The sequence below is a fragment of the Anolis carolinensis genome, chromosome 4 (assembly GCF_035594765.1).
Source record: "Anolis carolinensis isolate JA03-04 chromosome 4, rAnoCar3.1.pri, whole genome shotgun sequence".
In the NCBI taxonomy this organism is placed as follows: Eukaryota; Metazoa; Chordata; class Lepidosauria; order Squamata; family Dactyloidae; genus Anolis; species Anolis carolinensis.
Genome location: NC_085844.1, coordinates 29657883 through 29802061, shown reverse-complemented (window position 1 = coordinate 29802061; position 144179 = coordinate 29657883). Strand labels below are relative to the sequence as shown.

General features: G+C 39.1%; 1 protein-coding gene across 2 annotated transcripts; it reads left to right on the top strand.

Moving 5' to 3' along the window:
• Positions 1–49984: 49984 nt before the first annotated feature.
• On the top strand, positions 49985–128717 carry sdc2 (syndecan 2). Of its 2 annotated transcripts, none has more exons than XM_062980156.1 (5): positions 49985–50557; positions 120599–120710; positions 121957–122099; positions 123945–124086; positions 127488–128717. In XM_062980156.1, exons 1-5 carry the CDS (start codon positions 50498–50500, stop codon positions 127649–127651), a joined length of 621 nt encoding a protein of 206 aa, XP_062836226.1. In that variant the 5' UTR covers positions 49985–50497; the 3' UTR covers positions 127652–128717. The 2 variants fall into 2 exon arrangements, with proteins under 2 accessions (XP_062836226.1, XP_003219566.1); XM_003219518.4 differs by having other exon boundaries at positions 49998–50557; positions 121957–122081.
• Positions 128718–144179: the final 15462 nt, after the last annotated feature.

Here is a 144179-nt window from a genome sequence, read left to right as displayed (position 1 = left end):
ATTTCTCATCACAAACATAGAATAGGAAGAGAGGGGGAATGCCAAATGATCTGACAAATTGAACCAGGAAGATTCCTATGTAGTTGAGCATCCTCAGGAATTATCAATCAAAAGTGTACTAACTGATGAAGCATTAAGTAATATTAAGACAGTGATTGTCATTGAGCTAACTATGGCTGCCTACAATCTATCATAGGCACACTTGTTTGGGAATCAATTACTCTAAACACATGGAGGGCATTTCTAAGTACACATTATGCTTGTAAGGTTATTTAAGGATGTTTTGATGATAATGGATGGGGAAAGTAATAAGACGACTGTGGCAAGTAGGCAAAATTAATAGCAATCTGCCTGCCAGTATTAAGCCGCTCCACTTAAAACCCTCCACATGCCCTCTAGCATTTCACAGATGAAAACCAGGACACATATGGCCAAACAATATAGGAGTGTGGTCAAGATGGCAGACCTTATGAATGAAGAAGAACAGAGAAACTAGGAGAGGCAGCGGCAAAATTATGTTCCCTCCTTTTCTCTCCCTGCTGTTGGGTTAACTCAGTACAAATTACTTTTGTACTTTGGACTTGATAGCAACTGAAGCAAACCGAGGACAAAGGGAGAAGATAGGAGGAGGAAAGAGAAATTGGGAGAATTTAAAAGCATCCAAAAAAGTGGGATGACAGAGGTTCCATCTACATGCAGTTTCAAACGTAATTATATGGCAGTGTAGATGGGGCCAGCGATCAAGAATGTCTCTGCCAAACTAGGACAAATGAAGGGCATGAAAAACAGTTCCTCTGTACCAGACAGTTTATTTTCTAAACGACCTATTTTCTTGTTTTACAAAGTGGAGAGCCTAAGTCTGGTTGCCTTCCAAGGTAAAATGTATTTCTCCAAATAACCTGATGTATTTCAAGGGGCTGCATCCACTTCATGCAGCTGCAAAATCTTCCAGTCTAGCTCATCTATCTCAGTATTGTTTATTCTGATAGCCAATGGCTTCTCTAGAAGAATGTTCTTGTCATGACAGCCCGGTGATAAAAGCACTGGTAACTATGGATTCTGAGGACCTTCTTTGTGAAAAATGCATGCTCTTTCATTGTGTTTTGACCTCTTCCATAAACACACTGTAACAATGTCCATATGGTGGGACAATTTATCTGTCATGTTCATACACACGCCCATGACTTCAAGAACCCACAAACTTTAAACATTTGTTTTGGTTTACAGTTGCCTCCCTGAACTGACCAGCCATACTCTGAGTGATGGTCAGAAGAAGTCACTTTTCCAAACTGTTGTTTCTAAGAACTGTCAGTAATACAGCTTTGAAATGAATACTGCTTCTGTAAATTGTGATTGGAGACTTTTGGACTCAATCTTCAAGATAAGATTTCATGGTTTTCTATCTCATTTCCAACCAAATTTGGACTCCCTCTTTAATTAAGAGCTGAAATGTAAATTGCTGAGCTGCAGCAAATCAAATAACATGAATAGATGTTCAGAGGCTTAGGTCATAAAATTGTTGCCATGATGCCAATTAAATCTAGATAAGCCTCTATCAGTACTGCAGCTGTACCGTAACTTCTCACCACCCATATCGGTTCCCATGAGGAGCATCAAGTAGAAACCCTGGTAACAGTTTCTGACATTCATGCTTAATGTAGGTCAAAATAATCTATTCCTACTTTTTTGTTTGGCTTAATAATTATTAACTGCAGTCTGGGTTGGGAGGAAGTAAATGTTAACTAATAACCTTGATCTTCTTCAGCAAACATTTATACAATATCTCTTTCGTAAATTACTGCTCTGATTACACATTTATTTACTTGGGAAATCATGTCCTTGATCAATGCCTGTTACTTCTTTAGAATGAGTGGGATTGTGGTGTCTCATACACACACGTCTATAAGGACACAGCAACAACACCCAGTTCTAAAGAAGTGAGATGCACACACCCAACAGTGGATTGCCACATTGGTAAATTGTTTACAGGATTGTTATATATAAAATACAGATGTTTTAATATCTGTATTTATTGTACCACTCTTGAGCCTCATCCACACTGAGTGTTTAATGCAGTTTGAAGCTAGTTTCAAACTACAGCGGCCAGATAACACATTAATAATAATAATAATAATAATAATAATAATAATAATAATAATAATACTTTATTTTATACCCCACCTCCATCTCCCCGAAGAAACTCGGGGTGGCTTACATGGGGCCAAGCCCGGATAAAACAGCAAACAAACATACAATAACATCGGAAAATACAAACAAAAAGTAAATTAACATTCTAAAGATAATAATAATAATAATAATAACAACAACAACAACAACAACAACAACACTTGGGAAGTGTTCGACTTGTGATTTTGTGATACGAAATCCAGCATATCTATCTTGTTTGCTGTGTCATAATAAAATAATAATAATAATAATAATAATAACAACAACAACAGCAACAACAACAACAACATATATGTATAAAAGACAATCATGGTGAAAACATGGATTTGGCCCCCAAATAGATAAAATGAAATGGTAAAGTGCAGTGAGTGAAAATTGTAAATGAGGTAGATATTTAAGTGCTATCGTCGAATAGAAGAGCAACTTGGGTGGGGGAACCATGTGACTATAGTACACTAATAGGGCAAGATAAAGTGCAACCAAATGAGGAAATTGTCGAAGAAACATTCCTATTGAAGTGTGTAAAAGAAAGCCCTTAATGCGCATTAGTGCTCTGTGGTTTCTGTAATCACTATTTGGTCTCAAACTAATTCCAGGATTTCCTGTGTAATCATCAGCAGAGTGAAACCACTTTCTTTAATACTGGTTTGAAACTGTCTTAAGTGGTCAGTGCAGATGTGTCCCATGTCATGTATTCAGCCACAGCCATATTGATTTTTTATACAGTAGAGTTATCCAACATAAAAGGGCTGGCAGAATGTTGGATAAGTGAAAATGTTGGATAATAGGGAAGGATTAAGGAAAAGCCTATTAAACATCAAATTACATTATGGTTTTACAAATTAAGCACCCAAACATCATGTTTTGCAACAAACTGATGGAAAAAAACAGTTCAGGACATGGCAACGTTATGTAGTAATTACTATATTTATGAATTTAGCACCAAAACATCGCAATGTATTGAAAACATCTACTACAAAAATACTGACTACTAAAAGGCAGACTGCGTTGGATAATACAGAACGTTGGATAAGTGAAGGTCGGATAAGCGACACTCCACTGTACTACACTTTAGCACTTTCACTGACATTTTTGCATCTTACAGAATCCTGGGATTTGTAATTTGGTGAGGTGCTATAGTGCTAATGATTGCATGTGATTACACATCCCAGGATATAATAGAATGGATCCATGGCAGTTCAAATGGTATCAAAGTGCTATAAGAGTAACATGAAAGAGATTTGTTACCAAACAAGACCCTTTCACAGGGAATCAGAATACAATTATGACATCACAGAATGCAATTGCAGCATGATAATAGCATCTTTGGTTGGGACTTTTCACATGACATTGTTCCTCTTCTGCTGTTCTCCCCATGGGAGACCATTTGTTTGGAAAGCAGGTTTTTATTATCTGTATTTGTTAAAGAAACACCCTCCAATGATTCCTTCCTGGGAGAACAATAGAAGAGGAACGATATATGATGTTGTCTTGCTGTAATTGCAATTTACCCGCCTCATGTGATAAGGTCCATAGCTGGCCATTTCAGAAGGAGAACAGCTAGAGATCAAATGAACTTTTGAGAAGATCCCCAAAATGTCACTTGTTAAAAATATTTGATATGATAAGGCAGCTACTTTGCTTATTGATATTTCTTCCCCATTTGCTTGAAGTGAGGGTTCTGATTTTTTCATTAAAAGCTATATAAAGGCTGAGCCCCCCTTCCCATATTTTACTTAGTTGTGTTTTGTGAATATTTTTTCATGTAAAAATATATTTCCGCCCCAAACTGTATATCTACACAAACCAAATTGACCAAATTAATTTAGCTAGCTGCACCATATTTTCTATTTTGGCCTTGCCAGGGGTGTTCTGAGCATAATCACATCAGAATACTATACATGTTTCATTGAGGAGATAAAGAAGCTGTTCCTTAATTTTTTAAATGAAGGCTCTAAAATGTAATTCTGATTATTTATGATTTGGAGCTTTCGTTTTTAGGTGTTGAATGCTTCTTTACTTAGATGATTATTTCCCATGTTTCAGTGCCAAAGTCTGCACTCGTAATTTAGGAGGAAAAACGTACATAACGAAAACAAGTTGGAGCACAATTCTAAAATTGTCACCAAGAAATCTACAGCACTAGTAAAATAGCATGATAAAACCCAGCCAAAACGGCAGATTAAAAACTATATAATGTAGGCATTTCTATGTCCATGGGGTGGTAATTTTATTTCAGTTTTAGTCCAAATTTTAAAGGAATTTCCAATGAACTCTATCTGCAAACTATATTCAGTATCTAAAGACTGCTCATTTACAGAATGAAGCACATTATGTACTCTGTTGATATGGAAGTAACTGGCAACACCGGGAAACAGTAATTTAATAAATGCTAGTCAAGCAAAACATCTGGCAAAAGATTTGCTCAAAAAGGGGCCCTCTTGCACTATTATTTCACAGTTTGCCGTCACCAAAAAGGTTTTGTCATCATCAGGTATACTTTGGGTGCTGGAACACAAGGATCTAAATCCAATGAGGTTCTAGCACAGAACCTCTTTCACTTCTCCTTCTGCCCCAACAGTGTTTACAGCACTCCAAAACTGATCAGGACACTTGATGTGGGTACTGTGCTTCAATGATTATTTCCTTTATGATTATCATGCCTTTCTCTCAGTATTGGGAATCAAGCTGGGTAACAATGAATATAAAACAATGGTCATAAAAACAATGCAAATACATAAAATATAAATATTAAATTTAGAAACAATTAAACAATTTATTATATCAAAACCGTTTAAACTATTATAATATATAAACATTTTATCCCCATCATAAAGTCCTAATCAGATCACCTTTAAAAGCCTAACCCTCGTCAGTGTATAAACAACACTGGATGGCAGAGAAATGTTTTTACCTTCTGATGAAAGGTGAGCAGGGATGTGGCCATCCTGGTCTTTCTAGAGAGAGAGCTCCAGAGTCCACTGAAAAAGGCCTTGCTCTTGTCCCCACCGAGTAACCTTGAGTGGACCAAAAAGAAAGCCCTCTCCAGATGATTGTATGGTTCTAACAGGCTCATAAAGAGAGATATGGTCCTTCAAATAACCAGAACTGAAGCCTAGGGTACCTCAACTTTTAGGGCTCCCAAAGCAAGATAGGGAAGCAAGTCAGCTTGGTAGGATATATAAATGACAGAAATAATGAGAAGAAAGTGTAGCTTGTACAGGAGTGACTAAGTGAAACCACGGATAAGCAAAACTGTATACATCAATTCCGCCAATATTCCACTCTAAACTCTTAACATAGTTGTGGCTATTGCTCCAAATCTTAAAAAAGAGTTTGTCTTTGACAAAACAGCAAGCAAAATCCTAAGATGTCCCTGTGACTTGTGTGATAGACATATAGCTTTTGTTAATCATTTGAGCAGCTTTGCCATTATTCTTTATTATTCCAGTGGGTCCTTGGTATCTGCTGGGGTTTGGTTTCAGGACTCCCGTCCCCCGATAAAAAAAAAAATTGTGAATGCTCAAGTCCTATTCTATACACTGGCATAGTAAAATGGTGTTGCTTATATAAAATGACAAAATTAAGGATTTTTTGGTAATATTTTTATGGCATGGATGGTTAAATCCATAAACATAGAATCTGTGGATACAGAGGGCCAAATATACCTTTTTTAAAAACCCCTCTTCTGAGCTTGTTGGAATGGTGAAATACAAATATGAAAGACAGATAACTAGAAGCATTGTTAGCTGCCATCTGGCTTTATTTTTCACCTTAAAAGCTGAAGCATAATGTGAATTACAGCCTTTTCTTCTTGGCATGAAACATCCAGTTTACATTTCTAAATTATGTTTTGTCTGTCTTTAACTAAAGCCATGCAGAGGACTGTTTAAAATAAGTACCAATTACAAAAATGTTAGAGGTGTCTAAAAATGAATGGCAGTTCTTTTGAAGAATGAGAGCCTGTTGAAAAATCCTTTTTAGCCTTTGTAGTTTGTTCTTTATTTGCACTTGATCCGTTAGTTGCCTAAAATAGAAGGTGTGTCGTGATAAGTAAAGAGTTATGAATAGCAATGGTTTTTAAAAAATACTAGAACACTCTTCATGTCTCATGCCAGAACTGAGTAAGAAAGAAAAGAAAAAACCCTTTCTCTGCGGGTGAATGTATTCTGTGAACACACCAGAATTTTAAAACAGATCCTGTTACTTGTGTCTTTTAGGCAAAACTGTTTTAGGACCTTGTCACACAGTAAAATACCCCAACTCTGATGCCCTTTGCATACTGGTTTCTACAGATCCCATCACATGATGCATGGCTCATTTCGTCAATAAGCCATAGGAAGCTTTATGCAAGGGATCTGCAGATGGGATTCCAATTGTCTTCAGTAGTCCTTTATTTCTCTGTGAGAGTCAGAAGCATGGTATTTGACGTGTGATGATGCACCCATTTGCAAGTCATCGGCCGCTTGCCCTAAAACAGTGGTTCCCAACCGGTGAGTCCCCAGATGTTTTGGCCTACAACTCCCAGAAATCCCAGCCAGTTTACCAGCTGTTAGGATTTCTGGGAGTTGAAGGCCAAAACATCTGGTAACCCACAGGTTGAGATCCACTGCCCTAAAAGAAATCGATTTGTAGATTGTGGTTTTTTTTTACGTGGCTAGAATTGGTTTAGCAGATCATGAGTTTCCCATTGAAAGAAGTCAATTAACAGATGGTGATGTCTGCATGGCTAGAAGCGGTATACAGATTGTGAGACTATGCTTGTTCAGCTTTTCTACATTTGCTGTGTTTCACTTTGCTTTTTAAAAAAAGAATTCAGAACTACACACCTCTGCAGGAACAAAAAGATATTTTTTATATTTCTTCATTTGGACCGAGGTCTTGTTTGGTTGCACAATAATAATATTATAATAATAAAACTTTATTTATACCCCGCCACCATCTCCCCAACGGGGACTCGGGGCGGCTTACATGGGGCCATGCCCAAAACCATACAATAATAACAGAATATAAAACAACGTATCATAACACAATTTAACAATACAATAAATAATAACATACATTACAACCCAAAATTCAGAAAAAGCAATAAAAACCAGGGCAGGCCACATGAACACTAAGTTAAAACTCGGTGAGAAAGACATATGAATAAAACCACGGGGAGCAGGGACATAAAATAGTGGAACAGTCTAGAGGATAGATATCAACAACTGGGGTGAAGAGATAGTGACTTGGGGAACATCCAACAGATTGGGAGGAGTCAGCCCTCTGCTGTGTGATGAGCCAAAAGCATTATTTTATTCAATATGGAAAGAAGAACTCTGGTTGTGAAAGAGTGGGTATGTATCTTGTATGTATCAAGTTCTCACGGGTTGACTACTTAAAATCTGTTTTCTCTTGTGTGTGCAATAAGGTCCTTAGAATCCAGAAAACCTCACATTATCCTTGTAATAAACTCTTTGGACAAAAAAGAATGTCTCCACTTTGAGGTTTTATGTTGTCATAGCTGAACACACACGGTTACAAGCCTTCAATGGTTCATGATAAACTCAGTACCAGAATATGGCACTCTTGATTCCCCTGGCAGAGGCCGAGAGCCACAGTATATCATATATCTTGGAGCGCTTTCACATCATGAAGTTTTGGTTGTGGGTTAAGCATCGACAGACTTGAATATTCGTGGAGTATTATATTTGCTGCCATCGATGCCATAAGCAATTGAAAAATATATTCTCTATAGTGATTTATAGATCCTCCAGTGTGACCTTATGGTCAGTTTTCATCAGAATTGAGCCAGCGGACCTAGAAATGCCTAGATAAGTGTTCTCGCATGGTAAAAAAAGCAGGTATATATTCACAATTTCTCTACTTTTTCAGGCTTTCTTTGTCCCCAACCCGCACAAAAGTTAAGGGTTGACTGTTTAGCATTATGATTTTGGCATGATGACCTAGAGCTCTCTGGCTAATAATTATAAATACCCATTCCTAATCTGCAGTGGCTCGCTCTTTGCAATGTTAGAAATTTGGTTTATGAAATAAAACTTAATTTCAATGGCAAAATTCTTACTTGATGGCAGTGGTCTTAATTTGCCTCACTCAAAATACACACTGACAAGTAACATTATTGGCCTCATTTTCTCATTTTACAGTACATCTACACTGTAGAATTAATGCAGTTTGACACTGCTTTAAATGCTTTGGCTCAATGCTGTGGAATCATAGTTGTCATTTGGTAATGCACCAATACTATTTGGTAGAGAAGGCTAAAGAACTTGTAAAACTATTGCTCCCATGACTGTATAAGCATTGCATCGTGGCAGTTAAAGTGGCGTCAAATTGCATTATTTTAAAAGTTTAGATGTACCCTTGTTGGCCTTATTAGCTTATCTTATTTTGTTCACAAGCAATCACAAGCACAATAATATCTTCATGAATTGCTACTGTGGCTTTTGATAATCGTGCTAATGAAGGAAAGAAAAAGAAAGGGGACCATTTCAAATACAAATATGTATTCTAATCAGTTCAGGTTCTCTCAATGTGCAGATATGGGAATGCAAACATCGTTTAGTTGTTGCTTGTGAAAACGGGCTGTAATTTCAGCTTCAGGGCTGACCAAATTTCTATTCGCCTTTACACATCTCTCTCCCACTCTCCAAATGTCTTTGTTGCTTTTTTTAGTTTTGCTTTCATGAAAGTTCAGAGCAGTTAGCTAGCAATTTATTCTATTAATTTCCTTTTGCAGTTCAGCAGCTGCTTTAAAACTGGTCTCATCCTAACACTGTAAAGCGTGTACATAGGGGAAAATAGATCAAATTAATTAAAACTAATTAAAATAGAAGACAAAATGGTATTTAATTGGCATTTTGTCCTTTTCTTTGAAGACAAAATGGACACACTGTATGTTTTTTTTGTACAGCTAGGTTGTTTAGAATAAAGGTTCATTTAAGACATTTTGCAGCCTGGGGCAACACAGCAAATGCGCCCAGCCCATTGAGCCCCATCTACACTGCCATATAGTGCAATTGGAAAGTGCATTATATGAGTCTACACTGACAGGTATTGTAAATAAGTATAGTAACAAACAAGTTGCTCCACAAATGCTTGTCCACCCAAGGATAAAATAAAAAATAAAGTACATAATGGACTCAAAATCCATGGGGAATAAATTCTGGATTTCACATGGATGTGTACACTTGCAGATAATAGTGAACACTATTATTTTCAATGTAATGAATGACAGAAGTAATGGGAAAAAATAAAGCTTGTACAGGAATTAATAAGTGAAACCATTGATAAGTGAAACTGTATCAATTCCATCGATATGGCGGTCATACTGGAATAATAAATTGGGAATATGGTCTCTTTCACGATATCCAAAATCATTGTGTGTGACAGTAGGTCAAACAGGAATACCTTTTCCAGATGTGGACTATCATTGGAATTGTCCATGTGGCCTTGCAAAGAAGAGAGTTTTGTGTAATCTGAGATTATTCAGTAGGGAATTCAGACAGGATGGGGAATCTTTCAGCTAATACAGCCCTGGAGCAGAAATGTAATTGGTATTATTTTGTTCTATAAAATTTCATTGAAGTCAGGATCACACAGACCTTAGCTGACAGATGTTAAGATTCTAACTCATCAAGGTTATAGAAATGTAGCAACATCTGGAAAACCACATGTTCCACACCTCTGATTTAAATTAACTTGCACTTAGACTAGTTTGGACATATCAACAACTTGCAGTCAGTTCAAATCAGGAAATAATGCCTCCAGTTGCACCCTGCAAATCAGTTCTAAAGCTAATTAAATAGATTCCTTCCCCTATCCAGTTTGAAAAAGCATGCCTTGTGTGTGTCAGTGGAAATTGACTTAAAAATAGTTACACTGATGACTCTAATGTAATATAATATAACTAGTTGCAGGTGTAGTTAGAATTTTAAAAACTAATTTCCCATTTCTCAAAAGTAAAAAAAGAAGAAGAAACCATCTGAATTCTATAAGCCACTGGTCTGTGTAAAAAATGCATCTAAATAATCCAAAACAACAACAAGAACAACAAGAACAACAAATCTTTATTTATATCCTGCTTTTCTCCCTAACGGGACCCAGACAGCTCACAACATAAAACAATACAAATCAAAGCACATTTAACATAAAATACAAGACAAAAATTACACAAAGCATAATAATGTCCAGAAATAAGACATAAATAAATATTAAGCATTAAAAACATTTAAAACCAATTACAATTATTGTGGAGACTCATCAATTAAACAGTATATTTCGCTAAGCTCAGTGCAAATCGACCTTGCTGTCCTTAGCAATTGAGTTCATTAATCAAAAGCTTGCTTGAACAGGTAGGTCTTCAACTGGTTCTTGAAAGAGAATAGGGAAAGGGCAGTTTTAATCTCAATAGGGAGGGAGTTCCAAAAGGCCAGGGTGGCTACCAAGAAGGCCTCCACTCTCGTTTCCGCCAACCATATTTGTGGTGGCGGCAGCAGCAATGAGAGAAGGGTCTCTCCGGGAGGTCTTAATGATCGGGCAGGTTGTTAAGAGGCAATGCGGTCAGATAGGTAAGCTGGGCCTGAACAATACTGAGAACAAACACATATATGCATGCAAATGAGAATAAAAGCAAATTATCCATAGGATTAAGAAAATATTACACTGAGGGCTTAAAAGTAAAGATATTTACTTTCAAGCTCTGAATAAAAGTAGAGCAAGTTATAACTTAAGGCACCCAGCTTCATAGAATCATAGAATTCATGACAATAAATAGTTCCCACTGAGCACATTGAAATGTTCTGTAGCACATTTTTAATTTATTCAGGATATTTTGAATTTGGCCTTGCTGCAAGCCATTAATCTTTTCCCTCCATCCTCATTTAAATCTTTATACTTTAATAAGGTCTAGTGGGATTTGTTAGGTAGGGGCTTTTTAATTTATTGATTTTTTTTGGCTCATACATGCAGAAGATAGCTTTCCTCTGCAAAGTTTTGTGGTTATGAACTTGATAGAGAAATTCATGAAATACTCAACCATGGTTTCATAAAGTCAAACATTCTAATGAGCCACCCTTTCTCTCTCTACAGAGACATATAAAGTGAAAGGATAGATATAAATCCTTTCCCAAGGAAAAATGTCACCGATTACTAGTTAGCATGGGATCCATTATATTCAACATGTAGGGATTGATGTGAGATATGGTGGGCAACATGTGGATTTCCAAATGTGGTTGAACTGCAACTCATATCAATTTTAGCAAACTTAGGCAGTGTTGGGAATAACAGCAGAAAGGTCATGCAGGATCAGATTTAAGGTTTTCCTAAACCAATATTATGTATGTATAATGGCTGATCAGTTTCCTATGTGAAGACCACAAAGAGCTTATGATTGCAGATCCATTGAGTTGGAAGGGGCATCATAGGCCATTGAGTCTAATACCCTATTCAGTACAAGAAGTTCAGTTAGAGCAGTGGTTCTCAACCTGTGGGTCCTCAGGTGTTTTGGTCTACAACTCCCAGAATTCCCAGCCAGTTTGCCAACTGTTAGGATTTTTGAGAGTTGAAAGCCAAACATTTGGGGACCCACAGGTTGAGAATCACTGAATTAGAGCATATCCATCAGGTTTCTGTTCAGCTACTTTTTTTTCCAAAATTTTCAGAGAAGGAAACTTCATCACCTCCCTAAATAATAGGTTCTGTTGCCAAACCATTTTTATCATTCGATGTTCAATCAGAATCTAAACCATTAAACTTAGTCCTATGCTTTGGGGCTGCAGTGAGCAAACTGCAGTGAGCAAACTTTTGGGTCTGCAGTGGCTTCAAACTACAGGAAAGGAGATTCCACCTGAACATCAGGAAGAACTTCCTCACAGTGAGAGCTGTCCGGCAGTGGAACTCTCTCCCCCGGGCTGTGGTGGAGGCTCCTTCCTTGGAGGCTTTTAAGCAGAGGCTGGATGGCCATCTGTCGGGGGTGCTTTGAATGCGATTTCCTGCTTCTTGGCAGGGGGTTGGACTGGATGGCCCATGAGGTCTCTTCCAACTCTACTATTCTATGATTCTATGATTCCTCTCTGTGACCATCCTTTTGATATCTACAGAGCATGCGCATGTTGCCCTTCAGTCTTGCCCAGCTCCCTGAATCTTTCCCCATATGTTTTCTTCTTCATTCCTCTTATTGTTGTTGGTGCCCTTCTCTGAACTCACTCTGACTTGTCTATATTCTTTTAGAATGAGAATCATAGAATCATAAAATTATAGAATTGGAAGAGACCTCATGGGCCATCCAGTCCAAGAAGCAGAAAAAAATGGCCCCCCTGCCAAGAAGCAGAAAAAATGCATTCAAATCACCCCCAACAGATGGCCATCCAGCCTCTGCTTAAAAGCCTCCAAAAAAGGAGCCTCCACCACACTCCAGGGCAGAGAGTTCCACTGCTGAACAGCTTTCACAGTTCCTGATGTTCAGATGGAATCTCCTTTCCTGGAGTTTGAAGCCATTGTTCTGCATCCTATTCTCTAGGGCAGCAGAAAACAAGCTTGCTCCCTTCTCCCTATGACTTCCCCTCACATATTTATACATGGCTATCATGTCTCCTCTCAGCCTTTTCTTCTGCAAGCTAAACATGCCCAGATCTTTAAGCCGCTCCTCTTAGGGCTTATTCTCCAGACCCTTGATCATTTTAGTCACCATTCTCTGGACACATTCCAACTTCTCAGCATCTCCCTTCACTTATGGTGCCCAGAATTGGACACCGTATTCCAGGTGTTGTCTGACCAAGGCAGAATAGAAAGGTAGCATGACTTCCCTGGATCTAGGCACTAAGCCCAGGACTGAATGCAGTACTCCAGGTGAGACCTAACTTGCACAGAATAATAGCAGAACTATTACTTCCCTTGAGTTGGTAACTATGATCCATTTAATTCAGGCTATAATAGCCTATGCCTTCTTTACTCCAGCATTAAACTCCTGGGTTACGTTCAATTTAGTATCAGCAATAATCCCTTTCACATGTACTACTACTACTTAATCAAATGTCCCACATCCTATACCTGCACATTTGGTTTTTGTGACCTAAATATAGAATTTTGAGTGTGCTGTTGTTGACTTTTACTCTATGCTAGAGCCCAATATTCTAGTTGATCAAGGTCCTTTTGAATTCCATTCCTATCTTCCAACCTCTCCCAGTTTTGTATCATCTGCCACCTGGATAAAGATCCCTTCTGTTTCTTCATCTAAGTCATTGATGAAATGTTGAAGAATGTCAGCCCCAGGACAAAACTTTACAGCACTCTGTTGAAGACTTCACTACAGTTTGAGGCATGCCCAGTGATAATGACACTTTGAACATGTTTTTCATACAGTTATGGATTTATTTGACAGCATGCTCATCTAGTTCACATTCAGTTTGCTAATCAAAATATCATAGGGGACTTCAACAAATGCTTTGCTGAAATCCAGATAAACAACATCTACAGCATTCCCACCATCTGCTAAACAAGATATAAGATTAATTTGACCAATCCATGCTGGCTGTTATTAACCATAGCACACTTCCAAGACAAAGACACAGATCAGAGCACAGTTATATTTCTGTCTTTCTTTTGCCTTTCTCCAAATTTTGTAATACAGTTCTAAACTTTAAACACAGAACCCAAATATGCACAGAAGAGCATATTTTAGGGTTAAGTGCATACAAAAATGTATCTTTTAGGACACTATTTGCACACAATAAATATTTCTGTCTGTGGGATCAATAAAAAATAATGTATGTTGTTGTCTTTTTTAAAATCACAAATTAAGATTGGAGAAGGATGAATCACTGTTAAAGAGCCACAGCCTATAAACAGTTTTGAGCCTCTGGCGGTGCAGTGGGTTAAACCACTGAGCTGCTGAACTTGCTGACTGAAAGATTTACGCTTCAAATGCGAGGAGTGGGGTGAGCTCCCACTGTTAGCCCCAGCTTCTGCCAACCTAGCAGTTCAAAAACATGAAAATCTGAGTAGATCAATAGTCATGCCAGCAGTCATGCCAGCCACATGACCTTGGAGATGTCTACGAACAACCCTGGCTATTCAGCTTAGAAATGGAGATGAGCACCAGCCCTCAGATTTGGACACAACTAGACTTAATGTCAGGAGAAAACCTTTATCTTTACTTAGAAAAACCTTGGCATGTACATCTCAAGTACTGTTGCTATTGTAAAAGCAGTTAGATCCTCTACAACTGTACACAGGCAGAATAGATTCCACACAATGTCTATAGTGCATATAGAAAAACATTTCTACTGCACTATGAAAAAATGAATGTCTGGCAAATTGTATACAGCTGTGTGGTGCATCCTGTACATTTTAATTCAGGACTTGCCTGTCATGGAAGGTAGCATTCATGGAAAAATAATTTCTAGACTGAAAGTCCTAGGATTCCCCTAATCACCTGGTGTTTCTATGTAATTTTGGAGATCTCAACACCTCACTTCACTCTATTCAGCAGGGTGTCCTTCATTACCTATGTAGCATTTTCAAAGACTGGAGAAGCTGCCAAAGGGAAGAGTTTCTGGGAAAGTAACACAGTTGCATTCATCTCAATGGCATCCGGCCCACTGGAAAAGAAGACAGCACTTACATCAGTGAATTCTGATTATAATGACAGGTGCCTATGTACATGATAGATTCATGGGTTTGTAGAAAATACTGCACATTTAGAGCTCTTCAGTTGGGGTTGGCTGGTGCCATGAAATTACACCGCATTAGTAGAAACACTGGCATTTTTAAGTGGGAAGAATTGAAGGGTGCCATGGGTTCAATTCAGGCAGCCACTATGTTTCATTTTGGCACCAAGCATTCCCATAATCAAATTGTCTGAGGACTGCTGTTCACAGCAGACATATAACATGAATAAATATTATTCATTTCCTTGCAGGCCATTATGTTGATAGTAATATTCTGCTTTAAACTTGATCATATATTTCTCTCTCTTATTATGCAAGCTCCCCAGGGTAACGTAAGAGTCATGAATTAAAGCAGGAGGCCTAATTAGATTCTGTTGTGGTGACTAAATATTACTTGATCAGCCACAAAAACAGAGAGACTGCAAGTCTCCAACTTCCTTTGGCTGGTTCTATTAAGTCAATGGCTGCTTTCAGAGATGGGCATACCCTTATGCTACCCATTTTTCAGAGTTAGCAGCTGAATGAAAAATTCTGTGCTCAGCATAGCCAAATTGAAAGGAAGGCTGCTGTGCAATTATAGTATTTGTATACTGTTAATATATCCCTCCTGTTTGTGTGTAAACCTATTGCAGATATCTGTCTGCATTCACATCCAGCTGGAAAAATAGTAAACAATGTCTATGCTTTAAATAAAAGTATAGGGTGCTATTTACCCTGGTTGGAAGTTTGGCAAGTGTTTGGATAACTGCTTCTGACATGTCAATGTTATCTGAGTTGTGTTTCCATTGGCTTTTTGTGTTTCCATGCAGCAGATATGTGGGAGGTGGACATAGACTGAATGAGTCAGAGGCACATGGCACAGTTAAAAAACCAAATGAAAGTGATAATCAACATCCACAGTGTTGGAATATCTTGCATGGTAGAGCTAACAAAAAGCATGAAAATCTGGTGCAAGCCATAACTGTTTATCTTTGATTGCCACATATGAAAGAATGCATATTTCAGTGCTTTTCTTCCTTTACCACCAAGAATATGAAGTTTTTTGTGCAATTTTACAACATATTCCTACTTTGGGACTTTGCTTGGGAAAATTTGCTTGTACAAAAATAGAAAGATTCTTGTGCATACACAAAATATTTTTAATATAGAAAACACATTTCCTTTGCAGGAACAAGTGAGTCTGCAATTTCCATAATTTACTGCATAATTTTTCACAGAGGAAACACATTTTCTGCCCCAAAGCAGAGAAAAACCACAGGTTTTTTTTTTCAGAAATGACTTTTTCCCAATTAAGACCCCAAACATGCTGTTTTCATTTTCTTTGGTATGGTGTCTTGTGTTTTCTAATCAAGGAAGACTAAAGCTGCGCAATGTATGTAACAGGAACATGGAGTGCTATAAGCACAAACATGGGAGGCTAACAACTATCAAACAAGTGATTGAATGTATAAACACAGCAATTTTTGGAGCAAACTAGGAATGGGATATTTTGCAATTAGAAAATTATGGTCACCTGTATCTTGTTCAATATTTAAAATGTTATAAACAATGTGATTTACATTTACTGTTTGGCACAATTGAAACAACTGCAAATGATTCCCAAAGCCCACCTTAGAAGCCAGGCAACCTCACAAAGGAGTTCAGATATGCTGGAATGTAGGGTGCTGAATGGTAACACATCTAACCCTTTACTGCTAAGGAGGCATAGTGGAAAACATAGAAGTAGGGCTACTCTTGCAACTGGTTTTCACACTGTGTCTCACTGGTGCAAGGGGCTGGGCACATCATCATTCCACACCTCACTCTTGAGCAAATCAGAACTCTTTCAGTTGGTGTGGAAGGGACCACAAGGTCTAACTAGTCCAATCCCTGCCATGCAGAGATACCCAATTGCAGCACTCCCAAAAGATGTCAATCCAGACTCTCAAGGGCATCTAAAGCAATCTCTAAAGCAATCTATTACATTGTTGAATAACTCTTACAAAGACGAACCCCCATTGTTGTAGCTATCTCTGAAATGCAGGGTTTTGGCTGTTGCATTTACTCAGGAAATGACAAGCAAAGAAGAAATTGAATTAAATTAATATGAATTTTGATGTAGCGAAAGCAGTCAGGGGATATAATGCAAAGTCTGATGGATTAAAATCTGTAAATCTTCATGGAAAACCTAGCAAAATAACCACAATCAAAGTTTATGCTCCAACTATAGAATGAGAGGAAACAAAAATTCTATTCTTTGAACATTATACATACATTAATGTGAAATGAAATGACCAGGGTCAGGTAAAAATTACATAAGTAAACAACATACTGTGAACCTTTTAGAAACCACTGAAAGGTTTCTCCAAAAATGTATCCAAGGATGACCTTCCAAAATGTATCTGGGGTTGCTAGACACAAAAGTTTAGGACAATCTTTCACCAGCTAGTATGTTGCAGTGGCCTGGGACTACCAGCTAACAATCATTGGACAGTAGGGTTTAATTATGAGAATCGATAAACATCTGGAAAATGCTGGTTGGGGAAGGGAACAAGATATGCCATATAAGGACAATGATATCAACCAAAGTAGTATATGTTATTTTCTTTATCAGTTATGTGGTTTCTAAGACTGAGATGAATAATAAAATAACATCTGAATGTTTTAATGTGTTTTCTTCCAAAGGTTAAGGTAACCAGATTAGATTTTTTAAAAATTCAGCCATGTTTTTCAGTCATACCTGCTTATTCTACTAAGTACTTCTTGAGAAGTTTTTCTCTTTAGGCTTCCAAATTCTGAACTGAGGTAATGTTAACTAGTAAGTTGCCCCACAGCTGCTTCAGCAGTTAAGATGCTGTTGTCTTCTCTATTGCCCACAAAGTGTTTTTTCTCAAATCTGGTTTGAAAGTGACAGATTTGGAATGGAAAATAATATGGAAGCTAATACACATTATTTTTGCAAGAGTGCTATTATGAAGCTACTTATACATGCTTGCATAGATAAAAATGTGCTACTTCTTTCTTTTTGTTGTTTGGTTTTTTTTCATCACTGTACATCAGTCTCAAAAGTAGCAAGGTTGTTTTCCACAGGCATATACATAAATATCTCTGTCAAATCTGGGGATGTGGAAACATGAGAGTCTGGAAGAATGCCAGCTCTTTGAAAGAGGAAAATCCCAGTACTAGTGGATTCTACGAAGAATGTCACCTGCTTCTCTTGTGGCGATAATCAAAGTACAGACATGCACACAGGGAGCATCATGCATCAACATCGAAGAAGAGGACAGAGGACCTCATCACATTAAGCCACCAATTTTGCCTGTGTGATGTGGTGGCGAGAATCACACTGATCTTTGAAGCATGATTAGCTGGTGTAATCCTGTTATCCTGCATGTACCCAATCAATACTTGGGAAGAGGGGAGTCTAAACAGGGCTTTTGTCACCCCTGAAATCTGTCACATCTTTTTGCCACATGACATGACTGCCTTATACTTGCATTTTTAGAGGCAAAAGTCAACTTCGTCAGTGTTAGGAATCTACAGTTTCAGGAACCTAAGAATAGAGAAGGTGGGAAGCATATTTTGCTTGAAAAACAGCATGGATCTGAATTGCAGTGCCCCCAGGGATACTTAGGTATATGATATATGTATATATATTCTAAGCACCCTGAATGGGGAGGAAAATGATACTTTCTTTTGCAAACTTGGATAAAATTAATTTCTTGATCCTGTTTGAACAAGTATGATTTCTGTATTGCTGTTTGCTTTGAATTGCAATTAGGAGGGGAAAGGCAGAGAGAAAGTTGTGGTTCAGATGCACTGAGTAGCAAAATAGAAGCACAATATTTACTTTTATGATTAGGTTAATAGCCAGCCATTCAAAGTTCTCACCAAATCCAAAATGAATAATATGAATGGAGTGAGCAGAAGAGAGACATTCATTTGAAGAGTTTAAAGGAAGAGAAGCTTCTGTTTGATTATGATCTTCATTTTTTTCGCAAACTAACATCAGATGCATTCTTAATGTAGTTTTTCTTCACCCAATAAATGAACAAAAATTCAGAGCTGCTACTATAGACACTTTGCAATTGTGTATTAAATGTTTTCAAATTTTATTAGGAAACATCAAATATCACAAGGTAGAATGGTGCATATATAGGTTTCAATTCCATTATCCTGGTTTTCTTATCCTTGACAGGCATCCATCTACATGGGGCACAAAATACGTGGCTGGTTAGGAGGCAGTGAGGCTCATGTAGATACAAATCAGCAATACTCCCTAGAACTTTAAACCCACAAGTCACTATTATGATGTAAAATCTGAATGATGTTCCACTATGTATTTATGTGTGTGTGTTTTAAAAATTCTTCTTATTATATCTAGGGCTTACCCAGCTAATTGAAATACCTATTATAAAGCTTTAAAGCCTGTCAGTGTGCTTTTCCTGTATGGCATCTTTTAGTAATATTCTTCAAAGAAAAGTTCTTAAGTTTAGAAATATAGAACATCTGAATTATAGTATGTAAAACAGTCTGCAGCAGCTGCCTTCACCAGGAAAGGAGTATCATTAAGCGTTTTCTTTTTTATCAGCTCCTTCATCTGGAAAAGTAATGCATATTTTTATTTTTGTTTAAAGTTTCTAATGTAAGTATTAGGGTTGTTATACCCCCAAGGAGATCTTTACAAGTAGCAAGCCAACATATTTGATACATACCAAGCACCTCATAATAATAAAAGGTCCTGAAATGGAACAGTATGAGCCTCGGTTCAAATGGCAGTTTCTCCGTATCACCTCGTGAATTGACAACTGGAAAATGTTGCAGGTTGACGCTGTATTGATTACATGGGGGTAACCCCAAACACTATAGTTGCATGCCATCATTACAAAGGTACCCTTTAAATAAAGATACTCTTTAAATTACAGAGACACTCTTTAAATCCTTCAAGGGCTGCCATAAAGAGGAGAATCCAGGGTGTTTTTAAGTTACAGGAGGGTAGATTTCAATTGAACATTAGAAATAAGTTCTTCACATTGGGAGAAGTTTGGCAATGAAACCAATTTCCTAGAGAAGTGGTGAGGTCTCCATCAATAGACATCTTCAAAAAGAGGATGAGCAGCTATATGCTGGGGATGCTGTAGCTGGAAATCTTGCATTGAACATGAGGTTATACCTGAGCCCCTTCCAATTCTATAATCCTATAAAATGTATCTGTCCTGTCCTGAGGAACATGAACAGATTCTAATACAGTAGAGTCTCACTTATCCAAGCCTCGCTTATCCAAGCCTCTGGATTATCCAAGCCATTTTTGTAGTCAATGTTTTCAATATATCGTGATATTTTGGTGCTAAATTCGTAAATACAGTAATTACAACATAACATTACTGCGTATTGAACTATTTTTCTGTAAAATTTGTTGTATAACATTATGTTTTGGTGCTTAATTTGTAAAATCTTCAAACTGAAATACTGAGGGTAGGAATCAACCTTATCTGTGTGGACTTAGGTTTCCCACAGATTCCTTTATTTTTCTCTTTCCTTTAAAACAACCCCTTGAAATGCAGATATCAGGATTTTAAAACTGATGTTTTGTTCTGTCCTTTGTCTTTTACAAACAGACTGATAAAAACAGATAAAAATTCAACATGTTGGCATTGTGGAATAGGCAAGGGATGGTACTGCCACATATGGTGGGAATGTCCAAGGGTAAAAATATTTTGGGAAAAAATAACGGGGAAAATAGAAGAATTATTCAGAATATAACTTCAAGTAAACATGGAATTAACGTGGATGGGGATATTAAGGAACAATAAGATTAACGTAAAATATCAAGATCTATTCAAAGCTATGATTCTTGCAGGGAAGGCAGTAATAGCGTGGGGCTGGACAGATAAAAAAAGTGGAATATGGTGAATTGGAATAATTATTTGTTTGACCAGGTCCAATCAGAAATTATTGCAAATGTAACCTCTGAGGATAAGAAGGAAGATGAAATGAGAAAAATTAAAGAGAAATAGACAATATATTCAGATTGGATAAAAAGAGGTGAAGCCAATGTAACTATTGTACAGAAATGGGAAAAGTTGTGCTCATGGTTGGAGTTAAATTTCTAATGGAATTGTGGTATGGGGTAGGGGTGGGGGGGAGGGGAGGGGGGAGAGGGGAGGGGGAGGGGAGGGGAAAAAGAATGAATAGAATTATGATATATTAGATATGTGAGTAGACAATATAGAAGGGAAGAGGATGGAGAAATGTGATAAGAGATAAATGATGTGTAGGTATGAATGTTTGTATTAAATGTGCAATATACTCACAATATGAAATATAAGATAATATCAATAAAATATATTTAAAAAGAAAAGAAAAGAAAAAACAAACAAACAGACTGACAACATTTTATCTTTGCATCCACCACTACCACCACATTTCTTCAGTCTTCCAGTTGTTCTTTGGAGTTCTGCATGATAAGAAGAACTGTGCGAAATGAATTTTCTTGACCTGCCTAAAAGAAAGTTCCTGGCTTCTTGTATATCGTAGAGTACATGCTTTAATTACTTGTAGGAAAAAGGAAAGTGTTGTTGTTGTAGCCCAAAGAAGTTCATTTCCCAGCATGTCTGCAAGCGAATGTCATGGCCAGAGAAGAGTGTGTTTGTATTCTCTGCCTGCCCTTGCCACTTTTCTTAAGCTCCTGTTAGAAGAGATGCTCACAAACCAGCAATTAAAAGCACTTTTCAAATGAGAAAAGCTACCAGAGCACCACCATCTAGTTCCTTGTTGCAGTTTCCCCTTCGAAAAGCTTTCATGCCTAACTGCTTGTTGATCTCTGGGGGATTTCACAGACTAGTGTTGCATGGCACCATTTTGTCAAGGTAGCTTATGAGAAAGCGTAATAATCTGGCATGTCAGCAGATGCAGCCAGGGGTATCGGAAGCACCTTGTGCTCTGTTCCGCTTGAAAGCTAATCAGAGGAATGAACCGCTGCCATGGCATCTGGTGGTGTCCTTCCATATCTGAAGGACAGAGTGGCTGCTGAGTCCAGCCACCATGAGAAGACACAAGGGCCCACTGAGGTGTCTCTATAACATCTCAGACTCTGGCCTGGTTCTTTATTCAGAGCTGCTTACCTTTAGTGTGAAGACCAAACCTGTGTCATCAGAGAATGGTCAGCAGTGCCAAGGAAAACGAACAGTGCAAAATAAAATAGATAAGGGAAGGGGGAAAACTGTGTAACCTGAAAGTTCTCAGATTGGACATGATTTGGAACCAAGCTCCAGCAATCTGCCGTTGAACTAAGGCTGCTGGTTCTTTTGCTTTTGCAGCTCGCTCATGCTAAAATGGAGAAAAGATTCTTCATTTGTACTGTGAACTGAATCTGCTCTTGACTTGGGTGTTAGATATGAGGTAAGTGCAAAGTGGCCATATTAATGCCCAAAGTGCAATTCACAATCACTGTGCAGGGACCTTGGAATGTCGGAAATGCAATTAAATTCCTTGCAAACGCTGGTTCAGATTTCATTAAAAGATAACATTTGGCAATGTTATTTTGTTGAGAAGAATAAGAGCTGTGGGAATTTAGTCAAGCTCAGCAATTCCCATTTCCCCAGATCCCCTCTTAAATGGGTATAAATACCCATATAAAAAGCTATTTACAGGGCAGGTCCACTGGGAATTACTTCACACATAGTGTTCTGCATGAGCTTGTACTACTTTTCATGAGCCCATGGGGAGATTTGTGTTGCCTTGTCTTATGTAGATCCATTTATGAGGATGTTCAGAATGTTACCTTTAAGCTGATGGCTTTATGTCCAAGATCCTGTTAACCTGTACAACTATAAAGGAGGAGGAGAAGGGAGTGAGGCAGAGGTGAATGACCATAAGAAATATGACCATAGGATCAGTGGAAGCTGCCTCAGTTAGCAGTGAGAAATATGCTGTGAACTGCTGAGTGGATCAGAACTTGATAGAGCAACATTTTCCCTTGACAGTAATGGTTCTCACTGCTCTCACATCTTTCAAGGAAGATGTATTCCTCTGTATTCAACTCTGTATTCACTGGCTGGTAGAAGCTGACTATAAAGTTGGACTAGAGAACCTTGATATTCCTAAAAAGTGTTATTTCAGGTAAAAGGGGGTGTCCCAAAGCTCAGCAAATGTGGAGGCTTGACTGTACAGTCATAAGTGGTCCCTACAGTGCCTCTCACCACAATCAACATGGAAATTTTGTGGCCTGTAGAATGTCCTGGACCCTCTGAAGTTTCTCATCCCTTCTTCAAACTTTTACCTTATACCTCATTGAGTTGGCTCCACAAATCAAAGATTCTAGATACGTGAAAAATTATCCCAAATGATTATGGTGAAGGGTAGGCATGGTAGAGATGTGTGTTGTGGTAAAAGTTGATAGCTCAAGAGGTAACGGGAAAGATAACTCTTGCTGTAAAGGACCAAATGACTCATTGAAGCCAATGACTGTTAACTGAATTATATTTCAAGGCTTGTGAAGGGGATTAGACAAGAGGTTTGGGGGTACAAAACAGATTAAGTGACACATGTAGTTTGATCCCCCTCTAACACCTTATCCATACTATGTGTTCCCTAAGTTTATACCTTGTCTCTGTGCCCAATGGTAGGACTGGGACTGTAACAGAGAAGCATTTTCTCTGTTTCCTATAGAACTTGGTGTCATTCAGTGAAACTATCAAGGGACAATTAGGAGAGATTTCACATTGACGGAACCTTGAGAAATCATCAAGCTCAAACTGGCTGTGAAGAGATAAATCTTTTCATAATCAAAATATGCATCACAGCACCTGTCTTGTGTTGTTGATGACTTCACATACATGTTGCATGTGATGTTCCTGGTCACATCATGTTACAAAGGAGAAACAGACCTCTTGTTTATTCCTTCTCAGTTGCTTCCAACACTGAGACTTTTGAGACCTACTTGATGGATCATTTTGTGTTTATCAAATATATTGTGATATGCCTTCCAATAATTTCTGATTTATGGTGACCCTAACGCAAACCTATCCCAAGGGTTTCTTGGTAGAATTTATTCAAAGGGGTTTTTTCCTTTCTTTCCTTTGAGGCTGAGGGAAACTGACTTACGCAAAGCCATCCAGGGATTCTAGCTTTGGTCTCCCATAATCTTAGTTCAACACCCAACCCATTGCCCCTTCAATCCAATTGTTCTCCCCAGCCAGAAAACTGAATCAACGTAAAGTCCACACTTGCATTAGTCCCATAGATTCAATGGGCCTACTTTAGTTGGGATTGACAATTGGAGCTAGCCCCAAGATTCCAGTTGTTGTGATTGAGCGAGTGCACACACAGGTAATACATGGTTGATGTGGATTTATGGCTGGATTTACCACTGTCTTTATCAGTATCACAATCATCTCAGTTTTTAAGATTGCCAAAGACAGCATGGTGCAATGATCTGGACTAGATACAGAATTTAGATGCTCACTTAGTCATGGAAACACTATCTCAAACTTTGAGGAAGGTATTGGCAAACCAATGTCAAGAGTCTGAATAATTCTTTACAGAAAAAACTCCAAATCCCTAGAATAGGATTGCCATAAATTAGGGTCAACTTGAAAGCACACACAATAATAACAACAGTTGGTTCACTTAAAATCAAGAAATGCAACTGCAAAGACAATCTCATCAAAATAACACTTTTTACTACACATTTTGTCAAGTACAGAGAACAAAAGTAGACAATTAAAAATATAGTTCTTCAACAGTAATTCAATATGCTTCTGCATTTGGCACTATCGTGTTCATCCAAGACCCCTAGAATTGGATGGATTTGTCTTTATCTCAAAGAGAAAGAATGAATGAGAATAGGCACTTGTTTCATGGGTCACCAATTGTTATTTGTGACTAGTGACCTACAAGTAAAATCACATTCTTTTTAATTAACTTCAAAAATTTACCTGACTGACTGAACAGTGTTCTGCATATGTAGAACCTAATAAAATAAAGATGCTCTGGAAGTACCAATTACTAGTAGAAGTGGTAATCTTTTTTGCTTGAATAGTTTGCCTTCAGTAAGCTTTATGTCACTATATCTCTTTTTAAATGTGCACACATAAACACCCACACACAAAACCAACATCCAATATTTAAAAAGATAAGCAAGGGGTATCTTAACCTCTAATCCCTTAGAGAATATCACAGAATGGAAAACTGCATTCACTGTAGCATAAGAATGGTCTAACCTAGATTAATGGTGGTTGCTGTAATCACATTTGCCTGTTATCAGTCAAGACAAATGAATCTGGCACAATGGCTCCTTAGACTCAGCAAAAATGGAACAGCAAGATCTTGGCTTGCCATTTTGCTTTTCTAGAAAAAAAAAAGGTTCTAGAGATAGTAACAATTAGAGATGTGTTTTGTGCGGAGGGGAGTGAGTAAGATCTCTGTTTAGAAAGCAAGAGTCTAAGCTTGTGACAGATGGTGTTATTCTGGAAAAGAAATTCAGTTTTAATTAAGGTTTTAATAGTGTGAACCAGATGTTCACCCTGTACTTCATCTTTGAAAAGAGTTGGGAGATTGCCAATAAGATACATGTGTGCATCACAGATCTTACATCACAGGTTTTAGCTTGTTTGGTTTTTTTTTTTTGGTCTTAACTAGGAATCTCCAGAGTAATCATTCATTTCTGTGGATGAGAAGGACATCCCAGCAAAGGGAAAGATTAAGTTATTTGGGGATCTGGATTTCCACAGGAAATACACTGGCTTTTGTCACCAATCTAACAATGGTCATTTAGTAAGAGGAAAACTCTGGTAGAATCTGAGAAAAGCCAAAGCGAAAACAGCTGCATACCTCCCAGGGGCCCTAATGCTGTGTGAGAATGTTAGGTAAAGATATTAAAAGAGTTAATGGTGAGTTCAGTTTGACAATTTTCTTAACTACTCTTTGTTAATTGTTCCATGGCTTTCTCTGATGGTGCAAGGCATAGACAAATTGATCAGAATCAATGGGTGACAGGGTTTATCAATAGGTGAACCGAAGTTGTTGCCTAAGGACCTCATCATATTAAGACCGAGAAGCCGAGAGACAGTGGGGAAAATTGTGGGGCACCGTAACACTGTGTTCCCTTATGGTCATGGGATTCCTTCCCATGATGTTTATCTACTGTCCCTGTCTTCTTCCCACCTCCTCCCCAGGCTTCTTCTACATGGGGTTGGGTGTATACCTGACTTCTCTGAGCTTCGTTTTTCTGCACTGCTGACGTGCTGTCGGCATGGAGCACAATGGAGCCCCGTTGGAAGCAGCCCTGCATCATCTGATGGGCTCTGGGGATCCCATGCCGGCAGCTGCCTATAGCACAGAGGAGTGCAGAGAAGACACTTCTCGTCCTCAATGTGATGAGGTCCTAAGACAAAAGAACTCTTTTAGCATGTTTGTGTGTATGTATGTTTATGACTTCAGGCTGTTTCCCATTTATGATAACCCTAAGACAAAGCTATCCTAGGGTTTTCTTGGTAAAAATTGTTCTCTGAGTCGAAGAGAGTGTGGCTTGCCTGAAGCCACTCAATGGGTCTCCAAGAATCCCAATTCAACATTTAAATCAATGGACTATGTTGGCTCACATTTTATAGCATCAAAAGCTAAAGAATCCATACTCTTACCAGACACTCTTTAATGACTATACAATCATCCCTTCACATTTCCGGGTTTAACTTTTGCAGATTCGATCATTCATGGATTTAATTAAAAATGTTCTCTTCAGGAATCTGGAGCTTCTCCAAAATAATTCTGTGGTCAACTTCTTCCAGTTGTGCTGGAGAACTAGAGATTTCTAGAGAGAACATCTCTGTGAATCTGTAGGTTTTCCAATGCAATTATATGGACAGCTTCCAGTAGAAGATGACCATAGAGTTATGCTGGAGAACCTAAACATTCTTAGAGAGCTTTTTCCTCAGGTAAAGAAATAGCAATTTCTTTATACATTTTTTCCACTTTCATGGGGACTGACTGTATATTCTCACTCTTTGTTTCCTTTTTAATGCAGAAACAGATTTGTATGGCTATCTCTTTGACAACTGTTCTTTGAGGGTCACAGAAAACAAATGCAAAGTGAAGGAACTGCTGCTATAAATAGACAGGAAAGAGTTAGGAATTAGCCATAATTTAGTGGTCCTAACCGCTAATTTGAAGCACGAATGAATAAACAAGTGTGTCATGCAAGACTCAGGTATTAGATATGTTGAGGTGATGGATAGGAGTGTTACTATTCAGGCCACAATAATGAGGAAAGAAAACGGTTAAACTGAACACTATCCAATTGGATATCATTCATTTTCAATCCCATGGCTCCATCCTACAGAATCCTGAATATTTAGAATTCTTTGTCAGAAGGCACTGGTGCCTCACTGTACTGCAAATCTTGAAATTGTTTAAAGTATAACCATGACAGTTAAAGTGGAATGCTAATGCGACACTGACAGCATTGCTACTCTCTGCCAGTATTTTAATGTCTCATCCGACTACAAGACTCAGTATTCAACAGGCTAGTCACGCAGGCATGGGCAAACTTTGGCCCTTTGGGTGTTTTGGACTTCAATTCCCACGATTTGGGAATTGTGGGGGTTGAAGTCCAAAACACCCAGAGGGCCAAAGTTTGCCCATACTTGGGCTAGTGCCATGGCTGTTAAAATAGTGTCGAAGTGCTATACATGTGTAGTATGGAAGAGATCTTAGTTAAATAAAAGACATGAAGGGAAACTCTTAGGAGGAAACTCCCACTCTGTCTGAGATTTTACAGCTGTTTCTGTTCAATCCTTCAGACACTTTCCCCCTCAGCAGAATTGAAGCTTGGATTTGAAACAAACAAAAGCATACTTTTAAATACCTTGTAGAAGCAGTAGCATGAGAGATCTGGAAATCAGAGGACTCAATGTTCTGTGAGTCACCCTGAAGCTTCTGTCCTGACGCTTTTTCCCCCTCCTGTAAGCCAAAATCAACAGATTTAATATTTGTACTTTAGAAAGTGAGACCAGAAATGTCAGTGTTTCTGGATGGAAGGATCCCTGCATTTTAGAACAGATGATCATACTATCGTCAATGCCTGTTGGTGGATTCCATGTCAACAGAGAAATGAATTCACTTTAGGCTTTAGGTTTTTAAATATTTATTTATTTATTAAAATAAGCATACAATGTAAATGTCTGATGCATACAGTGATAATCTTGGGGCTTCTATTATATTTTCAAGCAGCTGAGAGTTCGTTAACGTTTCTAACATATTATCTATATTTAAGGACTCTCTGACATCTGTTTGAGTAAGACAAATAGGAGAGTCAGAGATTCTAAGTTAATATCAGTTTTCTCTTTGCCTGCAGCCTTGTAGGATCTTCTGTAAATATTTCTATAACCAGTTTAACTTCACTTTATTGTTGAGTTGTTGGATAGCTGGCTGCCATTCTTTAACAAAATCCTCTAGTTTCTCTCCTCTTGAAAGTACAGTTTTTTTAATCCATTACCAGCAAATCAATGAAATATTTTTCCCATTCTTCTATATGAGGTAACTCTGAGTTTTCCCAATATCTGGTGTATACTAATCGTGCTGCCACTGTCATATAAAATAAAATGTTGCCAAATTTCTTTTCTAATTCTTCATCTGGAATATTCAGAAGATACATTTATGGTGTCATTGCAAATTTTGTTTTTAGCATCTTTTCAAGATACAGCTGGATCTGTTTCCAATAATTGCTTCCTTTACTGCATGTCCACCACATGTGGTAAAATGTGCCTTTTTCGTTTCTGCATTTCCAGCATTTGTCAACACAGTTGTACAATTTCACTAGTCTCCAGAGGGAGATACCATCGCAGGTACATTTTGTGAAGATTTTCTCTGAGATTTTGGCATGCCGTGTATTTAATTCTTCCATCTCTTTTCCCATTGAGCCATTTTTATCTGTTGACCTATATTTTGAGGCCATCTAAGCAGAGAGTCCTTTCTTACTTCTTCTTCCATGTGCCAGGCCAGTATATTTTTGTGTATCTATGATATAAGTTCTTGTGGTTTCTGGGCCATAGCTATATCAAACCATATTTTCTCAGTCTGAAAACTGTAGTTCTTAATTGGTCTTTAAATTTTTCATGCAACTGCCTGTATAGGAGCCAATTTCATTTAAGGCCCTTTTGGTTCAATTATTTGGGAGTCTTTATTTGTATATTTCCTGATCCCTCTAGGTTAACAATTTCCCCTGTAGAATATTCTCCCTTTTGTAATATGCCTCATTGTCTTCCAGGGTCACCTATTTTTTTAAGCCAGTCTAGACAACATGCATGGAAATAAAGTTGTAAATTCGAGAGGGATAAGCAGCCTCTGATAACTGCCCTTGAAGATGACATGGAAGCTGCAAAAATATAGTAGCATGGTACAAAATTTGTATTCCACTTGTGGTAAATAGTTGAGGTTTGAAGCTGCATCGCTTTCCTTTATGGTACAACCCCAGTATCTGCAGGCGATATGTTTCCAGACTTTGTGAAGATATGCGAAACCACAGATAATAGCAAACTTTATTGAAATGAAGGCCTTGTAGTTCAAGAATACTAAAGAGTCACATTGAAGGACCTAGAAAATGCTTGTAGATTATACATTGGTCAGATGTTGACAAATGAAACCACATGTACCGGTCTTCTGGATATGGAGGTTGTACTGTATTTCAAAGAGCTGTGTGCTTTCCTTGGATCCAGTGGTGGTTGATGGCTTCTATTCGTGGTGGATTGGTAATTTCTCTTGAGTCTTAGTCTACATTTTAAAGGAGGTATTCAATGGAGTGCTGAACTCCAAAAGAGATGCAGCTCATTGGATTGATCCTTCAAAGTTCAGATTAACACCTAGAGCTACTTCTGCTATTGATTAGATCATACTTTCCCTAGTGGTGGCAGCAGCTATTATCTTTCTCTACTTGACTATTCAAGATCCAAACAAGGGTAGACTGACTGAATTGGTCTTTTTTATTCTACCCAGCCAAGCACGAAAGTTAGAATCAGCTCCAATCATTGCTATAGATGTGTTGGAAGAAAGACTCTAGGAGCAGTGCAAGAGTTTCTTTTTCAGAGCTGAGAAAATTAATTTTTACTGCAACTTCATTCTGCAGGCTATGTTCTTTGAGTCCAATAAAATCACCCTTTCAAGCTCTGATAAACTGCCCCTTTGTGATATTGCTCGAGCTCTTTTTTTAAGAGCAGTTGTATCTGTCCTAATATTATTCGATCCAAAAGGTGAGCTAGCAAGCATACAAAAAATGGTTATTCAGAATATGTGATGGCACTATGAAGGGATCACACATCTAGTTAACAAGATGTGTGATCCCTTGAAATACTGAAAACATCCCTCTATGCTTTAATGTTTTTCAGACATCAAAACAGGTCCCTGGGGAACTTGTTATGAGCTACCAGCTACTTGGAATCTGCCACGTGAATTGGAGATAATTTCTGCAGCATGAGGAAAGTACTGGCCAGTTTCAGAACTTGGGGAAAGTTCTTTTTGGAGGACTGCAATTCCCAGAATCTCACAGATAGCATGATAATTGGCCATATTGGCAAGGGATTTCTGAGGGTTATTGGCCAGAAAAAGAACTTTTCCACTATCTGAGTTGAGCTTGCCTGAGTTGCAGAACAGATCTGTTGAGTCTCATCACTGTGTAACTTCAAGCTTAGTATAAACAGTGGTCCACACTCAGTTTTGCATAGAAAGGTCTTCCATGGCAGTGGATCCTAATTGAAGAAATGGCTTTGCTTTCCTTTTCTCTTGTGATAACTAATACAGTGTATGCCAGAAATTGAGAGTTTGTATAGAGAACGACCTAGTCACGTTTCCTCCAGATGGACCACAGTCCCCATTAATAGTAGGGCTACTGTGTTGTTTCATCACATGCTTCATAGCGGTTATTTCCACTCCCACACCCAGACATAAGCCATAAATACAGCAGGTTGTGTTGTCCTGTTGGAGGTGTGCTTTCGCTCCCTTCCCACTTTCTCCCATACAACATGTCACTAGAGATTGTCCAGAGGGACAGAAGCAAAAGATCCTCATGAGAGACACTCTTTGTATTACAATTGCCATTATTATTATTATTATTATTATTATTATTAAACCTCCTGTCCTAAGTTTCAAAGGTCAAACCTGGTCTTGGGACTTCACGAGAAAGAGACCAGGACACTAGAAAGGGACCTCCTGCCCCAGATTCCCTACAGGAGCAACTCTATCTAATCTCAATTCCACTAGTCTCAGTTAAAGCTCCTGATTTAGATGATGCTTAAAATCAGAAAGGAAAGGGTGGGGAGGAGAAGTTTACCCACTTCCTCTTCCAAGATCAAGGGACACTTCTGACTCCATCCATAGAGTATTCTCCTCTCTTCCCACCCCGAGAATGGGTGTCCTTCTGCCTTATTGTTTTCCTCCCATTTCCTTCCGCAACTACAAAGCTGTACACAGATCAAAGTCCTTGAACCATGAGTGTGCAGTCTTTTTCTTTTGCTACTGGATGGTAGCCAGCTGGAAAACATACACATTGCTGGGGTATGTTTAATTGATGCTCCAAATTCAAAGTTTTAATAAAATGCTAGGAATAGTGCTGATGCTGATTGGCTGGTGCCCAGTGATGGAACCCTGCTCAAGTGAAGGCATGGCTTTGATGTTAACAGCTGTTTTATTTTTGCACATGATCATCCCCACTCCTCCACCCCCCTCCCCTCTATTTTCAAGGATGCAGGAACCAGCCCTTTGTCAAAGAGCCTTTGAGGATTGTCTCACTTACTTTATCCACTTTCAATTACAGTAAATTGCATATGTTTTGTTATAAATCCGCATGGCAGTGTGCAATCACAAAATGAGATGCATCTTTCCTTGTACAATCACAGAAGTCTGATGATGGGCTATTTCTGTATACATACTTCTTGGAGGAAAGTGCTGCTCTTGGCTGTTTGTTTCCTTTGCAGGAAAGGACAACAGTCCATAAACATGACTCTTTAACTTCAAAACATGCAAATGCCAAACTGCAAAAAAACTCCTAAGATATAGTCCTTTGGCATATATAACAGGACTATTGTTGATTGCTCTCAAGATAGATTCACTGTAGCATGTGATAACTAAAGACCATGCAAGAACTGTATGAAAGTTGGACAAAGATCAGTAGAAACCATAATCATTGCACAGAAGTAATAGGGATTGGTAGTGGGAAAACTCTAAACTTGTGACACAAACAGGGAAGAACTTGGAGAAGGATTGCGGTTCAATGGCCAAGTACATGATGGCTTGATGATAGCTATATATTATAGTAGGCCTTTCAATACCAATTGCTGAACATGAGCAGGAGCTTGCGATTGGTGTAAATCAGGGTTTTCAGATGTTGCTGCACTCTGGGTCCCAAAATCTCTCAACTTTGGCCATGATGATGGAATTACTTGGAGTTGAAGTCCATGTGGGAATCCAAGGCTGGAAATAATTTCAATAGACTATATATTGGGATGGATTACTAATGGTCTGAGAAGGGACTGTATTTTCTTTTATTTGGATGTTTTCTCAACTGCGTTTTAAGCTTATGTATTTTTTACTTCTTTTAATTAAAACAAATAATAATATGGACCCCTTTACTTGTGGTCCAGTTATTGCAAGGAGAGGGCAACTAGATGTCAACCAACCAACCAACCAACCAACCGAATAAGAAATGGTTTCAGGCTTTTCTGAAATTTAGGCTGGTAGTTTGAAGAACTACCAGGCATTGCTGGATAGGAAACTACAGGATTATTTTATCTGAATGAGTTTCATTTTTTCCCCTTGGCTTCATAGAATAGTGCTACTTTTGTTCCCAAAGACACCCAATTGTCATCAGATATCATGAGCCATTTATCTCCCCTTTAATATTTGCATTCACAAATTTGGAGCTAATTCCTTGTATGACAGGGTGCTTAATGGGTTTGTCTTCTGTACTTGGAACAGAATTTTAAATCCTTTCCATGGAATTTTAAATCCTTTTCAGCCATTAATCTCTTATCAGTGAGTGTCTCATTGAACAAGGAGTATAATTCTCAGCTCATGCTGTGCTAACACCAATTGAATTCAGCATAGTTGTTTCTGATATCCAAAACACTAGAGGCAAGACAGTTCTATTGGCCATCACTATTGAATATGGTGCTTTGAACTAATTTTATCCTATTCAGTTATGAAAGTCAGTGTATAGAAAATAGTCAATGTCAAACATTTTCAGTAATGTCTGTTCCTTTGTCATCAGTAAATTGGATCTATCAGAACTGAATTCTTTGAAGTCTCAATTCCCAATGCATTTGGAAAGAGTATGTTACAGATAATGCTGGCAGTAGCCAATGGATGTCTGTTGTTTGTTATACCATATAAGTGCCCGGTGTCTTTTGCCTTTTTAGAATGGATGAACAGAGCTAATGCAGAAAGGGGAGACTAAACTGGGAAGCAGCCTATCTTAGCCCATATATATGACTTTTTAAATGATCTTCAGGGAAGCAGGTTGTCTGTAGACTTGTGGTAGTTCACAAACCATTAGCTGTCTGTGGGTAGTTAATTTCCAGAAAGAAAGAAACAGTTATAGCCAATGGGCACAAATATAGTACTGATCCCTAGCATTTTGGAGACTTTCTTTTTTCATATCAGATAGCTTAAGAAGTCCCGAAGTTAAGTGATATGTGCTGGTTACACTAGTGCATGCACTTTTAGATGTGTTGTGCTGTGCCTCTTGTTCTCACTGCTGGGCGTGGCGCCAGCTGGTGAGCAGCTGCTGCAATAAATCACTCTGACCATGAGGTCATGAGTTCGAGGCCAGCCTGTGGCGGGGTGAGCACCCGTCAATTAAAAATAAAATATAGCCCCTGCTCGTTGCTGACCTAGCAACCCGAAAGATAGTTGCATCTATCAAGTAGGAAATAAGGTACCCCTTATAAAAGTGGGGAGGCAAGTTTAACTAATTTACAATGTTGGAATGAGGAAGTGAGGAAGTGCCATCAGAGTGGATGATGAAGCAGCTGCTCCCCCCTGTGACCAGAATCGAACATGCCCTCAGGAGAAAGTTAAATTGCCTCTGCGTCTGTCTGTCTGTCTGTCTGTCTCTGTCTCGGTTCGATGTGTTTATGGGCATTGAATGTTTGCCCTGTATGTGTATAATGTGATCTGCCCTGAGTCCCCTTCAGGGTGAGAAGGGTGGAATATAAATACTGTAAATAAATAAATAAAAATAAATAATAGCTGAAGTCACCTTAGCCATTGGTCTACTGTGAGTGTGGGCCCAGGTAGTTTTCAACTACCCTTGTACATCTGGAGAATAAGAATTAGCATGAAGGTGAAGCTGTTTCTTCTGTTCTGTTCTGTTCTGTTCTGTTCTGTTCTGTTCTGTTCTGTTCTGTTCTGGATAGGAAGGAAGGAAGGAAGGAAGGAAGGAAGGAAGGAAGGAAGGAAGGAAGGAAGGAAGGAAAGTGGTATGGGAGGCCTTGGGACTATATGCAGGCCATAGTTGCACTTTGCTCAATCATGCCATAAAATGTCATTGTAGACACCAAATGGTGTTGAGGAGGGTCCAGACCTGGCTGGTGGAAAATGGAGCCACCAAGACTCCTGTGAGCATCAATCAGAATGGCTCGAAATGATCAAGAACACACATATACTTTGTAATTGGCCCCTCCCAGGATTAGCTGAAGTTGCATGCCATCTATCCTATGCACACTTACTTGGGAGGAAGCCACACTGAACACATAAAGAATATTTCTAAGTATGAATTCTGCTTGTAAGAATATTAAGGATGATAGAATGATAATGGATAGTATGAGAAGCAATTTGCTCTCCCTTTGATTGTCACTTCAGTCACTGTGACAGGTGTTGTGATTGCCTGACTAGAGATTCAAAATCACATCAGGAGGTAGATTGCCCTGGGATATATCTATACCCTTTAGTTGCAACAGCCATTTTTAGTTTGCATGCTAAAAAGATCTGATGAAAGGTCTCTGCATTGTGACTCTGAATAAATATGTCCTATTCATGAAGTATATTTCTCTTGTCAGCATGGTGTAGTGATTTGAGTATTGGACTACTGACCTCATCATATTAGCCAGGCAAAGTGTTCCACTTCGCCTGCCATCCAGGAGAAATCTGTCGCTCCATGCACAGCGCCCTCTCGGTGATGCTTTCCCCAGCACATGGGGAAGGAAAACATTGCCCTCCCAGGAGCATTGCACTCCCTGGAAGCCTCCTGAGTTGTGTTTTCCCTCCAGTTGGAGGAGGGGCTTCCACAAGAAGCTCCCTTAGGTTATCTGATGGGCAGCGGACCATTCATTGTGTGCTTTCATTTTTTTGGAAACACACACCTGTGAATAATCAAAATTAATAATGACCTGCCTGCCAGTATTGACCCCCCCCCCCTTCAAAAAAAAAAACAGTTCTGGGATCTCTGAACCTAGAAGATAACACAAAATATATCCATTTTAGAACTTCATCCCACAAAGGGGGAAAGCGGGTGATATTGTCTTCTTTGCGTGGTGTTTCATGGGATTCTCTTTAAAGCAGGTAGAGAATTTACTCACCCCCATCACACAGGATCTCCTCCTCCTCCTCCTCTTTCTAGCTGAACCATTTCAAGGATACCAGCACATTTTTAAAAACAGGCATCCTTATTGAGACCCTCCTTTCCATGGGATCATTCCTTCCCCTCAAGCCTCTACACTAAAAGAGGCAGACACACGTTTGAAAACACTTCTTCAAACTACTAATAGAAACAGAAGGAGCATCGGCAGACTGCCTATATGAACACCCACAATGAAATGTCACAAATCCAGACTCTGGGGGTTGGTGGTCATCTCCATTTCTAAGCCGAAGAGCCGGCGTTGTCCGTAGACACCTCCAAGGTCATGTGGCCAGCATGACTGCATGGAGCGCCGTTACCTTCCTGCCGGAGCAGTACCTATTGATCTACTCACATTTGCATGTTTTCGAACTGCTAGGTTGGCAGGAGCTGGGGCTAACAGCGGGCACTCATTCCGCTCCCGGGATTTGAACCTGGGACCTTTTGGTCTGCAAAGTTCAGCAGCTCAGCGCTTTAACATACTGTGCCACCAGGGACCCATCACCACTTCCTGCCACAAGGAAAAATACCAATTTTAAGAGTTTCTATGTGCAGTTCAAGAAGTAGAGTCAATTTCTGCCTGTCTTTGAAATCCTCCTGTTTCTACATGCTGCCGAGACAAAGTCCCTGCAACCACCAGAAGCAATCCTGTGTTGTTTGATGGACTCCATGGGAGTTTGTCTTTGAAGTGTTTAGAAACGGAGGAAAACTTCCATATGATGAGGTCCTTAGAAGACTCCATCCTCTGTTTTCTATAACTTCCAACTTGGGTGCATCTTATTTTTACTCAAAGCAACTTAAGAGAAAGCAAAAGACAAAACTTCTTGCCATAATATGTAAATATTTCTATTTTGTTAGTCACACTAATATAGGTCCTAAGTGATTAACTGCATCCTTTTGAGACTTAAAACAGACTTGTCTCTGAAGTTATGTATTTAATGTCTTAAAAATCATAAATAAGGACAGAGTAGTAGATATGAATATGAATGAGAGGATTGGTTTTTCTGCTCTTCAATCATTTCTCACCCCCAGCCAGCATAAAATAGTCTTTTTTTGAACACCTACATTGTTTTTGGGAGTGGGGGAAAGAGTGTAAGTGTATTTTATTTATTTATTGTCTCCTTGATGTTTTCATTTCTATTCAACGGGCTATTTTAGAATAGCAAAAAAGTGAATTAACATACATAAACTGAGCAGCAGCTGGCGTTCTTATCAAGAAGAGGTGCCACCCTTAATCTGTTTCCTTGCTGGGTGACAGCTTTACCCTGTGACAGTATTGCAAACCCAGTGCATACCACCTGTAAAAAAAAGAAGAAAAATGAATGTAGAGGGTAAAGAAAAGAGGCTACTTTTAAAACTGGAGCAGCCTGACAAGCTCATCATAGCTCACTGAGCCATACCTCAAACTTTTTGATTACTTATAGGACACACAGTCTGAAAGTAATAAAAAATGCATAAAGCGACACTGCTGGCATATTTATTTATACACATGTGCACACAGAGGAGCCAGGCACAATGCAAATGGATGCAAACATGAAAAAATAATAAAAAGAAAAAGCTAGAATCCTTGAAAGAGACTAGCAATCCCCCAATGATGGAGAGCATGTCTGAGTGGAAGAGTTCGGCTAAAGAATATATTTTGTTCCAGTAGGGAGTCAATAAGACACCCACTCAGTGAATACAAAAGTGTGCTTAAGACGCAAGTCAGCTTCATTCAGCTTGGATAAGATGGCCAATTTTCACTCACAAAAGGAATCCAATGAGTTCATCAGTTGATACAATTTTGAAAAGCACATGTGGGCAACCTTTTGGTACTTTCAAACTTTGACTGAGGCTTATGGTAACCTGGGAAACTTGCCACTTTTTCCACAACCCAGTTTAGCAGATGCTAAGCAAATAAGTGAAATAAGTGAAACTGTGTATATATCAGTACTGCAAATATAGATTGTTGCACTGAATTGTGGCTGTTCCTTTTGGCTGGAAGGAACTTCTTTTTCCGTGTCAGGAGCAATTTGAGAAACTGCAAGTTGCTTCTGGTGTGAGATCATTGGTCATCTGCAAGGATATTGCTCAGGGAATGCTCAGATGTTTTGAGCTTCCTTGTGGGAAGCTTCTCTCATGTCCCCACATGGGGAGCTGGAGCTGACAGAAGGAGCTCATCCGCGCTCGCCCCCGGGTTGGATTCGAACCAGCAACCTTCAGGTCAGCAATCCAGCCTTCAAGTCAGCAGTTTTGTCAGCACAATGGTTTAACCCATTGTGCCACCGGGGGCTCTGGAAGGAACTAAACAATTACTACAGTTGTTCAGGTATTCGGCAGCCCTTGATTTGTCTACAATACAACATTGCTCAGCACACAAAAAAAGGAAACAAAGCAAACCAAACAAAATCAAAAAACTTTTCATCAAATAACTTGTAACATATTTATTTATTTATTTGCTGGAAAACATGTTGACACTTTCTTTAATTTCCCAAGATCAACACTGGCTAATCTGACGTGACTTGAAATTGCCTTACAACAGAATACATTGGAGAAGCTACTATTTAGAGCAATCCCATGAGGTATTTTGTCTTCTTCAGTTAATCCTTTCTTTCCACACCTGTTAATTCAATTTTCAATGCTTGCTTTTGGAGAGAGAAAAAGATCATAGCTGCTGTGGAATATTTTCAGAGCTGCTTTTTTTTTTTGCAAAGGAAAGACAGATGACAGTTACAATGTCAGTACCATACAAATACCTATTGTAAAAACTTTCAGAACATTTAAATCATCCCCCCTTATGTATGGTTCTAGTTTCTTCTCACTAAGGAAAACACAAAAACAGAGGGATTTTAATTACTGTATTTCAGATAATTAATTACTCCATCAAACCCCCCACCCCACGAATGAATGAATGAATGAATTCACCACTTTGTTCTTCTGCTCATATTCTTTGCAGAAATCATGAAGGAGAATTGTCAGCCTCTACATCCTTTTAATGTGGTTCCAGCTCTTTTCCTTTCCCAGCGGAAGGAAAACCACTGGTGGTTTATACAACAAATGTTGACTAGTGCCAAAGACATTTGCACTGCCTCTTTTATTGCCGTTGCAAGGCATTGAGATCAGTTCCTTACACTTCTCCAGATGCTGCTGGCCAAGAAATCTCAAAGCTTGTTCGTGGGCTGAAAGAATAATTTCCTTGGTTCTCTATCTTTTTGCAGCCCAATCACTTTTCAAAGTGACCTGAAGCCCTGCTGAGTTTAATGGCGCCTGTTTCCAAGTAAATATATATATGTTGTATTACAGGCCAAGTGTAGTGGATTTCAGTGGATTTATGGCCGTAACAAAAGTTGTTTACCTGAACAAAAGAAATCAGAATTAGCAAACTGTTTTCATGACATTTTGGCTGTCTTTAACATTGGACAGAGCGAGTTTTAGCTAGCAAAATGAACTCAAATTGAATAACAAAACGCTGTTGGACAATTTTCAGAATACAATTGTCCCTCCACATAGATGCATAGAACCCCCATGAAAGTGGGAAAACTGTGAATTTCACTAGGCCTCCAAAAGTGTAACTTAAAATACTTCTTAAAATATTTAATGATCAGAAAAAGTGCAGTATGTTTATATTACGCATTTACAACTTGTCCAACTTTAAAAAATGTTTCCTTACATTTTCTAGTCTATGCAAGTTATCTGGTTTTTGAAGAGTCCAAAACTTCTCTGAAATATCCAGTTTAATTCATGATGGCAAGCTTGCAAATAATCAAATCTGTGGAAGTTGAACTTGCAAAAGTCAAGGTTCTGAGTGGTAATATCACAGAAATGGACAGAGAACATTACATATCACACACGTTAGCAGAACAGAGATAGCTTTTTGAGTGATTTTCACAATTCTGATACTCTCTCTTGAAAATATTTCAATTGTTGGAGATTGTACTCACATCATGCTATTTCGGTTCACATAATGCATGGCTGGGTGGAGTTGCTTAGCCAAAAGTAATATATACAGAGCAAAACATAATGATCCCAATTTTCACTTTTGTAGCACTTCCCTATTTTGATAGTAGACTTTGGTAGTTGGGCACACATAAAAAGCCATAAGTCATATATGCATCAGATTGAGCAGTATTAGCTGCTGGGACTTTATACTTACTTTTTACTCCTTTTAAATTAAATAAAACGTTTTCTGAGTCCCCACTTACTGATTGGTTTGGAAGCTACCATTTAATTTTTCCAATATTGTTGGAATTGATTATATTTTAATTGACTGAAGGAATTGCGCAGCTGATAAGTCACTGAGGGGAAATTAATGGCTTTGCTGGTGTTGAAATGTAAATCCCACCTGGTTTCATCGGTATGGTGAGGATGATGGGGCTTGCAGCTGAACCACTTCTAGAAGCCCGTAGATTTGCTATTCCTTTTAGTCAGTGCATTTGAAAATGACTGGGCATATAAAAAATGGTTATGTGGGTACATAGCCCACATCTGACACATTACTTGATCCACATCCTTTTGAAATTGTCTGTGTTAATTGTCTCCAACCTTCATGACCTTTAAGTGTTGTTCTACAAATCCCAATATCCCAGCCAGAAATGACAGTAGATGATGGATATTCTAGTCCAACAACTTAGAGCAAGGGTGTCAAACTCATTTTCATTTAAGACAATGGTTCTCAACCTGTGGGTTCCCAGGTATTTTGGCTCCCAGAAATCCCAGCCAGTTTACCAGCTGTTAGGAATTGTGGGAGTTGAAGGCCAAAACATCTGGGGACCCACAGGTTGAGAACCACTGATTTAAGGCCACATGAGCCTTATGGTTGCAGTCAAAGAGCCATTGAATCCATGGGAGGATAATCCATAGATACACATGATAAATTATAATTCTATGGTTGGTGCTCTTTAATTTTTATCCAGTTTGAATCCCCCGATGCTATTGAACAATAACTCCCATCACTTTTGATTATTCACCATGTGGACTGGGGATAATAGGAGTGGCACTGAGTTTGGAGAAAGGTTAAAGGGCATTTTAAAGTCAGGCATCGTATCCACAAGCCTTGTATCTAAATTCAAACCCCACTATCCTGATTTTTATGTTTGTTTTGTGTGTGTGTGTGTGTGTGTGTGTGTGTGTGTCTCAGGAGAAACTTGAGAAACTTGAGAAAGAATTGGCCGTCTGCAAGGACATTGCCCAGGGGACACACAAATGTTTTGTCATCTTGTGGGAAGCTTCTCTCATGTCCCCGCATGGGAAGCTGGAGTTCACAGAGGGGAGCTCACCCTGCTCCCCAGGTTCGAATTGCCAACTTTTTGGTCAGCAGTCCTGCCGGCACAAGGGTTTAACCCATTGTGCCAACCGGGGCTCCACTATCCTGACTAAAAATAACAAACTGCAGCCTTCCAGATGTTACTGTATCACAACTCCTATCAGCTCTAGTCATTACATCTAATAATGAGGAATATGGGAATTGTGGTCTAGCATCTGGAGGGCCACATAAAATGACATGGAAAGCTGGATTTGGTCCATGCGCCTTGTTTGACACATGTGACTTGGATAATTCAGGACTTGGGACAGAGTTATATGCAAAAAAATATATCTTGTGGACTTGGCTACTGTCTGTACTTCCCAATTTTTCTTTTTGTGGTTGCCGGCCTTCCCCATTTCTGCTCTCTTTGCCTCTCTCTGCCCCCAAAGTGCATCTTGGGAACTGACCTTGGTCTCTTTCTTAGACAGATGAGTTTGGCCTTGCCATTCAAAGAGATGACTTGCCTGAACCGGCAGGATAAAAGGGCACAGGATGCCTCCAGTGACCAGCAGTAATTGTACTGCTGGATGCTGAATACACACTCAGCATTCCAAATAATTATAATTCTAACAATCCATCCTTCATGTCATTAATTCAGGCCACTCTAATAATTCAAGCCTGTGATTGGCAAACAGTACAGTGCGGTGGAAACGGCTACAGAAAGATGAAAGAGACAGTGGAGGAAGAAAGTGTTTTTCTTTTTTAATACATCCAAAGGTTGCAAAATGGGTTTTGGCTGAACATCAGAATCTGACATGACCAAGAAACAGAAGTTAGAGAATGTAATTCAGATAAGGAGTAAGTTTGATTTTTTTAATGTCTGGAAGCATCAAAGCCAAGAACAGGTTTAGCTCCAATCCAGCATGTACTATAACCACTATTTCATTATATAATTGGTGATGGTTGTTGTAGTGCAGACATGGGCAAATTTTGGTCCTCCAGATGTTCTACTGTAGTGTCTCAACCAACACTTTTTATTGAAAACAAGAGGATTCTAGGCATCTTAAAGATAACATATACAGAAGTATCATATGGACAAAGTATAATGCCAGTCTTAAAAGAACTGCACTGGCTGTCAATTTATTTCCAGTCTGAATTCAAGTATGGGATGAGCATCCCTTCACCAGAATTCTGAAATCCAAAATATTCCAACATTGTCCACAAAGGTGAGAGTGACACCTTTGCTTTCTGATGGTTAAGCATACACAAATTTGGTTCCATGCACAAAATTATTTTAAAATTTAGGTAAGTATGTAAAAGTCAAAAGATTTATATGATCTGAAGAGAAACCAAAGTATATAAAAGGCAAATATGAAATATTTTGGAGAAGGACTTGGGTCCCATCTCCAAAATATGTCATTACGTCCATATATGCAAATACAAGTATTCCAATTTCTTTAAAATCCAAATTATAAAACTCTTCTGGTCCCAAGCATTTCAGATACGAGATACCAAAGCTGTAATGGCATTTAAAACTCTTAACAGATTTATTTACTTCAAATCAAAAACCATTCCTCCCTATCGATATTAACTGAAGAACTGAGTTCAAAAAACAAATAAATAATATATTCAATAGACCTAGAGCCTATTCACTCCACCTATTTGCTTGACAGGTGATTTGGAGGCACAAATATATGCTCGTAGTTTGCTATATTTTGCATGAAATTACAGACAACATTCTCCTATGCTGATTTCCACCGCATACCCTTGCTTAGTTCAAAAGAATTACCATAGCATCCATCTGCAAAATTACTTCTGTGTTTGTTGTTATTTCCCCCTATTGCACTTTTACAAGAGGAAGGGCGGATCACATTGCTAGAATACATTTTCTTTTACTGCTGGTGAGCAGTGTCTATTGCCACCGGTACACTAATATAATGGATTTTTCATAAATTTGAATACATTACAAAAGAGAATCCAGATACAATTCAATTTATCTTCATATAAACTTTAAAGACTTAGAATCTCTCAGAACTACCACAATGGATACCACTTTGTAAGTAATCCTTTAATACTAATAAATTGTCAGGTGAGTCATTTTTTTTCTAGAGAGATTTATGGCATTTCTTTTTGAGATAAGCTACCATTTAAATGAGAACACTAGGAGAAGTAGAGATTGAACTTTAATATAAATTTCTGAATCAATAAAAGTTGCATTATGCATTCGGAAAATCACAGCTCTGCTGTGATGGAGGTATTATCAAATACGAATGCTAATATCGGACTCCTGTTGTGCCATGAATGTCTCCCAAATTAAACATCTCTCTGTGTTTGTTTCTCATAATACATATGCTGATACAGACTGAAAATAGCAGAAACATGCTAAAGAAATCATTTTGACTGAGACCACTTTTTCCAGTCAGGATTTTTTTTATAGGACAGCTTCAAATCAAAAGTCCTTTCACACACACTTTGAATAGCCCAGTCCCATGCTGAGAACTGAATATAACTGTGGGTGGACTCTGACGGTGGGTATTTCAATATATAATCTAAAGACATGAGGAGGTTCGGTTTTGCTCTGCAGTTAAAACAGGGCATGCCTCATCTTTTGGAACACTACTATGTCAATGAAATTGAAGCATATTAGAATCATTAGGGGCAGAACTGGACACCACAGTGTTCCTCCACATTTGTGGTTTTGACATTTGCAGATTTGATTACACTATGTAACAGTATTTGAAAAAAAAATCTGTTCCTGACTTGAAAGTATTATTTTTTGTTTAATTGTGTGGTACTTACTTTGAAAGTAGTTATACACCAGAAACAGCATTCTTGTGGCCACCATAAATTATGTTGAATTGGTTGAAACTCTATGAGATACTCATTGAAAAACTATAGCAAAATGTGCTGCAGGATGTCCTGCAAAAACCAAGTTTTTGCAGTTTATTAACTTTTTCCATGTTTTTATGATAGAACCAATTAGGAAATGACATTTATAACCCACAAACAAAAATCGTGTTACACAGTGTTATTCACAGATTTGATTGACAATGTTCTCTCTAGGAATCTGTAAGTTATCCAGTGTGGCTCTATGGGCAGCTTCACCAGTCATGCTGAAGGACCTAGCTAGAGAGAGAATATCAAGGTCCTCCAGTGTAATTCCATGGTAAGCTTCTAGCAGAGGTTGACTATAGAGTCATGCTGGAAATCCTAGAAAATTAATTTCTAGTGATGTTTTCTTTCTGGTAAATAGCAATTTTGATATTTGCAGTTGTTCATTTTCATGGGGAGGGGGTGGGGATGTGCTCCTAACTCCAGTACAGTTGGAGAACTGACAACATTATCCGTGTCTCTTCCCAGATCCCAAATACAACAGAACTCAAACTTCCTTCTGCTTAACTGGAATGACCGGAGTCTGCTATTCTTTCAGGGCTATGAAGAGGGCTTTGCCTTTTCCAAAACAAAATCTGGCAGCAATAATAAATGAAAAAGAGCTAACCAACAACTATGGTGGCGGCACTGTTGCCCTGTATGCTTATGTGTAAAATAGACTGACATGGAAGTTTGGGGTATCTCCAAATGTTGGGATATAATCCACAGCTCACTCTGGGGATATCTACACTGACCAAAAAAACTGAATTCTCTGAATCCACTGCTATCCCTGTCCAACCGGTGAACATCACAGGGTTTCTTGCCTTTAAGACTTTATCCCAAGTTAGGCAAAGTTGGAGGAGACTCCAGATTTTGCTGGAAACTCCAGAATATCCTGGGGCTTTGAGGCTGTCTGGACAGTTGGATTGGTCCAATTTGACTCAATTCACTGTCCAGGCTGACACTATAGCATCACCCTCACCTTGTACTGATCAGGGGAGGAGGTGATATTGATCCTCTCTCTCTTGCTGGTTTTGTAGGCTCCTTCTTTGGACTTCCGCATATGCAACCAAGATGGGCAGGCACTTGCATATTGCATAATGCTCTGAAGCTGGCAGGGAATAACAGTGGCATCATGGAGGACAATTTAACAGCTCAGCAGCGGTGGAGTCATCCCAACCTATCTGGCCTCCGAACTTTGTTTCAGCATGTACTTGCTGGATCTGGGGCTCCTCTGGATCAGATTTATACTGGAATAATGTGCCCAGTGTAAACACAGCCTCTGTTTATCTGTCTCTCTGTGTGTGTTCTAGAATATATTTGCATTTCTTCAGATGACAAAAATGCTATTCATCTTTCTGTATCTCACCCTACCTTCAGTTTAGCCTTCAATAGGGAATTGATGTTTTCCATGTTTGTTCCTGGAAACAGCACTTTATCTTTTCAACACAGTTCTAGCAACTCATAGTAATGAGATCGCATAAGGAGATTCCAAAGATTTGAGCTTGGAACTATGAGATTTTGGGCGATGTAGTTCTGTGGGATTCTGCGGCCTGAAATGTTAAAAGTAACTGGCCTAATGTCCCACATTTGGTCCCTGGCATCTGCAGGTAGACATGAAAGTGGGAAACACAGAGAACTGCCGTCAGTCACTGTAGACAATCCTGAGTTAGAGGGGCTTATTTGTTAATGTAAGAAATGAACACCTTGTGTTTGCCTTCTTAAAATAAAAGGAGTCACCCAAAATGTTTACAAAATAAGAGAAGTATAAATACAATGGGCCAAATCTAATCGAAATCTTAACAAATCTCATTCACTTCGACAGAGCCACACTTGAAGGGACTGATGTAGGATTTAACACAAGAATAATAACATTGCATTTACACATCAAGCTGAAAGCAGCAGAGAGAAGGGCAAAGAACCTATCCGGTCAGTAAATAAGATTAAGCAACAGCAGAGTCAACTGCTTGTTTAAAGAGACATTTCTTCCTGCCAAATGTAAGTAAAGAGGAAGGTGACCTAACCTTTATGGGCAGGGAGTTCTACAAACAGGGTGCTGCTACTGAAAAAGGCTTCTCGGGTCTAAAAGTATAAGGTGATTTCCTGTGCTTAAGGAATAATAATTCCTCATCTAGATTACTTCTTGCCTAAATGCTAACGGTGTGCAAAATTCCAGACGTTTCAGATTTTGAAACATTTCAGCGATTCAGAGATACGAATCGGTGAAATACAATGCAGGAAGGGCATCTCCAAAGAATTTACAAATCGAAACACAAGTCTCTGAATGTTTCGGATACATTTGGAAATTTTGTTGATTGGAACTTTTTTTCATTGTAATATATTACCCCACCGGGACTGGCTGGCGTGACTGATTAGGGAAAGTGCAAACAGTTTTTCCTTGTCAGCCAATTAGAAGAAGAAAGTCAATCACATGGCTTTCTGCAAAGCTGGTCTATACATAACCACGTGGAGCTCCTCCATTTTCTGTGGGTGGTGTGGTATTGGAGAGAGAACGTGTCCTTTTAGCTCCACTCAGTTTCTTTCTGCTTGTTTCTGTTTTTAAAAAATGTAAAAGAGCTACTCTAGCTATTATCCAACTTTTATTTTCAAAATTCCACTAGGGAGATGTGGGTGGGCATACCTCTCAACTCTGACAAGTACCACTTAAACTACCTCTCAACTTTGACACGCCAGTGAGCCCTCTGCCCCCACACCCAGCAAGTCAGACCTGCAAAACTTACTTACCTGCATGCTGCTTCTGCTGACATGACCAGCATTTCACTTTACAATTATGCTTATTGCTTATACGTCTCATTGATATGAAAGGGATTTAGGTTAATCACATGTGCTTAATTGGAAAATTTTCCTAAAATTAGTGGATGACCTAAACATTCTGAAACTTGGCAGACTTGCTGTCATAATTGTGGCCTACAAGTGTGGCACGTTTCATCCCAATAGCCAAAAAATTATATAATGTTTCAATCCTTTGAGGCTGATAGAGTATGACTCGTCCAAGGTGCTTAAATTAGAAAAAAAAAATCTAAAACTCAGTGGATGACCAGATGAGGCTTCTGAGAGTTGAGGTCCAAAACAACTGAAAGACTAGCATTCTGAATCACTGCCTTAGAACGGTGGTTCTGAACCTTTGGTCCTCTGGGTGTTTTGGATTTCACCTCTCAGAAATCTCAGCCAGCTTACCAGCTGTTTGGAATTGTGGTAGCTGAAGTCCAAAAGACCTGGAGGACCAAAGGCTGAGAGCCACTGCTCTAGAAGATCAGAAATGATCTTAGAAGCCAGAGCTGAGATATATTTACATTGTAGAATTAATACATTTTGGTACCAATTTAACTGCCATAATGTTATCAAAACTGGGGAGTTGTAGTTTGGTGAGATACCAGCAGTCTTTGGCAGAGAAGGCTAAAGACCTTGTAAAACAACAACTCTTAGGATGTCCCAAAAAGAAAAAGGACTTGCTAACTGCATGCATTTGAATGTATTTCTACTAGATAAGAGAATCACTAGGAATTAAAGTTTTTGAATTCCATTTGCAATACTTTCAAATGGTTTATAGCATGTGTGGATATTCAGAATCACAAGAACTAAAATGTCAGAATCCAGATATTTTGGATTATAATACATAAATGATGTGATCTTACATTGGATAGCATAGTGTCAATTTGTACATGTGGAATGATGTGTTGATTGTACTACTTTTGTGGAATGGCAGCTGAATGCACACCTGAATGTGCAACTAAATTGAATACATTTTAAAAGTTGCCTTATATAAACCATTGAGTGTGTAAAGACTGAGTTTTGTAATCCTAGACACCACTGAATTTGGCAGGCTGCATTTCTGAGTGGGCACACATATGATTGCACTGAGACTTCAAGTTGTAATGTTTCATTTCCAGACATTCTAGATCTACTCTTATTGATTTTTTTGCCATTTCAAGTCTTCTCCAGTAGTTACTTAAGTATCAAGATTTATGAAGTCTTTGTCAATGCCTTCTCTCAATATTTCATTTGATTAAATGTATTTGGTATCTTGCTCTTCACTTCCAAAGGACTCTCACGGCATCAAAAGTAATGGCATGCAGCCACGGCAAAGCAATAAAACAAATTAGGAATCCAGCTGGAAGTATTAAAGTCAGCTTCCTGAGATCTAGGTAAATAAAAAGCTGTCATTATTTTATTTACTTAGGACCAAAAAGATGTAAGATTTCGGATCCAGATGGTCTTTGTGGAACAGCCTTCTAAAAATAAGGTGCCACAACCAGAAAAATGGCCTGAAAAAGGTTAATATGCAAGAAAGGGATATTATATATACTTGAGTTCCAGGTTATATGTTTGCAACTATATGTCCTATAACAGGCTTTCCTGACACAAAACCAACAAGATGTTTTAGGGTGCATCTACACTGTAGAATTAATGCAGTTTGACACCACTTTAACTGCCATGGCTCAATGCTATGGAATAATGGGAGTTGTAGTTTTACAAGGTCTTTAGCCTGGCAATGTCCCCATTCCAGAAGTCAGCCAGAGCTTTGACAAAATTGCCTGCCAAGGTGACAGGAAAATCCCCAAGAGCCATCAGGAATCCATCCAGACCCATAAGCCTTCTGGGGCAGACCATCTTCATTGGTCCCGCACCTCTGCAGAGATTTGAGTCCCAGTGAGTCTAAACCTGAGTGGTCAGAGGTTACATCTACACTATAGAACAGTGGTTCTCAACCTCGAGTACCCCAGATGTTTCTGGCCTACAACTTCCAGAAATCCCAGCCAGTTTACCAGCTGTTAGGATTTCTGGGAGTTGAAGGCCAAAAACATCTGGGGACTCCAGGTTGAGAACCATTGCTATAGAATGAATGCAGACTCACACCATTTTAACTGTCAGGGCTCAATGCTATGGAATCTTGGGATTTGCAGTTTTGTGAGGCACCAGCACCATTTGGCAGAAAATGCTAAAGACCTTGTCAAACTTATATTATAACTCCCAGGATCCCAAGAGGGATGGAGAAGGAGAGGGAGAGAGCACTGTGGACCCTACCAAGGAGGGATCTAGACCTAACTTGCCACACAGATCCACCATGACCAAGTACTGAAGGGGTTAGGGGTGTGCGTGTGTGTAGTGGACCCAGGAGTGGTAGTTTACCCATATGGGTTGCTGTGAGTTTTCCCAGCTGTATGGCCATGTTCCAGAAGCATTCAATTACCTTGTTTCCCCGAAAATAAGACAGTGTCTTATATTAATTTTTGCTCCCAAAGATGCTCTAGGTCTTATTTTCAGGGGACGTCTTATTTTTCCATGAAGAAGAATTCACATTTATTGTTGAACAAAAAAACGAACATTTATTATATACTGTACAGTAGTTGTCATCATAAACCAGCACAACCAGACAAACTGTGAAGCCTATCAAGAATTTCTTGCTACTACAGTAGAGTCTCACTAATCCAAGCCTCACTTATCCAAGCCTCTGGATAATCCAAGCCATTTTTGTAGTCAATGTTTTCAATATATCGTGATATTTTGGTGCTAAATTCGTAAATACAGTAATTACAACGTAACATTACTGCGTATTGAACTACTTTTTCTGTCAAATTTGTTGTATAACATGAAGTTTTGGTGCTTAATTTGTAAAATCATAACCTAATTTGATGTTTAATAGGCTTTTCCTTAATCCCTCCTTATTATCCAAGGTATTCGCTTATCCAAGCTTCTGCTGGCCCGTTTAGCTTGGATTAGTGAGACTCTACTGTACCATGATTTCCATGTACAACAATTTATGGTAGGTACATTTACTGATACTGCATGCTCTGGTGTTCTGTTCAGTGGGCATGCTTCCAAACAAAAACTTTGCTAGGTCTTACTTTCAGGGGAGGCCTTATATTTAGCAATTCAGCAAAACTTCTACTAGGTCTTATTTTCTGGGGATGTCTTATTTTAGGGGAAACAGGGTAATCAAGGCGATTCATTGCAGCATTCACATTTGCCTCAAACAGACAAGAGTTCTTTCTCCCACCCTGGACCTTCCACAGATTATATACACCTCCTTTGCTTAGTTTCCAATATACCTCACAACCTCTGAAGATGCCTGAGCGAAACTTCAGGGAGAATGCCTCCGGAAGGTGGCCATACAGCCCGGAAAACTCACAGCAATTTAGATAATCCAGTTCAAAGCAGATATTGTGGATTATGTGCCTTGATATTCTGGCTGTGTGGAAGAGTCCGGAGTCTCCAATAAAACCTAACACACTGGGCATTCCAGAGCATGGAGCCCTGGCAGTGAAAGTGGTGTCAAACTGCATTCATTCCAGGGTGTGTAGATGCAGCGGGGGAGGAGGGAGGGAGGGGGAGGGAGTGGGCTTCCCTTGCCTTTGCCCCTCTCCCTCCCCTCGCCCTCCCCCTCCCCTGCTCCTTCCCACTGGCTGGAGGAGCTGCCAATCCGCCTGGTAATCCTGCTTTAACGAGGAGCCAAGAAAAAGCGGAGGCGAAGGCAGCCCCAGCCGAAGAGGGAGGGAGAGAAAGAGAGCGAGCGAGAGAGCGAGTGAAGGCAGCCCGGGACTCCTCCTGCAGCCGCCCTTTCTCTCTCTCTCTCCCCGCGTGGAAAGAAAGCCTCCTTCCCTCCCTGCTCCGTGGCTAAACTTTGTCGGGGCGAGGAAGACCCACGCGAGGCACCCTCCGCAGAGGAAGAAGAGGAGGAGGAGGAGGAGGAGGCGAAGGGGACGCCCCGAAGCCAGCCAACAAGTGAGAAGCCCAAGCGAGGAGGAGGAGGAGGAGGAGGCAAAGGAGGAGAAGGAGAAAGCGGGCGAAGAAGGAAGGGGGAGCCCGCGAGTCCGTGGCTTCTGCCGGCGGTGGGCGCCGATCCTGTGGAGTCCGCCTCCGCCTGGAAATCTAGCTGGGGTTTTTGTTTGGTTTGTTCTTCTTCATTATTTTTGGAAGTCGCGTCCCGAAGGCAAGCCGGGAATAATGCGGAACGTGTGGATACTGCTCGCTTTCGCCGGGGTGGCCTGCGTGTCGGGAGAGACGGTAAGAAGGGGGTCAGGGGTTTGGGGCAGGCAAAGGTTGCGCCTTTAGTTTATCTTTTGGCCTGGGAAGGAATCGGGCAGCGGGGAGGGAGGGGGCTGCCTGGGGCTTGAGGTGTTTTCTTTCTTGGACTGAGAAGGAACAGAGCAACTGGAATGGTTTAGGGTCGAGACCGAGAGATATATTTGGAGTGAGAAGGAACAGGGCAACTGGGGGATAGCTGGTTTGGAATGGTGATGATGGTCTGGAGTGAGAAGGAACAGGGCGACTGGGGGATAGCTGGTTTGGGATGGTGATGATGATGGTTTGGGGTGAGAAGGAACAGGGCAACTGAGGGATGGTTGGTTCGAGCTTGGGATACAGATGTCTTTTGGAGTGAGAAGTAGCAGGGCAACTGACGGATGGTTGATTTGGGGTAGTGATGATGGTTTGGGGTGAGAAGAACAGGGCAACTGAGGGATAGCTGGTTTGGGATGGTGATGGTTTGGAGTGAGAAGGAACAGGGCAACTCGGGGATGATTGGTTTGGGATGGTGATGATGGTCTGGAGTGAGAAGGAACAGGGCAACTGGGGGATAGCTGGTTTGGGATGGTGATGATGGTCTGGAGTGAGAAGGAACAGGGCAACTGGGGGATAGCTGGTTTGGGATGGTGATGATGGTCTGGAGTGAGAAGGAACAGGGCAACTGGGGGATAGCTGGTTTGGGATGGTGATGGTTTGGAGTGAGAAAGAACAGGCCAACTGTGGGGTGGTTGGTTCAGGATAATGGTGATGATGGTTTGGAGTGAGAAGGAGCAGGGCAACTGACAGATGGTTGGTTTGGGGTAGTGATGATGGTTTGGAGTGAGAAGAAACTGGACAACTGTGGGGTGGTTGGTTTGAGATAATGATGATGGTTTTGAGTGAGAAGGAACAGGGCAACTGGGGATGGTTGGTTTCGGATGGTGATGATAGTTTGGAGTGAGAAGGAACAGAGCAACTGATATTGAGAAGGAACAAGGAAACTGAGATTGTTGGTTTGTGCTTGGGATACAGATGTCTTTTGGAATGAGAAGGAACAGGGCAACTGCAAGGTGTTTGGTTTGGGCTTGAAATATTTGTTCCTTCCTCGAAGAAGGAACAGGGAAAGAGTGAGATAGTTAGTTGGGCTTGATAACAAGTGTCTCCAAAAAAACAAAAACAAAAAAACCCACCAAATATCTATTTATCTATCTATCTGGGGGTGAGAAGGGACAAGGCAACTGTGAGAGTGTTGATTTGAGCTTGAGGTACCTATGTCTTTTGGAGTGAGAAGGAACAAGGCAGCTGGGAGATGGTTGGTTTGGGTATGAGATTATTGTTATTGTTATTAACTAGCTTGGGTACCCGGCGTAGCCGAGTTATTTGAAAAATTGTACAAAATGCATAAGGTTGTGGGTGAACTACAACTCACATCTTCCCAGGTTAACACTGAAAAACTCCATCAGTACTTAAAGTTAGTTATGTTGGGCAAGTTTGCTTTGGATGTATCATCGGTGGGGTTCAGTATGCTCTCTGGCTGTGGGGTAAACTACAACTCCCACTTTGGTGAGTCAGTCCCCTCAAACCCCTCCAGTAGGTTGAGTTAGTCATGGGGTTCTGTGTGCCAAGTTTGGCTTCACAGTTCTCTCTGGATGTAGGTGAACTACAACTCCCCCAAATCAAGGTGAATTTTCCCCAAAGACCTCCAGTTTTTTTTGGTGGTCACGAGGGTTCCATGTGCCAAGTGTAGTCCAATTCCCTCTTTGGTGGAGTTCAGAGTGCTCATTAATTGCAGGTGAACTATACATCCCAGTACCGACAACTCCAAAATGTCTAGGCCAATTCCCCTCAAAACCAATCAGGATTCAAATTTGGGCATATTGGGTATGCATGGCAAGTTTGGTTCAGATCCATCATTGTTTGGGTTCATAGTGCGCTCTGGATGCAGGTGAAGTACAACTCCTATAAATCCCTCCAAAGACCGCCAGTATTTTTTGTTGGTCATGGGGATTCTGTGTGCCAAGTTAGTTCCAGGTCCAACGTTGGTGCTCTTAGATTGCAGGTGGACTATACATCCCAGTACCTACAACTTTAATACATCATGGTGACTTTTCCCCAAACCTCTCTATTTGCTGATCAAGTCCTCTGTTTGCTGTGTGCCATAGAAAAGACTAGGAAAGGTTTATGGGAGAGGCAGTGGGTGGGATCATGCAATGTAGAGAAAATGTCTATGGTGGGATGTCTGTGGTGGAGCACAAACAGAAAACATGAAATTTTCCCTGTATGAAAGCTTTTGCTTGGGTGGTGGGCAAAATGGTGTTTGTGGAGGACATTGGCAGGGCTCTTGTACATGTTCATGGCACTCACTATCACCAGCAATATCATTGGAGGGAGGGCCATTGGGGTCTCCTGCATAGTGAGAACTATAGCCTGTTTGTGGAGGCAAGAGTCTGTCTGTGTAAGTAGATACCCCAGCCACATACACACATACATATTTTCACTATTGTGTGTATTGATGGGGTAAGAAGGGGCCGGGCAACTGTGATTTTTAGTTTGGGCTTCAGGAATTTTTTTTTTGGAGTGAGAATGAACAGGGAGGGCAACCTTGGAGTGTTTCCCCAAAGACCCACTTTTTGCCCCCTCCCTCCCTTCCTTTTTTCCTTCCTTGAGTTCAATCCCAGCCCCTCACCAGCAACGTCATGCTGCAAATCTGGTTGCATTTAGTCCACTGAAGCAAATAAACAACACTCCCCTCCTCTGCTTTTTCATCTTCTAAACATGGGGTCTGCATGTTGGAAATCGGCCTGGAGAAACTTCGCCTTTGCTGTTGTGCAGAAGAGCGCAGGAATTCTTCACTGGTGCTTGCCTTGCAGGCGGATCCCAGCATTGTGTTTTTTTTAAAGGAGAGGGGATTTAAAGGGAGAATTCAAATAAAAGTCCAGTTTCTTGCATTTCTTTGGCTTCAAAAGAGAGGGGCTAGTGTGTGTGTGTGGGGGGGAGGGCGGAGGCAGAAATTTGGGAGGAAGGATGAGACACCCCCGCCGTTCCCACATCTGGTGCGCAGAGGTTTGGGCTGAGGTCATTCGCCAAAAGATCAAAACTTTTCCACGGAAGAGCTTTTCAGCTCAGTGGACAAATTGGGAAGAGAAATGTGTTGTGATTTTTCCTCCCTTTGAATCAGGACCAGGCTTTTTAAAGGAACGTTTTAAGTGTGGTTTCTGACAATTCCTTGCTTAGAGATTTGGTGGATGTGGGAGGGTTAAAAAAAAAGCTTTGAGAAATGCACCCTCAAAATGGACCTTAAGGAAGTGGGTGCCTGCCTTTGAGGCTGCCCCCTCCTCTTTTCACACTCCAGAAAAGTTTGATCATGAATCCTAGTCTTGTCCTTCTACTAGGAAGGACTGGAGGAGAACATGATATGATGGTGATCCTGACTTCTGATTTTCTTGTGCGCTTTTGGAATATTTAGGCCAGACAAACCTTTGTGTGTTGAGATCACAACTGAAGCTTTTCCTTACCTTCCCAAATAAACTATGCATAATGTTGTTGGCATTCTTTCCTGGAGGCAAATCAATAACATATAGGGAGAAGACAAGGGGGGGGGGACCCTTTCCCTTGGCTGGATTAAGGTTTGCTTGCTGGATGAACAGATTGTGGAATGAAATTGCAGATGTCTTCTGTTTTTAACCCTTGGGGTTTGTTTTGCAGTTGGCTAATGGGCTTATCCTAACTTTAGAAAGTCACTAGAGAGTTTCCCTGGATTGTAACTATGGTATTTAGTCTCAGTTGTCACTGCTCTGCCTCTTGCCTTCCTTCAGCATTATTTAAACTTTGTCTTGAAATAGGTACAGTTGGGGACTGTACTGTCTCCTCTAACTCAGTGAGATTTATTTCTGCAATTTCAGAAGTGAAGAATAAATTCTGGGCCTTGTGCAAGAGGAACTACCCTTCTCTTTTCCCTTTTCTTTGTGGAGAAATAGGGGAAAGTCTCCTTTCCAAAATAGCTCAAATCTCTGGTGACTTCTATTGCTGAAATTATTCATGTCCCTTGAGAACAGTGAGGTTCAGCTGCAGATCCTAACCCCTCTTTAGCATAGGTGTAAACTATATATGTGTGTGGGGGGGGGGGCACTCCTCTTACCTATTGCATCCCTCTTTCCTGTTGTCCTTTGCTTTCTGTTCCAGGTTAGAAGTAGTTAGACATTTCTTGAACCTATTGAATTTACAGTCAGCACTGATTCACTCTCTCTGAAGAAAATTATTTGCATTTGCAATTCCCCATGTTGATTTCCACATATGTATAAAAAGCAAGCATTAGAACTGTTGGAAGGTATGGGTTAACCTGAGCTGAAATGTGAGAATATACAGTAATATCCACCCCCCACGGCACACTAGTTGTTTCTTGCAGCTTTAATATCACATTTTCTGTTCATTTGGTGATCACTTGGTGAATAGGTTTTTTTTTCCCCTTGAATTTTGGGCATTGTCAAAAGAAGAGGGAGGGGACTTTCCTGTCTCTTCTTGGCTTCACAGCATTCCAGACAGTCTTCCTTGCACCTTTTATGGTGAGGGACCTCCTCTGTGTGTACCAAAAAGTATACGGGATCAAAATGTGCTGTGATGACCCTACCTCCATTAATTTTTAAAGACATTTTCAAGATGCTCTTTTATGTTGTCATGAATGTATCAAGGTGGTAGGCACTTCAGATCCTGTTTGATTTTTGAAGCTACGCAGGAACAATTCTTGGATGAGAGACCACCAATGGATACTAGGTGCTGCAAACTATATTTCAGAGGAAAGTAATGGCAAATCTCTTGAGTATTCTTTGCCTCATAAAACCCTATGGAATTTCTGGGATTGCCATAAATTGACAAGCCACTTGATAGTAAACACAAGCATATATGCATGCAGACACAGATGCGTGTTCACAAAGGAATGTCCTAATGAATTGAATGAGGCTTACTCCCAATACAGAAGTAAGATTGGGTAGAAGTCATTATGCTTAAACAAAGATCCTGTATCCACTTATATAGTGGTAAAGACCAGTTGAACTCAATGGGATTCATCTCTGTGTAAACTGCAGGACTGAGTTGCATACTTTTTGGTCTTAAAAATTGGACATAATAAAAAATGGTGGCAACTGTTTCTCAAGGATTCCCTTATCCAGAAACTCCACAAAAACTTCATTTTCCAGTCAGTTTAGATGTTGGTGTCACTATTATGTTTTGCATCTAGGATAAAGACCTCCAACAAGGAGCTATCTTTACCCCCAAAATTGTATGTAGATGAATTAGTACAGTAGTTGCATTATTGGCATGGTGAAACAAGACTGATAGAGGACAGTTGTGTGGAATGCCAGTCTTTTTGTAGTCCATTACAACAAATGGGTTCGAACTCCAGAGTGATAAATATATGTAGATATTAATGTATCCACACAAGTGCTTACGTTCCATTAACTAAGAAAGATGGATCAACACTTCAGCATTATCTTGAAATAGTTTCAGGAGGCAGGAAAGGGTTGGCACCTATCTTGATTTTTCTTTAGACCTTGGGGTCCTGCTGTTCTTTGTGTGGCAACTCCTGTTAGCCCCAACTGACATGACAATTGCTCAAAGATTATAGAACTTACTGTTTAAAACATCTGGAGGATAGCTGGTTATCTATACTGAACAGAAGGCTGTGTGATTAACCGTACTTACAACTTGATTACCTTCAAGATCTGTGATTTCATCAATTCAGGTAGTCCCTCTATCAATGTAAATAACAATTATTCCAAGCATGATCATTTAGATAATTTGATTGGAATCTGTTGCAGCTTTATGCTAGTATGAATGTCATTACACATGTAATTACACTTTCTCCAGATTGTGAAAGCCCTAAAATAAATGATTGCATAAGCCTTGGAATGCTTCCTAGAACGTTTGGTAAGAGTGATCCCCATAAGTGGGTGATATGTTGGCGCAACTGCTGCACGACGAGCGAGCACATGGCCATGCCTCCACCTGGACAATTGGCAGCACAGTAGCACAATTTAATATGGCAGTGTAGCTAGCTATACTTTCAGAATTTTATGCTGTGCAAGCATTTAGTAGATTCTGAGCCATTGTCATCTGGTGACTTTGCTTTTGGTGACAATTCTTTCCTATTGAGGTAAGCTGGTCTTCAGAAAACACATACACCATCTAGCTCTGATAGAAATGCCCAAAACCTAGGCTCCATAGGCAGAGCCTTTGGGAGCCCAGGACCATCTTTATAACTGATGAGGGAATGGAGTAGGACTTTTAGTAGCTACACATGCTTACCTAAAAGAAATCCTACTGATATCAGTGACATTTCTGAGTCAACATATTTCACACCACAGTGTAAATGAAGTATTTTATTGACTCCAGTTATCCCCAATGTGGAAGTTCGATCTATTTCAATTTAACTTGCTTATAAACTGGGTGCATAAGAAATTACTCTTCTGTGTTAAATTTCACACAGATTTTCCTATGGATAATACATTTAATGTCTTCTAAGCATGTGATCTAGACTCAGCAATGCTATAAATACCCCGGTGGCACAGTGGGTTAAACCCTTGTGCCGGCAGGACTGCTGACTTGAAGGTTGGGTTGCTGACCTGAAGGCTGCTGGTTCAAATCCAACCCAGGGAGAGCATGGATGAGCTCCCTCTATCAGCTCCAGCTCCATGCGGGGACAAGAGAGAAGCCTCCCACATGGATGGTAAAAACATCAAAACATCCAGGCATCCCCTGGGCAACATCCTTGCAGACGGCCAATTCTCTCACACCAGAAGCAACTTGCAGTTTCTCAAGTCGCTCATGACATGAAAAAAAGCAATGCTTTAGCCTAGTTCTTTCTTTTAAGTTTGTGAACCGATTGTAACACTTCCAACATAATTTTAAATTTGCACTTTCCAAACATGTCTTATCCATGTCCTTGTTTGTTGTTTGTTCATTCTCTCAACTTTCCTTTAATTGCTTATGTTTTTGCAGAAGTAAGTTCTACTCAATAGTTGTTCAGGGAAAGGATTTGTTTGTTTTCTTACTGCTTTTGCAACAGAAACAAGGAATTGTGGCATGTCAAATGAAGGAGCATGTCTTGCTAAGAAAATTGCACCAGGATTACAGTAAATACTGAAAGCCATCAATTGTGGTGACACAGTTGTGGCACTTGGCATCGTAACTGTAAACTATATTTGGATGTCTTGAAAACATTCCACGTCGCCACCACTGCACATCGCTTTCTTGAATAGTTTTAGCAGGTAATACATTGGAAAGATTTCATCAGTCATAAATATAAGAGAGAGCCTGGAAAATGTTAACAAGTAATTATTTCTTAAGCAGTATATAAAAATAGTAACCCATGCTGAAGCTCACTACAGAAGTGAAACCAAATACAGGTTGAGTATCCCTTAGCCAAAGTATTTGGGCCACAACTGTTTTGAATTTTGGATTTTTTTTGGACTTCTGAATACTTCTGCATAATATATATATATATATAAAATGAGTTATCTTGAAGATGGAACACATTATACACATAGCCAGAAGGTTACGCACGAAACCGAATTTGTGTACATGGATCCAATCAGAAATTAAAGGTGGCACTATCTCAGTCCCCCATGTAGAACAATTTTGGTTGCTGCGGTGTTTTGGATGCCCAAATTTAGTTCTACCTGTAGTTTTGTGTGTCACCTGCTGTGTTTCTCATTAGCTTTTTAGTATATTTCTTGAGGGAAAAACCTTTAGGATTGATAAAAGAATAGTATAAAACTTGAACAAACCTGTCAAAATGCCTATATCATGCCCTTTAAATACTTTTGGAAGCAACCAGAAACTGTAACGTTTTATACTAATATAGTCGGCTTTCCATATACATTGACTCAATCATTCATGGCTTGAAAATACCCCCTTACCCCCAATAAAATCCAAAAAGCAAACCTTTATTTTGCCATTTTGTATAAGGGACACAGATTTAATACAACAATGTACATAACGGAATTTGAGCATCCATGGATTTTGGTATTCACAGAGGCACAGCAGACATCAAGGGTTTACTACAGTAGAGTCTCACTTATCCAACATTCGCTTATCCAATGTTCTGGATTATCCAACGCATTTTTGTAGTCAATGTTTTCAATACATCATGATATTTTGGTGCTAAATTCATAAATACAGTAATTACTACATAGCATTACTGCGAATTGAACTACTTTTTCTGTCAAATTTGTTGTATAACATGATGTTTTGGTGCTTAATTTGTAAAATCATAACCTAATTTGATGTTTAATAGGCTTCTCCTTCATCTCTCCTTATTATCCAACATATTCGCTTATCCAACGTTCTGCTGGCCCGTTTATGTTGGATAAGTGACACTTTACTGTATATGCCAATAATGAAGTGATATTGATATAGCTATTCTAATTAGGAATGAACACAATTCTTTTTAATTTTTATTTTAACAGATCCTATCCGTTAATCATGAAGAACATTTTAATTCTTGTTTTAGTAGTATATCTAGCTGTAGTTGTGAAATGCCAGGACTATTCCCAAATATTCCAGGAAAGGAAAAACAACACATAACTGTGTATGTTCTGGATGCTTTGAAATGTCCAGCTGCTGATCTCTTTTTCTCAGAGTTCTAACAAATATTGGAAGATATTGCTTGAGAATTGTATTGATCTCTGCATAAACCATGATGCCCAAGGTAGGAAGTAGAGGCATTTTAGGTGTCTGGGTTTTTTTGTACTAGAGCTCCCACAGTGTCCTTGGATATGGTGGTTGGGATTTCTGGAAGTTGAAATCATAACATCTGGAGGATCAAATATCCCAAACCACTGTCTGTGGTGCACTTACAACTTGCTGGGGAATTTGGCTCATGTTTTATTGACTTCTGCTTGATTGAAGTAGTAACTGGTAAGGTTACTTCTATACATAAGACTTAAACATGTGCTTTTATCTTGCAATGATGAGAGAATTCTGACATTTCTTTTTAAAGTGGGAAAACCCCCAAATGTTGAACATTGACCCAGTGAGTATCAAAGGGATTTTGAGGTTTAGCTTCACAAGCTTGTATGAAAATATGAGAAGTTGCTTTGATTGCAGCTTAACCCCTGTTCAATGACAAAATACACCTTTGTGTAAAACTCATGCTCACCAAATAAGTTAATGAAAGAAATAATTTCTTTAACAAAATGTTGGTAACAGAGACAGAAATTACATGAAAGATAGGCTCCTACAACACAAAGAATAAGCACAGTTCAACATGTTTCTGCATATTTTTAATCAACATTAATGTTATGCACATGTGGAATGAAAAATACATTGACTCTTTCAGAGATGACTTGAAACTTCTTCCAGAATGCATCACTGAGATTATTATTTCTTTCTTTCAATGATTTCTATTTGTATTATGATTTCTATTACAGATCTATGACTTTTCATGCCATGGTAGCTGGCAAGGCAGGTGGTTCTCCTTTACCATTTCCTTCTATTTTTGCTCTTCATGCTACTCTTTAAAGCATTCTTGAGACCATTGTCTAACTTGTCTGTTCTTCCTAAGCACACACAGTTATATTAGCATCGCCTAGAACAGATTTTTGTTCTTTCCAGATCAAATTTTATTGAACTCTTTAAAGCGAGCATGCTGCTGCAATCCTGAAAGTCTGCCTTTCTGTTGGCCTTCTCCGCCATCTTTCTAATGCCAATGCTGCAAAATAAAGTTTTGCTAAACAGAAGACTAGAAAAGGATTGGGCTGGGTTCCTATAAACTACTTTCTAAAAAGAACCTTTTTTTGTCAGAGACTTTGTTAACTGCACTGAATTTTTAATGACATGTCAGATTACCAGCAAATCGGTTGCAGAAGAATTGAGCCTGCTTTGTGCTGGTCATTTAGTGGCAGGAATTGTTCTGATCTGTCCTGTTATTAACAATAACGATATGCCTTAATTTTGTATTCATTGTAGTTGGATTCTATTGCCACATTTTTTCCTTTGCCTTTTGGTTAGAAGCAGTGAATGACATACATACACTCTTGAGTCAAGTGCTTTCAAGTGATGCAGACTACTAAGTGAGAAGAACTGTTGTGTACAAAAAATGTAAGAGTTTTATTGAAGGGAAAAATGCTAGAAAAGAATTAAAACTGAATCCAGAGCACCAATAATATTGTAATATAGGTCTAAATGCCACAAAGGCATCAGACCCTTTCTGAAGCAGGGTCAGACCTAGTTAGTCCTTGGATGGGAGACTGCCAATGATTCCCAGCTATATTTCATAGAAAGGAACTGGCAAAACCACATCTGAGTATTCCTTACCCAAGAAAACCCCATAAAATTAATGGGATCAAGCAAGTTTTACTAGTGGAAAATTTAAAAACTGTTTTGATGACTGTAAACTGTGTAGAATGAGGGAACAGTGGAGAGGATGGTTTGGACAGGCTGGGGATTCAGGGAGAACTTATGTTTTTCTCTGTAGAACTAATGCAGTTTGGCACCACTTTAATGCTGTGGACTCCTATGGATTTGTAGTTTAGTGAGGCACGATCCATCTTCAGCAAAGAAGGCTCAAAGCCTTCTAAAACTGCAACTCCTATGATTCCATAGCTTTGAGCCATGGCAGTTAAAGTGGTATCAAACTGCATTTATTCTACAATGCAGATGCAACCATCGTCATATCTTTTCTGTGCTCTGGTAACATGAAAAAGATCAGGGAATTTAGGGGATATTAACAGTCTGTCCTGAACATGAAGTTAAAATATGTGCAAAAATGTCAACTATGTAAATAGTGCAGTTAAGCAGTAGCCCTTGTCTTTCCACTTTCTTTGAAAGTTAACTGAGGGAAAAACCTTATGTTGATTTCATTTAAGATAATCTTCATGCAGAACATCTTGAATGAGTTATTAATTGAATTATTATCACCAAATGGCTATTTAATTACACCTTGTAAACTGAGTTAGCTTTTGCCGGTCAGCAGTTCAAATGTTATCCTTATGGCGAATAATTATTTACGTTGTGATCCGCAGACAGAATAAAAGAGCACTTGTCTAACTCTTGAAAAGCAACTCTGTCATCTTATGAGATGCAACTGCTTCTTTTAAACAGGGTTGTGTTGTTTTTGAAGATTGAGAGGTTGCATTTAGCCCTGCAAGGCACTACTTGTATGGAAGTCATAAAGGCCTCCTTTTAATGTTTGTGCCTCATCTTAGCTGCAGAAAATAATGAGTGAACAATTTGAGCTTGGTTCAAGACACATTACCAAAGTGGTATGACATGGTTTCCTGTTGTACGAGTAGCTAGTAAGGGAGAATGACTTCAGGCTGTTCAGTGAGCAAATTTTTGTTGTGTTGAGTTGTCCTTCGCTCCTTTTCATAAGGTGAATGAAGAGTTTGTTCTTTATGGCAATAGTAATTCTATTCACATACCTAACACTGCATAAATAATGTTCATTCTTGTTCACAGCAAAGCAAAGTTTACACCCTTCTTGAGCAAAGGGAAATTAATCTTTTATATTGCAATGATAGTAGTTGTGTGTTTTTAAAAGTTTCATAGTCTTTTAATGTGAAGTGTTTTTTGAAGCAACTCTGGGGAAAACTGGTGTAGTGACTTTAAATCTTAAGGGACCCATTGCCAACAATCACTTGAGAACGATTATCTAGTTCCCATAATGCCTTTGTGGCATTAGCTTAGGGTGAAATACTAAGAGATTCACAGTGAACTTATGAGCATGTGAGTTCAATATTTTATAAGTTATTAGTAAGGAGCAAATCATTCACCAGATTTTTAAAAATAAAGTTGTTTTTTTCCTTAAAGCACACTTAGAACACATGACCCTGATGGAGTCAATTGTTTCTGGCCAAAGGTGAATTTATTTTGGATAGCTTTACTAACATTTTTAAAGCTGTGTTTGAGTTACATGCTGAACACAAATACACACTTTGTACCCTTCTGGTCCTCATCTCAAAACAATTCCATTGGTATGCACAGAACATTTGCAGTGGTGGCAATGGCATCTGACTTTGGAAAACCATTTATACAAAATGTGTGTTCATGCAAGTATGGAATAGTTAGCCATTCTTCAATTACATGAACACCCACAAAGATTAGATCCTTATGGGAAAACATGATGGTGTCATTGGTTTAGATATCTGTACCACTAATGTAGGGCTCAATGATCCTTTACATGGCCCCTTGGGACCAAATGTATCCATGTACTATGGATTTCAAATACTTTCAACAGTTCTACTATTCTTAATTACAGTGTTCCCTCACTTATTGCTGGGGTTAGGTTCCAGGACCACCTGCAATAAGTGAAAATCCGTGAAGTAGAGACACTATATTTATTTTAATATTTATACATTATTTTAGTAGTTATACACTATTTTAAGTCTTTATCAACCAATTGTGTATTGATAAATTGCCTCCCCTTGCCACTTGGGCTCCTTTCCTCTCCCTTTGGCTTCTCTTTCCTCCCTTCCTTAGGCTGTAAATTGTAATTTTTTATGATTTATAATAGTCTTTTAGAGTTTATTGTAAAACTGCGAAAAGTGAACCGCAAAGTAGTGAGGGAACACTATACCTTGTTTTAACTTGATAAATTGTTTGATATGCATTTAAATGATTTATTACAGTAGTCTCACTTATCCAAGCCTCGCTTATCCAAGCCTCTGGATTATCCAAGCCATTTTTGTAGTCAATGTTTTCAATATATCATGATATTTTGGTGCTAAATTCGTAAATACAGTAATTACAACATAACATTACTGCGTGTTGAACTACTTTTTCTGTCAAATTTGTTGTATAACATGATGTTTTAGTGCTTAATTTGTAAAATCATAACCTAATTTGATGTTTAATAGGCTTTTTCTTAATTCCTCCTTATTATCCAAGATATTCACTTATCCAAGCTTCTGCTGGCCCGTTTAGCTTGGATAAGTGAGACTCTACTGTATTATTATTCTAAATCATTGAAATATGTCAACAGGATTCTAACTGACTACTGCCCTGAGATTGTGGAATAAAACTATTTTAATTCAATAAGTCAATAGTTGCTATGACCCATTTTTGCCTGTTTGCCATCTTTCTGGTGATAAAACCCACCATACTTAGCTAGACAGGTGGATACATGAGTTAGCATGCTGTTATGACACTATTGTACTATTTTGAAAATGCTTGAATAAAGAGTTAACCAGTATCCCTTTAGGAAAGTGGTGGCTCATTCTCTTTCAGTGGAAAACATGTGAGCACAACTCTGCCAACCCTCCCTACAGCCAAGGTAGCTACAGGAAAAAGTCTTGAAATGACAACTGGAGTGTTTGAGAAGCCACCTCTGCTGCTTCTACCTGCATAACTGTGCTGGTAGAACTTTGTGTTCTGTTCAGCAGGATCTTGCCCAAAATCTGCTTAGTACAACCTCCCATTGCTCATCTTCTAATGGCAGAGCTTTCAGAAACCCAGAGTTATCCCCATCCTGCAATCAAACAGCAGAGTGAGATCGACAGAGCATGTTATGAGTTAGTAGAAATTCCCATTCATATCAGTGGGACTTAAGCCTTTATTTACTCATAGTGGTGACTCGCTCATCATACCTAGGGCCAAACTGGATGCAGCGTTTGACATGTAGCTTGATCCATTCACAAGTAGACATTGTACAGGTGCAGGGATTCCACGCCTTCCATGGCAATAGTCCCCAAACAGCTTTCATTCCTCATGTGCCTTTGGGATAATAAGCTGCAGCACAGGACTAAATTACGTGACATATATCACATCCAGTTGGATGCTTACTCTTGATCCAGCTCAGTCTCTTGAGTCATTAATGAGATGTTCTCAGGATTATTTTTTACAACTGTACCTTGAATTTGATGTGTCTAGCAAAAGGTGTCCTGAAGGTATATTTGAACCTGGTGATTTGGACGTGAGTGTTATCAGGCCTAGTCCAACACACCTGTCACTACGCCACAATGGTTTTGTGTGCACATGCAGTGCAGAGACATTTTAAAAGATCTTTCAGATCTGAGAATTGGTGAATTTCGGGGACCCTAGATATTGTGCTATGAGAAAGGAGGAAACTAAATAACTACATTCGGAGTACTTTTGTAGAACCTCTTCAGCTCTCTATGCAAAGTTTGGCCATTATTGTGCCATTTATATTCATAACATTTTTGCCAGTCTTTTAAAAAACAACAGTGTTTTTTGCTTCTTTGAGATTTAATTCCTTACTTTTGTTACTGTATGCTTGTGGATATTCACAACAAAAGATATGAAATTGCTGTTACTCAGTGCCTTCATTGCCTCCAGCTGCCTCCAGCAGTGCTCCAGTCATGGCAACCAAATTGAGATGCTGATAATATTCGATCTGTGTGAGATGATCCTTACCTTCTATGCATACAAAGTATAGTGCAAGTAGGTTGCCAAATACCTCCTAGGGCAATGGTTCTCAACCTGTAGGTCCCCAGATGTTTTGGCCTTCAACTCCTAGAAACCCTAACAGCTGGCAAACTGGCTGGGATTTCTGGGAGTTGTGGGCCAAAACACCTGGGGACCCACAGGTTGAGAATCACTGTCCTAGGCCAATGCTACTGAAAGTGATGGTCCACAAACTAGTGCTGTTTGACTATTAATCTGCAGCAAGTTTTCAGGAAAAAAGGAAAATGTTATAGTCAATGGCAGAAATATGGCATTGGTCCCTGGCACATTGGAAGGGGAAATTGCTGGTGCCATGTATCAGATAGATTGAGAAGCATTGATCTAGGCCAGTGGTTCTCAACCTGTGGGTCCCCAGGTGTTTTTGGCCTACAATTCCCAGAAATCCCAGCCAGTTTACCAGCTGTTAGGATTTCTGGGGGTTGAAGGCCAAAACACCTGGGGATCCTCAGGTTGAGAACCATTGTCCTAGTCTATAGGAGGTAGCATGCATGCTATATTTAGTGAATCAAGAATCTTATGCCTTCCTTTCCAGTGTCATTCAGGGTAAGACACATATTCAGCCTCCAGGCCTTAGGTCATCACTGAGTCTACAGGTGCTCTATAATCCAAACTCAGAGGATGTCAAAATACATCTAACAACCCTTTTGAATGCAGAATGAGAAACACTTGACTCTAACAAGTTGGACAAAATGAGTTATTGACTCTGTCATGAGACTGACATTGAACTGTTCCATTATAACACTTTTGAGAGCTGAAAACTTCTATCACAACGTCAAAATGCCTGTGGATAAGCTTATCACAAATTAAATGTCAAACATAATCCTTATTTGTTGTTTTTATATTATCCCAAACATACTTGGTGTTATATTAGGACAAAAAGGCAGGAGATAATTGTTTATTAACATTTTGCATTTTGTCAGTTTGGAGAAACACAATCAAGGTTCCCATAATTCAGATACATACTTTGAACTAACATCTGAAATTATTGTATGATAGTCCAGAAGCTTTGGATATGAGGAATTTTTCTTACTGTCTACTACATTAGACATCCAGGATAGGCTTGGTTTTTCACTTGATGTCCACCAGCTTCAGTCAGGTCCAAAATAGTAACTTGGTAATATCATAGGAATATAAAAGGCAGCTTTATGTTGAGTCAGAACATTAGTCAGCCCCAAGCTTTCATAATTTCAGAATCCTGAAGTATGAGGGGGAAATGGCGTTTTGTCACTATTATTAACCCACCAGGAATGATCACAGCCTTGCTCATCTATTAAGTAGTACCTAAACATCTGAGTATCCAACCTCTGATCTACTGCAAGGTTTTTATTTGTATCTGCTTGAATTTTTGCATTTTCAAAAAGGGTTGTGTTGTGTTCTGTTGGAATTCAGGGAGAGGAAAGAATCACCACCCCGAGGCAGAAACTTTGGAGTAAGAGTACTGTTGCTTTATTAACTCAATGAAAATTACATACACAACTCTTTTTGCATTGAAATACTGTACACATCTTCCAGTCTTTGATGGCTTTGTTTATAATTTCTCTAGCAGAGACTCTTTGATTATTTCTTAGCTGTGAGGCTTGGCATTTTAACTGTAATGTGCCGTTTTTTTAAAAAAGGAACCACACGAAGCATGTAGGGGAGACTAAATTGCTGTGGAGCCTTCGTTTTGCCAAGCCTATTATGTTTGCTGAGCTTGGCATTAGCTTTATGTTTACACTTTGGCTTGCATTTCTAGCAGCCTGATCCACAATCCATTTAAGCTGAGGTACCAGGGACTGCAGTTGAGTGACAGCCCAATCCTATGCATGTTAACAACTTGCAAGCCTGAGCTGCAAACTCAGCAAGGGAGTTTAATGGGACCTTTTCTACTGTGGTACTCCAGTCATGGGATTTGTACTGCTTTCTACATGGGGAAATGCATAATTAAAAAATGCAATGTTCTAATTTATAAATACAGGTTCAAGTTTAGCAGCAAGGCTTCATCTGGAGTTGTTGGGACTTTTTTTTGAAAATACTAACAGGACTGACTCCAGCCATTTGCCTTCTTAGATAAGACAGGCAGCAAATACACTATGGTTGCTAGAAATAATGTAGATCACTTATTTTGTGAGAGACATCCAAGCCGGCTCAGAGTCTTGGACCTGTGCCTGAATCTAGGCTATGCATTCCTCTGTTGGTTTGGGATCCCCGACTTCTGGCTGATACTCTGGCTCTTGACCTTCGGACCCTGATGGACCACCTGGTTTCTCACTTTCCCAAATGAACCATGCCAGGCAAGCAGTACTGAATTTGATCTGGGTACGTCATCTGAATATAGACAAGTTGAATTGGGTTTAGAGAATGGGAACAAGTATGATAAAACACATGGACAACAAAGCATAAGGAAAGATTGACAGAGTTGGACATGTTCAACTTGGTGAAGAGAAGGCACATGGATTCAAAATGTAGGAAAGGAAATTCCACCTAAATATGAGGAAGAACTTCCTGACAGGAAGAGACGTTAAGCAGTGGAATATGCTGCCTCAGAGTATGGTGAAGTTTCCTTTGTTTAAAGGTTTTGAACCAAAGACTGGCCATCGACCAGGAGTGTTTTGATTGTGTATTCCTGCATGGCAGCGGGTTGGACTGGATGGCTTTTGTGGTATTCTTTAATAAAGGATTGTCACAGAGAGGAGGGTGATAGTTTGTTCTCTGCTCTGCTGTTCCAAAGGACAGAACTAGGTCTAATGGATTTTAGTTAGAGGAAGGTAGATTTTGATTGAACAGTTGAAGGAACCTCTTGATGATAAGAGCTATTTGGCAGTGGTCAATTACCTGAAGAGATGGCAGGGTAGGTTTCTCTAGAAATCTTCAAAAAGAGCTTGGACAAGTTACTTCCTGCACTGAGTTCTTGCACTGAGCATGAGGTTGGACTGAGTGGTCTATGGAGGCTCTTCCAAATCTGTGATGTTATAATTGAAATGGAAATATCGTACTTATCGCCATAATGAAAACTATGTCCACACGATCTGGGTATCTACTCAAATTTGCTATGAAACTTCTGGTTGTGGATGCACATTTTCACAACCACCAGATCTCCCTGCTTATACAGGTTAGTTATCCAAAATGCAGACGTGTTCCACATTCTGGATTTTTGAGGATTTTGGAATACGGTTTCCTTTTCGAATAGCCGCACATCTTGTTCTTTCGCAACTTGTGGTTTGTATGAGACACGAGGCTGGAAAGACATTGAAGATCTGTGAAGTGGCAGGAATCAAAGCATAGTGCATTGCGCATGTACACGCCTACTGCCATTTCACAGATCCTCCCGTCTCTCTCTTTTCATAGCCAGCCGCTTGCTTCCACCTTCGAGGTGGCAGCTGTGGTGCTCTTGCTCATTCATCTCTTAGAGCCTCACGACACAAACGGCAAGAGAGCCAGAGCCACTGCTTCAAAGGAAGAAGTGGGCAGCTGTGGCAAAAAGTTTCAGGTTTTGGAGTTTTTCAGATTTCTGTAGTCCCTTTTCTTTAAACTGAACTTCGGTTTAATAGCACTTCAGTTAAAAAAGCATCTTCAGTAAACTAGGACATATGGACCCCTGAAGAAGGTCTTTGATCCACTCACCAGCACTTGTAAAAATTCATACCTCAGACTCAGGAGAGCTTTTGACTGAAAGAGCCACTTCAGTGTAAAGTATCTTTGTGTATTCATATAACTTCTGTTTTAGAATAATGAACAGATATATTATATAGGTCATGTGGAATGCAAGTAGTATCAGATACCACATTATGGTAATTGATTTTGCTGGTCCAATTTAAAGGCGTTGAGACATTGGCAATCTAGAACAAGAGGAAAAACTAGTAAAAAGATTTTCCTCTATGTATTTTTTTGTATTAGGAATCTTCAGCCTTCCAGATGGTGGTGGACAAGGAGTGACTTGTGGACCGATTAAGTCCCTGGATGCCACTTCTGTAGCCTTGAAGCCTCACACTAGTCCCTGAAAACCAACAACTCCCCAAATTAAAACAAAGTTAGCACAATTTCGGTCAATTTCTACCCCAAACCACATAGAGCTCTCCAAATAATAATAATAATAATAATAATAATAATAATAATAATAATAATAATAATAAACAATTTTATTTGTATCCTACCACATCTCCCCAAGGGAACTCAAAGCGGCTCACAACAATATAATGATACAAATTATCTCGACAACAACACACATAAATATATCCAATTGAAATTACATCAGCAGTTAATAATGAAGCAAAACAATATAAAATTAATAATAAACTATGTTTATACATAGACTTGTTTACATATAGACTGTGTGCATGTGTGAAAACATGCACACAGAGTCCCCTTACACATCCCAGAACTATGCTGTACCACTCCCTCCTTGATTTCCTCCCTCCCTTTCAATGTATGAGGGTTTGTAAAGGTAAAGGTTTTCACCTGACGTTAAGTCCAGTCATGATAGACTCTGGGGGTTGGCGCTCATCTCCATTTCTAAGCCGAAGAGCCAGCGTTGTACGTAGACACCTCCAAGGTCATGTGGCCGGCATGACTGCATGGAGGGCCATTACCTTCCCGCCGGAGTGGTACCTATTTATCTACTCACATTTGCATGTTTTCAAACTGCTAGGTTGGCAGGAGCTGGGGCTAACAGCGGGTGCTCATTCCGCTCCCGGGATTTGAACCTGGGACCTTTCGGTCTGCAAGTTCAGCAGCTCAGCGCTTTAACACACTGCACCACCACCAGGGGAATGCTGCCCTCTCTGAGTATTTTCTTACTTAATTTCTGATTGCCTTTGTAATACAGACTTCAATATACTTACCTATCTAGTGCTTTAGTAGTACAATACAACTCGCGTGTCCACCAAATTGGTGCCCATGGGTTCATGTACTTCCATCCAACAAAATATACCCTCTTTAGGGATTTGCTAGATCTTCCAAACCATTCTGTGAAATGCTTCTGTTAGATCTTAAAATGAAGACACCCTGGAGGACTTGGCAAATTTCTAGAGACAAATTTCCTAGGTCCTCCTGGCATTTCCAGACATTGTTCATTTCAATAGGGTTCACTTTTATTCATGGTTTCCTGTTCCCACTGTAAGTTCAGTAATTCATCCCCCTGCAGATACAGAGGTTGTGCTGTATTACTATATACATCTTCATCTATAGCAGTGGTTGTCAACCTATGGATCCCCAGGTGTTTTGGCCTACAACACCCAGAAATCCCAGCCAGTTTACCAGCTGTTAGGATTTCAGGGAGTTGGGGCCAAAACATCTGGGGACCCACAGGTTGAGGACCACTGATCTATAGGTTGTGTTGCACAACACTGCAGGTGAAATCCTGCCTTTTTGCTTTCAAACTGAATGTGATATGTATATTTTGAGTAGTCAAATGACACAGCTACTGTAGGTGGCTAGGTGTAGGTTGTCACTGAGGGTGTCATGAGGCTTTGTCTCAAAAGTAGCAAAAGTAGGAGCAACATAACAACTTCCTGAACTCTAAGTTATTTTCAAAGGGCATTTAAGAAGTCAGGAGAGAATGCTTCTGAAACATGGCCATACAGCTCGGAAAACTCACAGTAACCCACATTTGAGAAGTATTTTGAATATTGTATTGGGGGACGCAACATGCATAGTAACATACAATATAATGTGTTGTGAAATGTGCTTACAAATAAGGCAGCATTAATAGTGAAAAATACTGAGAGGGGCTTACAGTGAGTTACTAAGCTCTAAATTTAAATATAGCAAAGCACTCAAAATAGCAGCGACAGGCAGTGATAAGAATTGTCACATGCTACACTTTGAGCATTCCTGATCTGGAATTCCAAATTCCAAAATACTCCAAAATCTGAAACTGTCCACTTAGGTAACTGAGAGAGTAACACTTTTGTTTTGGTGGTTTATTGTACACAAACTCTGTTTCATGCACAAAATTATTTTAAAACTGTATAAAATTACCTTCACAGTGTTCATAGGTGTATATGAGACATGAATAAATGTCATGCTTAGACTCAGGTCCAAGAGATCTCATTATGTATTTATATGTAAATGCAGGTATTCCAAAATCCAATCCAATCTAAAGCACTTCTGATCCTAAGCATTTCAATATCTGTCAAGGTTGCATGTGGCCGGCTTTGCAACAGTTGTGCTGTCCCCATGAGTCCAGTGAAATGATCTCTTACCCAGCTCTATCCAGGAATAAATGAGAATTGCTATGGCAATGTTGCTTTGTTGAATCCTTTTGGGCTGGCTTTGTTTTGAATGTCAAACCACAAATAATATTGCTTCTGTTGATGCATACCAGTAGGTTGTTTTGCGGGAACAGAGAAGTTTAGACGATTAAACAGTTTGTTGGTTTGTTGGTCTATTGTTTTGGTAATTGTTAGTAATATATACATTTACCTCCAAAGCTGTTAATCCACCAAGAAAGAAAGGCATTTGATCTGCATTCTGGGCACAGTGTTCGCATGGCACCATTCAGCAAAGCCCTGACCTACTTCTGCTGAGAAAGTGTGCAAGTTGGCCTTGTCCTGCTAATTTGTCGGGAAAGGGTTTTGAGGTAAATTCTTCATGGCTTAAATGCTCACGCGCAGCGAAACTTCTTCCGCTGTAGAGCATTTGCATAGGCAGCAGCCCCCTTGCTAGGCTGGCGTTAAATATAGCATGAAGCTTAACAGAACTGACCTGCAATTAAGCAGTGGCAGTCCCTCATTTGGTGCACCGCAGTTGTCAATTAGCCTTTATTACAAGAGATTTGTTTGCAGGAGGCTTTTGTGAATGGAGGCTGTGCTTAGTACCTGAATAAAGAGAATGTAGACTTGCATGCTTATTTCAACACTTCATTCTGGGAATGTTGCTCTCTCTTTCTGTTTCTTTGTCTTTCTTCCTCCTCCCATCCCTATCCTTCTTCACCCTCTTCCTTTACTACTACATTGCTACTATTGCAGAGAAGTTTCTCTTTTCCATAGATGTGAAATAACATATTCAGAAACTTCTGTAAGTCTGCCTTTTGGTGTTTTTTCTCAAGATAGAAATGGGGGGATGTTCTCAGAATTCACATCTGCATCTGCATGAGTGGCAGCTGTGGGTTGTGGTACAAGTTGAACAGTGGTTCTCAACATATGGGTCCTCAGATGTTTTGGCCTTCAACTCCCAGAAATCCTAACAGCTGGTAAACTGGCTGGGATTTTTGGGTGTTGTAGGCCAAAACACCTGGGGACCCACAGGTTGAGAACCACTAAAGTCTCATAAAGGCTCATAAAGGAGTGCTAAGAGGAGTCTGGAGTGTATTCTCTGCAGCAGTGGTTCCCAAACATTTTTGGTCATGGAACCCCTCAGAAGACCTTTTCTCCCCACAGAACCCTAACTCTATCCCAAAGCATTGTGAAGTAAGCAAGTTCTTATTTCTTTCTTCTACTCCTGTTGCCTGAAAGTTTTGTATACTGTAGTAGATTTTGAAATAAAAAATATAATCACAAAACTTTATTTCAATACAGGGAAATATTGAATATAGTAACAAACATTTATTTTGATACATGAAAATATTGGATTCATGCCTAAAATATATGCCTAACAACTGAATATGTAAATCTGGGGGGAGGGCATCCAGATTATGCCTACATTTTGGTGTAAGCATAAGCTGAAAGCCCTGATTTTCATCAATAGGTGCACACAAAGGGGAATATTTGTCAAATAGCTTTTCCAGCTACTTATGGCTATATGTCTTATCAGTCTTAACCAAAAGTCATTCAGTGTCACATATTCAAATTTTGTTTTTAAAGCAGAGGTATATTGAATTTCAATAAGATCCTCATACTCTGGCATGGTTTTTTAAAAAGTTTTTTTTTCAGATTTAATTTTTTAAAAGAAGCTCCTATAATAAAACACAGTTGGGAACTGCTACTCCATAGTCTGACTTGGTGATAGAGGAACAAAGCTTAACTTACACAACGCCCAGTGACACCATAGAGCAGGGGTCCCCAAACTACAGCCCAGGGGCCACATGCGGCCCATTGAAGCCATTTATTCGGCCCCCATGGCGGTGGGGCAGTGGCTCCCTCCTCCTCCACCAAGAAAGGCACATGCAGTGCGAGGGAGAAGGAGGGAAAGGCGCACACCTTCCCCTCCTCTCTTGCCCTGCGCGCACCTTTTTCACCACCGAGGAAGGCATGCACGGAGTGAGGGAGGAGGGAAAGGCACGTGCCTTTCCTGCCTCTTCACTTGCATCTCATGCACCTTTCCTGCCTCCTCCCTCACTCGGTGCACGCCTTCCAAAGCTTTGCTAGTGTTTCTAACAGTATTTTAATTATTATTTAATTAATAATTAATTTTTCAAGGGTGCTTTGCTAGTACTTTTGGTGCACAAAGGCAAAGGGGGGTTGGACTAAATGGCCCAAGGGGTCTCTTCCAACCCTCTTTATTATTATTATTATTATTATTATTATTATTATTATTATTATTATCTTTGAGGCTGGGTGGCCATTTGTCAGGGGTGCTTTGCTAGTGCTTTTGGTGCACAAAGGCAGATGTGGGTTGGACTAAATGACTCAAAAGGTCTCTTTCAACCCTCTTCATTATTTTTATTATGATTATGATTAACATTGTATTTGTTGTATTTGTTTCCATTTTGTTATTTTTACTTCAGAATAAGATATGCGTAGTGTGCATAGGAATTTGTTAATAGTTTAAAAAAAACAAAACTATAGTCCAGCCCTCTAACGATTTGAGGGACCGTGAACTTGCCCCCTGTTTAAAAAGTTTGGGGGCCCCTGCCCTAGAGAGACCCTGAAGTGTCTTTGTTAGAGTGTTGGACTGAGGATTTTGGAGGTTCAGATTCAATCCACTCTGAGATTGAAGTATCTTGGATTGGTAATATTCCTATACATTGGGATATTGGGGGATACAACAGGAATAGAAAGAATATTTACTTTCTCTGTATAGGAGTCAAAGTATATATGTTTGTTAATTAGTTGGTTTGTACCACAAAGGGCCCTGCAAGGCTTGAGAAATCTGGAACAAACTTGGCACCAATATTCTTCATTGAGCAATTTAAAATACTGGAGTGTTTCAACTAAAAAAACCACACTGTTTTGGGTCAAGGGTCCCCAAAAGTTAAAAAAAATGTATGCAGCATTCAGATGCAACCACCAGAGGGTCGTATATACAGACAAAGGCTACCATAGACGGAGAGAGGAGAACTATGGAAGGCTGACTGTAGGCATGAAGTATTTTTCAGATGTTCTAAAAGAGGTGCACACATTGACAAATGGATGGGCCACAACAACCTGTGTTAGGGGGATGTGTGTGTGTATTTGCGCAGTTTGCTCCTGCCAGTGCCATTTTGGCCTTCAAGAAGCCACCACCTGCCCATCTGTCACCTGCCAGCCTACATCTGAATGGGTTTGAGCTACAGATCTTTCAACTGGAAGAAAGTACCTCTTCTTGCGTCGGTTACCTTCGGTCATTTATTTGCTATCTATCTATCTATCTATCTATCTATCTATCTATCTATCTATCTATCTATCTACCAAGGCTATACTAAATGTTAAGGCGTTTTCTCATTGCACGGACAGAGAAAGGCCAAACAAGGTTTCAGTATGTTGTGCGCAGTAGAACAAACTCAAAAAAGCATTCCTGGCTTTTGCTGAGTCAGATGCACACCCGTCGCAGGCACATAATGTGTCTGGAACATACGGTCCAACCAACTCAGGCCTACTGCCAATTCGTCTCGCTGGGCAAGAGAGAAGAGAGACTCCATGGCACAGCTCTTGGCAGATTATATACAGATGGGCAGCTGCTGTCTGGGAGCTTGCTCATGCACACCCGGCATCATGAGCAGTTTATTAACGCTCTGGACCCACCAGAAAGCACTGGCACTTCTCTTTTAACAGTCTGTCCTTAACTTATGTCTGCATTCCAAAAAAACAAAACAAAAACCAAAAACAAATGAGAGCAAATAAATGGTTAATGTAGGATTATTGAGATAGATATATAGATAAAGATATAGATACACACACATACATACAGACATGTATAAATAGAGAGGGAGACTGTGTCTTGATGTTCCTTTTTAAAAAGTCCATGTTTGCAATGGTCCCAAACAGAAAATTGAGAAATATGTCAAATAGCCATAACCCAGGGCCAAAGCTTTAGGCCCAAAATTGCATTTTTCCCCCCTGCTTGCTGCTCACATTTTAAAAATCAAAATCTGCATGCATATAATTTGTTAGATGAAGAGTCATTGCATAATGCAGTGCTCTCCAAACAGTTTGTCTACTATTTTACTCCCTCCTTCCCAGAGAATCGGATTAGAATTGGAATCTGGGGCAAAAGTGACTTTAACCTTTTTGTCCTTATAAGAAACAAGCCCCCATCCACATGTGTTCAGTGTTTGAGATAGACTAAAAACCCCATTTGACCAGTTGGTCCCTCACTGTTAATTATTTCTACGTGTAAACTAAGTTGCTTCCAAATTGCTGTCCAATATACCTAAGTGCATGTATATAGTGTTTAAAAGTATGGCAGGAACTGGTGTTTGCAGGTTTTATCACTAATATCAAGTCTGGCACCTGGGGGTTTTCAGCCAAGTCTGTTATATTTTTATTATCTTCAAAATATCTGTTCCAACCCCCACTCCATCCCTAGAGCATTGCACACTGTTGTCTTTCTGAGCTTGGCTTGCTATTCCTTGTAGGCTCCATATTTTTGTTTCTTTGGCTGTCTTTTCCACACTTCCAAAGAACTTGTGACAGGTTATGTAAGACCACTGTCTAGTCTGCAAATATCTGTGCTGTCTACGTTTGTCATGGGTTTCCAGAGGAGTTGCCAGACTTGGAAAGGGTGGTAGGAGCAAGTTCCTGTTGTTCTTTGAGATGAGAAATGATAGGTATGTGATGTTTCCTTATACTGGTTTATTCTTCCAGCATCACAGAGTCACTGCAAGTCATCCATAGCTACTCTCTATGTTGCATGGGTGAGGAGCTGTTTTCATGTAGCAATATTTTTTTCATGAAATTAATTCCCATCCAGGAGAAATTGTTATCTTTATTGTAAACTTCCATGGGAGCTTTTGAGATTGAAAGTTGTCTATAACTATAGCAAATAAATAGTATGAAGTTATTTCATGCTACAGTAGAGTCTCGCTTATCCAACATTCTGGATTATCCAACACATTTTTGTAGTCAATGTTTTCAATACATCGTGATATTTTGGTACTAAATTCGTAAATACAGTAATTACTATGTAGCATTACTGCGTATTGAATTACTTTTTCTGTCAAATTTGTTGTTAAACATGATGTTTTGCTGCTTATTTTGCAAAATCATAATGTAATTTGATGTTTAATAGACTTTTCCTTAATCTCTCCTTATTATCCAACATATTCACTTATCCAACGTTCTGCCGGCCCGTTTATGTTGGATAAGTGAGACTCTGCTGTATTTATTTCTTACAGTTAATTCACTGTGACTTGGGAGACCTTGTGTCTAAGCATACTTAAAATTAATCACAGTTTCTGCTGGGGCAATCTTTGTTAATGATATAATGGATTTTTTTGTTTTTAAAAAGGTATTGTTGCTAAGAATCCCACTCTCCCTGTGCACAGACTATAAGCAGAATGTCATTGTGAAAAAACAGATAGGCAAAGAATAATCTTGTATGGGTAGTTAGGTGAAACAATAGCTTATTGTCATTTGTAGCAAGTTTGTACGTACTGTAGACATCTCGAGCGTCATCAGTGTTAATTAGAACACAGAAGAGACATGATGTTTGTTTTCAATTGCACCTTTAGATCAGATGGGCAATGGGGGACAATTTTCATTGCCAAAAAAAAAAAAGTTAAAATGGAAAACAGAAATCAGCTTTGCACTTCTGGAATTTGGAGAGAACTTTCAACTGCTTTGGAGTACAGTGGAGTTTTTGAAAAGATGAGCTATTATTCCAGGAGTAGCAATTTACTTTTTTGAGGTGCCAACCAGACTGACTGATAACTGGCAAATAGAGGGAGAAAACATGGAGGCAGTGGCAGACTATGTATTTCTAGATGTGAAGATTACTGCAGACACAGACTGCAGCCAGGAAATCAGAAGATGTTTACCAATCTTGATAAAATAGTAAAGAGTAGAGACATCACACTGGCAACGAAGGTCCGTATAGTTAAAGCAATGGTATTCCCCGTAGTAACCTATGGATATGAGAACTGGACCATAAGGAAGGCTGAGCGAAGGAAGATAGACGCTTTTGAACTGTGGTGTTGGAGGAAAATTTTGAGAGTGCCTTGGCTTGCAAGAAGATCAAACCAGTCCATCCTCCAGGAAATAATGCCCAACTGATCGCTGGAGGGAAGGATATTAGAGGCAAAGTTGAAGTATTTTGGCCACATCATGAGAAGACAGGGAAGCTTGGAGAAGAGAACGATGCTGGGGAAAATAGAAGGAAAAAGGAAGAGGGGCCGACGAAGGGCAAGATGGATGGAGGAACTGGGAGTGACCAAAGTACTTCATCTTTGCCTGTAATATCCTTTCCTCCAGTGAATAGACAGCCAACAGGGAGCTCTGGCATGGGCTGGTCCATGAGGTCACAAAGAGTCTTAAGCGACTGAACAAATAAACAACAACCCTTCATACATTCAAAATTTAAAATGTACCCAGTTAGTCTGGGGGTTATCAGGGAGGTGAGTTGGGGAATATAAAAAAGATGCCTGCATCTTTTGTGACCCTTCTCTCATTCTGATTGAATGCAATCTAAAAAGTGTTTCCACTTCCAAATGAAGGCTATGCAGTCTCAGGCTCTTGTTCAGAGGACCAGCAGCTGTTACAATTTTGCTTCCCCTTGTTCTCCTTACCTCACAAAAAGTGTTCTGTGGCCAGCAGTAAACAAGAGCCCTGTGAGAGGAAGGCCAACGTCTGGGGCAAAAAACCCAAGGCTTCTGTGACTATTCACTTTTTGACACAGCCAGCAAAATCTACAACTGTTTGCTGTTCTCTAGCCTATATGACTGATCCGTTGTGGTGGTGGCAATTCTTATCAAATTCATCAGAGTATAATTTCATTATTTTTTACCTTTTTCCACCTTTAAAGACAGCATCTGTGAAACTAGTACCTACCATGGAACCACTTACCTTCATCCAACAAAATAGATCATCTTCAAGAATGTTCAAGGTCTTCAATGTGTTTCTATGATATGCTTCTGCCAGATGATACCATGGAGTCCTGTTGAAAGTCCTAGCCAATTTCTTGAGATGATACTTCTCTAGGAACTTTCTAGTTCTCTCAGCAAGATATTATGATAATTTCCAGTAGAAGTTGTTAATATCAATCAACTTTGCTATGATATACGATTTCCAATTTCCAGAATATTATGTGTTCAGGAATGTATCCCCTTGGGATGTGAGGATCGCACTGTACTATAACTATCCGTATGGGGAGCTCATAGAAAGACAACAAGCAAGTGATCATGTGTCTAGATGCCCCATTTTGGGGCTTTTAAATATTGTTTATTAAAGTTGGTTGTTTTCATAGCTTTTGCGATTAGAAATTACAGATTAGGCAAAAGGAAAGCTTCAAAGATGATGAAGTGCAACTTACAATTTCAAATAACTGCTTCATCTGAGCAGAAAATGAAAAGGCATGGATACAGTATGTATGCCTGCTGCAGCTACGTTTGAGATGCACTTCTTCTCTTCGTATGTCGCTTCCTACACTGTTTATTTAGGGAAGCATTTAAGCCAACAATAAGTGTCCTCATTGCCAGAGATTGCTGGGCACCAAGCCTGAAGTCAGTGAAAGCAACACAAGAGCCTTTTAATGGCCGCAAGTGGTTATCTCAAGCTCTTCTAGTGGGCTGAGAGAGGGAGGTGTGCATAATCCTTATTAATACGGCTTGCATACAGTAGGTCACTGCTTTTGGGAGCTTTGCTCAGCCTGCTTACTGGGAGCCGAGCTTCTCTTGGGAGATGTTAACCTCCTCCTTAGTAGAAAAGGAGAAAGATCAAAGGGAAGATTACTTCAAATGGATTTTGTTTTTATTTGTTTATTGTAAACTTTCCTTTTAAAAGTCTTGTGCTTAGGAAGTCACAGTGGAGACAGCATTCAGTATGCTGACAGTTCGGAATGCAGTATGTTTCTTTGCATATCAATAAAAGAGGAATAGGTGTCCTTGGAGAGCTGTGTTTCTAGTATTGTTCTAAAGTGAACTGTATTTATTTATATAGGGAGAGAGATTGAGAAGTGTTTTCAGACAGCCATGGATTGTCTCTTCTCTTTCTTTTATCTACCTCTGTGTCCAGCCCATAAAGCTTTTGTGGACGAAATGTCAGAGATGTGATGTAGTGTCTTAATGTGTGAGACCTACTGTGGTTATATGTGTGTGTTCTTATAATATGGCAAGTGTGGAAAACGTATCCATTAGAGGGAATAAAATATGAGGTTTGTTAGTTCAGATATTTTAGTTCAGATTTTTCTTCCATTATGGCCATTTACTAGATAGATATCATATTTACTCATATCTAATGCTCAGCTTTTTTGGCTAAATTACCTTCGCAAAATTAGGGTGTGCATTAGATTTGCATCATATGGTATCTCAGTGCTGAGCCAAAGCAAAAGGGAAAGTAGCACCTGGAGCTCCTAATTGAGGAACGTCATCTCTAATTTATGGTAATTGTCATGGCTCAATGCTATGTAATGCTGGGATTTGTAGTTTGGTGAGGCATCAGCATTCTTTGGCAGCCTTCATGATCCCAAACTATGGCCCCCATGACCACATAGCATTGAACCAGGACCGTTAAAGTAGTTCCATTCTTCATCAAAGAGGTGCCCCAAGGTTTTCTTTTCCATTGCTAAAAGCTTTGATGTTCTAACACTTTTGTTTTTAAAGAAGGAATTATAAGCGTGCAGCCACTGTAATGCACACTGTTTTAGCCAAATTACAAAGTGCAATTTTTGCTGCTGAGCATTACATTCGCCAGCAAAATACTTTTTTGGTCTCAGGATTTTGAAATGTGGGGTGTGCATTAAATTTGATGGCACATTAGACTCGGGTATTTGTATGATATAATAAATAAGCCAACTTTGCTTATTGTTCCGTTTTACCTGATAAGCAGTCTTGAATTGCCATGCTCCTTTTCTGTGTTACTCCTATTTCTGATGTTTAAGCTTATGCCGCTATTGCCTGTGTACCAATAATTTTGATGTTAAGAATTCAGAGAGAGGTATTATTTCAGTTTTAAAAGAGCAATTTTCTTTATTTGTGAGTTTTCACTTTCATGGGGCCCTGTGCCACTAAACTTGGCAAAAGTGGAAATCAGGCTGTACACTATTTTTCCTATCATAGTTCATTGCCTCTTTTCAATAAGTTTTAGGTATCATAAGTAAACAGAGTGCCTTATGTTTATTCATTTTTTCTATAATCTTAAATCCAAACCACTTTGGGTCCCAGGCATTTCAGAAGAGGGATACTCAAAACCTCATGTAATTTTTATACCCCACCTTTCTCCCAATATAGAGTCCAAGAGAGCTAGCTTCATTTTTTTTACTTCATTTGGTGGTTTCTGCAAAAAATCTTTGTGCATATTGAACTGTATGTTTCAATTTGGATACTTGGTGGCATGGAAATGTGAGCGACGCTAAACTAGGAACATCCCAGGCACCAAGACTTCAGGTCCAAAATCTCAGAATAGAGGTGGGTTCTATTGATGTCAGAAAACATGATACATTAAACATCAACCACAATTGCTCAGAGCATGTTCTTGTTGGCATGAAAACATGAGCTCCAATTCATGCTCTGAGCTGCTCTAGTGGGTGAGAAAATATATATGTTTTAAATTGGAAATTAAGTTTTTCAAGTTTTGTGTTGAACATAAATACACACATACACTTTTGCAATGAGTGCTTTTAAGAACACTTGGGAGTTCTAGTTCCATCACAGAAAGTTTTCCAATAACTTCTTGAAAGTAGAAAACAATCCACAGTAGTTGCTCCAAAGCAGCTTGTGGAAACATGGGGGCAAGAATATACAGGTCTTTGAGATTTTCAAGGTAGGGTTCTAATTCTAAAAGTTCTCACCCTCAGGATCACAAAAGAAGGTACAGTAGAGTCTCACTTATCCAAGCTAAACGGGCCGGCAGAAGTTTGGATAAGCGAATATCTTGGATAATAAGGAGGGATTAAGGAAAAGCCTATTAAACATCAAATCATGTTATGATTCTGAAAATTAAGCACCAAAACATCATGTTTTACAACAAATTGGCTATTTTGGATTCTAAGCTGCTTTGGGTCTCATATCAAGAGAAGGGGGGACATAAAAGAAAAAGACAGACAGGTTCATCTTCATTTGAGTTTCCAAACTCATGAATAAGTTAAAACTAGCTGTTGTCAGACATATTTATTGTTTATGGCGATTATGACGATGATAATTTTCTGTTATTATTATTTCTGTCTTCCTCTTTTGTTAAGGAACTCAAAGTGACCCATAAACATCTCCCACCCTTTTATTTAATTATCCCAATAACTGAGGCAGATTAGGTTGAAAGGCAGCAATTGGCTGCAGATCATAGAGTGTTCACCTTTGCCGAGTAGGGATCTGAGTCTGAGTCCTGGTGCTCCCTGCCCACCAGTCCAATGCTATAATACACCACACTTTAGTGCCAGTACAGAAATCACTATGGTCTGAGAAAAACATGGAAAATAAGAAGAGAGGGAATATGCAGAAAAGGGAAGCAGTAGAGTATAGCAGGAATGTAGCCTACACTTATTTTCCTTATCACCTTAGCTTTGCTAGGAGATTATGAATTTAGTTCTTGTTGAAATTAAATTGCCATTTAAAGGAGTGAACAAATTACTTTCTGTATCATTAATTGTAATAAGTGATGTGCTGAATTTATAACTCTTTTCAATTATTCCATTAAACTGATAAAATTGTATAGCTTGGTAGATAAGATTTTTTTAAAAGCAGTAATAACCAGTTACTTTGATATGCGTGTTCCTCGTTTATGATTTTGAGGGGAACATTTATGGGTTAGTATGTATGGCAAAGAAAATATAACCTAAAACTAACACATACACCCCTCCTAGGTGAGTTATGCACTTGAAAGAGGACGTTTTGATATTTCTGGTGAGTAGCTATGTGTGGAATGTAATAGCTCATGCTTCAGAGACTCTGAAATGTATCCAGGTGCACAACTGGTTATAATTTCCCCCCTCTAAAATCAGCTACTCTGACCAAAAGGAGGGAGGAGTGGAGGAAAGAATAATAATCAAGCAACGGGAAAAAAATGAAAATACAATGCATTTTTGTTCTTATTCACTTGAATTTTTATCAGTACATATCCTGTCTACATTTTAAGCCTCTTTGTATTCTGAGCTACAAAATACTTTGCATTTGCAGTGTAGATAAGTGCAGCTCTAATTCAATGTAGCATAAAGCTTTTCTTTAGAATTTATAATACTTTTTTTGAGTAAGCATACTCCTTAAAATGCTACTGCAAATCCCCATAGGACTTTAAACACATGGCTAAAATCACCTGTGCTAGATAGACCCCATCCATATTGAAATCAACCCAAGGAAAAGGAGGCTGCGAGGATTTCGTGTATGTTTGTGAGAGAGAATGGGTTGTATATGTGGCTTCTACTCAAGGGTGGACAAAGTGTGCCCTTTGATCAATTTGTCTGCCAGTTACTGAGATCTTCACTATATCAACACAAACATGTATTCCCCAAACTTTGTGAATTTTCCCCAGTAGCCCGCTTACTGAAAAAAAATAATTTTTCCCAAATAGGGTTTTCCACTTCTGGAGGCACCCAGAAGTCTCATATCAAAGCCAGACTAGATGGATATCTGGCCACTCACTATTTTATTTCTATATATGATGTAGCTCACAGTAGGTTCTGTGAGCCAAACCTCAGGCACCCTTAGGCTTTCCTTCCCTGCTTTGACCTGCCCATTTTTTGGCCTTCACCCTTGCACCAATAGAATGTGGCCTTTGAGATAAAAAGGTACATTATAGGGGGGGGGGGAATCTTTTTGTGAATTTTCCAGGTGCATCTTCTTCCACAGCAACAGAAGGATGCTCATCTTACAGGATTATTTATTTATATTTGTGAAGTTTCTTGGGGCCACCTTTAACAAATTTCTTGGCAGTGGTTCCAGGATGAGCTTCATTTCGGAATTCAGTGAGTCCCTAACCTCCAGCATCCCATTGCACAGAGATGGTGATCATAATGGTTCCCAAAATTGCGTTGGACTATATCTTCCAGTACAATCTGCAAGGCCACATGCTTTCCATCCCCGTAGTTGCTGTTCTGTAGTTGCTGGGTACATAGCTTGCATAACTCTTCTAAGAGGTGTGTAAATGGGATTCAGACAAATTCATGCAGAGTTATGTCCGTCCACCAATGGCTACTAGTCATGTTGTCTACAACCAAATTGAAAGGTTGCATTGATTAACAGCGCTTTGTAGCAACAGTGGAAAAGGAAGATGGTTATATTACTGTTCCAGTTGTGGGTTGCTTCTAGAGGTACCTAGTTGCCCATTGTGGGAAGTAAAGTAGCCTTTGATCTGATCCATCAGGACTTTTGTGATGGAAGCTGCTATAAAACATATAAAACATCAAGAGATTTGGGAAGTAGTTTGTAAACATCTGTGACTCGGGGTGGAGAGAGAGGGTGGATGAAATAAGACAGTATTTTGGATTGTGGTTTGTTGTTGTACTGTGAATATTTTGGAGGTGTTCTGGTGTCTTGAACACACCAGGTACAGATCCATGACAGTTGGCGATAAGGTTCAGAATTGAGACTTCTGTTGATCTGATGGCTTTGCAAAACCAAATCAGTTATTGCACAGCTATTGTTCAGGAAATGGTTTTTCTTTTGTTTTGTAACCTGCAAAGCACACACATAGTCTCAAAGGCCCAAACTTGTTACTTTTCTTTAATGCCTTTGACTATTTACTGTTTTCATGTCCTTTGTAGAATTTTATGCATTCTATTTTACTTTTACTTTTCTAAGGGAAGATGCTCTCAGTACCAGGGGATGTTTCTGTTATATATGTAAATATATATTTTAAACAGGGGAATGAAGCAAATGTGTTTGGAAAAGGGGAGAGGGAAGCTGAAGGATTCAGGAAAATGGGGATTTATTAACTTCTTTAAATTGATTTTTTTAAAGTGCCTTTTAAAATTATGTTGTTTTCCATTTGGGAATGGGTTTATTTGTGGAAGATATCTTCTCAGATAACTCACCCCTCCCCCAATAACAGTGGCAATGAAAATTGCTTACGTGGATATAATACATGAACATGGTGACACCAGTCATTTTCACAGTCTGGTCATTTAAGCATTTGAAAGAAATGAGGTATCAGTCCTTTAAAGCCACAATGGGGAAACTTTGGTGCTCCACAGCTTCCAAACAACAGCTCTTTCTATTCCTTTACACTGACCATAGCCATCAAGTCTTTGAGGAGTCAAGGTCCAAAACATCTGGATAGACAAAATAATTGCACCTATGCTGGAAGACTCTGTAGCCAAACATGATGTGCCACTTGACAGGATTCTAACTACTCTCTGTGGAAAATAATTGAGTCATTTTTAAGGAAGTGGCACAACCTCTTGGACTGGTAGCTGGTTGCTTGTTCCTGAAGATTTTCTCATTTCCTCTGCCTGGTCAAGAAGAGCCAATCTAGCATGTTCTTATCTCTCCCAGCCTCACTTAGATTAAAAGAATATATCCACTTTCATTATAGATTCAGTCTGACATTTCTGCTTTTGATGACCCACCAGCAAAATAATGAGACCTGGGTAAACTGGGCCATCTTTATTGAACTAGTTGTTATAACTGTGAACCAAAAAAGGGAGGTGTACTGATGTGAAAAGGTGGTGACTGACAAGTATCCTCTTAAACCTCTCCACCACCTAACAAAGACACCAGAGCTCCAAGATAAACCCAAATATGAATTATTCCTCAAACTTCCATATCAACTAAAACTTGCTAGTGATCAAAAACAAAGAATAGGTCACACCCATAGTCAAGTCCCCAGCCACAGAATGGGGTATGCAAAAAAAAAAACCCCTTCAACAAGGGGAATAAATGCTCACACTGCTGGAGAGGTGAGTGGATGGATCAATACCAAGACCAGAGAGAATGGGAGCTGCCTTCCTTAGATAGCTTCCCTGAGCCCCACCTTGTTCTCAGATGCCTATGCCCAGCCTCTTTTCCCTGTAAGCCAGTGGTTCTCAACCTATGGGGCCCCAGGTGTTTTGGCCTACAACTCCCAGAAATCCCAGCCAGTTTACCAGCTGTTAGGATTTCTGGGAGTTGAAGGCCAAAACATCTGGGGACCCACAGGTTGAGAACCACTCCTGTAAGCCATCAAATAGGACTCCAGCTCACCATGTTTGTGTCTGTGGAGATGGGTCCTGGTTACCTTGCTTAAGTATTGTATGTAATCATATTTGATTTCTCTTTATTTTAGTCCATTCTTGAATGTTTTAACTTTTTATAAAAAAAATATAGAATTGTGTTACTCATTGTCCTTGGGAATATATTAGTATTCATCTGCTTCTTAGTATGCTAATTTTGCTAATTGTCTTGCAACTGAGTGGGTCAGTGACAACTTTTGCCACAAATACCCAGCAAAGAGATTTTAATTGTGTTCACTTTCCCTTGAAAGGAGATTTGATGAGAAGCATTCAGAAAAGATGTCAGTACAATAATACAAGAGCTCAGTGCAATCAAAACTGTATGTAGGGACTTGAGGGAGGGCTGGGTCTTTCTTCTAGTGTAGAATAATAATAAAACTTTATTTTTATTATCCACCTTATCTCCCCAAGGGGAGGTTTTTTTTTGTGTCAGGAGCAACCTGAGTCGCTTCTGGTGTGAGAGAATTGGCCGTCTGCAAGGACGTTGCCAAGGGGACACCCGGATGTTTTGAAGTTTTTACCATCCTTGTGGAAGGCTTATCTCATGTCCCCGCATGGAGCTGGAGCTGAAAGAGGGAGCTCATCCGCGCTCTCCCCGGGTGGGATTCGAACCTGGCAGCCTTCAGGTCAGCAACCCAACCTTCAGGTTACAAGGCATTAATCCTCTACGCCATTGGAGGCTCCTCCCCAAGGGGAGTGAGAATAGTGCATCCCAAACACAATTAAGAAAATATGGAATAATTAGAGGACAACTTTTTTCCCCAAATCTTGCCACCTCCCTCCTCAGAAAGCATGTGAACACATCACTGCCTACCCTTAGACATATCTCAGAAATATGTACCACTTTCAATCTTCAGCCCTTCTAAAAATGGCAACAGAATGCACATCACCTCTTACCACCATATTGAGGGGGATTACAGAAGAAAAATGGAAGTTTTTGGGGAGCCAGGACGGTTGACAACAACTGGTCCCTAACCTCCAAATAGTTGCCCATCCTTGCTCTCATGAGACATAGGGCTGATTCAGGTAAGAGCAGGGAGAAAAGCTTTTTTTGTTGTGTCAGAAGCGACTTGAGAACTTACTCCAAGTTGCTTCTGGTGTGAGAGAATTGGCTGTCTACAAAGATGTTGCCCAGGGAACACTCGGATGTGATAGATGGGAGGCATATCTCACGTCCCTGCAAGCTAGAGCTGACAGACAGGAACTCACCTGTCTCACTGATTCGAACTGCCAACCTTCAGGCCAGCAACCCAACCTTCAGGTCAGCAATTCAGCTGGCACAAGGATTTAACCTTTTGCGCCACCACAGCTCGGGAGGAAAGCTGCCCTAAAGGAGATGTGTTCCCAGCCAATATGTGAACTTAATTGTCAGGAACTCCATGTTGTCTTTGCTTTGTCTTGTATTAGGAGAGAGAATATTTTGTTAGCCCTTATCACTTCTCTTTTTCAGGCCTAATCTGTTGAATTCCATAGTTTATTTGGGTGTATGTCTAGTTATATTTATATGTAATGTTGCTGAAATTATTTGGTTCTTTTTGTTTGTTTTTATCCATTATGGCTGGTTTGTAGTTATTCCTCTTAAATGTTATCTTTAGTGCTGTATGTTGCCAGCATGCTAAAATATACATTGGATACAATGTATGGAAAAGCTTCATGCAAATAAACAATGACTGAGTTGGATAGACATACATAAAGTTAGACTACAAGTTTACTGCCTAGTATGTTAACTGCTAGACATATCTCTTTTTCTTTGCTGTGTTCCTTAGCACTGAAGGAATGTTGCATATTCCTTCTTTTCATTTTCTTTTCTAATTATCTGTTTGTCTTCTCATCACATGGGAAACATATTTCTCCTCCCTCTGTCTCCCCCATTTTCTTTGGATATTACAATTTCTGTTTATAAGTTCAGATAGCTCTCAATTCAAAAGGTACGTCTATTTATTTTACGTTTTTAAAAAGTATAAATTACCATTCCTTCCTCCTCGGTCCCAGAATGGTAAGAAGTTGCACTTTCTGCCAGCATGTTTCAGTTCTAAATTCACAGTACAAGCATTGACATTCATAACCCTAAATGGTTTGGAACATGACACTTGAGTGAGTGGTTCTCCCTATATATCCTTGCCCAAAGATTGTGCTTATGGTTGGTGGTTAATAATGCGTTGGCATATCAATCTATTAAATGAATTAAAAACCAATCTTGAAAAATGACCTGGGAAAGACAGAAATGTAATAAATCACAAATAGGATGTTCATATCATTTCTCAATCTTTTTACTCTGGAGGAGCTTGAAATAATGCTCATGTCCCAGAACCATCCCTGCATAACATTCTTTTTATATACATCTACAAACACGTGTTTTTCCCAATCACGATCTCTCAAGGAACCCCTACTGATCTCTACTTGCAGAGCCCTAGAGTTTCAGAGAACTAATGGTTGATAAACCCATTTATAATGTAATGTCCAAAAGAGACTCATCTGTACAATAAAAATGTTGTGCAAAATGGGTGATGTTTTATAACAAGTAGCTATATAGTTTTGTTGTGCAATTTTGCTGATGTTGCACAACATTTGTGTTGTTTTTGTTGCTATTTACTACATTAAAAATAATCTTGCACAAAATAGACATGTGGCTATCTCAAAACAGTCTGCTCTATATTGAAAGCTGCACAATTTTCAGGGTAGGTTATGAAGTTCTCAGAAGAAGCTGTATCTGAAACTTCAGATTATGGGGGGAAACTGCAATTTTCTGTCAATACGGAAGATAAATCCCAAGTGTCTCAAAGTTATGAAATAAAAAAATCTGCTTTATTGATCTGGACTTTCTAATATAGATAGAGATGTACAGACTGTTGTAGCTTTTCTTCTCCCAGGGTCCTACATTTAGGTAAGCAAGTGACCCAGGAAACAAGCAGATGGATTGTGAGAACTGTCAAGGAGTTAATTTTATCCAGGTCAATCACAGGGTATGCAACAGGATGAAGGGCGAAGCAAGAGAATGGTTGTTAGCAAGAAATAACACAGTTCTAAGTTGTAGCCAGTCCAAGATCAGAAAAAAGAAAATACTGCTAGCTCCCAATAAGGAGGGTTGAAGGCAACAAAGCTGCTAGGGAATGTTTGGGAGATATATTGGAAGCTCTTTTGAGATCCCATGTGAAATATTAGGTCAGTGTCTCTTACTTGACAACATAGTTCAATGAATAATAGAAATGGGTCTTCAGTGTCTGCAACTTCCGTCTAAGCAGCAGGATCCCTCTCTGTGTCAATCTATGGCTTATTAGACTCAGATGGACCATTATTATCAGGAATTGCAGATTCCTGTCAATCTGCCTCCACCTCTCCATCTGAATCATTCGAATCCACAGGATAATTTTTGACATCTAGTGAGAAAAGGTGTCTCCACAAGACAAGATATTTTGTGATACAAATTGTCAGCTGTCATCAGATCTTTTTACCCTATGTGAGCGTGAAATGACCTGTGGTTTTTTATTGGTTCTTAATTGTGTGTTTTCTCTGCATTTTCCCCCAGAAGATATGATGCCTAAAATAAAAAAATAGAAAAGATGCCTCAAAATGGCAAAAACAATTGAACAAATATATACAGGTTCTCGTGATCTCATCCAGCCAGGAGGAAACTTGAAATTTCTCATTCTGGCATACAAGAATGAAATGACTGAAGATTTTTATCCCTGCTGCAGAGATTGACAGTGACTTTGTGGCTGGAAATTGTGTGATCAGTGACTGTCCACAAGCGTGAAATAACAATCTGATGTGCTTTCAGTGTGGAAATTTGCCACAGTTTGAAACAGGAAAGATTTTCCCTTGCATGCTGCCTTCCAAGTCATTTATCTGAATACTCTGAGCAGTCTTCTAGAGCCACAGAAAAGAGAGGCATGCACCATACTATAATAGATAACATACTTTCCCAGATCTTTTCACTTCTCTTTGACAGCTTGGTGGAATGAAAATAGAAAGCTGTGGCAATCTGTGCAGTATTGTATGCTGTTGCCGTAGAAAGAAGCAAAGGGTGTTTTTTTTTACAGAATGCATGCTACTGTGTAAGTTAGAGAGGAACAATAGTGTTCTTAGCTCTTAGTACCCCGGGGTATATGCTGGCCTCATTTAAGAAAAACCTACAGCACACACTTGGAATATTTACTGGAAGACATCATCATCCTTTCAGATCTGTCCAGATGTAGTTGTTCACAAAATAGCCCAAATGGCTTATGGAATGGCTAAAGGGAATGCTGTCCTCACAGTTTTGAACCCCAAGTGACCAGATTTATTTGTGGATAAAGTCAGATCTTACTGATATGTGTTGAACATTCATGATGTGAACAAACATGGGTCCACTTTTCATGCTACTTGAATGATAAGGGTTTCAGATCAGCTGTATTTGGGAAGGTACTTTGAGGAGGAATCATGGTCTGGAGCCCAAAGTACCATCCTACCACAATCGCAGATGGATTTGGCATACTATTATATACATTCTTCTTAAGAGTAAATTCCTGGACTCTGCAATAAGTACTAGGCATGGGTGAATTGTGACTTTGCCCCTACCTCTGGAAGCAGTGGGCTACTACTTTTGGATGCATTACTGTGATCAACTGGAAAGGAAATCCTGAGCAGCTTCTGGTTCATTGGTCTCCATGTGGTTGAGACTTGAGCAAGACTCACCCAGCACCACCTTCTGAGTTGGTTTCTCCAAGAAGAACTGGTGCTCCTGTGGAATATTTCCCCTGAATTCTATCCATAAAAGGCAACCAAGGATAATATGGTTAATGGTTTGGAAAGCCATTGAGAGATCCAGTATCTTCCTCCTGTCTAGTTCCTTCACAGGTCATCTGTCTATAGCTATTTCTGTCCTATAACCAGACCTGAAGCCAATATGGATTTGTGTGGACATTTTACTAATTAGAAAAGGAAATAAAGAAGAACCGCTGAGGAACAGGTATAGTGTGGTGTCTTAGCACAAGATTATCCCGCAAATACTTCAAGTTTCATCACCACTTTCTTCAAGCTGGACTGAGGATCAGTATTTGAAATTCTGGAGAGCTGCTGGCAGTCAGTTTCAACAGTATGGAATTTGATGAACCGGTCTGTGGTCTGGTGCATATAATAGAGTAAAACTTTACAGAAAAGACTCTGCCAATGTTTTATGCTATTTCAAATCAACCTAAGAGGAAAGAAACATTACATTCCAGAATTAAAGAATGGTGGCATTCCTTCTCAAATTGCATTTCTGAAGTCTTTTTCAGACTGATCAAAGTGTTGTTTTGCTAATTGGGATAATAATAATAATAATAATAATAATAATAAAACTTTATTTATACCCCGCCACCATCTCCCCAACGGGGACTCGGGGCGGCTTACATGGGGCCATGCCCAAGACAATACAATAAACCATAACATAATACAATTAAATAATACATTACATAAAATAAACAGTACAACATAAGATCAAAACAGCAATATAACACGAGCGGGCCGCATGAATACTACATTTAAAAACTAGATTGAAAATTAAAACTCTGGGTGAGAAAGGGATCAGAATAAAACCTCGAGGGACGGGACATCAGATAGTGAACCAGTCTAGAGGATAAATATCGGGGGGGAGTAGCATAGAACATTTACTCTCCGAAAGCACACTGGAAGAGCCATGTTTTTAAATCTTTCCTGAAGGCTAAAAGGGTGGGGGCTTGCCTGATTTCAATGGGCAGCGAGTTCCACAAGCGAGGGGCCACCGCAGAAAAGGCCCTTTCCCTTGTTCCTACAAGGCGAGCCTGAGATATAGGTAGTGGCGACAGGAGGGCCTCCCCCGATGATCGGAGAGGTCGGGCAGGTTTATGATAGGAGATAATATATGGTGTTAAGATACATGTGCTGCTCATCTTCCACTCTAAATTCTCAAACCTTCTGAACGTCCTGTAGTTTGCTATAGTTCTCCACTCCAAAGAGTAGTTAGAAGCTCCTTTTATTGGTTTTTGAGGAGAATAGGTAGCAGCAAGCAATTAACACCAAATGAATTCTGAGAAGAAAATGGGATTCAGCCTCCATGCAAATTTCCTTAGAAACATTTGTGTTTCTGAAGTGTTTTTAGGACACTGAAACAATAAACCAAAGTTGAGTCATGTGCTGGATTTTACTGTTGGCAGATGGAAGGGTTTGGTTGCTTTTCAATACCGTTAGCTGGCAATTCTGCAGAATGGAAGGCTTTATGATAGAGAACTGTGCATTGTTTATAATAAAAGAGGTGTTGAATTCTAAAAGAAGCTTAGGTCCCCATTAGCTTTTATGAATTATTGTGAACACAGCCAAATAGCACGTACTGCAAGCATTAGCTGCCTGATATATGTATTGAATACAAGTTACGTTTATTTATTGCCACAAAGACACCATTTATTTTTCTTTTGATGTAGAGGTGGAAGGGGGTGAAATTGGGCCACTTAAAATCTCTGTTCCATGTTTGGCTTCCATGTTTACCATAACCTCTTGTCCAGGTGTTTTGGACATCAACTCCCACAATTCCTAACACCCAGCTGTTAGGAATTGTGGAAGTTGAAGTCCAAAAAACCTGGAGAGCCAAAGTTTGCCCATGTCTGCTATAGAAGATTTCTATATTGTTTCTTATCTTCTACAAATTCATATGAAGTCACTAATCTTGTTGAATGATACAGTTTTATTATTTGTATTTTTGATGATGACACAAATGTTTGGGATTAGGTATAGAATCTAATGTGCTTTTTAACAGGAATAATGGTGGCACAAATAGCCATGTTTCTTATTACTTTAGATTTTCATAATTGGCTAAACATTATGCAGAATTTTATGTTGTTTACAGGTTAATTTGTCAGTCCAGCACTGCTTTGACAGTGGGTATTACCTCACTACAATGAAACTCAAACCATTCATGTACCTGTAGCAAGCGTAAGATTTGATATTCGCTTCTTATAGGTTTAGCCAGCTTTTAAATAGGCATCCATGACCTAAATCCAGCTGTTTGTCCCAATGTGTGTAGACCTATTGATTCAATCAATAGAGGTCATCAAGAGGTTGACTTACCAAGTTCCTAATGATTCAACAAACCTGTTCTCGTTGGGGCCAAAAATTGAACTTGTACCGTGTCTGGGTTTTTTTAAACTCATATAAGGTTTTTGCACTGAACGTATACTTTTGTGTACACTATAACTTTGAAGACTTTTCTCATACTTTTGGTTCTAAGATGGGATCCAAACTTCATCCAACCAGGTCTTAACACAGTGTTTATCTGTAATATGGAAGATTTTACAGTGTAGCTTTAGTTCTGAACTAATTTGGTTAAGTTTGCCATAGAGTCACCAGAAGGCAGGAATGACTTGAAGGCACACAGCAATTGCTTATTTTCAATTAGTAACAGAGGTTCCTAATGGACATCTTACAAGCATCATAAATGCATACTGGAAGAAGTGAGATGCATTGTTTGGCATCCCCTTTTTGGTGGACAGCAGCATGTTCGAGTTCTTGTTACAGACAACATAAACAGTGGAACTGTGCTAAATCCTAAAGATAAACTGGGAGCAAATGTTTGGGGAGTTGACTCACAAAAGATGTTGGAGATAGAAAAGACTGTTGTACAGAAGCAGCTGTTGCCCTGGTTCTTTATCTGTAGCTGAACTGTTGTTTCTAGGGCATTGGATTTCATATTGGCAAACATTGCCATTTTTTCCTTTGAAAAGGATAGAAGAGATGCAATGAACTTGATACTGTGAACAGTAGACAGTTGGCACGTCGTCACTGGTGACCCAAGGAAATCCAACTTTGGGAATCATTTGGATCCGACAAAGATCCTTAGTCACAGTAATTTCTTCATTGTGGTTTAATGTCTATTAGGGAAATAAAGCTGTTGGTTTTTGCCTTGCAGAGACAATGACAGTTAAAAAAGCATCATTCTGTTGATAAGCCATTCAATACCAACTGAGCTCTATGCAAATCACCTAGTTCTATTTTCATCACTTCTCTGACAAATAATACTGTGTAAATTCTAATTCTAATTCAGTATCTTGTTTTCCACAATGATAAATCTGATGATTCTTATGAAACCCACAAGCAAAAAAATGAAGTCCTTAATAAAATAGAGCTATTTAACCAATGAAATGCCCACATATCTTGGCATTCCAAATTCCCAGTGATCTAGTGGGCCAACTGGAGTTGGGGCCAATCTTGGAATTTAGGATCATTTATATAGAAGGTTCATAGCTTGCTTTCCTGACATCAGACAGCCATGGCAACCTGCCGTTAACAAACAGTAAGTGGAAATGAATACAGAGTAACATTTAAGATAGTTTCAAACAATACTGCTGACTTTTGAAGAAAAAATTAACAGGAGAATGGGAAGAGAACAAAGGAGGATGAGGCAGTTCTATGGAAATAACAATGAAGAAGGTTCACTCTACATGTCTTAGAAATCACTACAACTGCTATTTCTATGGGTTTCTCCTCTGATTGTTATTTTTTGCAGGTTTTGTGGAGATCATATGAATAGTGTTGTCCCTCGATATATCCCATCTATCAGGCAGGATAGTGTCTCCTTTGTTGTTTTTCAGCAAGTAGTATGTAGCTTGTCGAAAGCTTTCATGGCCAGAATCACTGGGTTGTTGTGCATTTTCCGGGCTGTATGGCCATGTTCCAAAAGCACTCTGGACCTTCCACAGATATATAAACCTCCCTTGCTTAGTTTTTCAATATACCTCACAACCTCTGTAGAATGTCTGCCATAGATGTGGGCGAAACGTTAGGAGAGAATGCTTCTTGAACATGGCCATACAGCCCAAAAAATGCACAAAAACCCAGTATGTAGCTTACTGACTATGAACCTGGAGACCATGACTAGTAATGTGTGAATTTGTCCAACCACATTTTAAAGCAGGAGAGAGCAGCATGTGCCATATAGATGAGTGACAGTCCATGACTCATTGGCTGCTGATCTGTGGTGAGTTGCCAGGAAAAAAAGAAACAGTGATAGCCAACTAGCAAACATATAGAGCCAGTTCCTAGCACATCTGCCACACTAGTTAGCTTAAGATACACAGCTGTAGACTTCTTATAATCCATGTCTGATTTTGTGACCTACTACTGCCATTCCCCCTCTTGCTTAATTCTGAGATCATATACCTTGTTTCAATCATTATACTAACACAAACAATTTTGAGAGTGGATTCTCATTTCAAAGAAAGCATGCAACCCACTTTTCACCTTATTTTGAACTGGAAGAATGAAGAGGATTTTTTGGTACAACTAAAACACTGTCAGAATTCAGTGGAATCAGTCTCTGTCAGGTCCAGAGAATTTGGACCTGAATTATAGTGAATTATCTTGGAGCATCTAGCTCAATTTTAACTCTGACTAGCTACCACGGCTGCTTTAGTAGGCAATCCTGGTATTCCCACCCAAGTATTGATCCATTCTTAAAGGTTTTCAGTTGCATGATTCTCCATTTACTTTCTTAAATCAGACAAGATCAGGCATATTCAAGAGGAGTATTTATGTCATGTAATATTGGTTCCTACGCAACATCAATCCAGATCCCCATACCCTCAGTCTCATGGTCTTGTTCAAACCAAGCTTAGGACTGCAAAAATATGATCCCGCAGAATCCAGGCAAGTTAAATATGTCATAAATAAATAGCTTGGGTATCAAGGATAGCAAAGATTGCCAGGACCATACTGTACATGTCAACTCCTTTCCATTTTCTTCTTGGATATTTTCTCCTTTTCTCCTGGACTTGAAGAATTGCCTCTCCTTTTTCCAGTATCAGTTAACAACTAGCAAATGAGCTTTATATAGATGCATGTGACATTTTTATTATGTTTATCTTCCTTTTATGCAAGAGCTAATAGACCATTGTAAAAATTTAGATCTGACTGTTTTCAGATTGAGCTCTGAGGATGTTACTGTACCACCAAATGCTGCTTTTATCACAATTTTACCTCTCATTTGGAAATATCTGTAAAATATCTTCTCTGCAATTGCAGTCTTTTTTGTGTTTGGAGCACTGCTGGACACCAGCTCTCCATTGTTAGTTCTGGAAAATATTTCAAGATTGGGCAAAGTCTAGATAGGTCATTTTATCAATTTCCCCCATTTATAAAGATTTGTTCCCATGTTTTAAGTTGTGTGAGTGCTGATGATAGCCCAGAGTGATGGGGCTCTCATAGAGAAAAAGTGAAAATCATTTCCTGAAGCTGAAAGAGAATCACCATTATTAGAAGGTGCCTGCTGGTGATCTGAATTAGTTTGGCCGCCCTTGATCCATTATTTTGTCTCTTAGTCTCTAGTTTTTGCACCATATCCTTTGATTCCCTTCTTGTTTCTTAATACAAAATGCACGAGTAAGCATTCTGAGATTTTATTTCTGTATCCTGACCAAAACAATCCACTTTGTTTGACATGTTGACCTTGGCTCTTTAATCTTTCAACTGTTTGATTGAAATCATTAGAATATATAGGCTAAGGTGGTTTTGTATGTTCTTCTCTGCTACAGTTTGAATGTTTCATGCTTTCTATTGCTGTGTTTTTAGGTCTCTGTTAAAGATGTGTTAGTGGAAAGTTTAGGACTATGGAATTTTCTGTGCATTCTAGAACAAATTGACTAACTGAAAGACTTCAGCACTGAGATCCCTTCTACACTACCATATAAAATGCAAATTATCTGCTTTGAACTGGATTATATGGCAGTGTAGACTCATATAACCCAGTTCAAAGCAGATAATGTGGATTATCTGATTTGATAAACTGGATTATATAGCAATGTAGAAGGGACCTGATAGTCCCCCCCCTACACCAATCTACTTAATAGGGAGTGTTCTTTTGCACTTTTTATTGTGCCCCTCACAGCAACAACCAGCTTACTGATGACATTGCCATTTTGTGGTAGGTCAAATCTAATTTCTCGTTATGCAGCCAAATTCCACCCCTACTCCTATCCACCCCAAAATTTTGGACTAAGCATTCTGAATCGGCACAGAAAGCCGACTAATTGATAGATTGTTGATTGGGCTGGATGAGACAGAACAGTAGAGATAAAAGCTGGAATATAATGTTTTGAACCATGTACAGAAAGATTCCACCCACAACATTTTGTGGCAAGTCGTACTTATAAAAAGGCACCATTGTCAATTTCATTTCCTTTCCTTTTATCTTGAAAATTTGGTTTTGAACCTAAATTCTGGATTCTGTCACTAATAGTGCTTTGTTTAGGAGTAGAAATTGGGATGCACTTTTTTGAACCATTAGATTGAGAACAAACTAATGATGTTCTCAAATGTCCAAATAATGCTATAATTGATAAAAAAAGTGATGGTGACTGGAGTGAAAGAACTATAGGCATGGTACCACATTTCCTTTGTGCTGGAAGGTTGGTTCCCAACCTTTTTTTTGACCAAGGACTACTTTAACAAGGACCACTTGACCAGGGACTACTTTGACCATGAACCACTCTCCAACATTAGTACCAAAAGGGCTCCGAATCAGTTTTTGGTCAACTTTAGATTCAGGTTGGTTATTTGGGGTGCTGATTCAGAAAATTGCATTGGATAGACCACATCATCTCTAATTTCTGATACAGAACATATGCCATCCAGTAGTCACCATCTGCTCACCCACAGAAAACCAGATTTAATACTCTAGAGCTGATTTTCCCCGCATGTCTCGTAGACCTTATTTTAGGTCTCGCAGCCCACAGGTTGGGAACCACTGTACTAAAGTATTTTACTTATAGTGAGTGAGACTATGGCTCAACCTCTTTCAGTATTTTCTATGCTAACCAACAGGCAGTAGCTGCCCAGGGTTTCAAAAAGCCTCTATCTTAGCGCTACATGGAGACATCATCTGTTAAACCCGGCACTTCTTACTTGTAAAGCCTATGCTTGGCCACTGAGCTCTGCCTTCCTTCTCTGTTAGTCTTGTACTGAAGCTTAATTTTCCCACTGCTTCACAGTTTGTGCTTGGTATTCAAAGTGCTGCAAGAAAGACTTTTCGTTTGTTCTTTTCTGAATGTGAGGCTTTTGAAAATCCTTTAAAGTCTTCCCCATTCTGCCTCTATATATCTGCAATGATTACTAGAGTTCTGATCTGCTTCTTATAAAGAGAATTTCCATTTGTAGGGTCGGCGTTCTTGATTTTTAAAACTATTTTTCATAGCCTTGTTTAGTTTGTAATGAAAGAATATTTTCCTATATTAAAGCATGTTTTTCTGTTGTTGAAATTTCCTAAGAAAGGGTTACTTTAAGCCAGTCTAACCTTTTTTCCTTAATGACTTTATGCTTCTCTATAGAGGTTTTCCTCTGTTGTGAGACACTAAATGCACATTCCTCCTGTTCCTTGAAGCATCTTGTCTTTGTTGAGGGATAGTGTTTCTTCATTTCATTAAGCATATAAGAGTTTCTTAGTACTGAATGAAAAGAATTGTAGGTATTTCAAGAATCTATGAATAGCTATTTCATAATAAATCGTTGAAAAAGAAGGGGATTTCTTTTATCTGTAATCTGATTTTTCCGAGTTACAACACTGAGCTCTTAGTATTCTCTACTTTCTCCTAACATTTGATATTCTGCCTTTACAAGCTCAAAGGCCATAGCCTTCCCCAAGAAGTTGAAAGTGTAGAAATACCATTTTTCTTCTGTGGAGGATTGGAAACCATGGAGAGAGTAGATTAACCTTGGAGAGGTATGTGTGTGTATTATGTATGTGTGTGTGTGTGTATAGGTTTTGTACAGCTGCCTTTTGTTAGAATTCTTGCTTAAATGTGTGCTGTGCTATTGATAAAACATGAAACCATAACAGCACTCATAGTTTTATTTTTTTAAAATAAAAGATCCAGACCTGGTTAGACTTAGAACAGATTCACTGAAATCAGTGGGATACGTTTTGTTGGTTGTGGTGGTGTGGCTTCAAGTTGATTCTAGCTTATGGCAACTCTAAGATGAGTGTTTATCACAAGGTTTTGTTAGCAAGCTCCATTCAGAGGGGGTTTATCATCGCCTTCCTCTGAGGCTGAGAGATTGTGTTTTGCTTCAGGTCATCTAGTAGGTTTCAAGTCTGCCTACCGGTATGAGGTTGATTGGCTGCTTTCGTGATGCAAAGACAAGGACTTGGTTCTTAACATCAATAAGACCAAGGAGCTTATAGTATATTACACAAGGAATAGATCAGAAATTCAGCCTTTGGTTATAAATGGAGATTGAGTGGATCTGGTGGCCAGTTTTAGGTTCCTGGGTGCTATTGTTAAGGAGGACTTGACCTCCTTAAGAATCATACTGCGGCATTGATTAAGAGGGCACAGCAGAAACTGTATTATCTGAGACTTTTAAGGAACCAACAATTGAATGAAAAACTGCTGGTGACTAGAAAGTCCACTGTGCTATAGAGAGTGTTCTAACTTACTGCATCTGTGCATGGTTTGCCAATTGCATAGTGGCAAATAGGAAGGTGCTCCAGAGGGCTACCACTATTGCCCAGTAAATTATTGGTTGTCCTCTCCACTCTTTGGAAGATCTTTATTATTCCTGCTGCCTTAAGAAAGCTCAAAATATTCTTAAGGCTCCATCTGGATATTATTTTTTTAAAAAATTATTATCATCTGGGAGACAGTATAGGATGATAAAAACAAGGACAAATAGACTGAGATATAGCTTTTATCCTAGAGCTGCAACTATATTGAACCCTATGGCATTAGGGCAGTGGTTCTCAACCTGTGGGTCTCCAGATGTTTTGGCCTTCAACTCCCAGAAATCCTAACATCTGGTAAACTGGTTGAGATTTCTGGGTGTTGTAGGCCAAAACATCTGGGGACCCACAGGTTGAGAACCACTGCTTTAAGGGTTGTGCAGTAGTGATTAGAATCTGGATAGATGGGTGTTTTGTTTTGTAATTCTACATATATTATGCAATTGGGAATGGCATTTAATTTTGTTATACGATGTACAATGACAATAAAGTTATTATGTTCTACTCAGTGCTCAAACCAGAAGACCACACTGGCTCCTGGTTAGGTTAGTCATAAGGAAAATGCTCCCAGACAGAGATCTTGTGCCATCAAGCAAAATCCTATGCTCAACTTTAGGATATTAAAATATTATTAAAAAGATGGAAGAAATGATAAATATGGGAGGCAAATTGAAAATGTCTGGACTTCCCATTACATTCTATGAGCAAGGCATGCGTTATCCTATTGATATCAGAGGGCAGCAAAATATGACTACCTTGGCATTCAGCTGCATCACTTGCCAAAAACATTCTTTTAACACACATTTGCTTGCCCAGTAATGTTAATCTCTGCAGTCTCAAAATGAGACAGAGAAGATTTTGTATAAAGATATCAAATCTTGAATTATTTTGGACAGAGTGTCTTGTGCTCTGTATTACACACCTTTGTAAACTAATTGCAGCCGTAATAAGAGCAAAGCATTCCTTTGATTTTACTCCTTTACTTCAAAGTTCTTTTTTAAAAAAAACAAGAGGCGTTTTTGTTTCAATTGCTTTTTAATTGGAAACAAAAATGCTCATTAGTTTGATTTGGAGGTACACTTTGAGCTTTCTTGAAAAGGTATTTATCTATTTTGAATCCCCTCCCTGATTTGTGTGTTTTCACTAAATGAAAATTTGTCACTGAGATCTGCTCCTTTAAACAAGGCTATCTATGACATAAATAAACATTTAGAGGATAAATTAAAAGTTTGTGATTACTTTCTGGGCTAAGCCCCATTAAATTCAGTGGGATTTAAGAATTCAGTTAAGCACTTAAGCCCTGGTGTTTTAGTTAGATTTGGGTTCACTCATAGATTGAGCTTAATATCCTTGTATGACTTGCTGAGAGGTCCGTTGAAGATTGTTTGTCTTGTCTAGAAAACGACATCACTTTTTAAAAAGAAGATGGCTGAAGTGGATAGAATATTCATCCCCTTCTCATTCAATCTGAGGTTTATGTATTGCTTACACAAGGTCATTTATAAGCATTTCTGAATATTTTAGTTTCTGTCATTATAGACTCCTCTCTTCTTTGTTTTCAAAAAAATGGAACCTACGTGGGGTGTTTCAAACACCCTATTAAACCATGGTTTGCATTAATTGCCACACATACAGTTAAAACATGGTTTGTGGCACTCTCCAAAGGCTCCCCAGAAGCTGACTGAAACAATAGACCCCAGCTGTGAGCAGCAGGACATATTGAATTATTAGGTAGAAAAATCAAGCTCCAGTTTAAGAGCACATCTACTCTGATCCTTTCTCACAGAGCCAATCTAGAGTGTTGAATTCTAGATCAACTACAGGATAGTTTGGATCGTGAGCTCCTCCTTGTTATAGTAACAGCCAACGGATGCAACATGGCTGGTGTCTGTTGCACATTGCCTGGAGTGAAGCAAGAGAGGGGAGTGAAAGAGGAGGAATCACTCCTTTCTTTCACCCCTCTCTTCTCTGAGCATCCTGACATCTCCAGGCAATGAGCAACGGACATCTGCCATGCCGTGGCCACCACTACAATGTGACGGGGAGTTAGATGGCAAGTACCATCCTGTGTCCCCAAGCTGCCTTATAGTTCAGTGAAAATGGAATGTACATGTTGTACTGGATTCTGTCTCGGACTGCTTACATGGGCTCAAACTTGCAGTTTGTTCTGTTAATTGTTAATACAGTTCAAGCCCATGTTAGACTGAATCAACTCTGTGCATTGTGCAGCCGCCTCAACACACACACTCTTCAGATAATGGATAGATGTGTCCCAGGAGTAGCCACCCCTATCCACCATTTGCACAACATAGCTCATAAATACAGCAAGCTTTTCTCTTTATAGGCTACTTTACTATCAGTGAAAGGTATGGCAGTCCTACAAAATACACACATTGCTCTCTAAATGCTATTTTCCTTGCATTCCCCAGTGTTGGGTTGAAATTCTTAACACGACTACTCTCTGTTGAAGTTCATTTCAGGTAAGCCATTGGAAAGTCTGCAAGGCACATGAAGTGCATGTGCATTGATGGCACTGTATGAATAAATGATCATTATGATGATGGTGGTGGTGGTGATGATAGCAACAATAACAAAACAGCCACAAGTCTCCCCTTGCCACAACTCCATCAGTTCCTCATTTCTTCAGTTTAACGGTTGGATGACGTCTCATTCAATATTCAATGAATAATTACATGAACAACACAGAATTCTCCAATTTTAAAGGCTCTTTTTTTCTTCAGAATTTCTAAGCAGTTCCATTGTTTATCCCAGCTTTATTTTCACAGAATTATTATCACTGTAAAATTCATAATGATGCACTTAATAACAATTACATGGTAGAATTAACAGGCCATGTGGTTGTTATAAAAAAAGAAATATATTTCACAAATATGAATTATTTAATTTTTAGCCATTTATTATTTATTGAAAACTTAAAAATATATAAATGTTAAGAAAATGAAAAAAGGAAACACACGTTTACTCCCAAGGCAATGATATTAAATGTCATGGGGACTGTACTAATGCCATTCTATTCTACTTATACGGTGTCCTGTCCAATTCTAGGTGTCACTGTTCAAGAGGGATATTTACAAGCTGCAACACATTCAGGGCCTCATCAAACAGGGCAAATTTAGCATTCTAGGATGCTGCCATCTGGTTTTGGGGACAGAGTCCCATGCCAGCCATCACATAATGTTGTGTGATTTCCAGTGCAGGGCCTGCTCCCAACTGGAATGGAAGCATCCTTGGATGCTTTTCTCCCCAAACATGATCCTGGCCATGTTGGTCCTCGCCAGGAAGGCAATGCTTCCCATGTGTGATCCAGTGGCAAATCAGGGTGCTTCGCTTGGCCATTGTGATGAATTCGATCAGAGAACAGCAGTTGGGATTGCACAACGTCTACAACAGTGGTTCTCAACCTGTGGGTCCCCATATGTTTTGGCCTTCAATTCCCAGAAATCCTAACAATTGGCAAACTGCCTGGGATTTCTGGGAGTTGTAGGCCAAAACACCTGGGGACCCACAGGTTGAGAACCACTGGTCTACTACACTGTAGAATTAATGTAGTTTGACACCATTTTAACTGCAATGGCTCAATTCTATGGAAACCTGTGGTATCTAACACTCTTTGGAAGAGAAGGCTAAAAAGTCAGTTAAAGTGGTGCCAAACTATTAATTCTACAGTGGAGATGCACTCAAGACTGATAAGAAATGACTTAAATAACTAGATATGTGTAATCTATCCAAGAAAGGATTGGGAGGTGACATGATAGAAGATGGTATCTAAATATCTGAAGAGATGTCATGTACAAGATGTAGTGGACTTGTTTTCAGAGAATGAAACATGAACCAGAGGATTTAAATTATAAGAAAAGGGGTCCCACCTAAACATTATTAAAAATAGAAAAATAAATAAATAACATCTAGAGTGAACTGTCTCAGAGATTTGTGAACTCTTGGGTGGGCATCTCTCAGGATATGTAATATAATCCTGCATGGCAGGAAGTTGAACTAGATGGTCCATGTGTTCCCTTCCAGCTCTAAAATTCTATTCTACTATCACTATTATCATCACCATCACTTACTTGGTAGTATAATTTCCATTTCAGTTTTCAAAATGGAACTGCTGTTAAGCCTCTACATTTTTACAAATAACTGTTTTTCAAATTCTGTGTAATGATTTAGTTTGAGCAGCTTCCTTGATGAATACTTTTGTGAAAAGAACATGAATGAATGACCTTGGATCTCTTGCTACAATAGACGTACTGTATTATGTTTGCTTAATACCATTGCTCCTAAAAATATCCATAGCAATTGTACATGTAAACAGAGTATGCCCCCTAAAAGTGTTGGATTGAGAAGTAATTCCAGATGGGTATGATGAGAATCTTTTCTCCATACTGTGATTTGACACTAATTTTTAACTAAATAGGACATTCTCTTCAGTCCATCTCTCTGTTTCACCATACTGCAGTGCTCTCGGGTGCTAGTATGCTACACGGATAATTAGTCAGAGCTAATTTGTGACTGGCCAAACAACTAGTGAAATTACTGGGTTTAAAAGTTGCTTTCCTGCTCTAAATGTCCTCTGTTTCCCAGCAATACACAGCGTCCCCACAGAATATCAACTGCTCTCACTTTTCACTGGTGAACTGCATAATCTGAAACCACTTAATTATAACATTACATGTTAAATAATTACCATGTAACTACCAATTGCATAAGCATATATCTTCTTCCTGATGGGTTTATATTTTTAGGTACTACTAACGGTATGTTAGAGCTAGCATGGTGTAGTGGTTTGAGCTTTGGGGCTATGAAAATGGACACTTGGGATCAAATTCCTCTCAACTATGGAAACCCATTGGATATATGAGTCATACTCTCTCAACCTCAAAGGAAAGCAATGTTAACACCTCCCTGAAGAAGTCTTGCCAAGAAAACCTAGTGATAGCATTGCCTTTGATCACCATAAGTTGGAAATAAACTTGAAGGCACACAAAAACAACTCTGGTTGTACATACACATTTATTCTCATTCCCAAATTCTAGTCCATCAGGTGTTTTGTACTTCAGATGTCTCAGCTATCTTGGTCAATGAACAGGGATTCTGGAAGATGAAGTCCAAAACACCTGGAAGATCAGTGTTGGGAAAACCATTCTACTACATGCTAGTTAGAGAATGTTTATAACTTTGGAAAGTTGAAAAGTAATTTTAAAAATAAATGGTATACATATGAACATGTAAACAGTATCATTTCAAATCTCTCCATTGATTGTCAATTTATACCTTGTTGTGATATACGTAGTATATATTGTATGTATCTGCACTGGCCAGAACATCCTTCAAGAGTTGATGTAATTCTGGCTATTGGTGTCCAACGTTTGGTCCTCCAGGTGTTTGGGACGCTAACTCTCAGAAGCCCTGTCCAGCTTGTCCAATGCTCAGGAATTCTGGGAACTGAAGCCCAAGACACCTGGAGGACTATAGGTTGTCTAAAAAGTCCAAAAAGGTTCCACTCCTCCAAAAAGATTCCACAAACTTCACTAGGCTTCATTACATCCAAAACAATGCTTGATATGTTGCTTTTTGAACTAGAACTCTCAGGCCTCTTCCACACAGCTGAATAAAATCCCACATTATCCGCTTTGAACTGGGATATATGGCAGTGTGGACTCAGATTGCCCAGTTCAAAGCAGATATTGTGGGATTTTCTGCCTTGATATTCTGGGTTATATGGCTATGTGGAAGGGGCCTTAGAATCCTCCAGCCCAGTGGTTCTCAACTTGAGGCTTCCAGATATTTTTGGCCTTCAACTCCCAGGAATCCTAATAGCTGGTAAACTGGCTGGGATTTCTGGGAGTTGTAGGCCAAAAACATCTGGAGACCCCAGGTTGAGAACCATTTGCTCTAGTCAACAGAGATACTTTCAAAATATCCATGAAATGGTTTTTGATGTTGCTGGTGGAGCTGCAGTTAATAAGTCTCTTGCAAACAAACCCCTAGCAAAAGCATGGTTGTAAATAGAATTAAGGATTCTTGGAGATTTTGCCCCACTTTTGTCTTCAGCTGAAAACAACAGGTGACTTCTGAGACAAATTTCCAGTGTGCTGTAAAGTACAGTACAAGTGGTTCAATGATCGATGAAGAAACTGCTATAGGTACATCATTTGTTTTCATAGACAAGGACTCCAATTGAACTTCAGCGGTTTCCCTTTAAAAATACCTGAGTAGGAAACATAGCCGTGTGAAGCTCTGGAGGATTTCTGCCTCTTATAATAGTCTATCCTGACAGAGATGGACAGTAGACACTGACAACAGTGCCATGTATTATTATAGTTGCATGTTACTCAAGCTTGATATAATGTAGAATGAGTTAACTACAGGAGAAATTCTGGGTGAAAAAATTAAATTATACTGTATCTTTGAATAAAAATTCTGAAAACATATTAAAAGTAGTAGTAAAGCAGTACCATTCTTTGCCAAAATTCAAAGAATGGAGTGTGCATAAAAATTGTGTGTACATGTGCTCCTTATAAACATGTTATTCTCTATAATGTTTGAGAGCTGACATTTGATTATCAGAGCTAACACATCTTTGAGGTTTCAGGTAAATGTATTGTCCTTTGGATTTGGCATTTAAGCGTGCAGGTGTTTACATCAAAATTAATGCACATCCCCACTTTGTTTGAAAACATCTATGGAAGTAAGAAATTGTTTTATTTTGAATGATCATACCATAAGGTTCTCATGATATTTTGAGGCATATGATGAGATGACATGACTCATTTGAAAAAAGGAAGGCCACATCGGAGGTGGATAGATTGCCCTGAGTTTGAAAGACCTTAGCAGGACTGTTTTTAAGAGGGTGTCTTGGAAGGGTCTAATTCATAGGATTGCCATAAATAAAAAATATCTTGGTGGCAGTTAACAGCATTACAAAATATTATGTATTGGCCTTGATGTCAGGCAAAGATTACCTTACCTAAATTCATTGCAATAAACTATGGAAATCATTATTCAAACATTATATTGAAGATATAGGTGCAAATTCATTCCTTTAATCTTTTGCTGTATTGCTTCCTGGCAAAGTCTATTGTTCAGCAGTTGATATGAAAGCCACTGGTCCTAATTCTAACAGAACTACTCACAGTTTCCTTTCATTTACCAGTATAGTTAAAATTTGAGCATTGGATTACAGCCCTGGAGAACAGGTCTCAAATCCACGCTCAGCCATGGAAACCCACTGGGTGACCTTGGGAAAGGAAATTGCTTTCACCCAGAGGAAGGCAAAGGTAGTCCTCTCTGAACAAATCTTGCCAGGAAGTTTGCCTTAGGTTTGCCATAAATCCAACTTGAAGACTCACAACAACAAAGAGTTAAGCTGACCACATGGACTGACTATTTTAGTACTTCATATATTTGGATGACAGGTGGTTCCAGGAGAATGTCAAGATATGCCTACTCTCATTGAGTGAATAGAAGACAAAAAAGATTTCTTTATTTTGCCTGCAAGGAGGAAAAAGACACCAGATTTCAAGATGACCACTTTAAAATAAATTTTATTTGTAATTGTACCCATTTTGTTAATGTTTGTGTAGGGCTTTTTGATTTTTTTTTTTTGCTCTTCATGTTTCCTCAAACTCAGTATTCTTCATAATGGATTTCCTACTGAGCTTACAGCTAATTAACATTTGTTATGCAATGTGTCGTGTCAAACCCACAAATCCAGCAAGAAATGATCACGCAATCAAATTTGGAGTAAAATGGCACTCATAGAAAACATTAAATAGCTTTTTTAACTCTCTGAGAGCATTTGTGTCAAGGTTGGGGTTTTTTTATTAAGGGACAAAGTTTTTTGTATATACAGTATTTATTTTGCAGTATTTTGACATAAAAATTTATCAGTTAAAATGAGTGAAACCAACACCTCCTTTAAGTCCTAGCCAGGATAGTTACTGATGATGGTAAGAATTGGGGGTCAAAGAATTTGGAGTTATGATAGTTCAGCACTTTTCCAGGTTGAGGAAGGCAGCTGTCGAATGCCTTCTGGGTGTTATAATTTTGCAGAATATCCTCACTGGGTTGTTGTTGCAAATGAAGTTGTATACCTTGGTATATAGAGAAGTATTGGGCAGGACTAATGTGTGTGTGTGTGTGTGTGTTAAGATTCATCATGCATTCAGTTGCCCAACGACAAGACCTCTTGCCAAGCTGAAGAAAATGAGATCTGCTATGTATGAGATACAACCCTAAGGTTCTTGGCTTTTATGTGCATGATATTTTCATGCTTTGATATATTTTAACATGTTGAATATGTACAAAACACCACAGGTTCAGAGCAAGCAAAGACAAATCTTATATTTGTAATTGTATTAATACCCGTGCATTGTTTTTGCTTTCTATTGCCTTAAATATGCCGTTAGCCGCCTTGGGTCCCATTATTGTGAGAAAGGTTGGATATAAATGGATGAAAGAAGTAAATAAATAAAACTTTCAGTGTGTTAAAGTGTATCTACTTTTTATAGAGCTGGATTTTCAGTGAATGTTTTTAGCTATAAGAAGGTTTATCACTTATGCAAAGGAATTATGAATTCTTGTTTGCTTTTGCTTACAAATCACTCAATCTTTGTATATTTCATGTGCTTGAAAAACAATCAAAATAGTCTTTTACCCATTGGCTCTTTTGCACTAGTTACAAACCAGAATCCACAGGCAAAAAAGAAACAGTCCTTCACATGATTATTGTAGGTTATATTTTATTCTTTAAACAGGTTTTTTTTGTTTTGTTTTATAAAAAGCCCAGCATGTTAAAAGTATTGTGAAACACTAGTTATATGGAGAACTTTCTGCTATTGTTTGATTATGGGCCCTTCCACACCACCATATAACCCAGAATATCAAGGCAGAAAATCCCACAATATCTGCTTTGAACTGGGTTATCTGAGTCCACACTGTCATATATTCAGGTTCAAAGCAGAAAATGTGGAATTTTATTCAGCTTTGTGGAAAAGGCCCATGTTGTCCTTAAAGAAGGCCAGTCAGTAATATCACATTGGGTTCGTTATAAAACTGGATAACCAAAATTTGTCTAAGAATAAAATACAACCATCAATAAGCATGTAAAGATCTGTTTCTTTTTCTTTTCTTTTTGCACGAATGTCAAACACTTTTGCCCTCATGAAAGAAGGGCAACCGATTTCAACATTTCATTTTTCTAGTGCTGTGCTGTGCTCTATATTTCTCACTATTTGAAGGGTCCCCCAAACCTTTGGAGCAACTTTGGGGAGAACTGGCAAAAATTAGAAGCTTCATTTTGAGTGATTCGATATGGCTTCTACCAACAAGAAGCACCGCTGGATATAACTCAGTGTGTAAAACCTTTTTCACCCAGTTCTAACAAATATGAATTGCCTGGCAGTGTTGTAAACTACATCTAAAAAGAAAGAAAGAACATAAATGGCTTCAGTGATGTTACCAGAAACACAGCAAGATTCAAGTGCTCCTTTATTTGTGTGATAAATATCACACATTGGAATAGCTAGGCTTGAATTTTAATCATTTTACATAAGATTTCAGGTATATAATTCTTACTTAGAAATTAATCTGTTTTGCTTTGAAGACACAGCATAGATCCCCTGGGATTGTTTTAATGGGTTATTTATACTGTTGTGTTTTTTCTATTCTTGTAAACTGCCTTGAGTCCTTGAAGAAAGAAATGCCCAAATCAATAAATAAAATACTCATTTAAGGCCATCTGTTTCATGACAATCTGTGAATGAGTCCAACCTATGGCCACCTTCCTCATTGTCAAGCCTCTTCTAAAGTTGAAAGATGGAGTTTGGTTGTTATATGGGGATGCAGTATACAAACACGAACCTAGTCTTGTGAACATATAAAATTCTTTGCTATAACATGTGGCATTATCCTGTTCCCAGTGCGAATGAACTTACCATGTAGCAGTTACCCAGAGTAAAGTTAGATAAAATTAAACCAGAATTTTAGGTAAATCAAATCTAAAAACATTCCAGAGCTCATCTATACCAGACAGATATAAATATGCACTGGACTCAGAATCTGGAGTACTTTTTTAATGAACAGGCATCCCCCAAGTTACAAACAAGATAGGTTCTTTAGGTTTGTTCTTAAGTTGAATTTGTTTCTAAGTTGGAACAGGTACATTTTTAAGTGTAACTCCAACCAAATATATCTATATTTTAGCTTTGGATAGCATAGGGAAGGTTTAACACCCCTATAGTGCTTGTTTTGCTGTTTGTGCCCCTGTTCAGAAGATATCACCTCACTTTCTGTCCCAGTGGTAATAGGATTTTGAAAAATGTGGCTTGTTGTGGAAACAAGGACTGGTGCTAAAGCTTTAGTGGAGACATCTTTTTCCCCATGATAACTCTTTCAGGAGTGAATTTCCCTTCCGAGAGGTGGATTTCTTATGCTTCCTGTTGTCTCACCCCCGTTCTTAACTATAAGTCACTTGTAAGTCGGGTGTTTGTAACTTTGGGACTGCTTGTAGTTGGTATTGCAACTACCCTGCTGGATTGTCACCTTTCCTGTGATAACACTGCTATTAGCTGACCTCAAATCTCTGACGTCCGATCAGAGTTAGTTGCAGTATTTACACTGATCTGTGGATAAATAACATCTCCCTATCTGTATGACTGTTATGTAAAATGATGGCGCAAGTGTCCTTTCCATTGTTTTAGATGGTGAGACTTGGATCAGTTGATTCAATTTATAAGCAAAATAGTTTTGGCTAAGTATTGGAGAACAACATCCCCATAGACCTCAGAGTTGAAAAGAACACCAGAAGATGAAACACATACGGGCAGTGGCACTAGTTACACTGTTGACTAACAGCTTTCAAAAGGAGGTTGTTTGGAGAAACCTTGTAACAACCATACTGATTGAACTCATATCGATCTAGTTATTGTAACTAAAATTTAGGATTTTCACTGGTCCTGAATAGCAACTCCCATTTATCTAGATGTCTAGAGCTGAGAATGGTACCAATGTATGCTGCTGTTTTGACCTTAACATATCACATGTATCCTTTACAACTTGGAATTTGTGCATATGTTACGGAATTAAATAAAGTAATCAGCGTTCATTTATTATCTAATCTTTGTTTATGTTTAGCCCATTTATTTGGCTTCTGTATAGCAGTCCATGACACCCATTTGCAGTTCACTTCTAGTTTTATGATAAGACTATCAAGTCCTGGAAAAAACATACCATGAAAAATTAGATTTGATTTAATAGTTACATGATCTGGTTTCATACATCAATATGCTGGCTTAAATGCCTGTGGAATATACTTTCTGAGTACTTCTTACCTTTTACTCTACACACTCAAGGTATAATGCTGACTGCTTTAAAATGCATGCATAGTAAAAACTTCTGGAAACTTCCAATTGTATGGGATCCAGCTAGTATGTATCGGAGAATAATTTCATTTTCATGTATGTGCTGAAAGTTGTCTGTACAGTGCTAAGATTGTGTAGCCTCCCTGCCTCCCAGTCATGGGTTCAAGGTTGCTTGTTTGGTCTATGAGTCTGGTTAATGAGTGGAATGATAGTGCTGTGTTCTCTGTTTTCTTTCCATTTACCCATTTGCAATGATGGTAGTAAAGAGAAATGAACTGGCTCCATTTTCATCTCTTGCGTTCAAATAGAGGTGGGCAGTTTTCCAGCTTTTGCATGTTTTTCCCAGTCTAAAAGCATGAAATTCTCTCTTTTTAGTTATTAGCAGGATGCGTTTTAAATAATATTTAAGACACATTTGTCTTGGGAATGTGCACTGATAGCTTCTCTGAAGTTAAATTCAGTTCTTGGGGTGAAAGAAGTCTCCCACCTTTGGGTTAGGACTATTTTGCACCTCGACTTCATCTGTTAAAGCACATACCACTGCTACCCAGTTTGAAGGATGTGGATCACACCTGATGATGTAGCAACTTGAGGATTTCTAATTGACACAGAGCCTCAGTGAAGTACCATCTTTACAAGTGTAATCTCCTGAAAAGTGAGGTCCAACTTTGGCTGTTGCAGGCAATCTTGCCCTCATCATGGGAGAAACCAGCCTCCTTGTTCTGTATGCTCCATTCCAGGTTCTCTCTTTTTAGGCATTTTAGGTTTTCCATAAAAAACAACTTCATTATCCCTTCCAAAACAAACAAACAGAAACCAAATGATCTTATTTCCATAAAAGAAAATAATGAGATTTAGAAAGACTCTGGTTATGCTGTAACCATAAAGTAGAAAAGTTTTCCTCCCATATTTTTTCAACTATTGCTTCTTAAACCTTTAAAATCTATAAACTGCACTTCAGTGGGATTGGGGTTCCTCATTAAAAGCCACAGTTCATTCATTTATCATCTTACACGATGATTTTGCAGTATGATGATAGACCTATTTTATTTTGAAGATAGGCATTTGTTGCTGTGACACATTGGGAGTGAAAAGTGAAAACTGGCAACGACAGCTTTGTACATAAATGTATTACCTTGTTCTATTCTTGACATTGTGAAAGGTTTAACAGATGTCATGCTATTATGCTGTCTAGTGTAACGCCGATGGATACTTTTCAAAAGTAATAAAATGCATTAAAATACATATCTCTGATTACCTATTTCTCTTCAAATCATGTAAGAATCAATCCACCTCTTCCGGTAGTTATTTCTCCATTTTCAACTTCTATGTTGGGCATTGGGCAAGGTCATCTTAGAAGCAAGAATTTAGGTGACTGGGAGCCTTGGAACTGTTCTAGAAAAGGACTAGTTCAGGCCTGCACAACCTGCAGGTGTTTTGGACTTCAGCTCCCAAAATTCTTGGCCATTGGAACAGCTGGCTAAATCTTCTGGGAGTTGGAGGCCCAAACACATGGAAGGCTTCAGGTTGTGCAGGTAAGAACTAGTTCATGCACTTGAGCAAGCATCACTATTGAAGGGCTAGCTTTTGCAGTTCAGTGGATTAGGTACAGTGACACAGTTTGGTAGAAAGAAATCCTGCCCAGGTCCAGATCCCATAAATGACTTTTAGGCTTGAAGAAGGAGCGGGTATTTTGTGGCATTCCTCTTGTCTTTGTCTCAGCTGGTGTGAAAATATCATGCCACCTGCCAGTTCACTTGTTCTACAGCTGGAAAATAAGGCCAGGATTAACAGTAATTGCAAACATCTGTGTTTGTTGTGGGGCAATTAGAGCCATAGATCCCTTCTTTTCAAGACCATCTCTCTTCTTAACAGCATCATAGTACACAAACAATTGGTGTTTGCATTTCATTGAACTGTTGAAGGGAGCTTAGGCATGCCCCCCCCCCCCCATTATTATTTTCTTGGTTTGAGAGCACCGCCATTACCCTTTGCTGTGAGGACCCTCTGTTCTTAGTGTATTATTATTATTATTATTATTATTATTATTATTATTATTATTATTATTTTCTGGTCACGCCAAGGACCCCCCCCCCCCCAAATTCTCCTCTCCATTGGCTCCATATTATTATTATTATTATTATTAGTAGTAGTAGTAGTAGTAGTAGTATTCTTACTACAGTAGAGTCTCACTTATCCAAGCTAAACGGGCCGGCAGAAGCTTGGATAAGCGAATATCTTGGATAATAAGGAGGGATTAAGGAAAAGCCTATTAAACTTCAAATTAGGTTATGATTTTACAAATTAAGCACCAAAATATCATGTTATACAACAAATTTGACAGAAAAAGTAATTCAATACGCAATAATGTTATGTTGTGATTACTGTATTTACGAATTTAGCACCAAAATATCACGATATATTGAAAACATTGACTACAAAAATGGCTTGGATAATCCAGTGGCTTGGATAAGCGAGACTTGGATAAGTGAGACTCTACTGTATTATTTTCTGGTCCCCCCAAAGATCTCCCATTCCCCTCTGCATTGACCCCATATGATGATGATGATGATGATTGTCTCCTCACCCCAAAGACCTCCCCCATTTCCCTTTCCCTCTCCATTGGACCTTTTTTATTATTATTATTATTATTATTATTATTATTATTATTATTATTATTATTATTGTTGTCTCCTCACCCCAAAGTCCCCCCATTTCCCCTTCCCTGTCCATTTGCCCCCATTTCCACTCTGTACAAGGATACCCCTATTATTTTCTTACCCCCAAAGAGACCTTCCAATTTCCCCTCATCGCCTCAGAATTGTTTGGAGGCGTCGTCGAGGCAGAATTGTTTGGAGGCCTAGTCGAGGCGTAGTCGCATCCTCAGAGCCAGAATTGTTTTGAGGCCTAGTCGAGGCCTACTCGCGGCCTCCGAGCCTTCCGTCCCATAGACGGGCAGAGGAGCCTTCGCCCCCCCCCCCGCACAATTTGCTAGGCCGCCTTGGTTTCTGAGAGAGTAAACCGCCGCTTTCGCCGTCCTCTCTGTGTCCTCGGGCTATGTGCATGGAGGATGGTGGCGAAGATGGCGATGGCGCAGAAACAGGCCAGCGAATATGGAAGCATGTTGGAGGGGGTGGGGGAGTATGTGGCTCGCGCACTGAGTCCTGGTTGGCGCAGGCGCATATGGGCTTTTCTTGTTTTTTGGGTTTTTTGGGCCATGGTTCCGTCCTTGATGTTTAGTTTTGTTGTCGGAACCTAGCGGCAAGGATTGTGGGTTGTGTTGTCAAGTTTCATGGTTCTGGGTCGTGTAGTTTCGTTGCCTACTTCTAGGTAAAAAGTCCATAAGCTTTTTATATATATAGAAGATATATATATATATATATATATATATATATATATATATATATTGTATATATACTGTGTGTGTGTGTGTATATATATATATGTGTGTGTGTGTGTGTGTGTGTGTTTAAAAAACCAAGAAACCACATCTATAAAATTATTCAGTATGAGCTTCAGCAGGTTTCCGGGGGGATGCCTTGCAATTTGGTCACTTGTAGAGGTGGAAATAATTGCCGCAAGGCCAGGGCAGTGAGGCCAAGGGAAGGCTATTAGGTGATGTTTTCATCTGCATGCATGCCAGTGAGGTTACCCAGGCAGCTTTAATCATTCAGTCATATTCTCTGGGGCTGTAAAGAAAGGTCTCTTGAAAGATATGAAATGGATCAGAGAGACAAAGACAGATAAGCCTCTCTCTCTCTCTCTGTCTCTCTCTCTCTCTCTCTCTCTCTCTGTGTGTGTGTGTGTGTGTGTGTGTGTGTAGTGGGGAGTACAGTGCTTCAATTACAATTAATAATAGCTGGCAAATGCATTCCTAAAAAGGTGAAAGGATGCCCTCCTCCTGTTTACTCAGCAATACCAGAATTCTCAAAGGGATTAAATTTGCCATCTGGCCCATCATTAACCAATCATTTTCTGAATTAACAGTTGCAGACCCAACACAGATTGTTGTTAATAGTATTTGGAAATTATATGTCAGCATCCTCAGCTGCAATGGGGGATTTCTTGTGTGTGCTTTCACTTATTTACAGCTCAAACTAAAGACTCTTTGCTTAGCTGTTGGTTGGACATGCAGAATTGTTGTGCTACTGGAAGTAAACCTACCTGTGATACTGTGGTTTGGCTGCCTGGCTCCTGTTACAGGTGGAAGAACAACTTTTATGTTTAAACTTTCAAACTGGAATGACACTTCCAGGTTTGAAGTGTGAATTATTTATCATATGCATCTATTCCAACTTTTTCTAGTCTTGGTTTTCTTTTTGTTTTGTGCCCGTGTATTTGTCTTTTATGCTTTTACCTGTGTATTTAAACAAAGAATACTAGACTTCCTTTCAAAGCATAATTCAAATTTTATACAGTTAAACCAGTTTTATACAGCTGAATACACACCTTTCTCTTTTAAGAGCCTTTTGCCATGTCCAAAGGAGCCGTTTTCAACAATTACAGTTATGTCTTTAGTAATTTTAGATTCACAGTGACTGGAGACACTCAAATCAGTTTTTTTAAATCTGTAATGAAAGTTTAAGGCATATCTCTCTTTTTATTTATTTATTTATATGTGTGTGTACACACACACATATACATGCATGCATGCATGCATGCATGCAGCACTGGGACAAAATTCTTCATTAGATACAAAGAGTATGAATAATCTTTCTGGCATCTAGTCAGAATGTTATAGTAACTGCATCGGTAAGCAAACAATACTGGAATCCAGAACAGTTTTTCATCACCAAGGCAGTGCTTGCATTGCCACAGGCGAATGCCAGAGTTTAAAATCCTACTGGTGATGCTCATACAAATGCTGTGACTTAGTATTGCTTACGTAAGGAAGGTCTGCAAACGTCCTTCAATACTTAAAGCATTTTTATATAAGCTTTTTGCCATTTGAAGTTGCAGTAAATCATTTTGTCTCAGCTGGGAAGAGGGAAGAATAATGTGTCCTGTACGCTTTGTTTCATGGCTGAAATGTGGGAAGCGTGTCTTCAGGCTGTTTGGGGGAGCCTTGTTCCTTCTTATTCTAGGGAAGGATGGCTGCTCCCCTGAAGCAAAACTAGCACTTTCTTCTCTATGCGGAATACATTTCAAATTATCCATGGGTGATATCAAAATCTATAATTTTTGCCCCCTAAACCATCCCTTGATTTATACATGAGTACAGGATAATATTATCTGCTCTCCAAACTGTGTGGGGAGGTCCTTATTTTTTATTATTGATGGGATGGAAATGGCATCTGAAACGATTAAAGAAATTAGCAGTTTAAATGGGACAGAACAAGGTATCTGTGCATAAACTAGCTTACATGAAGAAGTTAGTTCATGTTGCATTATTTTCTGGCACTTGATATGCAAGGATGTTTCATATTCATTGTTTTATATATATGAACACATATGCACACCTAGATACACTGCCAAGGGTTCCTACACGTTTTCCATGACATAGATTGCTTCCAGACAGCACTGAAATTGTATATATGCCAGCCTTCTGCAACCTGATAGGCTCCAGAAATGTTGGGAAGGCAAGCAACTCTTATTGGATGCATTGGTTGGCGATAGTAGCCACTGTAGTGTAGTCCAACACATGTGCAAACCTCTGCAATGAGTAGGTTTATAGAAGCTAATGGAACAGAACAGTGCTATGTTACAATACCCTTTCCTGCTCCTAGTCATAGCTTGAGCTGCAGCCAGACAAGAGAACTTGGAAAGACAAACTGAAAAAGAATGTGTGCTGCGTGGACATATCCATAATTTCTCTCTTCCTCTGTGGCAATTAAACCATCCTTTTGCCGTTTTCCAAGGTAGTCCTACTGAAATAGGATCTCTGTGTATAGTCCTACAAAATAAGTTTGCATCTATTCCATTTCCTTGTCAGGAAAGCAAATGGATTTGCAGCACCATGAGATTAGCTGAGCCTTTTCAGGCTGAGGTAACACTGATCCTCCCTCAGAGCTGGGGAATGATGGCTAGGCAACAGCTCTGTTATGTCAAGCACCGTATAAAACACATTAACAGATGCAGCTGATGTCTTAAGAACTTCCATAATCTCTCTTTCTCAGGTTCATTTAGTACCAGGAAAAGCATGGGAGAGGAAACAATAAATTTTTTACTCTGCTTTTGTGGACTATTCAACCTCCTCAGAGGACAGATTTTTAAGCAGATGTTCTCAGCTGATACTCTTCTTATTGTAAAATGTGGAAAACATGTTTGACGGAACATGCTGAATCTGGAGCCATATTCACAGGGAGAAACCACCCATTCAGGTCAACTACTTCCATAACTTTGAAGAGATCAAGGCATATACTGACAAAACAAGGAGGGTCCATGGGGTTTAGGAACTATGCATTTCTTAATTTGTCCCTGTTAGAAGTGGGCTGCTATAAATAATAGCTATTATAATAATAATAACACATACTGACATGTTAACTAATCTTTTGTTAACCTTCTGTATTAAAGAATAGGAAACTCCAAATCTTAGATCATTCTAAAAATACGACTTATTACATGATGCTACTGTTTATCTAAATGTGCTGTGAATTTTGTTGTGGTCATATGAGTAAGAGGGTAATAATTGTTTGGCTGCCCCTCTTTTAGCTCTTTTCAAACAAAAAAAATCTTGAGGAATATACTTTTTTTAGATTTGGGGAATTCACTGAACTCTGATCCTTCTAATAGACTTGGGTCCCCAAGAGTGAGATGAAATGATGATTAATCTCTGATATAAAATACCTTTTCAGTGAAATTGTTTACTTACTGAATATATTCATGTATAAGTCCAGACATTTTAATTTAAAAAATCAACCCCAAAACCTTTAGGCGACTTATCCATGGGTCTGTCAAAGCCAGGACCTCTAATGACAAACCAAAGTGTACAACAGTCCCAAGTCAAACCAGATAGTTCGCATAAATGCCAAATACTCAGGGGAACAAGCAGGAGGGAAAAACAAATGTCGAGTCACGGGTTAAGAGCTAATTACTAGTAATTCAAGCAACAAGGATGAGTCCACAAATGCAGACTTTGTTTCATGCACAAAATTATTAAAATATTATGCATAAAATTGCCTTCAGGTGGTATATAAGGTATAAATATTTATTTATTTATTTATTTCAATCATTTATACCCCGCCCTTCTCACCCGAGGGGACTCAGGGCGGCTTACAAGTGGCAATTGATGCCGTTACACTGATATACAATGAACTAAAACGTTAAAACAGTTAAAACAGTCATAAAATACAATATACAAAGTTTAAAACAATGCAAAGTGCTTATGCCATTCATCCACCAGACCTTATACAAGAGCCGTAAAGGCAACATGAATGGATTTCTTGTTTATACTTAGCTCACATCTCCATGATATCTCATCACATACATTTGTGCACATACAGGTATTCCAAACTGGGGGGGAAACCAAACATTTTGGATAAGGAATACTAACATGTAGTTTCTGTTCTTGCTTTGTCCTATTCTTGTTTTAGCTGACAATGGTCAGGAGCTTTTTTCAATCTCCGATATATTTTCAGGATAAATAGAGAGAAGAAACATAATTTTCTATATATATACACTTCCCCAACTATATATCTATGGTTAGAGAAAATGCCTTGGCCATCAGATATGTATCTAGTATAACATACAAAACTACTTTTTTCAAAAGAAATGTTGAGCTGAAATGAACTAACAACTCCCAGATGTGCAGTCTAAATTCAGCACATATTTGAGATGGAAGCAACCTGTACTTAGTGCTTAGCGGTCACTAATCTGCTGCACATCCACTAGATTTAGATTTATTCCTGGGCTTTTTTTCAGTAACCAGACCGAGCACCAATGATCATTGGCTTGTAATATGTGAAGAATTTAGGTCAGAGGATTTTGCAGCATTATACTCTAAGAATATCAATGTAAGTGGGATAATAATTGGTGGATGGGTATAATGCAATCCCTGTTTCACTGTATGACGGGAATTGCTAAATCTTTGGTGTTTTGCTTGCACTGAATGCCTAAGGCTGAAATCCTAAGCACACTTGCCTAGAAGAAAGTTCCATTTATTTATTTATTTCGTGTCAAAAGCATTGCATAACAAATACATTTAAAAATGATGAAAAAAAATAGAGCATTGGAAGAAAGTTCCATGGAACATAGTGAGATTTTCATCACAGTAGACATACTTGGAGCCATACTATCAAGGGCCATTCTTGCCCAGATCATTGTTCCTTTAATACATAGTAAAAACTCCTTATCCACAGACCTCACTTATCCACTCTCCAAAATACTCTCCAAAATTTCTCCAGAAGTATTTGTGAGTCTTTGTAGATCCTTCATTGCAATCATACTATAGAATAACAAGTGTTTGTGGGCCTCTCTTGGTACTATAGCACTATTCTATGATATTCTTCCAGCCCAAGTATAAGTTTTAGGATAAGGCTTGCTACTATCTGCAGTTTAAGGTATAAATTGAGGCTTTTGAAACATATCATCCATGGATAAAGGGGTTGTACTATACCTGTAATTTTATATTTACGAATTGGACTGTATTCCACTTAATTAAAGTTCAGGAATCATTGGCTTGAGGAAATAAATATACCACCTGTATCTCTTTCAGAAGATTTGACTAGTGGCTGTTTTGATGATGTTGTTGGTGATGTGTGTGTTTTCTCTTTTCTCTTTTCTTTTCTTTGCCACTTGGACTAAGAGATGGCAAATTAGTGATGGGCTATCTGCTAAGTCATCTGTAATTGGGATCAGCAAACAGTTTTTTTCCAAGACAATTAGGAAGTAGCTTATTCTAGCCTGGGATGAGTTACATCTAAAGGTATGTCCTGCTGCATCCCTGAATGTAGAATCCTAGAAATTGAAGGAATTACACGAATCATCTACCCCAAGCACTTGGTGTGCAGGAATACACAAAAAATGCATTCCTGAAAGATGCCCATCCAGATCTTATATGAGACCTCCAAAAAAAGAAGACCTCTTGCCATTCTTTTCCATCCTTTGAGACACTCTTTTCCATTTTTGAACAGTTCTTATCGGAAATGAGTTCTACCTATGGTAATCCTTGGGTAGAATATTTTCTTCTTGTAATTTGAAACCATTTATTTGTTCACATTCAAGTCTCTGGGGCAGCAGAAAACTCAATCCATCTTCAACCTGACACCCTTCATGTCATCTCTCAGTTTTCTCTTCTTCAGGCTCCCTAAATCATTCTTCACAAGGCTAGGTTTCCAGACCTTTGATCATCTTGCTCCAACTTGTCAATATCTACTTGAACTGTTGTCCCCAGAACTGTATACGGTGTTCTAAGTTAGGTTTGTCTACCAGAATAGGCTGATACTATTGCTTTCCTTGGTCTGCAGATTCAGCTCTTGTCAACGCAGTCTAAAATTGCATTGCCTTTTTTTGGATGCGGCTGCACACAATTAACAAATGTTTGGCTTGTGCTTCACTACGATGTCTAGACATCACATGTACTGTTATGAAGACAAGTGTTGTCCTTCCTGTATTTCTTCATTTAATTTTTCCTGTGTAAATGTTGTGCCTTATATTTATTCCAATTCTTCACTGTGTCAAGATCATTTTGAATTCTGATTCTGACCATTTAGAGCACTATTGGGGTGGGGGTGAGGGTGGTGGGAGTGGCCTCTCCTTCAATATTTTTGAGGACACTTGTTCCCACACCCCAACTTTCTCCACTTACCTCTGAGCACCTTCTTTCCTGCCTTCTCACGTTAATTGCCTTATATTAGGATGAATGAGAGATTTCTTCCTCCATCTTCATATACATAGTACTGCCACCGCATCAAAGTATTAGTAGCCTGGGGAAAGTTGACTTCAGGAGTTAGTGATGTTTATGTTAATGGAGGAAGGGGGAACAGTTTTGCTTCACAGTATTTTGGGGATATAATTCAATTCATATTCAATGAAATCATTCCAAGTCCTCAAGCACAAAGGAAGAATGAGCTTCCCTTGCACCAAGGAATCCAAATTCTGACAGTATATCTAATAAGAATACTTGTTTTTTTGGCTAGAGATGTACAACACTAGCTGTGTTAGATATATTCTCAGAGCAGTTTTCCAGTTTTATTATAAGTATTTGATTACTTATAGTTGTTAATGACTAATATTGAATGTTCTTGCATGGCAGGAGGTTGGACTGGATGGATATTTTGGTTTCTTCAAACTCTATGATTTTGTTATCAATCTTCTTGATTCCTATAATTGTTTACTGAGGATGGAACTGAATTTGGAAGTTTTGTTTGTGATGTTAAAGCTAACTATCTTCATGTATTTTACTTTCATTTCCAGAGAGCAGCACTGACCTCTGATAAAGACCTATATCTTGATAACAGCTCCATTGAAGAAGCATCAGGGGTCTATCCAATTGATGATGATGATTATACATCTGGGTCGGGCTCAGGTAAGCCAATGCCACATCTGAGAAGCTTTGTTATGGCTATATGTGTTTCCTGCACTCTTCATGTCTTCCTGGAAAAGGAAATGCTGTCTGTACGTCAGAAATAATATCCAAAATATTCCAACTGTGGCCGTTATAGCTGGGGGATTCTAGGTGTTGTAGTACAAAAAAGTAAGTTGTCCATGCTTTGGATTTAAATGTGTAGTGCTGAAAGAGATATCAGATAAAATTAAGCTATGGCTGTTCTGTTTGACTCCACTTCATTAAATTTATCAGTGACATTTCAGTTACAATTTTTCATATAGAAAATGTGATGGATTGAGTTAGGAAGGGCCAATTCAAGTTAGGATGCAATATGTGTAACTGAAGGTGAATGAAGTATTCTTGTACTTCTCTAATTGTGGAATTACCGGCATTTCTGAAAATTTCTTTTAGTTAAATTGCTTTGTGTATTTGATGGAGTCAAGACGTGCATTTTTTCTGTGGGATTTATTAAATACACTGGGATGGGACAGAATGTAGGTTTAGTATTAGATCTATATGTTAAAAGTTTTTATCCCAACCTGCTCGCTCTGTAATCAATTATGTGCATCTCAGTAAGGGAAAATTAGGCAGTCGAGTATTGCCAACTAATAGGAATTAAATGGATGGTGTAGACATAGCAAAGTACAATGAATGTTTAGATTTAATTGCAAAGCATTAACTCTATAATCAGATAACTGGTGGCAATCCATTCCATTTTAAAGCTAAATAAATTCCAAGTAATACTGTTAATTAGCCAGCACCTGAATAAGTAATAGCCAATTCTCACAAAATGCCAGATTACAGGCTTAACTTACTTTTTAGACTACAGCTCCCACAATCTCCCAGCTGCTCTATGAGACTCTTAAAGTGATAGATCTGGTTGTTTTCAGTAGACTTTTGTCAGCTAGGACTGCGATTGCCCAGTTTCAGGTCTCAGGCACAAAGCTCATCATCAAATATATCAGGAGTTTGTTCTGTGAATAAGTTAGCATGCAACTCCCTGCAACTTTTTGAAAGCATAGGCATTGTGTTTTTAAAGTAAGTAAACATAATGCTTCTGTTTCCACATTTTGGTTTGTTGTTTTTTTTTTGGTATTATAATGTTTTGGATATTTTTTTGGGAATGGGAACAGCATTAAGAGTGGTACACATATTTTGGGAATAAGACAAAAAGATGGACAAATGTGTACAAATGCATGTCATTAACATTCTTCATAACCTTCAGGAGATGAAGAGGAAGATGAGAATACAATGATAGAGCCAACACCTAGAATGCTTCCAGAACGTCCAGTGATTCCAGTTAGTGATTCCCCAAGAACTGAACGAACTACACAGAAAACACAGACCAAGGTACCTACACAAACAAAGGTGTGTACAGGAGAAGGTAGCAGTGGTTGTTTGGTTCTCCAAAATTGCAGTATTACAATATAACCTTAGATGCCATTTAATATATGCTTTAAGAGGATTTAGAGCAAAGCTGTGGATTAACCATAAAGATGACTGTTTCAAAGCACAACAATCTATTAAGAGAAACATAGAACCTTGCACTCCTGTTTTAAAACCAACCTACATAATTATATGTAGAAATGCCTCAAATAGTATTCTCTTTCAGCTGAAAATGAGCATCCAGAAATTTAAGTAGTTGTGTATGTTTCCTCGTCTTTCCATGTGTGTTTTGAAAAGTCTGCTCTCTAGGACAAGGATCTTAGGGGAAGAAGTGGATAATATATAGGTTTTAGTTCAACAAGTCTTCTCCTTCATCTAACAATAGGGATCTTTCTTCCATTTGGAAGAGTAATCAACTTTTCTAGGGAAAAAATATTTAAGTTGGGAAGTTCCAAAATATTGTCATGTCCAGTTATAGCATGTCACCAGGTTAGCTACACATGTGGTTGCCCATGTTGATTCCAAATATTGTATTTGCTCACTATATTATGTTGTGGTGAGGATGAATCTGGGTGTTCATAGACAGGAGGAGAGAATACTTATCCCTTACTCCCCCTCGTTTTTCCTCTTAACACAAATGTGGGAATTATGTGACACTCTAGATCAGTGGTTCCCAACCTTTGAGCCTCCAGGTGTGTTGGATTTCAACTCCCAGAAAGCCCAGCCATCTTACTAGCTGTTAGGAATTGTGGGAGCTGAAGTCCAAAACACCTGGAAGCTCAAAGGTTGGGAACCAGTACTCTTGATATTTTTTAGTTATAACTTCCAAATCTTTTCACCGTTCGCTATTCTGGACATGGCTGCTGGGAGTTATCCTTAAGCAATACCTGGAGGTTAATGGTCACTTTTGCTTTAACAGAATATGATTGTTCACAATTGTCCTCAACTCAATCAATCTAGCAGTAATCATTTGAAACTCCATGCCCTACATTCATAATGTAGTTCATAGTTGCAGAGAGATAGCAATTTCAAATCGGGGCCATCTTTTTAAAATACCCTGTTGTAAAAAAACATGCCCGGGAGATCTTCAGAAAGCTTGATTCAGTTCCGGCATTTTCATTCTTGTGGGCTACACAGACTGAGATTGGCTCTTCTGAGTTTCAGACAAAAATTCTCTGCCTGGGTTACCAGACTATGCCAGGGACCCGACCTGGTTCTGTTTGAATGTCAGTCATGTGCTGTATCATTAAATAATTTATCTTTTGGCTAAAATAACTGAAATAGAAATACAGTACCGGTAGATTTCAAGATAAATTATAGGATTACTACAATGCACACTAATAAAATATCACCATTTTCTTTGTATGACACATGGATGAATTGAAATATAGAAGACACAGAAATGTAATTTGAAAGCCAAAATGGCTTAGTTCTTAAAGCATTGTACTAGGATCCTAGAGACCGGAATTCAAATCCCCACTTGGCCATGGAAATGCTTTCTCAGCTTCAGAGGAAGGCAAAGGCACACCTCACATACTTCTGAACAAAACCTTGCCAAGAAAACCCTGTGATAATTGCTATAAATTCGATATAACTTGAAAAACACAACAACAACAACAACAACAACAACAACACCTTCTTTGGGGATTCCAGCAGACAGCATGAGATTTGTGTGGGTTTTTTTTCTCCAGTTCAGTAGGAAGTACAGAAACCATATTATAGAATTTCAAAGTGAGAAAGTTAATATTTTTGTTAATACTTTTGTAGTTGTTGCCCTTGTCATCTAAACTGAATTGGTACCATGTTTTGTTGTATCCTGTGCTACAGTCATCTGAAGAGCTCGATCAAAAGAAAATACTTAAACCAGAGGCTGAAAATAAAAATGATAAAAGTGAACCAAGTGAAGATACTGATGTATTCACCCAGAAACATTCAGAAAACCTTTTTCAGAGAACAGAAGTATTGGCAGGTGAGTGTCACTGAGTAGATATTCTATAGATTCATATGAAACAGAACATTTTTCTGGTGTTACTTTGAAGCCTCCTGAATTAATTCATTGTAGCAGTATTCATACAGTAAGACCCTCTTATCTACGGGATTGTTTTCTGCTGCTTCGCTTGCCTGGGGTCTCCACTCCCAGAAGTGTTTGTAGCCATCACTCAGTCTTGCGGAATGACATTTTGATAGTGAGATATATATTTTGACAGGGAGTGTGTGTTAGTGAGAGGTATTTTTATGCAGAATCCACACATAGTCAGACCTTAGGCATTGTTACCTGAAGAGTTGTAAAAAAATGTCCTAAAGTTTCCACCTCTTGCTGCATACAGTTTTAAAAACATACACACACATAGCAAAGACAAAATAATATTTACAGAGACGTTGTTCGTTGCCAATAACTTTTAGTCCTAGTAATGTAATGCATTGGGACAAAACAATGTTCACATTTAAGTGAATCATAGAATCTTTGAGTTGGAAGGGACAACAAGGACCATTGAGTCCCTACCATGCTGGAATGCCCAGCTAAAGCAATTTTGAAAGATGCTAATCCAACCTCTGTTGAAAGACCTCTAAAGAAGGAAAGTCCTCCACGTTCCAAAGCAAATGAAAGTCCACTGTTTTTTCTAATGTTTAGGTGGGATGTCTTTTCTTGTACTTTTGGTCCATCAGTTCATGTTCTAGTCTCTGGAGCAGCAGAAAACACCCACTCAACCTTTTAAACATCTGTTCAGCTATTTAAAGATAGCTATCTTATCACCTGTCAGTCATAAATAGGAGTCTAGTGTCTAGATCCAGGGAAGTCATGCTACCCACTATCCCACCTTGGTTAGACCACACCTGGAATACTGTGTCCAGTTCTGGGCACCACAGTTAAAATGCTATATTGACAAGCTGGAATGTGTCCAGAAGAGGGTGACTAAAATGGTCAAGGATCTGGAGAACAAGCCCTATGAGGAGCGGCCTAAAGAGCTGGGCATGTTTAGCCTGCAGAAGAGAAGGCTGAGAGGAGACATGATGGCCATGTATAAAAATGTGGGGGGAAGTCATAGGGAGGAGGGAACAAGTTTGTTTTCTGCTGTCCTGGAGACTAGGACGCGGAACAATGGCTTCAAACTACAGGAAAGGAGATTCCACCTGAACATTAGGAAAAACTTCCTCACTGTGAGAGCTGTTTGGCCCTGTAACTCTCTGCCCCAGAGTGTGGTGGAGGCTCCTTCTTTGGAGGCTTTTAAGCAGAGGCTGGATGGCCATTTCTCAGGGGTGCTTTGAGTGTGATTTTCCTGTTTCTTGGCAGGAGCTTGGGCACGAGGTCTCTTCCAACTCTATGATTCTATGAATCTATTATTCTACTATTTCTTCCCCAAGCTAAACATTCCTAGGTAATTCCTCATAAGGCTTGGTTTCACGATCTTTAATCATCATGGTTGCCTTCTTTTGGACATGCCAATATCATTATTGAAAGTGTGGTGCCCAGAGCAGAATAGAGCAGCATAAAGCTGAGAAGCAGAAGTGATATATTTTGGTTTTTACCAGGTTGTATTGGCACTGGAGTTCTCAGTGGGTTCAGGAAATATGCATTAACCATGGCACTAATCCTAACCATATCCCAAATATGGGAATTCCCATCAGATCAGAAAATACCCTACAATTTCCATTTGTGATTATTTTTAGATTAAAAAACAAACAAACCCTAGTCTATGAGAATCAAATAAACATTTCCTTTCCTTAGCTTTGTGTGTGGAACTTGAGACATTATGCTTTCTGTTTTCAGACTGTCCTCTTTTTATTGTCCTTTCCCCTTCAGTAAATAGATCTCCTTTCCTTCGATCTCATTAATATCAACATCAGGACATCCACGTCAGGGATAATGTAAGAGAAAAAGAAATGGTTTTCGGCTGTGAAAGATTGCTGCCAAGAGATGAATCCCAAGCATGGGATGCAAAGGCTCATTTTTTTCTGCATCTACTGTAGTTTGACCCTAAAGCAGGCATGGGCAAACTTGGGCCCTCCAGGTGTTTTGGACTTCCACTCCCACCACTCTTAAGAGCCTCAGGCCCTTTCCTTTCCCCCCCTCAGCCACTTAAGTTTGCCCATGCCTGTCCTAAAGGGTGCATTTTAAAGCATATGTGGCAGGGAATCAATCCTTTTGAACTCAATAGGATTCATCTTCTAAGTGAAGACATTTTAGGACTGAGTTGTCAAATAGCATTTCTCAACCTGGGGGTCAGGAGGTGGGTTCAGAGGGGTCCTGATTTATTTTCCCTAAACTCCACCAGTGTACAAATTTGGGCATATTGAGTATTCGTGCCAAGTTTGGTCCATAATTGTTTGAGTCCACAGTGCTCTCTGAAACTAGGTGACCTACAACTCCAAACTTCAAGGCCAATGCCCACCAAGTCCTTCCAGTTATTTCCTGTTAGTCATGGGAGTTCTGTGTGCTAAGTTTGATTCAATTCTATCATTGGTGGAGTTCCGAATGCTCTTTGATTGTAGGTGAACTATAAATCCCAGCAACTACAACTCCCAAATGACAAAATCATTCTTCCCACTCCCAGCCCCACCAGTCTTCAAATTTTGGCGTATCGGGTATTTGTGCCAAATTTGGTCCAGTGAATGAAAATGCATCCTGCATATCAGATACAGTAGAGTCTCGCTTATCCAACATAAACGGGCCAGCAGCATGTTGGATAAGTGAAAATATTGGATAATAAGGAGGGATTAAGGAAAAGCCTATTAAACATTTTGATTTTACAAATTAAGCACCAAAACATCGTGTTTTACAACAATTTGACAGAAAAAGCAGTTCAATACACGGTAATGTTATGTGGTAATTACTGTATTTATGAATTTAGCACAAAACATCGCAATGTATTGAAAACATTGATTACAAAAACATTGACTACTAAAAATTGACTACAAATAAAGATAGAATTGCATAAAATGACATGGTTGGAAGTTAAATCCATAAAAAATTCAGTCTTTGCTGACTAGAGAAACAGCTGTGGATACGGGCGGGAGGCAGACTGTGTTGGATAATCCAGAATGTTGGATAAGCAAAGGTTGGATAAGCGAGACTACTGTATTGACATTATGATTCATAGCAGTAGCAAAGTGAGTTATAAAGTAGCAACAAAAATAATTTATGGTTGAGGACCACCACAACATGCACAGCATTAGGACGGTTGAGAACCACTGACTTAGAACACCCTTTCTGGTTGTACTGTCTTATAAACAATGTTTACTTTTTAAAAAAAATTAGTATGTTTGTAATTTATATACTCGCTATGTTGTCCTCTTATGAGGAACAGATGAGAGGCTATGAAGCATCATTTGATGCTCCTGGTGAAGTTCTTTCTTCTCTTTCTTTTGCAGCTGTTATCGCTGGTGGAGTTATCGGGTTTCTCTTTGCCATCTTCCTCATCTTGCTTTTGGTATATCGCATGAGGAAGAAGGATGAAGGCAGCTATGATCTCGGGGAACGTAAGCCATCGAGTGCTGCCTATCAGAAGGCACCTACTAAAGAGTTTTATGCATAAAACTCTCAACTTAGTGTCTCTGTTTAAGAGATCACTGAACTTTTTAAATAAAGCTTTTTTTGCATAGAATAATGAAGAACTTTTTTTTTCATTAAAGAGCCTTTATGGCACCTTTATGATAAAAAAATCCCATTGTATTTAAAACTTTTCATGTATTCCTCTAAAGAAAATGTAAAGTAAAATCTTAACATTTTGCAGTGTTCTATGAATAGCAGTGGCAAACCGTTATTTTGTATAGCCATTGATGTTCACTGAATCATTTTAAAACTTTATGCATAAATGAAAATGATTGTTTTATCCTATGGTTCAATGAAAGTTGTTTAATTTTTGTCAGCATGTCTGAATGATCTTACAAGTTAGTTTTTCTTTCATTAATTTATCTGTTTCCAAAAATAAAACGCCTTTTTGTAGTTGTCATGGTGCAATTTGTCTTCAGATAACTCAAATAATGGTAACTCTTAGTGTAAATGTATTTTTTCAGCTATGTAAACTTTAACCTCCACTTTGTATAAATTTTACTCTCAGAAAATCCATTTTACACCTTGCTTTGTTTCTCAGTGTTCCTGTAGCTTAATTGAAACTTACAGCAGCAAATTAATGTGTAAAATTGGACTATTACTGCAAATGATATAGTCGTACCCTTCCAAAACAAATCTTCTTTATGGGAGATTTTGCAGTAAGCTACTGACAGATCTATACAAACCCAAAGACTCTTTAAAAGTATTCCAAGAAATTCCTGCAAATTTCTGTGGCCACTGTTCATTAATTTCTTGCAATTTGAAGGTACGAGTAGGAATTTTAAAAGGATCTCTTTTTTTTGTTTTGTTCTTAAAATGCATTTAAGTTGTAAACGTCTTTTAAAGCCTTTGAAGTGCCTATGATTCTATGTAACTTGTTGCAAACTGGTGTTAATGAGTATATAACAGTTAAAAAAGAAAGAAAATGTTGGTATTTTATAAGCACAGACAATTCTAATGGTAACTTTTGTAGTCTTACATGGATAGACATAAACTGTAATTTGGGAACATAAACACTACTGAATAAATCATGTGGCCTAATACTGAAATATTTCATTGTGGATTTTTTTTGTTCTCTCTTACATAATAATAATGTTGTATATACTGTTACAATTTTTTTTCTGAAAATAAGGTCCCCCAAAAGTTGCTAACAAGGGTTTCAATAGCTGAAATAACAGAACTGTCTAGTTAAAATGTAAACATACCTACAAAATTCAGCACTAAAGACGCTTTAAGTATTATTCATTTTGTGCAACTTCTGTAGAGCTCAAATTCAGATGAATATAAAGTTCTCTGTGTACTTTAATGATTTTTCCCTTTACTCAGCCCTTGAAATGAGCAACTTAGAAATGTCAAATAACTTAATTTGAAGTGGCAGAATGATTCAATGCCAATAAGGCATTGTGATGAGGATTAGAAATACTGAAAACTTGGCCAGAACTAGACACTGGGGTGACCACCATATGTTGCAGAAATCCTGGCTAGAATTTTATGCAAAAGATAATGATGGGGAGAAAAAGCAAAAGCAACAAATGTAAGGAGTGATGTTTAACCCGCCTATTGATGCAAACATTGGTTTGTAAACCAAGGTGCAATGGAGAAACAGAAGATAGATCAATATCCCTGTTGCTTCTTCCCTTCCCTTTCATCTATATTTTGGAGGGAGAAGGGGCAGCTAGGTTTCCTAGACAGATAATAGTATCTAGATCAGGTATGGGCAAACTTTTTTTGCCTTGGGACCACATTGCGGGCTGGCCAAGAGGGCTGGTCCAGGAGGGAGGGGGTCCAGGTACACTCTGGGCTGGGAGGGCCCGGTCCTGAGAAGGGTGGGGTCAAGAGACGTCAGGGTAGGGCACAGGTCATCCTCAGGTTGTCCTCCCAGTATAGGGACTGGGCTGCTTGTCCCATCCTTATGCCAAGAGGAAGGTAGGACACATGGCAACTACCGCGATTCTCCTCCCCTGATCCTCGGGCTATCCTCTTGGCATTATGCTGGGAGGAGGGCGAGACAGGTGGCAACTGAGAATGCTCTGGAGGTCTCTCAGCCACCACGTGCCTTCCTTGAACCATCCTCCTGGCATAAGAATGGGACTGCTCACACCCTCCTTATACCAGGAGGAGGGTGAAAAACATGCTGCTCCAGAGGGCTCTCAGCTGCTATGTGCCTTCCTCCCCCATCTTTTTGGCATAAGGACATGGCACACTGCTGTGTCCTACTGCAAGAGGACAGGGAAAATGAGGGCCTGAGGTAAGCACCCAGGGAGCCGCATGTGGCCCCCAAGCCTTGGTTTACCTGCTCTAGATTATTACCTCTGGCCATAGACATTATGCCAACCACATATTCTGTGCTGGAAAGACCATGTCACTATTCTGTACAGCAAGGTGAGTCCCTCACGATACCTTTGGATAATCATCTCTCACTTTTGGCCATGTTAACAGTACAGCTTATTACAATGTTAAGACGTTACACGGTAAAATTAATGCAGTTTGACCCCACTTTAATTGTCATAGCTCAATGCAGAGGAATCATGGATTATGGATTATGTAACGATTATGACCTAGGGGATAAAAGCCTTGTGACTTGAAAATTGGGTTGCTGACCTGAAGGCTGCCAGGTTCGAATCCTACCCAGGTAGAGCGCGGATGAGTTCCCTCTCTCAGCTCCAGCTCCATGCGGGCACATGAGAGAAGCCTCCCACAAGGATGGTAAAAATATAAAAACATCCGGGCGTCCCCTGGGCAACGTCCTTGCAGACGGCCAATTCTCTCACCCCAGAAGCAACTCCGGTTGCTCCTGACACGAAAAACAAAAGGGACGATTATATCAATTGATTCAATGGATCCACTCCTGGCAGGTCTAACAACAAGATTCAAAGATTTTGTCAGCCTTCGAATAGATCAACTGAAATAAATTGGACTTGATGTTAGCTAACAGTGGCATGTGCTATTAATTTTAATGGGCCCCTATCAGTAAGACTTTCTTTGGATCCAGCCTATAGCATAATGCAGGGTGGAATCCTTCAATCACTGTAAGTTGCTGAACTGCTATTCCCATCACATCGCTGCCAGACTATCTAGGGACAAATAGGAAATTGAGTTCAACAACCTCAACTGTGGTATAGCAGATACTCAGGTGACAAGATCTCATAATGTGAGCAGAATAAAAATAAATTCTTTCTTAAAAGAGGCCAAATGGCAAATTTTATAGCATACAATACTGTTGAATAAATTACTTGAAAGTTAACTGAGCTACATAGTGTAAAATGGTGCTCAGCAAGTGTTTCTTAATAGCACAAAATGTAATGAAGTTAAGCTTACAAAAGAACAGCTGCCTGGAATAATGACTGCACAGAGACATAAAATTTTGGCAAAAACCCCTTTTCTGCTGCTGTTGTAATTCATACCACGAGTTTAAAATGCCAAAGTAAAGTCTACTATACCCAAACACAGTATTTCATACGTATACAGTCTGATCTCAGGTCTTTTGCATAAGTCCAGAACCTTTACAACAGAGTAGATCTCTTAAAGGTGGAGTCATTAATTTTAGTTAGTCAACAAATATCCAGCTGGGAAGATGAAACATTTCCTGAATGGTCAGAAGGGAATTGTTTAAATACTCCAGTCGCCTATTCTGAATTTTAAGTGGGTAATTTGTGGCCCATTAATATCAAACCATCGGCATGGAAAAGCATGATGGGAGCTTCAGTCCAATAGCTCGGAGAGCCATCGGTTATTCCATGTTAAATATTGCAGACAAAATTGTATTACGTTTCCTTTTTCTCCAGTGCACTTATGACAAATATATCAATTATACGATCTTGAAAATACTGCCACTCTGGCCAGCAGTTTCTTGCTGTTCATAGAATCATAGAATCATAGAATAGTTGAGTTGGAAGAGACCACATGGGCCATCTAGTCCAACCCCCTGCTAAGAAGCAGGAAATCGCATTCAAAGCACCCCCGACAGATGGCCATCCAGCCTCTGCTTAAAAGCCTCCAAGGAAGGAGCCTCCACCACGGCCCCGGGGAGAGAGTTCCACTGTCGAACAGCTCTCACAGTGAGGAAGTTCTTCCTGATGTTCAGGTGGAATCTCCTTTCCTGTAGTTTGAAGCCATTGTTCCGTGTCCTAGTCTGCAGGGCAGCAGAAAACAAGCTTGCTCCCTCTTCCCTATGACTTCCCTTCACGTATTTGTACATGTGTTGTAGCCCAAAAGGCATCTTTGCTTGTACAAGGGCCCCATCTTGCCCTTTTTAGCCATTTCTCTCCCCCACTCCTATTGTAGCCTCTTTCACTGATTTTTGAGCTGTTTTTCCAGAGAGCCAAAACGGGTGAGAAAGTCACAGTGTATGAGAGAAACTATAGTTCAACTCTACAACTTCTTAAAACTGGTGAGTCATTTTATAGTCCCATTGCTCAGGATATAGTTTAAGATTATGCTGATCAAATACAGAGCATTTAAATTGCATCAATTAAGTTTATGCTTTGGTTATGCATTGAAATTAACCTCCCTGGGAAAATAAAAAATGTCCTTGGTACAGGGAAAGAGAAAGTGACTGGCGCCACAATTGACAATCGTCAGAATTTGGAGGAAGAGTTTACAGTCTTCAGCCTTGCTGTGAATTCAACCTCTTCCCTAGGGTTCCTGGGCTCCCTCATAGCTAATTTAAGTTTTTGAAAAGTCCCTGCCTTCAGAAGACTTCCCTAAATATCTCCCTTCAACGTCTAGATTGTAGCAAAAGCTGAAGGTGAATCACCATTGAAAACTATTATGACTCAGGGATGGAGATATTAAAGTTCAGCCCATGGATATTTTTGATGTGTCAATTGTTTCTCATACATGCTGGACATTTGCTTGGTGCATCAATCATTTAGATGTCCTAGTTCAGGGCTTCTTAAACTTCTCCCACTTGCAACCCCTTTCAATCTGAGAATTTTTCATGTGATCCCAGGTATATAGATATATAAAATATACTGATAATAATTAGCATTTGCAAGTGTTGCTCTCTCTCTCTCTCTCTCTCTCTCTCTCTCTATATATATATATATATATATATATATATATATATATATATATATATATACGTGTGTGTGTGTGTGTGTGTGTGCATACACACACATTAGCCCAAAGTCTTCAAGTTCAATGTAATATATTTCCTGGCCATCGGTGCTGAAGAAGAATTCAACTGCCTGGTACATTTTTCACATCTTATTCTTCCCTTTCAAGCAACAAAATATCTTGGGCTGAACCAGAGGACAAAGAAAGAGTATGAAGAATGCTATGAAGTACTTTTGTTTTATCTGGATTTAACTTCTTTAATCTCTCATGGATCCACTATCAATCTTTGAGGCTAAGTCTAAAGGCAATTCTACTTAGAACAAATCAATTGAAATGAATGAGGCTTACTAGGTAATTGGAGCCCCCAGATGGCGTAGTGGACTAAGTGACTTGAAGGTTGGGTTGCTGACCTGAAAGCTGCCAGGTTTGAATCCCACCTGGGGAGAGTGCGTATGAGCTCCCTCTATCAGCTCCAGCTCCATGCGGGGACATGAGAGAAGCCTCCCATAAGGATGGTAAAAACATCAAAAAACATCCGGGCGTCCCCTGGGCAACGTCCTTGCAGACGGCCAATTCTCTCACTCCAGAAGCAACTCAAGTTGCTCCTGACACTAAAAAAAAAAACCCTAGGTAATTCAAGTGCCATTGATTTTATTGTATCTGCCCTATATTGGACTAACATGATATACGTATATACGCATTGTTATGAGACATAGCTCAGAAGAAAAAGGGAACCATAACTATCTTCCACATTTCTTTTTTGTTTGTCAAAATAATATGTAACCTTTCTCAAACTCTAATCCTTCAGATGTTTTATCATTATAATTCAACTCTGTAGAAGTTTCAGATAGTTTGACCAATGTGCAGGAGTTCTGGGAGCTGAGGCCAAAACATCAGGATGACCTGAGTTTAAGAGCCATTAGTGTATATCTCTCGTTGTCTTCTTCATTTCATACAATAAGACCACCTTATCCACAGGTTAACTTTCAACAGTTTCAATTACCTATGGTCACTTCCACCAAGTAAACAAAATGTTTGCCGGTATCTCTAAGTCAAATTTTTTAAGCAGAGAGCCAGTTCATGCTTCCTCTGACTGTTGGGGGCCCGGACTAAAGTTTGAAAAAAAAACATGAACACTACACATATGTTATTTGTAGTGCAAAAAAAAAAATCATGAAAACACAATTCATTATTTAAAATGAAGGACAATTTTAACCAACATAAACTTACCAGTATTTCAATGGGAAGTGTGGGCTTCTTTTGGCTGATGAGATAGTCAAGTAAATTATTATTGTTGTTGTGTGCCTTGAAGTGTTTCAGACTTAGAGCAACCCCAAGTCTAAAGTTTAGGGTAGGGGATGGGTAAATTACCTTGAAGGGTCACATCTGGCCCATGGGTCTTAGTTTGGGGATCCCTGCTCTAAGTTATCCAGCACAATTTTATGGTATACTTGGGCTAGAAGTTGAAATCTCCATTTCTCCTTGTTGTGTAAGCATCCGTTGAAGAAGAGACTAGTCCAGTGGTTCTCAACCTGTGGGTTCCCAGGTGTTTTGGCTACATCTCCAAGAAATCTCAGCCAGTTTACCAGCTGTTAGGAGTTTTGGGAGTTGAAGGCCAAAACATCTGGGGACCCACAGGTTGAGAACCATTGGACTAGATGAAAGTTGAGAGTGGATCAATTCCCCCATCCTTTGCCTGGCAGCAGGGAGGCTCCTCCTAGCCACCGGAAACATTTCTAAGCACCCTTTAATTCTGCAGTAGGTTAAATTTTACTTAAATCACAATCTAAAATATACATAAGGGGTTTTCGCAATCCACAGTCATGTATTCATGGGAGATCTTGGAAAATATCCAGAGGAGGGGCTGGAATCTGAACTCCATTGCACTATCCAGGACTTTCTGTTGATGTGTCTGCCCCCAGTTTGAGCTAACCAAACTAACTGAAGCAGAATTGAGGCAAGATTAAGGTAATGTCAAAACAATGAATCTCACAGTCAACACATATTAATTATGGCTTGTGCTTTCATAGTACATTAATTACAACTTGCTTTCCAATTATTGTAGGCTTACATTAATATTTAGCCATCTTGACACAGCTAATTGTTTTTACAGTTGTTACATCGTTACCTAATCTAATAGAAAATGGGTGGATGATATAATGAATGGAAAAGGTAGATCTAACAGTTAATGAGATGCTGTTTCTTGCTCTAAATTATCTGAATTCCGGTTTTAAGGAATAATACACATTTTACTTTACCTTAAGTAGTTCACTCAATTTTAGATCGTTTGTTTGTTTTATAAAAGTGTCCTTTACAGACTAGAATAGAAATCCAAGAGTACTGAAGGAACTAGCAGAAGTTATTTCAGAACCACTGGCGATCATATTTGAGAGTTCTTGGAGAACGGGAGAAGTAGTCATTGCTAATAGTCAACACGGATTTACCAAAAACAAGTCATGCCAGACTAATCTGATCTCTTTTTTCGACAGAGTTACGAGTTGGGTCGATACAGGGAATGCCGTGGATGTAGCGTACCTGGATTTCAATAAGGCCTTCGACAAAGTCCCCCATGACCTTCTGGCAAACAAACTAGTAAAATGTGGGCTAGACAAAACTACAGTTAGGTGGATCTGTAATTGGCTAAGTGAACGAACCCAAAGGGTGCTCACCAATCCGTCGTCCTCATCTTGGAAAGAAGTCACGAGTGGAGTGCCGCAGGGCTCCGTCCTGGGCCCGGTTCTGTTCAACATCTTTATTAACGACTTAGACGAAGGGTTAGAAGGCACGATCATCAAGTTTGCAGACAACACCAAACTGGGAGGGATAGCTAACACTCCAGAAGACAGGAGCAGAATTCAAAATGATCTTGACAGACTAGAGAGATGGGCCGAAACTAACAAAATGAAGTTCAACAGGGACAAATGCAGGATATTTCACTTTGGCAGAAAAAAATGGAATGCAAAGATACAGAATGGGGGACACCTGGCTAGACAGCAGTACATGTGAAAAAGATCTTGGAGTCCTTGTGGACAACAAGTTAAACATGAGCCAGCAATGTGATGCGGCTGCTAAGAAAGCCAACGGGATTTTGGCCTGCATCAATAGGGAAATAGCGTCTAGATCCAGGGAAGTCATGCTCCCCCTCTATTCTGCCTTGGTCAGACCACACCTGGAATACTGTGTCCAATTTTGGGCACCACAGTTGAAGGGAGATGTTGACAAGCTGGAAAGCGTCCAGAGGAGGGCAACTAAAATGATCAAAGGTCTGGAGAACAAGCCCTATGAGGAGAGGCTTAAAGAACTGGGCATGTTTAGCCTGCAGAAGAGAAGGCTGAGAGGAGACATGATAGCCATGTACAAATATGTGAGGGGAAGTCATAGGGAGGAGGGAGCAAGCTTGTTTTCTGCTGCCCTGCAGACTAGGACACGGAACAATGGCTTCAAACTACAGGAAAGGAGATTCCACCTGAACATTAGGAAGAACTTCCTCACTGTGAGGGCTGTTCGACAGTGGAACTCTCTGCCCCGGACAGTGCTGGAGGCTCCTTCTTTGGAGGCTTTTAAGCAGAGGCTGGATGGCCATCTGTCGGGGGTGCTTTGAATGCGATTTCCTGCTTCTTGGCAGGGGGTTGGACTGGATGGCCCATGAGGTCTCTTCCAACTCTACTATTCTATGATTCTATGATTCTATGAAATTTTACCTTTTATGACATATACATTTTCAATGGAAAAGTCTTGCCACAATTATAATATAGCAGAAGGTATGACATTATCACGTGGTGAATTACAGTTCTAGTTCACTGGGCAATGAATTTCTTCCATGTTTAATGGTTAAAGGTGCTGTAATTACTTGAGGATAGAGTTTAACACTTTGTGAAGAGCTCCTTTTAAAGGAAAGGGCTTTTAAAAAGTGTGCTGAGTTGGTTTAATTGTACTATTTATTTTTTAAAATCCTTTTTAAGTGTATGTTTGAGTCTATTGTTTTCATAGTATCCATAGTTGAATTCTATTTTAATGTTGACCTTTTGTGTGCTTTTAATTATATTGTAATGATGCTAGTTTATACACTTCCTTGAGTCTCATTTTTGGGGAATCTTATAAACAAGGATACCCATTGCAACACAATTAATTCCATATGTTACTTAAAACAGCATTGATACTGTTTTATAAACTGTATTAGTCCAGTTAGGGTAAAAAGACATAATGGCAATTGGTTTGCTGTGACGGATTAGAATAGAATACCTTGTGTCCTACCTAATCTATTTCTGTGTCCCAATGGTAGTACATATTCCATTGGTTGATAACATTGTCCTAGAGTTAGGGTGGCCATGACAAAGTAATGGAAGTGCCTTTTGTAACTCCTCTGAGACTCTGGAAGGCTGCACCATGATGCCATGGCTGCCATTTTTGAACAACCAGGAGTGATCTTCTCATGCCTACATTTGAAGGCATTCAAAGGGGCATTCAGACCCTTTTCTTCCTGTTTTGGGGACTCATTGGAATTCATTTGCAGATTAATGTGGTCCAGGATTGTTTGGGAGCTTGGTACCCAATGTCCCAAGGACTAGACTAGGCGCATGTTGCCCTCAGGCCACACTTCCTAAGAAACACTGTATTATGCATACTGAACCAGCCACACTCATCTGAAGTGCTAGCCTTAAATATACTTACTGAGTGAAAATTTGGACATTTGGAGAGAATGTATGAGGTTAATACTGGCATCCCATGAACTGAGGTCATGTTTTCTCTGAATCATATTGTTTGGCAATGTAACCCGAAGCTAGTTTTCGTAGAGCTCCTATTGCTCAAATACAGAAGTTAGGGTTTTTTGGACTTATGACCATAGAAGGTGAGAGATTCTGAAAACGCCAAAAGAATAACTATTCCAACTTATGGTTTAAAAATCAGTAGACATTTTTGAACATATAGTTATATCTCCATTAATAAAGCAGATGTGTTCCTTGGCAGTAGCTTCTTTCAAAATAAGTTGCAGAAATAACATGAAAAGTATAAAGAAAGTTTCTTTCTAGCTGCTTAAGAGTCTCTTACTTAGAAAAAGTGGGATGATGATGATGATGATGATGATGATAATAATAATAATAATAATAATAATAATAATAATACAGTAGAGTCTCACTTATCCAAGCCTCGCTTGTCCAAGCTTCTGGATTATCCAAGCCATTTTTGTAGTCAATGTTTTCAATATATCATGATATTTTGGTGCTAAATTCGTAAATACCGTAATTACAACATAACATTAGTGCATATTGAACTACTTTTTTGTCAAATTTGTTGTATAGCATGATGTTTTGGCACTTAATTTGTAAAATCATAACCTAATTTGATGTTTAATAGGATTTTTCTTAATCCCTCCTTATTATCCAAGATATTCGCTTATCCAACCCCAAAAGCTAACAATATGCTGACGAGAAATGAAACAACCAGGTCGGAAAAGCCTTGCATAAGTGATAACAATATTTCAAATATCTCAGAAACTACTTGAAGGCTTCTTCTAAAATACATCCAAGGATGACTGAAGGAAATTGACCAAGGAGTCACACTGGAGGACCTAGAGATTCTTGGAGAGAACATTTTAAATCAAATTCACAAAAAATCAAAACTGCAAATGTGGAGGGACAACTGTGCAACTAACATCTGGAGGGCTAAGCAGGAGACATTTTTTTTCTTTCTGTAACTGTATATACCTGAATTATTAATCTGAGCTATAATTTTGCTATAGATTCTTAACAAAACTTTCCCTAGAAAAGACTAGTATGTTACACAGAATGTCTGCTTTCAGTACAAATGGACTTTTTACAAAGCACTGGATTGTGAATTATTAAAACCACAGGAATGAGTTTAGAGAAATATTCCTGTCAAATCTAACCAGCCAAGGAAGTATTGTTGGTATCATTCTTTCTATTGTGTGCAAGTGAGTAGGAGTGAGAAAAGCAATTGTTATCTAAGAATTTCATGACTAAAGCTGAAACAGGAGACTATTGTTAATGGATATCAGCAATATTGAACAGCAAAAGACATCCTGCTGTTTTAAAAAATCTAAATTACCACATAACTAACCCCATTAAATTAACAGCAGCTTTCTACAAATATAAAAGATGGCCTTTTGAACAGTTACTTTGTACTGTAGCAGGACATGTAAGGCTATCCTAATGCTACATTCATTTTTACAAATAGGTTACACACTGCGCTTGGACCAAAACATCAAACTTTGCTGTTTCGCTGCAGATATTTATTGCATATACTTATAGTCTATGAACCATCTAAAGAATGGATTGCTTCTCAAATTAATATCAATTAAAATATGTCACATTGATAAATTACAGTACCATATTGCTATGATTCCTTCCAGCTGTGCAGACCTCAGTCTGTAACCCAGCAGCAGAGCTATGTTCCCATTTACTGTGTCTTACAGAAATTTTGATTTATTGAGCATGGCAATTTTTTTCCAGGGTTAAAATTGGAGGCACATTTCATTCTGCTCTCATCCTGTTTGTAATTGAGATAGCTCAGTTAGCATTGCCTTCTGGCATCTTGCCCTCACCACCCAGTTAGTTGGGGTTAAGGATGGGACCACGCTTTCTGCAAAAATAATGAGGCTTCTGCTCTTTCTCTTCAAGTTGTACCCTACAGTGAATTCTCCAGCAAGGAATCTTAGTGCACATTTACTTCCTTGATTGTTTAAATTCTACTGTGAATCTTATCTAGACTCACTAAATTAGTGGTTACTTAAGCTAATGCTCATGTAAATCACATTGATTCAACAGGTTTATTCTAGTTGTAACTAACAATAGGATTCATGTTGCTATCAATGCCCAAGCAATGGCAGAGAGAAAGATGTTTTCCACCCTTCTCTTAAAACTGAAAAATTGAGGATTCTTTGCCATTTGTCATCTTATCTATATCTGTTCTGAGATTCCTCTTGTCATCTTCTGGTTGTCTGAGCTGTTCAAATCATGAGCAGGTAGATTTAGCATTAACACTTCACTTCAACACTCTTAAGTCTTGGGATATTTAATACTGGAGAATAAGATCACCAGTTGCTGGTTCTAATCTATTAAGTCTGAAATACTTTGGGACAAGGTAACCTGAAATATCACCTTCTCCTTTTATCTTTCTACCTGAACCTGAAGATCTTTTTCTGTCACCTTGCTCTTCTCCTTCCCAACTAGATTTGTCAGACTGAAAACTATTGAAGACTGCTGTAACATCTGGGCAAAATTAATTTTCAACTGTTGAAAAGAAATAATTTCAGCAGGTGTTGCTTATCATGAAGCCAGGCAACAAAAATAATACCTGGGCAACAGGCATGTAGCCGGGGGGGGGGGGGGGGGTTGAGGGGGTTCAGCACCCCCCCCCCCCCGAAATTCTCACGGTGGTACGTGAGAAGGCCTTACATTTATTATTTAAACTGTTATGTTTATTCATATCATGATCTGATCACCATGCTCAATATATCCCATATGCATGGGGGTATTGGGATAACGATACAAAAGGTTTGCTAGGGTAGATCCTCTCTCACTTAAACTCAGCCTCCCCCCCCCAAAAAAAAAATCCCAGCCCCCCCCTCCCCCAAATCAAAATCCTGGCTACGGACCTGCTGGGCAAAGTTCCTTTTTCTCATCTGCCATTAAAAGGACAAGAGCCCTTTCCTGTTTTCAGTCTGATAACTCAGTTCCTGCTGAGAGAATTTGAATAAATGGCTTTCCCTGGATTGGCATTCTGACTCCTCCATTCTCTAGAGAGGTACATTTTAAAGTTACTTTTGGTGCAAGGTGACCTGGTACTTTTAAAAACTTGGACTCTCTTTTAAGTGTGCATATGCTTTCCCTTCCCGGTTGAGCTTATAACGAGTCCTTAAACAATTAATTTAATGCAAAGAACAAGTGTCAAAATATATTTGCTTTTGTCCTCCCCCATCCTCTTTTTTTCTTTTCAGGTTATAAACCTCCATGCCTTGTTAGCGATCTTGCAAAATTGTCCCTCGAAAGCTTATTGGCTTTGGATTGTGTTATTTCTCAAACTAGGGGTAGAATTCAAGTTTATATCATTTCTTACAACTATGGCTAGAAATAAAAACTATGGTCAGAATTAATGTTTGCAGTTACGAATGAATAACCTGAAGTTACGTGTTGCTATGGTTCATGTTCATGATCCCTATATTCACTAATTTAGCGAATACATTGGGATTGTAGAAGTTCCTCAGTCCACTTTCCAGGAAGCACCTGTTGTGAGCCATAAGGTTCTGTTCTCTTATTGATTGGAACACAGCTGGCTGATGTTTCCATCCTCCTCCCATGAGTGATCCCTAGTGTAAGGGATCCTGCTTCTGACTGTTGTACTGAAGATTGCTCACAGGCAGAGCTGAAGGCATAAGTCAGCTGTGTCCCAGTCAACAGGAGAACTTACCTGTCACTTGCAGCAGCAGCTTATTGTTAAATGAGCATGGAGGAGGGTGTTAACACATTATGTTATTATTATTAATAATAATAACATATTATTTCAAATTATATGCAGGCAACCATTGGAAACAGGCTATGCAGACTTAAAAGGACATCCAGGAGAATGCAAAATTCATGAAGGAATATAGCTGGATGCTGTTTTTGTGTCCCACCCTGCTCTTTTCCAGCCAGTAAATGACCATGTGGGTTGGGAGAGGGCCATGTACTAACAGCAGCTGAAAAGCTGATACACATAGTTGTCATTGTACTACTGCATGTATCCCCCTGCAAAGACCCTAAAAGGACATATGGAGTCATAACAAAAAAGTACACATGTATGTCACCAAATAGCATTCTGACTTGGATTTCACAAATTTGCTATATGTATCTGGACCTTGAAAAAAGTCTGTATAGTAATTGAAGAAAAATGTACAATTTCATGACCTTTAAACACAAACACATCTTTTACATATAAGGGAAAATACCTGTATGTTCTCTGCCTTTTAGAAAAATACACTTTACAGAATCTTGAGCTCCATGAAAATTTGGCATGCTCATTAGTACAGTGTGAGCTTAACCTTCTCTTCATATAAAGCAATTACACTCATTTTTGGTTGCCAGATGTTGAAGAATATTCCCTTGTTCTTCAGGCCAGAAACTCCTCTTGCAGTAGAAATGTACAGGGAATTAGTGGGTTTTTTTTTAAAAAAAAACTACACTTATTTAAATGTTTTATTTATGATACAATCTTCTTAAATTTGAAAATGGGAAGAATGTGGCAGTGGTTGCCTGGTCAAAGCATTGTTATTTTTCTTATGTGTATTATACATTCAGGCTTATTGAGCAAGAATGAAAGTCTCCAGCAAGATGCACGATCTTTGAGATACAGGCTATTTTGGAGACACAATGTATATTGTTAAAAAACTGTGTGGGGAAATTGGTGTGCTTTTTGTCAAAACAGAAGGAAAAGCTGTTTGTAACACTGTCGTATCCCAGAAACAAAATCTGGAAATCATTTCCTGGAAGTGGTGATTGATTGAAGCCATTGCACACAGTTCCACCAGAACAGGATTGTTTCCACAAAGAGTCCTATTAACAGGATTCCTAGGCTATTGGATTCTGGGGGGAATTCTGCTGACTAGCAAAATGTAGTAGGAATCCAGAACTCAACTGCTTTATTACAACAGGAACATAGCTTGGGAGAGTTAATTTTTAGACTCCTGATCATACAGGGTTGGGCTAGATACCTGGAAGCAGTAACGTTTGCCACTTTAGCTGGCCTCTTTCACTCATGAAACAGCAGCCTCAAGCAGCAGTTTTTAGTGGGTCAGGAAAAGGCAACAAAATCTTATTTACACATATAACCTGTTATTTTTATTACTGGGAAGTAGGTTATGGTGGGATTTCTTTCCTGATTTCTTATGTCAAAATAACCCAATGGTTTTGATTACGCAGCATGATCTGCATGAGGTGGGTTGAGCCACTATTCCTTCTTTGCATTGAGCATTGACCAATATTGAACTCTACTCCTTGCTATATTAAAAATGAAGCTAATCTGCCAGCTCCAAGCAATTTATTACACCAATGCCTTACTTTTCCATGGCCACTGTGCCCATGGCCTTTTGCTGCCAGCCACCACCAGTTTACATTTAATAGGGTGGTGCAACAGTAGGATTCTGGTTTTTATGTCTGAAATAAACTCAAGATGAGACAACTCTTCAAATTGACAACTTCTGCAAATAAAAGTCAACTCTTTGCAAAGTAGGATACATCCCAATGAATGTGTGTGTGGTCTATGTGTTGTCGAAGGCTTTCATGGCCAGGATCACAGAGTTGTTGTGTGTCTTTCGGGCTGTGTGGCCATGTTCCAGAAGCATTCTCTCCTGACGTTTCGCCCACATCTATGGCAGGCATCCTCAGAGGTTGTGAGGTATGGAGAAAACTAAGCAAAGAGGTAAATATATATCTGTGGAAAGTCTAGGGTGAGAGAGGTCAGTGTGAATGTGTGTAGTTAATCACTTTAATTAGCATTGAAAAGCTTATCTGCTGTCTTCTTCCTGCCTCTGGGGCATCCTTTGTTTAGAGTCGTTAACTGCCCTAGGTTGATTCATGTCTGTCAGGGCTTTGATTGTGCTCCTTTTTTGACTTGGGTGATGGTTGGAGTTTTTGTGTGTGGTCTTTTACTTCACCAGAAATCTCCAATAGGAAAAGATGCTATATGCATTACTTCCCATTGAGAAGGGTGTCTGCTCTCAAGAATACAAGCATGAAGGGTTGAGGTCTATAAAACAATGCATGATGTGGAGAAAGTGAATAGAGACATTTTTCTTTCTTTCTTCCTAATACTATATTTGAAGCTGTCCAAGTAAAACTGAAAGATGACAAATTCGGGATATATATTAGAAAGAACTTCAAACAGTACATACAAGTTAAGCTGTGGAATTCATTCATAAGGAATACCTGGCTTGAAAGCAATACATGTGTAAATGACCTAGGGGTCTAAGTAAACTACAAGTTAAACATGAGTCAAAAGTATAGTGTGGTGGCCATAAAAGACAATGTAACCTAGACTGTATCAACAGGACTACAGTGTCCAGAGCAAGGGAAATAGGCAAGGCAACTCCATTCTGCTTTAGTCAGATTTCACTTTGAATACTCTGTCCAGTTCTGATTACCACAGTTTATGAAGGAATTTGCAAACTGGAATGTGTCCAGAGAAAGCTGACCAAGATGATAAAATATCTGGAAACCAAACACTATGTAGAATGACTTAGGGAGTCGGGTATGTTAAGCTTGGAATAAACTGAGAAGTGACGTGATAGCCATCTTTAAATATCTGAAAGACGATCAAGAGGGGATGAGCTTTTTTTTTTTTACCGCTCGAGAAACCAGAATATGAACAAATGGATTTAAATGACAAGAAACATGTCTGAACTGTGTGACAGTGAAATAGACTGCCTTAGACAAAAATGGACTCTCCTTCTTTGGAGATCT

Bases quoted from the DNA above. Each gene is read 5' to 3' on its own strand.
- sdc2 (XM_062980156.1), top strand. From the start codon at position 50,498: ATGCGGAACGTGTGGATACTGCTCGCTTTCGCCGGGGTGGCCTGCGTG. The intron at 120,711-121,956 runs GTAAGCCAATGC...CATAACCTTCAG, and splicing joins TACATCTGGGTCGGGCTCAG to GAGATGAAGAGGAAGATGAG. The intron at 122,100-123,944 runs GTGTGTACAGGA...CCTGTGCTACAG, and splicing joins AGGTACCTACACAAACAAAG to TCATCTGAAGAGCTCGATCA.